Source organism: Xenopus laevis, chromosome 9_10L (genome assembly GCF_017654675.1).
Source record: "Xenopus laevis strain J_2021 chromosome 9_10L, Xenopus_laevis_v10.1, whole genome shotgun sequence".
Lineage (NCBI taxonomy): Eukaryota > Metazoa > Chordata > Amphibia > Anura > Pipidae > Xenopus > Xenopus laevis.
In genome coordinates, this window is record NC_054387.1 from 117,752,168 (window position 1) to 117,874,063 (window position 121,896).

General features: G+C 42.1%; 2 protein-coding genes across 3 annotated transcripts in view; both read left to right on the plus strand.

Annotated features, from left to right (window-relative positions):
* The window catches only part of LOC108701647 (protein kinase C beta type), a 136,569-nt gene extending 113,593 nt beyond the window's left edge, over window positions 1–22,976 (plus strand). Inside the window, exons 13-17 of one of the 2 annotated variants that reach the window (XM_018236566.2) lie at window positions 446–584; window positions 1,401–1,481; window positions 1,579–1,686; window positions 8,091–8,231; window positions 22,439–22,976. In XM_018236566.2, coding sequence (XP_018092055.1) covers window positions 446–584; window positions 1,401–1,481; window positions 1,579–1,686; window positions 8,091–8,231; window positions 22,439–22,591 — 622 coding nt within the window. In that variant the 3' untranslated portion in view covers window positions 22,592–22,976. Of the gene's footprint in view, window positions 1–445; window positions 585–1,400; window positions 1,482–1,578; window positions 1,687–8,090; window positions 8,232–13,592; window positions 17,717–22,438 lie in introns of those variants that run through there. The other variant, XM_018236565.2, reaches the window with a different exon arrangement.
* Window positions 22,977–50,062: 27,086 nt separating this feature from the next.
* On the plus strand, window positions 50,063–119,559 carry cacng3.L (calcium channel, voltage-dependent, gamma subunit 3 L homeolog). Its single transcript, XM_041576651.1, has 4 exons — window positions 50,063–51,522; window positions 109,954–110,037; window positions 115,655–115,795; window positions 116,769–119,559. The coding sequence occupies exons 1-4, from the start codon at window positions 51,312–51,314 to the stop codon at window positions 117,284–117,286; spliced, it is 954 nt and encodes a 317-aa protein (XP_041432585.1). The 5' UTR covers window positions 50,063–51,311; the 3' UTR covers window positions 117,287–119,559.
* Window positions 119,560–121,896: the final 2,337 nt, after the last annotated feature.

A 121,896-nucleotide genomic window follows, 5' to 3' on the forward strand; every position in this document is an offset into this window, starting at 1 on the left:
GGCCTGGGGTTATACCAGTGAGCACCACGGTGAGATCTGCTTCCTCTCTCATCACGTGGTTTCGAATGCGCAGTAGATCGAAAAGCCGAACTTTAAGTCGGCTATTTCGTTCTACTGCGCATGCGTTTGCCCGGGGAAATTTGAAGACAGAGGAAGACGGAAGAAGATCTCTCTGTGGTGCTCAGTGGAATAACCCCGGGCCAGTGTAGTTTTCTGCTGATAGGAGCACTGGCCTGGGATTTCAGGTAAGTCAATACAATTACTTGGTGGTGCCTAACATTTGGCACCCCCAAATGCAAACAAACTTTCCTTCTCCTTTAATGCACAAATTCTAAAATTTCTTAAGGGTTCAGGCTGCATATGAACAAGAAGGTCCCTTCTAGAGTCCCCTCCTTGCAAGGCAGTAACATTAAGGCACTCAAGGATCAATCTCCCACTTTCACAGGGACCTAAAGCTAGATAACGTCATGCTGGATTCAGAAGGGCACATAAAGATTGCAGACTTCGGCATGTGTAAGGAGAACATGTGGGATGGGATAACGACAAAGACCTTCTGTGGCACGCCAGACTACATAGCTCCCGAGGTAACCGTACCAGTTATATGTATCAGGGCTAATAGGGGCTCATATGCAGGGAAGTGTTTAACAAGCCGTTTCTCTGACAGACAGGGGATTTGTTTATGATAAGGACTAAGCCCCTTTGATCACAGTTCCTGACAAATCCGTGGTCGTTTTGTATCAAATCACAATGTAACTGTGCTGTGCTCTAAATTTGCCTTTGAAACGTGGCTCCGTATTGACCCATTAATGGGGCTTCAATATCTAGCTGAAAATCAGGCAGATAGATATCTGTCAGGTTTAAAATGCCATTGGGCAAGAGCCACATTGGTACAGTAATGCAGGCCCAGTGATCTGCTCCATATTTGCAAGCATTCCCATAGACAGCTGCAGCAACACTGTCTGCGGAGTTTATTTCTACCAAGGCAAGCAATATAGTATCTCAAATATGCAGAAATACATGTTCTGTCCATGCTATCAGCAGTGTCTATTGGGAACATAGTGTTTATTTATAATGGGCAGTGGCTGTAATATTATTTTCTTGTGCAGCCTTTTTTAACACTACTGGGGCTCCTGCCCCTTTAAGGGGTGCTGTTCTCGAATGCCATTCTCTGGGGAGCTGTGTAGTTGACTAGCCTGTCACACATGATCTCACCCTGCATGTATTTTCATTAGTCCGCTAGATCTTGGATTAAAAAGCCCATGAGAATTTCCAGCACAATCAGCCCCCCCTTTTCTCCATACAGGACTCTGGGGTGCATCCAGCGGCTCATGTGTTTACATAATATTATCTGTATAAAACGTTACAGGCACCGCTAATTATCCTTTTTTTACTGTATTCAGATTATAGCTTACCAGCCCTATGCCAAGTCAGTGGATTGGTGGGCATTCGGGATCCTGCTGTATGAGATGTTAGCCGGACAGGTAAATGGTCCTCCGTTTTGTTATCCTGCTGCTACAATATGGTAAGTCCGTTTATAGAGCTTTCATTCACTGCCTGCTTCTTTCTCATTCTTCCCAGGCTCCTTTTGAAGGCGAAGATGAGGATGAATTATTCCAGTCCATCATGGAGCATAATGTAGCATATCCCAAATCAATGTCCAAGGAAGCTGTGGCCATCTGTAAAGGGGTAAGGGTTATGAATATAAGCAGTCGAGGACGACCGTATGTAATATACAGTGGCCTTTGCTTATTGATATAGGTACAGATTTGCTGCAGTGCTGTAAACCAGACGTTAAAACAAATGTCTAGTTCAGGGATCCCCAACCTTTTGAACCCGTGAGCAACATTCAGAAGTAAAAAGGAGTTGGGGAGCAACGCTAGCATGAAAATGTTCTTGGGGTGCCAAATATGGGCTGTGATTGGCCATTTAGTAGCTCCTATGTGGATCGTCAACCTACATTGAGCCTCTGTTTGGCAGTACACCTGATTTTTATGCAACCAAAACTTGCCTCCAAGCCTGGAATTCAAAAATAAGCAGCTGCTTTGAGCAACATCCAAGGGGTTGGTGAGCAACATGTTACTCACGAGCTATTGGTTGGGGATCACTGGTCTAGTTCATAGATATGGGTGGCACCACAAATTTGTAAATAAGGGTCTGAGGGGGAAATGTAGTAAAATGTGCTGAAAAACAGTTAACCCATACTGACCAATCTACTAGTATTTACTTTGTGACCTGTTTGAAAGGAAATATCTGTTTTTTATTGGATACTAGACCTGCAAATATTCATACTTTTTATGTATAACAAAATCAGTGTTTTTCAAGATACCATTTGATACCAACTGCTCTTCCTGTAGGCATTGCTCAATGTGTTGGCATCTTTCTTCTTCAAGATAAATGCCATGAGTTTGTCTTTGTGCTGGGGCTTATAGGCTGGGTGTTCTCCTGGGTGTTTGCTATGGTGCCCTGAATGTTCCACACGGGTCACAAGCATAACCCTAAACCCCCAGTTCCAAATAATTCTGCTGGAGCCTGACATCCCATTTCCAGGCAACTTTTGACAGATATTGAGTCACAACGCCAGTGTCCTTGGACAGCCTAAGCCTTAACTGTACTCTGTAGAAGCATTACAAGTTTAATCAGCCTGCTTTGGAGGCCCCACTTTTGGAGGCCCTTTAGTTTACAACAGGGTTACAGTGGAAAATACCATATCAATCATTTAGCCATACTTCATGAATACCTACAACATCATAAAGGTTTTCACACCAGATCACACCCTAATTTTCCATCAAGCTGGTCTTTTAGCTGTATTGCATAGGATTGGAAATAAGCATGATCCCCAAATCTAACCCTGACTGGCCTTTCATGACTTTAGATTTTGGAAACGACTCGACTAAAGCAGTGAGGAGTCAGGCCACTTAGGGTGAGATTTGGGGGGGGGGATACTGCTGGAAGCTCAGCTTGAATGTTATGCTGGGATCTTGGGTGTACACAGTAGAACAGGGGTCCCCGCACATTCTTTAACAGTGAGCCACATTTAGATGTAAATAAAGTAGGGGAGCAACACAAGCATGGAACAAGGTGGTGCAAAAAAGTGCTTTGATTTTAAATTTGGTAGCCCCTATGAGGACTGGCAGACTACAGGAGTCTCTGTTTGGCATTACACCTGTTTTTCATGCAACCAAAACTTGCCTCCAAGCCAGGAATTCAAGAATAAGCACCTGCTTGAATCAGGAACTATTTCAGTGCAGTAGAGCACCAGAGTGGAACTCCAGGCTCCATTTAGGTCTCACCAGAAGTACAAGTGGCCTCACCGTTTCAGAGGCACTGCTATAGCCTCAAGCCAACGCTTTATGTTTGTTTTACATGCCATAAAAATGGTGACTTTCATACACAATTAACATTATATTAAATGTTAAACTGATTTTTATAATCACTTGGAATGAATATATACAGATATAGATATGTTGCGTCTGGAAGTTTGCTGCTGTAATCACACCGGTTCTTCCCATCCTCTCCTTCCTCTGAACTTCTCAGGAGACTAGTTTGCACTTGGTGACCTAGTTTCTTCACTTGCTTACCTGACACGCCGCCATCTGCTCTTCACTTATTGGCAACAGCGAACCCACAAAACGCAGACAAACAACAGATAAGTCGGTATTGATTCTCTCAGCTCTCTACTGAATCCAAGTCTGGAGGATACTCTCTGCTTTTTGCAGATAATTGGCTGTTTGGGGCTGAATTCTCCTGCGACCCATTTGGTCTGGTGAACGTGCACAGATCGGTGCAAAGACGCTCTCTTAACCCTTGAAACAAGAAAGCTAACCATCCTGCCTACAATTTAGCTGCCTAAATTTCCTGCAGTGTGATTGTACCTTATATCTTGGGTGTTTGTCTAGTTGTTGTGTAGCCTTTATTCTAGTCTATGTGCAGGCTGTTCTGGCCCTTTTTTACTATAGAATGCTCTTACAAACTCTGTGGAATAATCCCAACTTTAGTCCAGTCATATACCAAAGTTATCATTTTCTAACTAATCTATAAGGGTATTTCTGGGGACACCAATAGTGAACAAACCCCCAGTACAATCACATCAGTGCTGACTGGTCATTATGGAAGAACCATTAATATCTGTTTGTTTACGGGGTCACCAGTTGTTTTAATACACTTCTTACAACCCTTGCCTTGTCTTAGGTTTTTAAGGCCTCATTTCTGATGGAAGAGCAAGGTGCTCAGTACAAAAGCACCCCTGTTTTTTTTTACCTTGCCCCTATGTTATTATGTGTGTGTGAGCCCATAGGCACAATGATTGTTACCCACATCCAGGGCCCATCCTCATAATATATATATATATATATATATATGTATTTGAATATATATATATATATATATATATTCAAATACATATATATATATATATATATATATTATGAGGATGGGCCCTGGATGTGGGTAACAATCATTATATATATATATATATATATATATATATATATATATATATATATATATAAGAAGGTCCGCACTCTCAGGTCTTAAAAAATAAAAATGTTGAGGCCGAAACGTTAGTCCTTTAGTCAAGAAACATTTTTATTTTTTAAGACCTGAGAGTGCGGACCTTCTTTGTAGATAGATATTCTAAAGATTTTGGACACTGCACCCAGGCATTTCTGTACTTAATGACGAGAGTGCCGACTCCTTCACAGTTTACTATATATATATATGCCAGTGTGTATATTTAAAGCATGTTTGTAGACTAATAGGCACTTTGAGAAACGCCTTGGAGTAGGCCGAAACGTTAGTCCATTGCTCGCTATGCAATAAGAACTTCTTTTGAATTTTTAAGACCTGTGAGTGCGGATCTATTTGGGAGGATATATATATATATATGCGTGAGGTGTGTAGGACATGTGTCTCTACCATACCTTAAGTATCATTTAGGATGTTAAAGGCAGCAGTGCCAGCTGATGTACTGTACAGGGACCCCTTGCACCCATTAAAGCTTTAAAATTTGTAATCAAGTGCAAGGTGCTCAGCTATGGTGCATATGTAAAGTCCATGGGCTCTAAGTTGTGCCCCTTGGCGTTCCAGTGAATGCCCTCATGTTCATCATAAGAATTTACAAGTATTGCCCATTAAACACTCCCCAACAAGTGTCTGAACTGGCGCATCTGTGTCTATGCATAGGAGAACACCTGGATATCCTTCTCGAGAGGGTGCAATGCCCTGCCAGGAAAGGGCACGTCTGCATTTATTCAACATTTGGCAGGCTGTTTCAAAAATAAAAACATAACCAGAGCAAAGGGCAAGGTGATCCAAACATCTGCTTGGGCAGTGTCAGCCCTCCTGTCAGGAGAAGATGAGGGTGAATTGGCACAGGGAACAAGGCAGAGCATTATGCGCAGATTCCAACTTTATGGCTGTATAATTCTGTGAGCAGCTCTCTCCCTGCCAGCCTGAGATAGTGGCATTTTCTGCTGCAGCACACAGGTGGGCACAGAATTGAAACAGATGTCTGTTTTTGGTTCAGTTTCATTTATGCTCATTTTTATATCCCCCCACCCTTTCATATTCCTCAAAAGGCAAATCCAGTTCTTCTCGCCTGCACAAAGCCCTGCGTTATAAATCAACACTCTGCTCCCGGAGTGTGAAATATGCGCCATTATGCAGAACACACTTCAGCAAGACTGCCGCCCGGGGCCACACACCTCCGCCGTGTTGTGGGGAGTGGGAGACACATGTTGGGAACACACAGAGAGAGAGACTGGCACACGTTGACTGATTAGACACACGGATCAATAGACAGAAAGTGCTCCCAGCAGCGGAATGCAGAGGCTGATTACAATTGATCTGCTCCTTATATCTAATAGGGAATGGCTGGGGCCATACGGGGGGAGTTAGAATTGTATCCGCGGCTTATGCCAAGAGGCACTGACTCATGTCCTGTACTATGTCCAATGATAAACCGTCCCTCATTTTCTGCTGGAGCTGTGGAATGGTATTTGGCCAAGGATATTTAAAGAGGCAGAGCAGCTTTTATTGACATGTTGCTTCTATATCAGGGATTAACTCCATCCTCTTTTGGCAGGTTTTAAAGTCCTGTTTTTATTAATACAGGCTTTTTTGGCCAGTTTTTACCACCAAATAGGACACACAGATTGCCCTCACTACTTTTATCCCTTCCAGCAATGTTCCTTAGTAATGCCATGAGTATTGCGGTATTCATTGGGGTTGTGTGCTACACATACATCTCTTGTACACCTGCCTCTCTCTTTTCAGTTCAGTGCCATAGATTCAGTATATTGGTGCCACAGCTCCAGAATATATATGTCACAGCTCCAGAATATATATGTCATAGCTTCAGTAGGCTGGTGCTTTTACTTCAGAATATCTGTGCCACAGCTCCTCTAAATAGGTGCCACAGCTCCAGTAAACAGGTGCCACAGCTCCAGTAAATAGGTGCCACAGCTCCAGTAAATAGGTGCCACAGCTCCAGTAAACAGGTGCCACAGCTCCAGTAAATAGGTGCCACAGCTCCAGTAAATAGGTGCCACAGCTCCAGTAAACAGGTGCCACAGCTCCAGTAAACAGGTGCCACAGCTCCAGTATATAGGCGTCACAGCTGCAGTATATAGGTGTCACAGCTGCAGTATATAGGTGTCACAGCTGCAGTATATAGGTGTCACAGCTCCAGTATATAGGTGTCACAGCTCCAGTATATAGGTGTCACAGCTCCATTAAACAGGTGCCACAGCTCCAGTATATAGGCGTCACAGCTGCAGTATATAGGTGTCACAGCTGCAGTATATAGGTGTCACAGCTGCAGTATATAGGTGTCACAGCTGCAGTATATAGGTGTCACAGCTCCAGTATATAGGTGTCACAGCTCCAGTATATAGATGTCACAGCTCCAGTATATAGGTGTCACAGCTCCAGTATATAGGTGTCACGGCTCCAGTATATAGGTGTCACGGCTCCATTAAACAGGTGCCACAGCTCCATTAAACAGGTGCCACAGCTCCAGTAAACAGGTGCCACAGCTCCAGTATATAGGTGTCACAGCTCCAGTATATAGGTGTCACAGCTCCGTTATATAGGTGTCACAGTTCCAGTATATAGTTGTCACAGCTCCAGTATATAGGTGTCACAGTTCCAGTATATAGGTGTCACAGCTCCAGTATATAGGTGTCACAGCTCCAGTATATATTTCACAGCTCCAGTATATAGGTGTCACAGCTATATATTATATAAGTTATATTTAAATGACAGCTGAAGGGCAATAGTAGGACAGTCCTTTTGTATATAAATATTGGGGCCCCCTCTTTCCACGCTCTTGAAATTTAAGGTTAACGTCTTTATTATCAGTTGTAAACCATTGTCATGCAGATACTGTACACCAGTTACACAATTAACCTTCAGATGACAGTATTAACTCATAGGCATGCTTCTGCTTTCCCTAGTGGCACCACTTTCATTCAGAAAGCCTTCCTCCGTCGTCTCATTAGTGCCCTTAAAGGTTAATACATTCAGGGTCAAAATCCAGTGCAATGGCACTCAAAAGAAAATGATGCTTACAATTTCTTTATGAAGTATTGTATGTTTAATGGACATTTTGAAATAAAGATGCAGCTTATTTTTGTCGCATGACATTTATCCTCTGTTTAGATACCCAGAATAGGGCTGCTATACCAATTATTAAGTACACCAGCCCTATGCAGACAATGGTATCACCAGATCTCACCTCTTATCTTCTGGATTGGATGCCATCAGTAACACCTTTCTCCTGGATATTGCATATCAGGACCCCCAGCAATGACTGGGCCCCATACAGAAGTACTGATTGGACTGCTCTACTGGTTGGCCTGTTTTGTTGATTGTCTGGTTCTCTGCATTGTTGTTTGCAATGTACTAAGCATGCATATCAGTCTAGAAGCAGGGGAGATCTTGGATCCAGATCTGCATGGATTGATATGGCATCGCATCATATTCAATTTCTAAGGCTTTAGCTGTGCCACAAGTGTATTTTCTTATCTTGAGGTTTACAGAATAACAGGAACGGTCTTATTTTATTCATGGTGCTTGTTTCCCCTTTACAGCTGATGACAAAGCATCCTGGGAAGCGGCTGGGCTGTGGCCCAGAGGGGGAGCGAGACATTAAGGACCATGCTTTTTTCCGATACATAGACTGGGAGAAGCTGGAAAGAAATGAGATCCAACCCCCCTACAAGCCAAAGGCGGTGAGTCCTACAAGAACGGGCAGCCTTTCACTTTTTCACCACCTGCTGAGTGCACTGTGCGCTGTGATTGTGCGCTTGTGTACTCACACTTGTGTGTTTGTCTCTTGTGGATTTCTTGTGTGTTTGCTCTTCCTCCTTGAATGTCTGTGTTTGTGCACAAGGCAGCTGTGTGTCTCTGTCTCACATTAACACTATAGTTGTGTGATTGTGCAATGTGCTTGCTGAGTGTACACTGTTTGTGTTGCTGCTGAATGTTGTGTGTCTGTACCCAGTGACTTGTGTGCAGTTTATACTTGTTGTGTCTGTGCATTTTGCGGAGCCGCTGTGTTCTTTTGTTTGGAGCCGTATTGTATGTCACAGCAAGTGCGTCAATTATATTTGTGCCGTCAGTCATTCCCCCTAGAATTGCAGGAGAATATTGCATAGAGCTATTAGTCCGGGTCCCTCCATGCATACATATTTGTGTTGCGGCCTTCTTGAGACGCCACTCAGTGAGCCCCAAACATGGCGAGCAAGAGTCTGCGGTCACTAATATGAGGAAGCAGAGTTAACTCTCTACAATTCATTTCTAAAGCATTGGCCTGAAATCCTCCTCGTGTGCCCCCTGACAGTGATGCCATTGCTTTCGCTACTAAGACACAAAGGGCGACATTGGCGGTATTCCTCTGGCATTTTTTGTGTGAATCTTCATTTTAAATGCGGAAGGGATTATTTACCCTTTAATGTGTTATTTCTCTACTTCTCCCTGAGCCTAACATGTTTGTTGTATTTTCTTTAGCTTCCTCAACATAACATTTTACGAAGCGCTGGCAATCTCTTTCCTGGTCACTTGGCTGTACCAGGGCAAAAGAATGCAGAGCGCCGAGGGGGTGAGCGTTGCTCCCTCTTTTGGCTTTTTTGTAACAGCGGTCAGTTTCCATTGGCGTGGTTAGGGCGCATCCCTCTAAATATGAAAGGAAGGAATGTGAGCTCTTTCTATAAGAGACTCCATTTTTAATCGTCCCTTGACAGAACCCATGATCCTTTGCGCCCACCTGTCCAGGAAGTGCTTAGATATCCAGTTCGGCCCGAGGGCTGAGTAAAGCTGTGGTGGTGTGGGAGGAGCAGGGTGAAACGTGGCCGGGTCACGTGACTGCTCCACACACTCCACCCCTGGCTCTTGTTTGCCTTTCTGTGACCTATTTTAGCATGAGCAGGAGAGGCTGAGGGATTCTGACAGTTTACAAGACAGCAGCAGTCTGAATAATTTAATCTTTGGAGTTTGCAGCAACAGTTATTAAAAATGCACCATCTGTTTTCATGCCTCGTTTTCAGCGGTACATAAGGAAGTGCAGCATCTCTCTCTCTATATATGTTCTATAATGCACCATTGTTTAGTGTAGGGAACAAACACTCATTCCCCTGACTGATATTCTTTATAGAACCAACATTCTGATGACATTTACTCTACATTCCTCATGTTCACTGCAAATAGACCCTATAAGGAGACAAAATGCCAACTCACATGAATTCTTTAGGTTTCACCCTCTTTTGCTCCCCAGTCTTCAGCCGCCCGCCACAGCGCACCAACTGCTCCCTGTAATTTGCACCCGAATTAACGTAAAACCCGTCTGGGAAAAAGCATTAACAATACACTCGATTTACCTCAGAAAACAGCAGTGGGCAGGGCAAGGAGCGTGACTGGGGGCACGTCCATGACTGGGGTTGTCAGGGCAACTGAAATATAAGACTTGGTGATCTTTAACTTTAATAAAATCCCAGTGGCCATGATGAAAAACCGGGATCAGCAATTGAGTATAAACCAGTAAGCAGATTCTGTCTCAACCCTCGGCATGGCCTGTCCATGTTATGCAATCCACTTAATGGCCGTGCAATGTATTGGAGGCTTCGGGGCATGGATGGTGAGCAGACAATATACGTGTGTCTCTCCTGCATGCTGTGCCGGTTCATTGCCGGCTCCCTCTGAGCTTGTTTGGGGAAATTCCATCTATCCGACATGGTGGTATATATATATAAAATATTATCCTTCGGATTCGGGTGCTTTTGGATTCAACAGAAGGATCCCCTGTTAAATCACACAACCCATCAGCATTCCAAAGGTTAACCAAGTCAATGTGTAGATGTCATGGGCTTAAAAGTCCCAGTAATAAAATAAAAAAAATATTTTTTGCACATTAGGGAACAGATAAAAAATGGCTGATCCTAGTTTAGTTACTACAGTGAAAATCAAGACTTCTCTAAAACTGCTCTGATCATCATACAGTAATTATTTTAGTTTTATTTTAGTATTTCCGTTCCCGGTCCTTTAACGTGCTCGCCCTTCTCGCAGTAGCATTGCTTCACTCCTGGTATATCTCTGCCAATCCCATTTAACACCTTTCAGCACAGCGAATGCCCAGGACAGTTTGTTACAGTCAAGTGAGCAGGAATTAAGGGTGAGAAAGCTGGAGCTATAGAAAGAGAGCATTAGGAAACGTAAAAATGGGTCAGTGGATAATAATGGCGCAAGAACCAGATGCAGCATATAGAGGTTTGAATGACGAGCCCCCCCCCCCCCCCCTATATTTCTGCAAATAAAAATAGTCTTTTTGGTCCCAGTTGTTGTTTCAAACCCTTTCAATGGTAAATAATGAAGTGGCATGTATACGGAGAGGCAGGATTACAGCATTGCGGGTCAGGTTAGAGTGATAAGCTGCTCCAGTAGTGATGAGTGATGTCACAATGGACACCATGGTTTAACGTGTGACTCCGCTGTGGCTGTATGGCAATCTCATAGCTATACACCCGGGTGTAGGATGCTTATGTAAAGGTGGCCATACACAGGCAGATTGCTGCAAATTTGGGTTCTTTAGACCGATTTGGCTGCTTATCTGTCCGTGTATGGGGACTTCCAACAGGCCTCCCCGACCAATATCTGGCCAAAAATCGGCTAGAAGTTGATCAGGCAGGTTTAATTTTTCCCTCCGATGGCGGAGCGCATGGCTAGTTGATGCAGTCCTCGTCCCTTTGGCGCCTATTCAAATCGTGGTAATCAGATCTTTTGACCCTAGAGCACACTGATCGGATTAGCCTTTGGTGGACATATCAAGGAAAGATACGCTCGTTTGGCGACCATAACAAATGAGCAGATCTTATAGTGTATGGCCACCTTAAGACAATATTCAGACATGCAGAGCCTCTAATCTCTGTCACTGCAAGCATTAGTAGAAAGCTGGCTGTGCATGGTCTGATAAAAGCTGCTGACTGTCCAGTCGGCATCTTATCAGACTGTGTATGTGGCCCTTGGGAGGTCTAATATCAAGTGCAGATCCCATCAGGCAAGTGTCTTCTCCCAACAGGTTTCTGTGACCCCCCCCCCATTATGATCAGATCCTTGGCCCTCAAGGCCAAATAATAGGAACATTCCTATTTGGCCCACCATGTTGGTGGACAAATGAATTAAAGATCTCTTCACTGAATGACATTGTAAAATGGGCCAGTTTATGGTCCATCGAAAGAAGCTGAAGAGAGAAGGAGCTGCTGCTGTTGGCCTGAACAGAACAATAGAAAGGTGACCATACATATTTGATCTTACAAAATGAAATCAGTCACAAATAAAGACACATATTTCCAGATTATTTTGCTGCACAGGTACAGATGCAAGCTCCATTTTAATTTTCTGTGACAATGCCTTAGAGGAGTAAACGTCATGTTTTCCCCTTTATTAGAGTAAAGGTATCAGTCCTATGCATCAGCACCAGCAGCCATCATTCTTTTTATTTTACCTAGACCACTGTAGGACAATGGAGAGTATTTCCATATTATACAGACAGACCTTGCTGTATTTCTAATGTCGATATGTGTCACTACACTGCCCCTTTGTCACCTCAGTTTTTATGCTTGATATTTTGTTGCTTCAGTAGCCCATGTCCCACCATATCTATTGGTTGCTCAGAGAAACATGTTTGCAGGCAGCAGTTGTGCCGATGCACCCCACTTGCATTCATGTTTATTGCCTGCTGTGGGGGCCTCCCTGCATTGACTAACACTGTGCAGCAGAAAAACCCAAAGGTAGGAAACCACACAACATTGCTCTGAAAGAGGCACCACCATCACCCTTATTTTCATTGCTAGTAGAAAAGCTGCACAGATTGCAGCCTGCAGGCATATCACATGAGTTGTTATTCCTCCGATGCATAGAACTTCCTTGTGACAAAGCATTTCCTGGCTCCCGACTTTATATCCCGCGCGGTGCTTATATTGTTTATGTTGCTTTATGTTGTTCCATTGTTTTAACACCTGTTTTGTCCATGCTGCTTGCCACATACTGAGAATTTTGCTGGCTTCACATTAGAAAATGGTCTCAGTACATCTGGCTCTGTCCTCAAACTCCTGGTTAAATTAAGAACCTCCGAGGCAATTTATTTGTAATATAAAGTCCTTGTTCCCAACACATGGTAAATCATGCCCAACTATCTTGGGGATAGTCTGGTGAACATTGTGCTTACAAGCCATGCATCCAGTTACTGGAGAATGAAAGTAAAAATACTTGAGGCACTCATTCCCAGAGTACATCCGTACAAAGCTTGGCACTGCTTCGTTTTTCATGCTTCCAGGTGTCCCTTAATATTGAAGTAAGTTGACCTGAATCCTATAGGATCCATGGGCTGACCTGCAGTGTGGGCAGGTTTAGGCCAAGAAAATGAATTCTGGGTATGGGTTTGGGAAGGTGGTGGGTCAAACTTCAATTAGGGCTTGGCAATATCATTTTTCCAGTGTCTTCTCTCTGGTGGCTGATGCCTCCAATTTATGATTTATGAACATAGGGAGTTGGTGTGGGTCATAAAATGGAAAAGAACATTGGGTGTGGATTGGGAAGCAGCAGGTTTAAGTTAGGGTCACTGGCTGAATTGGTTCCTTCTCTGCTGCCCAGAGAAGCATCCCTTCAAGTTGCAAGGGCCAGCTAGTTCTCAGATATATAGATAGTGACCAGAAAGCTAATTTTTGAAAATCGTTTGGGTGGTGACCAGGAGGTTATTCATTGAAAACCCAAAGTAGATGTCATCATGGTCTGGATGGTAACCAGGAGGTTATACTTTGAGGGACCAAACCAGATGTAAAAATGGCCTGGATGATGGATGGAAGGTCATTCTTTGAGGACCCAAACTAGACATGCTGAGCCACATCTAATGTGAAGTTATAGTTTAAATTTCTTTGTTTTTTGTTTTGTTTTTCTTTCTTTAATCATTTATCTTCACTTATTTCAATCAAAATGTTTTCCAACTCTTTTGTTTGCTTTGACATCCCTTTATTTTTATTTATTTATGTTTATTCCCATTTCCCGTGCTTTCTCTTTCTCCCTCCCTTCCCTTCCTCTCATAGTGCGGCCGAAATGCTGAGAACTTCGACAAGTTTTTTACCCGCCACCCACCAGTGCTCACACCGCCCGACCATGAGGTCATCCGGAACATTGACCAATCAGAATTTGAAGGCTTTTCCTATGTTAACTCTGATTTTTCAAAAGAGGAGGAGAAGAAGGACTAAAGATGGGCCTGTCCGAGGACTAGGCAGCCCCAAACTGTGCATCGCCTCTCATTGGGTGCCCCCATCCATCTGGCTGGCCCTCTCTGCACAATTCTCTCACCCTGCGTGTGTGACCATCGCCTCGCTCTGTGGAGAGCCCCCGTAGTCAAATCCTCTTGTCTCTATTAGCAAGCAAAGAAAAAAATGTGCATTCAACTGTTTAAAAAAAACAAAAAAAAAAAAGAACAAATATACCCAGTCATTAGATAGAGCATGGATATTTGCATTAACAGTGTAAGCTGGGCAACCTTTAATGAGACCAATTCTATTTTTATGGCAAACCTATCATATATCATCCATGTACTGTACAAAGTGTTTCTCTTGCTGTGCCCTTTCTCTATGATAACCTTACTGCTTCTGGCTGTGGTGGGTGTGGCTTGGCATTTACAGCATGGGACCAAATCTAATCAACCATCCACAGCTCCCCCCCCCCCAAGAGAACATATCAATAACTGTGAGATTGTAACTGGTTCTGATGGATTGTTGAATGAGACCACAAACCCTAAATAGTGATTGGCCCTCTCTTCTGACCCTCTTCAAATGGTCAAATTTGCCATTTAGGGTTCTGCCACATTTCTAAAGTTTTTGGACATTGCTCTGATCATGCTCCACATCACCAACCACCCCCTAATAATGGTTTATGCCACAATGGAAGTGGTTTGTATAGGGTCCAGTGGGAGATCAGTAAGGAATTGCTGACCCATTGGGTCTCTCAATGCTGTAAGTGTAACCCCAACCCCTTGTTGGGTGCTGGCAAGTTATCCATACTGCTTGACTGCATTGTTCCCCTCAAGAGGGTAAGTGTAAGTGCTCTTTTAGCCCAGCACCTTTCCAAACATCCCCTGTTGTGGTTGAGGGGACTCTATTGTAAAGATGGCAGAACAAGCCTTGTATTTAATTTTAAATGGGCCAAACTGTATTGACGGCAAACTTCAGCAGATGTTCCCCTATGACTGCGCACCCCCCCCCCCCAAACACCACCATCCTTTCTGCATGAGCGAAGGAGATAATGCACTAACTGTGGAACGGCCTGAGGCGTCTCTACAAATTGTCCTTTCTGCATGCAGCTTTGGCCATGCATTAACCCATTACCTTGCGCACGATGTTCAGCAGCAGGAGTCCGTGTGCAAGTCTTCGGGTATGGGTTACTGACCTTTGTTTATACAAAAATCTGGGAAAAAAAGGTCATACTCTCATGTTTTGTGTCAAATGAAGGTTCTAGGCTGACATTTTTGGCAGTTTTTTTTTTAAATATTGTTCTTATTTATATTTTAAAATAATGTCTGCCTTCTAAATATTGTCCTTGCACACAAAGCCCAATGAAGTCACTAGAATAGCTCCTCTGCTTCAGGGAAGGGGGGTTAAATCTCCCTATATTCACAAAGGATTTTATTTATAATAGCCAATATTCTGGATGGGTCGGTCTGTACTCCTTCTTTGTCTTGATAAGTATAGCGTATCTCAGTCAGATGCTGTTATGATTGATGCAGCTTCCTAAGGAGTCGGCTGTTGCCCATGTCCCTTTAAAAGAAGCAAAGCCACCTTAGTTAAGTCTCAGCTCTGTTGGTGTCATAGTTGAGCCCATAGTCCTAAGCCAATCATAACCAGTTCTTATTATCCATATTCCATATCTATATGGATATCCAAGTCCTGGGGTCTGTGTCCACTGTAATGCATGTCATCACCGTTGGCCATAAAGTAACTATAACAAGCTGAGCCTGGTCTGGACTGGTGGTTTCTGGATTATCCCAAACCATGAACAGTTTTTAATGTACAGATTTTAACTGCCTACAAGTAAAGCTTTGGAGGCTAAGATGTTGAAGGAAAATCAAATTCAACCTAAGGGTTTTACAGCCCTATAACAGTAATGATCCAGGCTTTCAAAGTTGTCCATTGCAGCATCCTGATCTTCTCATCTTGTTAGACCATCTTATGTGTGTCAGTGGCACTGCACATGCTCAATGTGCTCTGGGCTGCTGTTGATAAGCTAAGCTTAGGGGCTGTACTTACTGTATATTGTGTGTCCCTAAGCTCAAGTAAGTGAGAGCAGCCCAGAGCATGTGATGTGAATCAGCAGAAACATTTTATAGTGGTGACTTGGTAGAGAAGTCCAAGACCTCCTTTAAGTGTAGAGCTTGTACAAAAGCTCCATTAGACTGACATTATTTTCTGGGAGGGCTTCAATATCTGACAAAAAGGCCGACTTGCAGACTTCTGACCATCTTAAAACAATAAGGCAAGATAGAGCGCTGCCCAAATGTGCTTCATGCATTTTACAACTGGAGTTTCAGGATACAATCACAAAGGGCATATGGTCATCTCTCAGCCTGCGTTTAGTAGCCGACCTCTGCTCTGTGTAGCTGCAATCAGCCCGACGCTGTGTTTGTCAGTGGAGCTACACGGAGCTGTGGATAAGAGCGGATGCTCTTCTCTCCGGCTGCCTACAAAACACAGACGGAGAAAAGTGGGCCGTATGCCACATGTGACTGTGCTCTTATCATCATCTCATAGGGCAGTAAGTGGGAATCAGACAGATGGCTATGATTGAAACCTTAGGGCAGGGGTATAACATGTAAATGACACTGAGGTCTGAATTTGATGGATAAGGCTAGGGCCAGACAATATCATTGGGGATTGTCCACAGGTGGAGAATCCGCTGCGCCTCTAGCCTTTTGAACTACAGGCAGATTTCATGTGAAATGCAAAATGTTGCATTTTGCGCCGAAATCCACCGCGTCTGCCTGCACCCGAATGGAATCAATGCTTCTAGATGAAAAACTCTGTACTAGTAACTGAAAACCAAAAGTACGGCCATGGGCCAAAAAGACATAGAGAACGGTCAACCCCCCAAACACCAGTCTAATATGCCTGCTCTATGGTATCATCTGAGTTTTTTCCCTTAGACCTTATAGGTATATGGCACTACTTAGTTATAATTGACTGAGAAATTGTCCGGTTATTCAGATTCCTGCCTCTAACTGCTTTAAAGGTACAGTCTACAGTAAATGTTCAACACCTAGTGTTTTAATAAGAAATATACTCTTGATTTTTGCCATTTGTTATTACTAAAAACAAAAAAAGCTTTTTATTTTATTCTTCCTCCAAAGGGTCTCCAGAAAATAGAGCCCATGCCTGTTGCTACATTCAGGTGACCTGAGTGCAGAACCGCACACCATGGGATAAGTAGGACAATACTATTGTTTTGCAGATGAGCCAAAATACAAGATACCAGGGAGACCCCATTAGGTAAAAGGTCCAAGACCTCAGTTGAGACTGATGAGGTTCTTCTAACTCATAGTGATTGTCATCTTCTAGTAGACCTTCCCTTAGTGACCAGAAGACCCCAGCAGTTGCCCCCTAACAGCTCTGCAATTCAGATTTCAAGGTGCTGCTCAATTAATGATGGTGATGTACTGTATACGGTGAGGTCATTAAGATTCCCCGTATTTAGGGTACTTAGTAAAGAAAATTGTGTCAATGCAGCTTCAGCGGGGGATCTTGCTCAGATTCCTTGACTACATGTAATTCCTCTTATCAAGGAAGGCAGACATCTGGTGCATTTTGTGTATGGGGATAAGAAACTGACAGTGTTGCAGATGTTGTAGTCCAGTGACAGCTGTGAGAGCTGCAGGCTGTCCATTCCTGTTCCATACAATTTATATCTATCTTGTCTCATTGTGACATCTCCAAAGCCAAAATGGCACGTAGACCCTTAGCAGAGAACTAATAGTTACAGTATTTTGCCCATGTACTGTAAGAAGGGTAAAGCTTTCCATGGCTACCTCCAAATTGCTCACTTTTTCTTTTTTTACCCCCACTGTATTGTTTTTGTTCCCATCATATTCTGTCGTCTGTATTGATCCTCTGTTGTCAATGTCATGTGCCAATGAAACTTTCCATGCCAATAAAACGGAACAGATGGATTTCAACATCTAAACCCCAGGTTTCAAACATGAAGTCATATCTACATCTGTCACCCAGAACCCCCTGATTGGAACCGTTCCCTACATACGCATGTTCTTGGTAATTCCACAGATCAGGTGTCCCCAACTTTTCTTAGCCATGAGCAAGATTCAGATGTAAAAATTGGGGAGCAACACAAGCATGAAAAATGTCCCAGGGTGGTGTAAAATAAGTGCTGTGATTGGCCACCTGCTAGCCCCTATGTGGACTGGCAGCCTACAGAAGGCTTTCTATGGCAGTGCACCTGGTTTTTATGCAACAAGAACTTGCATCCAAGCCTGGAATTCAAAAAGAAGCATCCGCTTTGAGGCCACTGGGAGCAACATCTATGGTGTTGGTGAGTAACATGTTGCTCCTGAGCCACTGGTTGAGGATCACTGCCATAGACAAATGGAAGAAAGAACCTTATTTGTTTAGGTTACCCGATGACTTTATCCAAATGTACTAATTTTCATTACCTAGACCCAGCCAACTGCCTACATTTCCTTTGTAGAAGCAAAAACAATAAGTGAAATGTCCTTCATATTTCAATTCCAGATATTATATCATGATACAAAACATGGGCATTTACAGTGACTCTTCACTTTTAGTCTTGACCTTTGACAGCCGTCAACAGCCTGTTGTATAAGTATAGACCTAACAAGGTCCTTGGTAAAATATATCAACTGCATGCATGTGATTTGTTTGTTGGCCCCAGGGTGGTGAAACGGGATGAACAAGCAGATCTAACCACATATGGCTTTAGGTCAGCAGATAAAGATACTATCTAAACCTACCCACCCCATATTATATATTGTCCTTGCAACATTTAATGTTAATTTTAGCTAGCCATGTCCAAATTAGGGAAAGTAGTGTGACTGATTCAAACCTGACTGCCTGGCCACCTGGTAACTAGAGTTGTCCATTTTGGGAGACCACAGCCTCCATAGAAACAGTGATTGGTTCAATTTCCAGACTGAAGCGCTCTTAAAGAGATCCTATTGGTGGGTAAACAAGGTCTCAGCCCCTTCCATGGCAGGTTGAACCCTTTCCACCTCCAATATAGAGAGCAATGTGCTTGCCTCAAAGAAAGAGGAATCGGGTGCATTGTGGGTAATAAGCGTGTATTTATTGTAAAGAGCCCAGTGTCCCCTCATATGCCTCAGTATATGAACGCTTATCTCTGACTGAGTAATTCAATTACTAGGTGGCTTTTGGCAATGCCATTGAACTGCAACCCTAGTCAATAGGCCACACTGACTCCTGACTTCTTGCAAAAGGCTTTAAAAAATACAGATGGTCTTTGGGGAATGATAAGAAGATTCCATACATATAAATATATAAAATTATGCAGTTTCGATTAGATGAAAGGAAACAGTTAAAAAAGTGTAGTTGCACTTTAAGGGCTGGTAATCTCTAGCTAAAGGCTTTGTATCTTTTTCTTTACAATTCTACGTATTGCTCCTTGCAGTCCAGGCAGGACAGGCTGTCATTCTGAATGAGTCACAGTGTGGGAGACACTGAAATGTGCAATGGCAGAGATTTCTTCTGTACAATTCTTATGTCAATGATAAACGCTGTATTGGTGGGTGAGGGGACAGAGCAGCCTGTACCAGCTCTAGATCATTGGCCAGTGGTTGGCAATCTATAGACTAAGTGCTTTGAGTGCACATGGAGTTGTGGACGGACTCTTTTGGTTCCATTTGCATGGCGAGTGCATTAGCGAAATCGTGCCGAAAGGGTTTGGCTGCAACAGGGAAGTCCACTAACACATAGTGGGACCCTACACTTTACACCTGCCTCATTGGCGAGCAATGCGAGCTTTGCAATTTATACTTGGGCTTAGCAGCAACAGCTTGGGGCCAAAAGTTATACCATGCGCTGGATAAAGCCTAGAAATCTGACCTTTTCTCTGGGTTTTCAGTAGGGATGCACCGAATCCACCATTTTGGATTTGGCCGAACCCCAGAATCCTTTGCGAAAGATTCAGCCAAATACCGAACCAAATCTGAATCCTAATTTGCATATGCAAATTAGGGGTGGGAAGGAGGAAACATTTTTTACTTGTTTTGTGACAAAAAGTCATGCAATTTCCCTCCCCTAATTTGCATACGCAAATTAGGATTCGGATTTGATTCGGCCTGCAGAAGGATTCGGCCAAATCCAAAACCTGCTGAATCCCGTACCGAATCCCGGAATCAGTGCATCCCTAGTTTTCAGGCAAAAACATAAAAAAACTGAGCAATTCAGGGAAAAAGGCCAACTTGGGTTTTTATCGTTTTTTTTCCCATGATCTGATTAATTCATTTTATTAATAAATAAGGTCAAATCTAGCATGGGAGTTTGGTCGTGGTTTTTTAAAAATAAAATATATGAGATCATTTCACATTTTAGTAAATAAAGGCAGTCAATTCATTGCTCCGCATCTGGTGCAACTGACCCATCATCTGAGTCAGCGTTTCCAAATATAGAGATTACAAAAAATATATTCTTTTTCTATGAGGTTCAGATAAGGATAACAGAGTCGGGGACGGACTCTTTTGGTTCCATTTGCATGGCGGGTGCATTAGTACAGGCAAAATCATGCCGAAAGGGTTTGGCTGCAACAGGGAAGTCCACTAACACATAGAGGGACCCTACACTTTACATCTGTTTCATTGGCGAGTCTGCGTGTCCTACCCTTAAACGGGTAAACGTTTTGCACTCGGGCTTAGCAGCAGCAGCTTGGGGCCAAAAGTTTTACCCCGTTAGAAAGCAGAGCCCTTTAACCTTGCTTTTCACCATTTATAATATAATATTTATCATCCTACTCAGTAAGAAAGAAACAGAAATCATTAAGTCCTTTTTTGAACTTATATTTTGCCCTAATATAGAGGGCAGAGCATGTCAGTAGTTGGGTTTGTATTGTATTTATTAAAGAGACCTAAGTGAATTAACCCCCGGAAGGCTCAGGCAATGCCAGTAGCCTCTGTGCGTGTCCCTTTATCACCCCCAGGCCAGAGCTAGGGCAAAGCTCCTTGTAGCAGGGCAAGTCTTGGAATAGAGAGATCGCCGGGGCCCACTTTTTCATGCAGCATGCTCTGTGTAGCGTAGTGGAGCGGTTGCCTGGTAACTGTCAGAACATGTAAGCTCTGGGCATCTTGCAGAGAGATGGGTGAAGATGTGCCGTTCCTGCAGGGGCTTAACCCCTACACTGCCAAGCATGCCGGCAACATATTGCAGGGTGGCTGTGGCTGCTTAGATCCTCCAAAGGACATTAAATCATGTTTTGTTTATAAATGTATATATATATATCTACATGGGTCTAATTCTTCCATTAGAAAATATTGGAAATAAAATATGCATTTATTATAACTAAAATTGATATGGAAACTCTATGAATCTGCACTCGTATTTGTTCTGTCTCCATTGTATAGGGTAACTAAAAATCTCCTTATAAAGTTGGGCCCAATGGCTTTGGGTTTCCTTCAACCAGTAAGTCAATATCATATTTGATACAGCCCCTCCAATCAGGTCCCTTACCTTCCATGTTTCATGGCCTTTCTGCTCCTTTCTAGCCCACATGGAGAGCACTGTGTTAGGGTGCAGGGTATATAATATTCACCCCTACCCCACCATGCATTCTTTGCCCCATAGAACTACAGGAGAGCCACACCAGTGAAATCTAGAAGGTAGGTAAAGCTCTTCTTAAAATACATTGGGCTGCCGGCCATAGAAAGTGAGTAAAGGATTTATAAAAATCCCACCTTATGTGCAAGGTTTGGTTGTCCTTTAAACCTCAATGGCGCCCACCTTTTAATTCCTAGTATGCCTGAGGCTCTACATATATTTTAGAAATAAACATATTTCTCTCCAGGTCACTGTAGTCACTAGAGTTGAAGTTGAGACTGTCTAATTCACTGGCTCATCCTTCGGGCAGAGCCAAAATTTGCCCCTGTGGCTCATAGGACAATGAAAAAAATAGTAGTGTGTAGACTCCTAGCGGCTATGAGGGCAGCTGTAAAAAGAGGGCATGTTATGTCCCACCATCTACTCAACGATAGTGCATTGGCATATTATTGCTTGGAAACAATAGCAAACCTCACAATTAGCAGATCTCAACGTGCAACACCAGGGTCCTGAAATGCAGACCAAATGCTTAGATATTGACCGTTTTATGGCCTGAATGAGCAGATTTAATAACATCATGGCCTCAATAACATCATGATCAGGTAATCTATAAAAACCAACGGTGATCCAATGGGATGGCACAATGGCAGAACTGTCTACTGGGAAGGCCCATACTTGCAACAAGTCTCATTTCTTAGGTTCTTGGGTTCTCCATTGAAATATTTGGTAGCGTCAATGCCAGTGGGTTTTATGGTAAGTGACTAAGCATCCCGAGGGAACATTTCTACAAGTACTTGAGAAGAATAACTGGCATGTCAAGGAAATTGTTTATATGGTCTAAAATGTAAGCATCACAATATCAATGATAACAAACAAGACAAATGGGTGACAGCGGTTGCCTGGAGTGGACTGAGTTGGGTGTGTTTGTGTGAAGCAGGGCATGTATAACACATCAACTCTACCATGTCCATCAGCATATGGCAATTGTGCCAACCCCACACTGGATGATGTGGTACCATCCATTCAGCTAATCCTTACTTTATGCTCTCCGGCTTGTATAACAAATAGTTTGTTCCCTTCTCTCCCTTATACAGAAGGACAGGAAAGACACCTCTAATTTTGACAAGGAGTTCACCCGCCAACCCGTCGAGCTCACCCCCACCGACAAACTCTTTATCATGAACCTGGATCAAAATGAGTTTGCCGGATTCTCCTACGTGAACCCGGAGTTTGTGATCGTGGTGTAGGACAAGCTCTCATTTCATGGGACCAAGCGGTAAAACGTAGTCTTCACATGAACAAAACCTTGGGTTGGACCTCACAGGCTGGATACTACCAATGATCGCTTCGTGGTTGCTGGAGAGGCATGGTGAGCAGGCCCTCCTGGTATTGGAAAGGTTTAATCTATGTTTTAAACCCATTTTTTGACGCAATGATGGTATTAGATGCATATCTTGGACGTTTCAGTGTGGTCTGACCCTGAAATGCTTAAAGATGTTAACCACTAGACAAGCTTGCCAGGTAGACTATGTGAGTCCTTCATTGTTAAAAACAACTGACCCTCAACACATTAGCTCTCAGATTGGCATCCCTTAAAGCCCCACGTAAGGGCCAGGCTTTTTGGGGCAAAAACTCAAATTTCTCATGGAAAAAAATTGAATTTTTCAATATTTATTATACCCAATGCTGAAAAAAGCCAGAATCTGCAAATCTGCCATCTCAGACCTGTTGAGGTCCTGTATAAGTCAATGAGAGAGGCACCTATCTCAATTTGAAGTTATCGTGATTTGTGCGGGGTTTAGCCCGAAAATCCGACTTTTTCTGGTTTTCGGGCACAAACATGAAGAAATCGAGTGTTTCAGATAAAAAGACCAAAAAAACTGAGCAATTCGGGTTTTTCGCTTAATTTTATCAATTTTTTACTGCGATCTCATTAATTTGGGTTAATTTATTAATAACTAAGGTCAAATTGAGCATGGGAGTTTGATCGTGTTTTTTTTTTAATAAATATGAGATAATTTATCTCATATTTTATCTCAATCATTGTACAAACCAGGATATTGCTGGAGTTTCCAGCCCTTTCTTGCATAGTCAGGCAATTTATTGCTCCCCATCTAGTGCCACGGACCCATCATCTGAGTCAGCTTTTCCAAATTTAGAGATTACAAAAAATACATTATTTTTCTATGAGGTTCAGATGAGCATAACTGAGACGATGGGCTTACACTTGAATTTAGTTCTCTACAGCAAAACAGATGGACCAAGCTTTGACTTCATGGTGGGACATGGTGAGCAATTTGAGCCTTATCTCTAGATAAAGTTTGCTTTATATCTATTAGTTTCCACTGCTGTGATTTGCATTTGCCCGTGAATAGGTATGTATGACAAGCTTGCCAGGTGAAGTCCTTATTTGAAGACCCAGAAGATCTCAGAATTGACTCAATTCTGTCAGGCACCATGGCTTGCATTTGCTCATGAATAGTTATGTTTGGCACTTCATTTCTTGTCAAGATAAAACTCCAAGGTGTGCCCATTAGCTAGCAGATGGATCACGGGAAAAGTAGCTATGCAAGATTGATAGTACCTCGGTTGCCTTTTCCTACTGTAGCTGACATTGGTTTTAAAGGTGCAATACATGGCAGTACCTCTAAGATCTCCTCCAGCTCCAGGTTTGGAATAACGATCTAGAATAGATTATGGCAATTTGGAGAACTTCAATAAAAGAATATTGCTGTAAGAGTCAGTGGCTGCATGGCACCAGTGAAAGACTAGAGTCCCCCCCCCTCAAGCCATTGATCACATACCAAAATCATTGCCACTACCAGAGCAGACCTAGTGTAGATATGGGGCCCTTGGCAAATTGAAAAGGCTAGGGCCATTTATTAAAGTGGATAAGTCTGGGATCTCCGACCCTCCTGCTGTTGTTGAAGGGACAACATTAAATAACACAGCATACAGTATGTCCCTTGAACTTCTATTTAAAGGGATACTGTCATGGGAAAAAAATGTTTCAAAATGAATCAGTTAATAGTGCTGCTCCAGCAGAATTCTGCATTGAAATCCATTTCTCAAAAGAGCAAACAGATTATTTTATATTTAATTTTGAAATCTGACATGGGGCTAGACATATTGTCAATTTCCCAGCTGCCCCAAGTCATGTGACTTGTGCTCTGATAAACTTCAATCACTCTTTACTGCTGTACTGCAAGTTGGAGTGATATCACCCCCCTCCCTTTTTCCCCCCAGCAGCCAAACAAAAGAACAATGGGAAGGTAACCAGATTACAGCTCCCTAACACAAGATAACAGCTGCCTGGTAGATCTAAGAACAACACTCAATAGTAAAAACCCATGTCCCACTGAGACACATTCAGTTACATTGAGAAAGAAAAACAGCAGCCTGCCAGAAAGCATTTCTCTCCTAAAGTGCAGGCACAAGTCACATGACTGGGGGCAGCTGGGAAATTGACAAAATGTCTAGCCCCATGTCAGATTTAAAAATTGAATATAAAAATATCTGTTTGCTCTTTTGAGAAATGGATTTCAGTGCAGAATTCTGCTGGAGTAGCACTATTATCTGATGTGTTTTGAAAAAAACATGTTTTCCGATGACAGGATCCCTTTAAGTTCTCTTTAAATGCCCCTCCGTGCTCTAATGAAACCTTAACTGTTGTACAGTTTTCAGTAATATTGAGGCATCGTAATGAGGCCCCATAATAGCCTCCGGCCACCACCCATCTTCTTCTTTACACATGATGGCAACGATAGGGAGAGGTGCAAAAACACCTTGAATATGTGATCATCTGCTTCTTTGTGAAATGCAAATGTGCTCTGTACTGCAGGTAAATATGAATAGACGATCTTAATGTATTCTGTACTGCAAAATGGATATACAGACAAATTCCTATATGGCAACGGAGAGAGCTCCTTCTATTGAATTCAATAACCCCCTTTTGTTGGGCACACTGGGCCCTTTTTGCTTAACAGAAGGAATAGGCATTAATTATTAATCCTACGGGGCAAAATTGCACCTGGAATTTTGCCGTCTGCATTTTGCACCTTGCCCTGAATCCATTGTGCAAAGCCCAGAGCTTCAACTGCAACACAGCCTTGTACTTTACTCCTGTCATTGATGGAATGCAAGGGTTCCACTAAGTCTTGCGCCCATTGGTACTCACCAGGTTGCACATTTGAATGATGAGGAACCTAAGGAACATACAAGAACATCGTACCTCTCCCAGCCTACCCCACGTCAATAGAGCTCTACTGAATGCAGCCAGTGCTGTATTTATGGAAGAAGTGCAAGTCTATGGGGTTATGTAATAAAAGGTACTAAGTTTGCCCAGGAGCAGAAACCCATAGTAACCAATCAGCAGGCAGCATTTTACTGGTCATCTGTTTAAAAGCAAAATTCTTATTGCTTGTTATGGGTTACTGCTTCTGGGCAAACGTAGTGCCTTTTATTACATATGGGGGGTTGTGCTCCATTCTAGGGCGCAGAGACATCCACCTCAAGTACTTCATGGTGCATATAGCATGGTGCTTTGTACCCATGCCCCCTAACACACATTTTGTAATTAAAGCCTGGTGAGTAGTGGTGTTACTATGGAGGGCCTAATTTTTTCTCCCTGGGCCCCCTGGCCAATATTGCCCAACAGGCGAACAAAAATGCGGGTCACCCACAGGCCCTTTGAAGCAGACAAAGGCCCCCAATTCATTTCCTTTGTCATTACTCTACTGCTGGTGTGTGCTTAAGGATCACTGCACCCTCACTTTTTGGTTTCCTTTTTCAGTCGTTTCCATGAAGATGCCACTGGTTTATAATATACTGTTACTTGTGCCATTGTCTCAGACTGGCTGTCCACAACTTCCTTTTCCCCTCCGATTGTCTTCCTGTTGTATAAACTCCAAGAGGTAACATTGGCCTAGAGACGTAGGGAGACTGGCCTGATGCCACTGAATGCTTGGGGGCAATAAACTTCATAACCCCAAGTTTGCCTGGCCGGTAAAAATGATGGTTGATCCCAATGTTATTAATAGGGAAAAAAGATAAATCTATAGGAAGGCCGGTATTTTTTTCCAGAAAAGGTGGCAACCCTACCCGGGAGGCAGATGTTATAAGGAACCTTAGAGGCATTGACTAAGTACAATGGGTTTTCGGTTTTTATAGTGAAAGCATTTGTGTTTTTTTGGTTAAGCTTCCCTACCCTGGCATGGAAGTATCTAAACATCCAGAATTGTCTGACATTCATATAACCGGTGCCCCCCGCTGATATTCATTTACATGCTGTGCATGGCTGAGATTTAATAGCCACAAACTAATATTTTACCGGGGAGACAGTGATTTTGTTTGATTGTTTTTAATTACAGGCAAATAGACTGCAGAAACAGGGTTTTTTTTGCTTTTATCTCTTTTGTAGACAATTTACACACTGGCCCCATAAATGAGCTGTTTTTCAGACTGTGCCAAGGTTGATTGCAGGTTAAAGACCCACAAGGTCACGGCAGAGTCTGTATTAATTATCACGTTATTAAACGGCCAATAACCCGTCACTGCTCATAAAGCAGGGGATTCATTAGACTCTTCCATTGCCAGTGGCCAACATTCCACCCCCAGCGCATTTCACAACTGGTTATGGCCTGACGACTTCACACCAATCCCTGTTCCCAATGCTTCTGGAGATTACCCTTGACGCTTGCATATGATTGATTGATGCATCATTCTTCACCCACTTGGTACTTGCACCAATGATCCATCTGTCAAATACATTCACAGCAATCAGTGGAAAACTTCAAACTTTCAGATATTACAAGTAGATCCCTCTCAGGGGAGTAGTGCAGCCTTGGTCTTGGTGATTTTCCAGAGCACTAGGTGATTCCACGGGGGATCTAGTTCCTTGGCACTTTCCCTGCTCCTGAACTCACCTACTCATGTCCCTATCTGACAGTTTGATCACTACAAGGTTGCTAACCCCAACTACTCTCTTGTTGGAGCCAGAAAGCTGCTCGCTAAATACACTGCCTCAAAATTTTACTCCTAGAGCAACTATTACACAAACTTCTACCGCTTTATAAACTTTCCCTAACCAGGGTCAGTGACCTGCTCAGACCCACTCCTGTATCCACTTCTCCGCAAGGTGGGATCCAGGAAGGGGAAGAGGGAGCCCTGAGCACATGTGCTCTCCCTTTTATACTTTTACACACTGCCCCCTACTGGGCAAACAATGAAACAGACATTCAGGAAAAGGGTCTTACACACAGGGCTCACTTAAGGTGTCCAAACTACAGGGGAAAACTGCCCGTGTAGATGCCTAACCCTCATGGTCTCTACTTATATTTATATAACCAACACCACAATAGCCTGTCTGATAATCATTTAATTAATGGACTTTGGTTGTAAACCCAACTGTAATGACATCCCACAGCACCCCGTAGTTTTCCATAGAAGTTGCCAAAAACCATAATTATAGATTTATAGTTATCTTACATATATAGAGATAATTATGTCATTTGTTTTCTTCATTATATGACACTGGAATCAAACATGGGGATAAAGGACAGACTTGTTCAGTGCTGGGAAACTCTGCTTTAAGCTTCCAACTCCAGTTGCAGGAACAAAGAATTCTTGTTGGAGGATTTTTTGCATTATAAAGAAGTCGCTGGTACTGATGTGCTGGTCAGTCCGATACCCGCAGGACTTGGTGCGGGTTTGGGCCGACTTCTGCACAAAATGTTCGGGTTGCAGCTGGGTCAGGGTCGAGCTCTTCTCCTGCTATCCCCGCCCGCGACCTAACAGTTCCGGCTTCTGGGGCCGGAATTTATAGACTTCCATCCGCTCTACCCCTTTTGTGACGTCACTGCTGTGCAGGTGTGGGTCTATAAATAGAGGACAAAAGCGGGCCCGGGCTTGACCTGCACATCACTAGTCTCTGGCTGTGGAGATTTGGGGAAACATTTTGGAAAAGTTTTATTGTGCAATATTGCTTTAAGAATACAACCCTGATGTTGCTGGACTACAGCTCCCAGAATGTCTCAACCTACATTATATGTTTCATTATTCCAGCAACAATTGAGTACAGTTTGGTTGAGTAGTGCAGCAGGGTTTAATTACCCTTTAATTGGCCTAAAGTTTAAACTTGATGACATTTCCGGGAACCTCTTTTACTATGTAACTGGAACAAATATATTAAACAAATTATATTATTCATTAAGAGTAGGGTCAGCCTGTTACCCATATTCCAGCCTATGAGATCTTTCCTCAAATCCAGGCTGAAAACTCTGTAGAACCGTGTATAGCCCATAGGCCTTACAATGAGAGAACTGCCACTCACTACACGTTTCCCAAAAGGGAATCAACTCCCCGCCACCTGCTGTCTTATGCAAAGTCCTATTATGGAGTCAGTCGGCTGGAAACGTGTTGCAGCTTCCATGGCACCAAAGGAGTTGTCTGGAACGTGCAAACTCGCATCCCAGACGAGGTAATGTCTGTGCCGTAGCAAAATACGGTGACAAGCTGCAGGGCAGACGGCAAATCCATTTCTGGTTTGGGGAGCTTTTTCGTTTTTCTTATGGCAGATATGGTATTTATTTCACCCTGGCATTTGTTTTTGAAACAGATCATAATGCCCAAAAGCAACATTTACTGGGTTACCTGGGAATATATTTTTTTCAGGAAGCCCTGCCCATGTATGTTACTCACCTGAAAAAAAAAAACAAGTGTATATATATATATATATATATATATATATATATATATATATATATATATATGTGTGTGTGTGTATATATATACCACCAGGAAGGCCAGCACTCTCGTATAAAGTGTTCGTATGCCTGGGTGCATGATCAGTAAACCATTACCAAAAAAAGTGGAAAAAAAGCATTCACAGGACTTAAAAATGTGAAGTAAGTTTATTTGTAGAACAGCATAGGACTAACGTTTCAGCTCCATCAGAAGCCTTTCTCATATATACATATGTGTATGCATATTGTGCGCTGTTATAAAGACACTTAATCAACTGATGAATGATGGTCTCTCTAATATAAAGATCTCAGACAAGGTATACACATATGCAATAATTCAGGGTCAGGATGGCCTGTGAGAGCACCCAAGGATATCCCGGTGGGCGCCAGACATGGACACCTCTTATTCTTTCTTCTTTTCTCCTTAAAGGAGAAGAAAAGGCATCCTGCACTTGGGGGTGACAAATGTTAGGCACCCCCAAGTGATTGTATTGACTTACCTGAAACCCCGGGCCGGTGCTCCTATCAGCAGAAAACTGCACCAGTCCGGGGTTATACCCCCGGGGAAATTTGAAGAAAGAGGAAGACGGAAGTGGATCGCTCCGTGGTGCTCACTGGTATAACCCCGGGCCGGTGCAGTTTTCTGCTGATAGGAGCACCAGCCCGGGGTTTCAGGTAAGTCAATACAATCACTTGGGGGTACCTAACATTTGGCACCCCCAAGTGCAGGATTCCTTTCCTTCTCCTTTAAGCTTCCATAATACATGTAACATGCAGTGCTATCTACAGCTTATTGTTGTGAGAGTGTCACGTTCTCTACAGCCCCCAAGGAGGGCCAATAATTCCATATTTCCGGCAGATTCCTCCCACAAATGTATTTATTTTAGCAGCTACAATTCCTCAATTGATGTCATGAAATAATTTTTAGTCCTATAATCCCCTTCACCAGTTTGCTCATCTTCTCTTAATCTAACCCGTTTGGTAAAACCCCTTCACACCTGCTGATTTTCAATTAAAACGCCACCATGTCTTATTCCCATTGGCAAGAAGAAGCCTGTATCTCCTTAGCATTCCTTAGAATAATATGGGTCATGGAGAATTTGCTGCCTACCTCTTAATATAATCCTCTTGAAAGTTTCATTACCCCCTTAGTCACGTTAGCTGCTCTGATAAACCTGAATAGCACAAGCCCCTGCGGAGATGTGATCACCCCTTTACACTTATCCCATAAGGAAACTCAGAACACCAGCTTGCTCTGAGCCATGGATTCTGCACATGGGTGGGTCTTGTAGAGACACAGCAAAGTCTTTATAGCTGTTGGAGGTTGGGAATGATAAGACATACAGTATATTATTAATAGAAGGAGATGGAGATATATTGAGATATCAGAGTTTATGTGTTTTTTTTACTAGTGCTTATATACTTCAATTCATTGAACAAATGCTGGGCAGGAGTTGCCTTAAAGCAGTGGTGGTTGGATATTTTTTTCGTTCAAGCTCTTCTTGGAGGATTCAGGGATCCCCTTAGCTAATAACATGGTGACAGATGTAGGAAGCCATTGCTCTATCAGCCAATCTGCCATAGGTCTAGCTTCAAATCTCATCTTGTTGAGTATTTTTGGTTTAAGCTCCTCTTTGAGGTTTCAGGGCCCCCTTTAGATAATAACATGTTGTCAGTTGTAGGAAACCATTTCTCTATCAGCCAAACAGCTATAGGTCCTAGAATATCTAAGAGAGTGTTCAGCTCCAAATCTCATTTTGTTGGGTATTTTTGGCTCAAGCTCCTCTTGGAGGATTCAGGGCCCCTTAAATAATAACATGGTATCAGTTGTAGGAAACCATTGCTCTATCAGCCAATCAGCTACAGGTCCAAAAATATCTAGGAGAGCGTTCAGCTCCAAATCTCATCTTGTTCGACATTTTTGGTTCAAGCTCCTCTTGGAGGATTCAGACCCCCCTTAGATAATACCATGTTGTCAGCTGTAGGAAATCATTGCTCTATCAGTCAAGCAGCTATAAATCCAAGAATATTTAGCATAGCGTTCAGCTTCAAATCTCATTTTGTTGGGCATTATTTGGGTCAAGCTCCTATTGGAGGATTCAGGGCCTCCCTTAAATAATAACATGGTGGCAGTTGTAGGAGACTATTGCTCTATCAGCTATAGGTCCTAGAAATATCTAGGAGAGTGTTCAGCTCCAAAACTCATCTTGATTGACCTTCTAGTTGGGCTTTCTGGAATATCTAGAAGGGCAAATAGATGTTATCACCAAATGTCAGCCTAAATGATCTTCAAGCTACCCCCAGTACTGCTCCAGACACCAGGCAACCATACAGTTCGGGCAACATGTCCTTAAAGGGATACTGACAATGTATTAAATATACCTAGAAAGCATCAAGAAAACTTTTTTTTAATGAATTTTAGTAAATCTGTGCCAAAAAAAGAGGCATGGAAGCAGAGTAACCTGCAAACATTGGTACATTGAGTAAACCCTACTCTAGCTATTACATCAGCATTTGTCTTTAAATCCACAACTAAATGTGGAACTCTGGGGGTTCCAGCTGACAAATACTTGTCTTTATAATCCCTTTAAAGGGCTATTTGGCTTCCCAGCAATTACAGAGTAACCTCTATGATTTATAGTGCTGGAGTGCTGGAACAAAGTAGATAATCCGTCTCCTACAGCCCCAGTTAGATTGGTTTTTGTTGCAGCTAATAATTTTATGTCAAGAGGTGGAAAAACAAGAGGATGAGAGAACTGACAGTAAACAAATGACCATAGACTTAAAAATCTAATGGAACGCCATTCTTAGACTCTACTTTAGCTTTACTCTATTCCAGAATCAACATTAGAGATAAGGGGGGGGGGGGTTCAGGTTTAGAAGAACAGCAGAAGCCCAAATCTGAAATCCAATTTAGGAACCTGCAACTGTACTTGAACTGAACCAGATGAAAGTGATTGTGGTCTGAATATGTTTGTCTACTAAAGGGCTCATTGCCTAATGAAGTGCAGCAGTGCGATACTCCCTAACAACTAGTAGACTAATGATCTGATTGGTTGCTAAGGCATAGGGCCCAGGTGAGCCAATATTTTCAGATGAGGGTCTCTCTGTTCAATGAGAGCCAGTAGATCATTTCAGCCTTCTCTGGTCATATCATTGGACTGCCCACATTTAAGATGACACAGGCCAGTGAACACGGGTATTTGTAACCCCAGTTACAGCTCCAGGCATTGCTATTGGAGGATTCTGGAGTTGTACATTTATCCGTTCTTGACTTTGCAGAATAACTATAATACATAGTTACAGGTTTAATTTGGGTTGAAAAAAGACAAAATTCCATCAGGTTCAACTTTTCCAAACGAACCCCAGTGCATATATATATAGATATAAATACACATACTTATACAGACCTGTCTATTCACTCATATATAAACTATATATACCAATATCTATGCTAACTAACTATAGATCATAAGATCTCAATTGCCTTGTATATTATTCTTCTACAAGAAATCATCCAAGCCATACTTATAGGCATTAACTGAATCAGCATCACAACATCACCCGGCAGTGCATTCCACAACCTCACTGTCCTGACTGTGAAGAACCCCCTACGTTGCTTCAAATGAAAGTTCTTTTCTTCTAGTCTGAAGGGGAGGCCTCTGGTACGGTGATCCACTTTATGGGTAAAAAGGTCCCCTGCTATTTGTCTATAATGTCCTCTAATGTACTTGTAAAGTCTAATCATGTCCCCTCGCAAGCGCCTTTTTTCCAGAGAAAACAACCCCAACCTTGACAGTCTCCTCTCATAATTTAAGTCTTCGGTCCCTCTAACCAGTTTAGTTGCACTTAGTCTCTGCACTCTCTCCAGCTCATTTATATCCCTCTTAAGGACTGGAGTCCAAAACTGCACTGCATACTCCAGATGAGGCCTCACCAGGGACCTATAAAGAGGCAGAATTATGTTTTCATCCCTTGAGTCAATGCCCTTTTTTATGCAAGACAGAACTTTATTTGCTTTAGTAGCCACAGAATGACACTGCCCAGAATTAGACAACGTGTTATCTACAAAAACCTCTAGATCCTTCTCAGTTACTGGGATGATTCACCTTTTAATATTTTATAGAATGGCTATTTCTAAGCAACTTTTAAATTAGTCTTATTTTTTTTAAATTGTTTTCTTCTTCTGACTCTATCTAGCTTTCAAATGGGGGTCTAAAAAACAAAAATACTTTGTAAAGCTACAAATATATTGTTATTGCCATCTTTCATCATCATCATCACCATCATCATCAACATCATTTATTTATATAGCGCCGACAAGATATGCAGTATTTTTCTATTCAGGCCTCTCTTATTCATATTCTAGTCTCCCATTCAAATCAGTGCATGGTTACTAAGGTAATTTGGACCCTAGCAATCAGATTGCTTAAATTGTAAACTGGAGAGCTGCTGAATAAAAAGCTAAATAACTAGGACACCACAAATAATAAAAAATGAAAACCAAATGTCCCAGAATATCCCTCTCTACATCATACTAAAAGTTAATTTAAAGGTGAACAATCCCTTAAGTAAACCCCAAACACAATTGTATATTAATATAATGTCTATGAAAGTGCATCAGCAGAAATAGAAACAGTACTTTCAATGCCCACATCCAGGTCATTAATAAACAAGTTGAAAAGCAAGGGACCTAGTACAGAGCCCTGTGGTACTCCACTAACAACACTGGTCCAATTAGAAAATGTTCCATTTACCACCACTCTTTGTAGTCTATCTTTTAGCCAGTTCTCTATCCAGGTACAAATGTCATGTTCCAGGCCGGTATTCCTTAATATAACCAGTAACATTCCATTTGGTACTGTGTCAAAGTCTAAAATATATATTTTTTATACAGATTGCTGTACACTGAGTTATGCAGTCACATTCAGTCCCTGTGTTCTGCAGAGCTTGCAATCTAAAATTTAGTGGCTGAGACACAGGATGAGCAACCAACTTGCCCAAAATAAATATTCAGACTCAGGAATTTGCCCTAGTATCCTTGGGTTCCAATGGAAAACCTCAAAATAAAATCAACTTGCCTTGCCGCAGATCGTATCACTTTGACATACAGCACCTGCAAATAAGGAACCTGTATCTTTTTTGTTTTATCTTGATCTACAGTCTGGCAGAGGGTACATTCATCCCCACCAGCATAGACAAAGATGTAAAGTCTCTCCTCACAGCTTTGTAAATGGTCTGGCTGAAATTACTATTTAGGGTGCGTGTGATGTGAATTTACAGATAAAGGGTATAAATGATAGTCCTGACAAGCAGGAGAGAAAACTCATTGTTTCTCTATATGTGGTGGCAGTACAAAACCAATAATTATATATATATATATATATATATATATATATATATATGCATTGTGCAATCGGTACGCTTACACACCTCCCTGGCAAAGCAAGGTAAATTCAGATCCAATTTCCCCTTTAACCAGTAAACCACTCCTTCTCATTTACAGCAGACTGAATATGCAAGGAAATGTATCCTCAATACATATTAAATCTATTACTGTGTTAAGCCTCCCTATCACATTGTCGGGTATCTAGTTGCTCCTCTCCCTGCTGCTATTCATATACCATTCATTGCATTGCCTGCCAAAGCCTCCTATTGGCACATATTGCCTTTTTTGGTACTTGGGGATCAAGTTCCTCCCGGTGACCTGCCATTTTTATGTACTAAAGCTTGGTGTGAAAGGCAGCCACTGGATTTTTGTGGTGCCTATTGAAATTGTCTTCCGTTGTTCAATCCTGGGGCTTCTGTTCCGGATCTGCATGTATGACTTAATAACAATAAAAGATACACTTTTAAATTACTTTGGTTCTGTGTTTTTCTTTTGGCTTGAGAAAGGGAGGGGATGGGATTATCAGGCCTTTCCTTTGGTAGTCACTTGCCCTACCTAAGAGCCCTATCCTAGGAACCCTCTGTTGAGTTTCCACTACTTTTTTGCCCCCAGTGGGTCCCATTATGGCTTACCCCAAAATTATCCATGTCTAAATGGCCAGAGGCAGGTGAGCAACAACATATGGGTAGGTGGGTAGGAATACGATGGTCACACAAGAACCTGTTTACACTTTATTCTCTCTCTCTTGGGTACAGTATATACCCAGCTCCATAGTAACAGTATAGAAAATTATGCACTTGACTGATGCTCTTTCTTTAGGTCTGCCATATGTTCTGGTTTTCCTAGGACTTGTATTTGTCTGATTTTCCTAGGACCATCCCCCTTTTCCTCCAGTTTCCAAAAAAATGTAAAATGTCTTAGTTCTGTACCAGCCTAGAGGTTCAGCAGCTCAATATCAGTAGTAATCCAGGCCTTCAAATTTGTCCTAATCTTAGATCTTGTTATGGCATCTTTAGAGTGTCAGTGGCACTGCACATGCTCAGTGTATTCTGGGCTGCTGTTGAGAAGCTAAGCTTAGGGGTCATTGGAAAAGATCAAACACAGTAGGATATTGGGAGCTATTTTTACCCCACAGTAATCTCCTACCCAGGGAGGCAAACATCATACACTGTGCCCAGTTTAAGGATTCTGGGAGTTACAGTTTTCAAGCAGTTCAGAAGCCAGCTGGTTGGGCACATCTGTCTAGAGATTCCATCTGTAGCAGGATGATATTCCGCTCATTATTCTGCACCAAAGGCTCCCTCACAGGCCTGGATCAATGAAATGTTGCCGTATGAAGTTCTCCGCTCATTAGAAGCCGAGCTGAGGTTTCTCCCAACAAGCCATCATTACTTCCATTGTCCTCATTGTTCTCGCTTTAATTATGATGGGGCTGGGAATGTAGCATTGCCAGTGAATACCTCAAGGGTTACTGTGGTTTCTTCCCTCCCAAGCAGATGAAAGATACGGACATTGTTAACTAATGATTGTGATTTTTGATAGTTATTAGAAGTTAGACCTGACATCCCCCCCCCACCCTTGTGATCATAGGAAAGGTTTAGAGATGAGCAAAAGAATCTGGAAAGTTGATAACGTCTTCCTAATTACTCTGATATGAAAATGTAGGTACCTGCACCTTCCAGTTGGCAGATTACCCATTATACACTAACTAATGGCAGGAGAAGCTGCCAAAATAGTTGGGGGGGGTGACACACCGGGGCAAAGCAAAGGTGGGGACAAGGGGGAAAGGATGATATACTCTGTAGCCTCTGCTTTCATTTAAGATTCATAAATAGAAACATTTCTCATTTTCATGTTTAACAACCTCATTTTCTGACATGCCTTTAGGAATTTGAGCCGTTCACACTGCAGTGGTGCCAGATCTATTTGTGTGCGGATTCAGTATCTGACTGCAGTTATTCAAATGCTGTTGCTGGGTTCAATCGGACCTATCACCCAAAGCCAGAATGAGCTGGGCTCAGTGCCCCTATTAGTCAAAGACAATGGCAAACTATTATTCCTCCTCTCCTCATTCAGCCTCTTTATTCTCCTAGTCTTTAATATCTACTTACTACTGTATACTTTATTCTTCTATTATTAAGCCTCTTTTTTTACCATAAAGAAATAGGGAATGACTCTGAAATAGGCAAAATGGTTAGAAGCAAAAGGGCTCACTGACTGGGTCCACGGGAAGTTTTTCTGGTAGCCCGGTGGGCCAGTCCGACACTGCTCAACGGCATTATCACCCAAAGACAAAATGTGTTGGGCTCAATGGCAATATCACCCAAAGGCAGAATGGGCTGGGCTCAACTGCATTATCACCCATAGGCAGAATGCACTGGGCTTAACGGCATTATCACCCAAAGCCAGAATGCACTGGGCTCATCAGCATTATCACCCAAAGGCAGAATGTGCTGGGCTCAGTGGTATTATCTCCCAAAGGCAGAATGTGTTGGGCTCAATGGCATTATCACCCAATGGCAGAATGTGCTGGGCTCAATGGCATTATCACCCAAAGCCAGAATTCGCTGGGCACAATGACATTATCACCCAAAGGCAGAATGTGCTAGGGCTCAACTGCATTATCACCCATGGGCAGAATGCACTGGCCTCAATGGCATTATCATCCAAAGCCAGATTGCACTGGGCTCATCAGCATTATCACTCAAAAGCAAAATGTGCCGGGCTCAGTGGTATCATCACCCAATGGCAGAATGTGTTGGGCTCAGTGGCATTATCACCCATAAGCAGAATGCACTGGGCTCAATGGCACCTATCACTTGAAACCAGATTGGAAAAGGAGCAGGCCCTTAAGGCTTCACCCCTTGGCATGGGGCATCTGAGAGTAAGAAGTGCCCATTTAAATCTTTCCCCAATGACAACATAAAAACTAACCAACATGTACATATGAAATAAGAAAAGATGAAAGAGAATAAAGATCATATACTGTAAGTATAAGAGTAATGAATAATCATTAGCATGTCTGCATTAAAATTATAACAGCTCTCCTGGATGGTGGTGTCAGATAATAAAGGACCTTAAAATGAAGGTGTAAAATACAATCATAAATGATATTATAAACTGTAACAGAAAGCCATGAACCTCTTTATTATAGGCATTTTACCAGAACAGGCTGCTTGGGAATAGCAATGTATTCCAAAGAGGAACAGACTTTCCTTCTAAGTTATAGTTTAGCAGATGGGCCATTCTTCATACATAAAAGCCCACAGTTAATTCTTATTGGAAGTTTTATGTTTTTAGGGTCACTGACTTGGTCAAATTGTAAATATAAGCATGAAAGGGTTGAGAAAATGGTTTGGGAAGACCATTTCTTATTTTATCACAGATAAATCAATTGTGTTGGCAAGAAGCGATATGGGCAAAAACAGCTGAACTACATTTAAAGCGCAAATTTATGGATGACTGGTCTCTTTTTTCAAACTTATTGTTCCTGGTCAAAAAACTAAAGTCTTAAATATACTACTAAAAATCTAAATATCTTAAATTGTAAGGTGGCTTTATCAGTTCATGAATATTTTGGATACTTGATACTGCCATTTTTGTTGATAATTCTTTTTACATAAATAAGTAAATCCAAAAAAAACCCTACCATTTCTTCTAGGGACATGGATCCCTTTGGCACCCCGACACCACAACTCCCAATTGTCAGCAAGAAGCCGAGGCTGAAAAGGGTCCATCAAATGAAATAGAGTACACAGTTGGGGATCTGGTAACGGTTTTGAACTGTTTAAGATTTGGGTTACCCCAAAGAGGTGTATAGTGTGAGCAGTATGAGGAGGGTTTTTGGAAGTGTTTTATTGGCATCTATCATGCCTTAACAACAGTTTTCATCATCGGGTTGGCTCGTTGGGTATAAGTCATGCCCCTATATAGAAGGTTTCTCTATACCCTTTAATTCAGAAAAACTATTTTGCTCTTGTTACCCCTGACTGGCATTGTTTTCTTCCAGAAGCACCCATAGGTTCTCCACCATTAAGGACTCACCAGTCTCATTAAAGATAATCTGTGTATTTATGAATTTCTATTACATAACCTTATCTGCATAAATGTATAACAATTGATCCCATCCTGGAGGTACTGCCTTGGACACATTTGTGATTGTCTCACCAGTGGCAGGAAAGATTTCCTGGATGGGATCAATTGTTATGCATTTATCTTCTTAACTGGTATAATGGTCTGTCTTCTCCAAGTCATTCATAAGCAGGTTAAATAAAAGTGGGCCCAAAACAGCAGAACACCTCTCAGCCCAAGTCCAAATAGAGGATGTACCATTAACAAATACTCTCATCATGATCCTTCAGCCATCTCTCAATCCATGTAGGCCATCAGATGTTGATTTAGAAAGTAGACTTTTGTGTAGCACCACATCAAAACCCATGGCACAATAAGTAGACCACATCTACTGCACCACTGTCCAACAGAGCTGGGTTAAAGGTCTTTGGCATCTTTCCCTAAATTGTTATACTATAGAATGACCCCCTGTCTTGGAGAATTAGTGGTGCATGCAGGATGCAGCATAGATGACACGACAAGGATGAGTAGAGACAAAGAGATGATCTGAAGATAAGCAGCTGTGCCCAGTTGACTAACTCCTCTTTTTTCGGCTCTCTGGACACTTGGTACTTGCCACAAATAACTTCACTGTCCTGCACTCAGCCAATGGGAACTAGGCTAACTTGATTATTAAGAGAGGAAGAAGGCGAAGGTCCATGGCCATGAATGCAGTAGCACATATTCTGAAGGTGTGTTGCACTCTCTAATCCACTAGAACAGGGCTGTCCAAATGAAGGCCCATGGGCTGGATTTGGTCCTCTAAGATGTCTGTTGACCTCTTTGGATCATTTTACTATAATCTGGCCCCTATGCAGAAACAGAAAGATAACACCTCACTAGAAGGTCTCACTTGGAGCTTGATGAATGTTTATATTTTTTTTTCCAATCTCATCTACCATGATTCTTTAAATGAAAAACGTAACTTTTCCTTTTATTGAATCCCCGGCCTCCTGCTAAGTATCCCGTATTGATATTTATCTCGGTGAGACACTTTTACTTGCCTAATGAATCGAATGTGTAGGGAAAGTCATATTGGGCCCCTGGAATTTAGTTTCAACGCCCATGCTATACTGTCTGTAAAGGCACTGCTATTGTTACTCTCCCTACTCTCCTACCCTCACCTTTCTGTCTATTCTAAAAGGTTATCCAAACCCTACAGCCGACACCAAGTCCCTCCTTTTCCTCTTACCCACTAAGAAGCTAACGTTCTCCCGTCTGTATTGTACTAGAAACCACAAACCCCAAGACTGTATTTTCCTCGGAAGAAGAAGTCATTATACCAGTAAAGCAAAGGAAATCTGTAAATATGTCCCCGTGGATCCATTGGAATTATTCATGGATCAGGCTAAAATGAAGCACTGTTCTTCTCTCGCTTAATCTATGGGCTGTAATGAATACTGATTATGTAAAGACTCTCTTTTTTATTACCTTCGAATTTACAACAGTGAATTAATTTCATACCAAGTGAAGTACTTGTCCCGGAATCTATGATTCAAGATGTCTTCATGTCACTTTGATTTGTAGGACTGTAACAAGAGACATGAAAATAAATAAATGTCTTTCCAAGAACAGAATGAGAAAAATAATGATGAAAGCAGAGTCTGGGTAAACATGAGGCTAATTTTGGGATGGTAGGGGTTATTAAAGGGCCAATGCCACCAAATAATGAATATATATATATATATATATATATATATATATATATATATATATATATATATAAGTTATTTTGTTATATAAATAAATACGTTGGATTCATCTATAGCAGATAACATGCCTCAAGTGCTAACACACAGGGGTCTGGTCAAAGCATTAATGAAGTTGGGCATTGATGTTGGAGCTCGCCCTGCCCCCTTAGCTGACATCAGAATTGAGGGTCCAGAAACATTATCCCACCAATGATAATGGTTTTCTGAAGCCCAGCCTCAGCACATGAATGCAAAGAATATTGTGCTGCAGTTGGATACTAATAAGCCACACCCAACTCGATTTTCTGACCCGTGGATCCCATGGGTTTTGTACCAGTGAGAGCTCCAACTGAGTGTTCCTGGGCACTTTTGGCTATATACTGGACAATGTTAAAAGATAGGTTGGTGGATTTCCATACAAGGGTACACATCACCCACTTGGTGTATCCAATATGGATGGTGACGCTTAATCCATGTTTTATGGAACATGGCCCTGGTCTGCTAACCCATGTGTGTCTTGCTTGCTTTTCCTCCCCACACTAAAGCACATAAAATGAGCCTTCTAACCAGAGAATCCTTGATCTTGCCCTCAAGAGTAACATCCCATGGAATGCTCTGGTATAAAACATGACTGCTCAGCAAAAGCCTTGCATGCAGCTTTGAGGTCAGAGATAATTATTTTGATGGCAAATTCCCCTTTAGGGAAATAAACATTAAAGGGCCAACATCATCAAATAATAAGCTGTTTCAAATCCTTTCAGACTGAGCATACTCCTATGAGTCTCTCGTTTTAATCTTATTATAATTTAGGAGAATATTATAATTATAGCATGCCCTGTGGGTGGAGCCAAGCAAGTCCTGTATTATTCATGTGCATACTGAGTATTCTGTGCACTAGTGTTTGCAATCATGAGCACATACTGTAGCTTGGAGCAGTGGTTTTTGAGATCTTTTTGGGTTCAAGCTGTACTTTGAGGTCCCTCCTTTGGTCAAAGACCCCTTAGCTTACTATGAGGTTACAGGTATGTGTTCCACCAATTGATCATTGGTTGTTACAATATGGACAGTATTAAAGAAGTATTGAAGCCCAATTTAATCTTAAAGCGCAAGGATACTGGGGGCTGCCAAGTTGTTAGGCTCCCCTCAGTGACTTTAAGTGATTCCATAGTTTTCAGAAGGATGGGCCATCATTAGCTTCCTCTGCTTACCCAGATATCTCCTACCATAAGAACCGTCTTTGCCATGCACAGTGCAATCTTTCTGCCCTGTTCCATTGCCCAACCCCCAGTGATGTCATGTACACTAATGAACTGTTAGACCACACCCACTTCTGTCTTCTTATAATGAGATTATGACACAATAGGAGGCCGACGAGAAGTTATAAAGAAGTGTGTGGTTACCCTGTCATGTGGTAATACCAGATGGGAAATATAACAAAAGGACAGTATATATGCTTTCAGCTCTTTTTATTTCAAACCCATGGGCAAATCCATGGGTAATATAAAAAAAGGAAGATATATTAGTCAATTAGGTTACTGGCCCTTTAACATAGATACAGGCAGCAGCTTAAGCCAAAAAAAAAATCCACATTAACTAAAATGAAGTGAGATTAAGTCATGCAAAGTTGGATATCAGTCTCACTTTGCAGTTCACTCCCAGGTCCCTCTAACTAATGACTCTCATTATACCAGTGTTCTTCCTGTACATAGGCTGCCATTCTATATTCCCTTGAGATGTGGGACTTTATAGAGTCCCCATTAACCTCCAGGTGATCCAATTTCATGGTGCCATCAATAAGAACACTTACTCCGGCTATAAATGAATTCTTGTTAGCCGGCCGTGGACTTATTCCGCACTCAGACACCATTTCTTCTCTCTGCACTACAACAGGCAATAAGTTATAGACCCAAAAGATTACAGAGCGTTCATAATGAACCACAATGTACTCCCTGAGGCTGCCGACCCACGATAACAAATCTCCATCATGTGAAGTTGAAGTAGCAATCTGGAATTCACATCAGTACATTATCTGCAACCAGGTCACAGTTGTCTTTTGTCAGATTGCCACTGAATGACCTTACATGGGACCTTACATGGTCATTCCATAAGGAATACATTTTCAAAAGTGCTATGCCATCCGCATGTCAAAGAAGGAACATTAAGCATTAAAAGTTGGGTGATGAATCTTAAAAACATACAGATGAGCAAAAGAGTACCTAAACATTGAGTTGGACACCATGAACATAGTTCAGAAATGGCCAAAGAAACACCTTAACTACTAGATTTGCTCCACACTTACCGAGCTCAATTGGTAGAAATCTACAAAACTCCTCCAACATTCATCTCCAATTCCCATAGCACTTTTCAGTCTCCCTTTATCTCCTTACAGATAGACAATTATGAGGAGCAGAGAAAGGAAGGGTTTCTTTCTGCTCAACCCTTGGAACCCGTAACTGACCCGTACCCGCAACCTGCAATCCTCAACCCAGACCTGCAACTCGCATTCTTACCTGCTTGGACCCGCTACCCGACCCAACCCGCAAGTACCTTATCCCCAACCCGGACCCGTGACCCGCTGACCATCAAGAATTAGGAAGTGCTGTCATTGTAAACCGGAAGTGACATCATTGGAAGTAAGCGTGATCAGAAAAAAGGAGTAAAAATCCATATTGAGAAGACCCGCAGCCCTACCCACGACCCACAAACCTGCAGAACCGCCAACACGTGTCTATACCCGCACCGGAACTTCCACCCGCAGGGTACCACAGTTTTTTTGCGGGTACACGACCCGCTGCAGGACTCTAAGCTGAACTACTGTGCTAAAGAAGGCATAAGGGTTCTACCATTAATGAGGCTGAAATGTATACCCAAGGCTGTAAAATAATGGTACTGGAAAAAATAACTGGTTTCTTCATTGTTAAGCAAAACAGAAAGGTCGTTGATGACATTTATGAAGATATTTTATAAAGGGCAAACGAGTTCTCTTTGTAAGCCTCAGTTAAAGACCAGCTAACAAAGAAATCTGATCAACCTTACCTTTCATCCTTATGTTTTCTAAACTGAGAGGTGAATCAGATGGTGATGTTACCTCTAAAAAAGCTTATAAAAGGTTGAGGGGCACTAAAGTTATACTAATGGAAATTATTCTATGGTTGGTCAACACTAGACAAAGTTATTCTTTATATGTACCTTCCCCCTTTTTTATTTTTTGAGACTTCACTGCTGTTGCACAGTAGCCAGAAAGGCCATGGAGGGAAGGGGTTGTGTTCACCTTTGTAGATGCTGGAATGAATTAGCCATCAGCTGGGATAAAGTGGTGGGTCTGAAAGTGAGCTCTCACTTGGGTTGGGGTTTGAGCAGTTTTTCAGAGAAAAAAAAAACTTTCTGGGACTATTCCAGTTATAGGCAGGGAAGAAGTGCACCACCATATTCCGGCATTTACCTTTAAAGGGGTTGTTCACTTTTAAATTAGCTGTAGAGAGTGATATTCTGAGACAATGTGCAATTGTTTTTTATTTTTTATTATTTGTGTTTTTTGAGTTATTTATCTTTTAATTCAGCAGCTCTGCAGTTTGCAATTTCAGCAAACTGGTTGCTAGGGTCCAAGTTCCCCTAGCAACCATGCACTCATTTGAATAAGAGACTGGAATATGAATAGCAGAGGCCTGAATAGAAACACAAGTAATAAAAAGTAGCAATAACAATAAATTTGTAGCCTTACAGAGCATTTGTTTTTTAGATGGGGTCAGTGACCTCCTATGAAAGCTCGAAAGAGTCAAAAGAAAAAAGCAAAATTAACCCAGTTCCAAAGTTGCTTAAATTTGGCCTTTCAATAATATACTAAGTGTTAACTTAATGGCCTTATCACCCCTTTAACATATTTCATTGCAGAAAACTGTGGGGACAGTTTTCTGTTCGGGTTTCAGAGGAATGAATTTTAATTGTTGTGTATGTTATAGTCAATCGAAACTTATTTGGTGGCAAAAACAAACCCTGCTGTGAATAATACACAGGCACATACCAGCTTGAACTTACCCTGTTCTTTACTTTGGAAAAAGTGGTTGTCGTCTGCCACTTGAATGAATCCCCACATTAGTAATGTGACCTTCAAATGCTGCCTCCTACTCAAAACCTAAACACAATAAAGACAGCAGCATTGGACTCAATAAAATGTACAGTATTAAGGGACAACCTTTGTTAGATGTAGAGTCACCATTCACAACGTCTACCTGGATGGAGGCCATGTTCCTAGAGATGAATGGCTCTGCCCTCACAAAACAGTTTTCCATGACATAATACACTGGGGGAGTCTTTAGTTTGTGTGCCCCACACCAGGCCCGGCAGAATGTAGGTTAATAGGGGGGCCCAGCTGTGCTGCACTTTCTGGATTAGCTGGTCCCTCCTTAAGAGTGTGGACATTGGCGAAGATCTGAAGACCCAAAGCAGAAGACACGAATGGGAAGACCAGAGGCCGCGAACGAAGCTGAAGACGAGGACCCAAAGACACAAAAAGCTGCCAGAAAACCAGAAGAAGCTGGGGACAAGGAAGAAGAACCTATGGTAAGTTCCACTGAACTCCAGTTGTTATTTGTATTAAACCCGTGGCCACCAAGGTTTTATTGTATTCCTCTATGGGCCCCTGGCTACCAATGTTTTATTGTATTCCTCTATTGGCCCCTGGCCACCAATGTTTTATTTTATTCCTCTACTGGCCCTTGTCCACCAATGTTTTATTTTAATTCTCTATGGGCCCTTGACCACCAATGTTTTATTTTAATTCTCTATGGGCCCTTGACCACCAATGTTTTATTTTATTCACTATGGGCCCCTGGCCACCAATGTTTTATTTTAAGCCTCTATTGGCCAATGTTTTATTTTATTCCTCTACTAGCCCTTGGCCACCAATGTTTTATTTTAATCATCTATGGGCCCTTGGCCACACGGTTTTATTTTAATCCTCTATGGGCCCTTGACCACCAATGTTTTATTTTATTCACTATGGGCCCCTGGCCACCAATGTTTTATTTTAATTCTCTATGGGCCCCTGGCCACCAATGCTTTATTTTAATCCTCCATGGGCCCCTGGCCACCAATGTTTTTTTTTTTAAATTTCCTTTGGGGGGGGGGCTTGCCACTAATGTGTTTTTTTACCTTGTGGGGGAGGCCCTTGCCACCAATGGGTTTTTTTTTTTTGAAGTGGGGACCTTGGCCACTAAGGGGTTTTTTAACTTGTAGGGGGATTTTGTGGGGGACCCCTGACCACCAATTGGTTTTTTGTAACTCGTCCCTGGCTACCAATGGGTTTTTAGCGTTTATGTTTTAGTTCCCATGTTTGTGTGGCATTTTTACTGTGGTGTAAGGGGGCGTGGGGTCTGGGGCGGGGCCTTCTGTGTTTGGCAGAACCCAGGGGAGCCAGAAATTTTTTGTCGTACGGGGCCCTGTGATTTCTGATGGTGGCCCTGCATGTAGGTACATAGTAAGGGCTTCAGAAATAAAGTTGGTTGGCGGTGATCATCACCAATGGCTGTATTCAGGGTGACGTCCCCCTTGTTGACTGGGTGATGGACAAGGTAGTTCATAGAACCTGGGGCCGACATCTCTGGGTTTAGTGCTCTTTACATGGGGAAATGTTTAATAATTGCTTATGAATTAAACATTTTTGCCCCTTCTCGCATTCTGTTAGACCTTTCATTGTGCTCTACAGCATTTCTCAGTAATGTATTGTTAAGGGCTTTTGAAAGCAGCTGTTTGAAACTGGGAAGGCTCTGGAGGAAACCGGGGACAATTGATCACTGGGATGTTACAGCTCCCGAGCAGCAAATCACTTAGTGGCATTGGTGATGGGATTGTTCATAGAAGGAGAGGTAGAGCCGTTCAGTATCACTCTGTCCAGGAACAGGGCTCACAGAGCAGGTAATATAACTGCTCCTCTGAAATCACTGGCTAATCATAATCACGTTGCTTCTATTTAAGATCCCAAGAATATAACAGAATAAGCACAAGAGACAGCTACAATCAAACCAATTTAGCAGCAGGTTAGGCTAAACCAATATTGCCCAGCTGAGGGGGGAAACCCAACATCCTATTGAAAACTTTGATTTGTTTTAAAGTAAATATGTGCTTTCCATACAGGCAGAAAAATAACCTGTCCCAAGTTCTACAGATGGAAAAGGACGCACAATATTCTGTGTTGTTCTACGAGAAAAAGAACATTTAGATTGACTTAATACAGAAATGATGTTGATTATACATAAAGCTGCTAGAAGAGCCTGGTTTGTGCATGAACCATCCTGCCTCCAAGTTTGTTCACTGAAGGTCCAAATCTTCATGAAGTCTTTGGGGCAAATTCACTAACCTCCGAAAATTCGCCAGCTACGGCTTCGCTCACAGCGCAACACTTCACAAGGCGTAGATTAGCCAGGACAACCCTAATGCACGAAAATCCGAAGTTGCGTCCAGGGCGCCGAACGCTGGTGAAATTGCGCTAGCATTGGCTAATTTTCATACGGCGGAAAGTTAAAGTTGAATGGACGTTTATGTTGCAGCAAATACATTCACTACACAAGCCCGGGAAACCTTTATAAAATAAAATAGAGTTGTTATATTGCCCTACACATTAGCCCAGTGTATAGTTTATGTGCCATATGTTAGGAAATATAGGGGGGAACCAAGTTACCCCAAAAACAGTTTACATTATTTTTCAGCCTATCACCCTGAAAAAGGAAAAGACGCCAGCGTTTTTTGGGACTTAGCAAAATTTTCAACTATTTTTTTTAGGAAGTCCTATCTTCTCTTTTGCACTTCGCCTGGTCTGAGGTGGTGAAGATAAGTCTGGCACAAGAGGTAACGTTCAGTAAAATCCACATCTTAGTGAATTTGTGTAGTTACGTCCATTCGCCAGAGCACAAATTCGCCAGGCGTTAGGGAGCGAAGTACCGCTAGAGTCTATCTCCTTCACTAATGAAGTTACACCAGCGACTGTTAGTAAATTGGTAAAGTACCAAGATGACATCACGCTGGCAAATTTTTAGTCACTTCCCACTTCAGTAAATTTGCCCCTTTGTCCTACTCCCTGTTGGAGACATTTGCAGAGGGTGCAAGCACCTAGAGTAGCCTATTAAAGGAGAACTAAACCCTCCATAATGGCCCCCCTCCGTTGGACCCCCTCCCTGCCTCCCCTGAACAGTCTTAACCCAGAATTCTGTCCCCTCTTGAAATAGCGACCGCACATGCAGAGAGAGCACAGCGGAGCTCATGGGCGCCATCTTCTTCTCTTTGGTAAACTTTGTGTCGTCTTCCTCCCCTTCGACAATTTCCTTCTCTTTCGGAAGAGAAGAAGATGGTGCCTGTGAGCTTCACTCTCTTTTAAGAGGGGACAAAATTCTGGGGTAAGAGGCAGGGAGGGGGTCAACGGAGGGGGGGGGGGGAGACAGTGGGGACTTAACATCATGGGGGGTTTAGTTCTCCTTTAGGAAGAGGGGTGCAAGATAATGCTGTTCATGGAAGACAACTTTACAGGGGTCATTTACAGCCTCCAAGGCGATGTGCAAAGTGTTGAGAAATTGCTGCAGACGTCACCTCTGAGCTCTGTTTCAAAATGAAGAGACCTGCAGAAACCTGGGAGATGTGGATAAGCCACTGGATGGTAGAACAGTGATTACACCTGAATCCCAAGGTTGACACAATTCAGAAGACAGCTGATGTCTATATACCGCTGTATCTGCAGCTGAGTATTTAATTCAGTATGTGTCTGTTGGGACAGAGGGCATCCCAATGCCAACTTGGGCTTCTGGGAAATTCCTTTGCATGTGATGACATGTTTAATATTCATTAGGTGAATTGCTAACAAATTCCACTTAACTTGCTCCCACTCAACGTGGCCGATTACATGATCAGTGGAAGGGAACCTGTTAAACCTGCTCATATTTCAATCATCATCTGTTCCTGGCCACCCTTATTCTTTGGACAGCAACTGCCGCCTTTGTGTTATCTTTCCCTTTAGTCTGATCCATAGATTTGTGAATAATCCTTACACTACACACTTGTTACAGTTATTATTATTATTACTGTGAGGGAAAATATATTCCCTGTGCTCACTGGAGCTGGGCATATGCAGGAGTGAATTATACAGCGATAGTGCAGTGAGTAGTGCCCCACCAAAACTCTGCCCCTATCCACCACTTTGCCCCCTTTTTAACTATGGGCCATGGGTGAGCACCTGCATGTAAATATACTACTGGCACTTGCACACTATAGAAATGTACTTCATTACTGTACATGTGCCCACCCAGGACAGAACTGGGTGGCAATAAAAAAATGATGGTGTGGAGCTAGCAAGTACAGTGTCCCAGGAGGTGTATAGTGTACTGGGGGTGCCTTAAAAATTGGCGACTCACCCACCCACCTCTTCTGATAAAGGCACAAAACATGTTAGGAGTTAGGAGCCCAGGGACCTTGCACATAAGGGAGGTTGTTTGCTATCCTGCTATAGTTCCAGGGGTATCCAAGGCCCAAATAAGCACTCACCCCAAATCTCTCCCGAACTGGCCTTCAGGCTGGGCCCACTTAGCTCATAACAATCTTACAGATATATAAAAACATTGGGGTAATAGTCACCCAGCTATAGTTCCAGGGGTACCCAGGGTATAAATAAGCACTCACCCCAAATCTCCCCCTAACTGACCTTCTGACTTGGCCACCTTAGCTCATAACAAGGTTACAGATATATAGAAACATTGGGGTAACAGTCACCCTGCTATAGTTCCAGGGGTACCCACGACACAAATATGCACTCACCCCAAATTTCACTCTAATTGGCCTTCAGACTGGGCCCCCTTAGCTCATGACAAGGTTACATATATATAGAAACATTGGGGTAACAGTCACCCTGCTATAGTTCCAGGGGTACCCAGGGCACAAATAAGCACTCACCTCAAATCTCACCCTAACTGACCTTCTGACTTGATTTCAGAATATTTGAAATAACTGTGGCTGCTAGGATTCATAGTGCAAAAGCAGACACAGACAAGCCACAGGTTGAAGTATTTCTGCTTTTAGTGTTGTTCCTTTTCTCTTCTTATATACCCCCACACCTTGTGTCACAAATACAATTCTCCTTTTAGATTGTAAACTCTAATGAGCAAGGTCCACTTTGCCTCTTGTATCCGTATATTCCTTTTTGTTGTACAGCACTGCAGAATCGTACACATGCCATAATAGAAATAACTTCACTCCTGATCTCAGAATGCACTGGAAATAAATCATAATTACCTATTCTGCAGAATTAAGGGCAACAAATCCTCCTGCCCTCGAGAACTTACAATCTTAAGGAATGTAAACGCAGCATTTCAGAGAGGCATAGGCACGCTTACTGTACAAGGATACCATTCTGCCAGAATTTTCTCATTTTACTAATTTATGGCTGATCTCATTATTAATTTAATTGGACTGGCATACATTAGCATAACTTATGTTCAGATCACTTTCACTTACCCCAAATCCCCTAGAATGCCGCTTCTGTTATTTAATCTCAGGATTCTTAGTCATACATGGAGAAAAAAAAATAATAATTTCCAGCTGTCATGCTTTTAGTACAATAAATGATGCAGTGCCCTGGGGGGGTATAAACTGAGCTCGTTTAGGAATAGGAGGCAGTGATTTCTGTATGTGTGTGTTTGTTGCTCAGATGATTAGCTCCCCCAGTCTCACTGAGCTCGTTGCCCCTTTAAAGGAAATCTGCCTTCTCCAGAGCCTAATTCTCTCTGCATCAGTAGTTTCAGCCTGTGCATAATGAAATCCTGAGTGGCAGAAGACTGGAGCTTATATGAGGCGCTGGAATAACCTCACTGTCACAGAAAGGGGTCAGTGATTGAAAGGGGGAAGAAGGGAAGGGATAACAAGGGGAAGGGGCAAATGAGCAGCAATGGAAAGGTAGAGGTGCAAGAGAGGAAGAGGCTGGTGGAAAGGGAACATCAGGGGATAGAGAGGGGATTATTCTGTGCAGGGTCTGGAGGGAATTTATAAGGAGGGAGAAAGACGTGAATGAGAGAGGAGCCAAAATGAAGCAGACAGATGCATGTAGGATGTTTGTGGAGAGGAGGGGGATGTGGAAATAATGTAAGAAAGGTCTCAGCTTGGTGTATGGGGGTCGCAGTCATTACTGGGAAGAGCCAGGAGTATTGGGGATGAGCCACAGGAGGTAGAAACTTTCTTACGGAGATTAAAGGACTTGGAGAAGCTGATTGTGGAGCAGGAGACACGTCTGTTTGTATAACAGCCCCATGGAAAGGATAAAGGTGTCGTTGAACTACACGGCGCCTTGATTCCAGAAGAAACAGCGGGGCTTGAGATTGGGCTCAATTCCAGCCGACAGATAGAAAAGCAGCGATCGCTGGCGATCTGATGGGACTTGTAACCCCGCAATTAGCTTGAGAATCTCCCGTCTGGTGGGTACAGATGATCAGCACTGGGGTGTCGCTAATAAATCCACGTGTACCCTTGTGATAAAGCTGGGAGATCGGCCGATGCTGTGACATGGATGAGAGCTCGCACGATCGCTGTACAGTGTGTGGGACAGACAGGCGGATCTATAGCTGAGCAGTGACGGGAGCTGTTCTTTCAGCACCACTGAGTGCAACTTTGAGAAGGCTCGGCGGAGACTATGAGCTGTTCCTTCAGCACCACAGCCGTGGAGAAGCCAAACGTTCTAGATCAGGACCAAGACTTTACATTCCAGCGCTCCAGCTGCCCGGGGTTTAACTGATTAAAACATCGGATATGTCTGGGCTGCCCTGGGAGCTTTAGGTTGGACACTATTAACCCAAGGTCACATCCCAAAGGGGCCTTATCGCTTCCAAATATAATTACTCACAATTTGCCCCCAAGTGCCCGTGTTATAGTCTTTGTCTCTTGATTCCTTTACATCACAGACTATAAGGGACTCTTTAACCCCCCGCAGAAGCCTCATCTCCCACAGGGGCAACACAACCCACCAAATGTTCCTCTGTAGCTCTAGGCTCCACTACAATGCTCCAGTATGAGGATGTGTGAGAGAGGAGTTCAGATGTTAATCACCACTGTGGGGGCCTTTGCAGCTTTCAGTCTGATGACCATTGCAGTGGGCACCGACTATTGGCTTTATTCCAGGGGGGTCTGCAAGGCTAAGTCCACCAATGACAATGAGACCAGCAAGAAGAATGAAGAAGTCATGACCCACTCAGGTCTATGGAGAACCTGTTGCCTTGAAGGTACAGTCTGAGTGTTCCATGAAAAATGGAAATATATATATATATGGGGAATTAGAGTTTAGTGTTTGGGGGGCTACTAAGTGAGACGTAGATTCATGTTGAACTAAATACTGAAGTTATGTTATTATACACTTCTGTTATAGTCATTATAATAAACTGAAGTCCAAAGATTGATTTATTTAAGCATATAAAGTCACATAGAACAGGCCTTGAATGTACAGTTTGAGTATACCGTGAATAATGTATATATATATATATATATATATAATACACAAAAGCCATGAATATCTTGTAAATTATATCCTTATAAACGGTGAGTTCTGATGTCATCAGTTATAAACGGTGAGTTCTGATGTCATTTCTGTCACATGACTCACTGAAATTTGTGTATTATAATAAATAAAGTACCCCCAGTTGCAAAATATGAGGATATTAGAAGTTACCTCGGAGTTCCATGACCTGTATAAAAACACTCGGCCTTCGGCCTCGTGTTTTTATATGGTCATGAAACTCCTCGGTGACTTATAATATCCTTATATTTTACAAGAGGGGGTACTTTATTCACTATCTATCTATCTATCTATCTATATTATTCACGGTACACTCAAACTGTACCTTCAAGGCCTGTATATATATATATATATATATATATATATATATATATATATATATATATATATATATATATATATATATATATATATATATATACATACAGCACTCAACCCATTACCAATATATTTAAGACAGAGACATTTTGTGCATACTGCTACTGAAAAATGCCTTACCCTTTAAACAAAACAGGGATTGTTTGTCCATATATTGCAATATATTTAAGCTGGCCAACTACGTCAAAGTCATCCCATATCTGCCCAGTCCTACGCTCAATTTTATCTGATTCATTAAGAATTCTATTACTTCATTTTACAAAGGGACTAAGTTTTACCTGCAACTTACTAGCTGCTTTCAAAGTAAAACTCCCAAACTCCAAAGCTTGATTTATTTAAGCATATAAAGTCACATAGAACAGACCATGAAGGTACAGTCTGAAGTGGGTTATTTACTAAACTCCGAATGCAAAAATCTTTTTTTAAAATTCTGATTTTATAAAAAAAAAAAAATCACAAATCTTTCAGAATTTATTGAACCCAGAGGATGAAAAAGTCCGAATCCAAAAATCCAGCATCTTAGACCGGTTGAGGTTGCATATAAGTCAATGTGAGAAGTCCCAATGATTTTTTGGATGTGCGCTGGGTTTTGTGCAATACGTTGACGTTTTCTGAGTTTTCGGGCAAAAAATCATAAGAAATCAGAGTTTTCGGGAAAAAAAACGGAAAATCAGATTTTTTCCCGCAAAGCAAATTTTAGGAAAAATTTAATAATTAATAAACGTAAAATACCTGAGCGTAAAGGTGAGACGTAGATTCATGTAGGGTTACACACTGAAATTACATCATTATATACTTCTGTTATAGTCATTAAAATGAATTGAAGTCCAAAGCATAAAAAAGTCACATAGAACAGTGAAATGAAAGTGCTTTGCTGGAGGTAAGTGAGTCATTATATTAGGTATATGTCAGATTCCTGGCTGGACCTTATGTATAGCAAATGGGGGGGATTTAACAACCTGTACTGAAGCAAAAGGCAAACAGCCCCACCCAACACTATATGCAGAGCAGTATCTCATTGGAGGCACCACCTGCATCTTCATTTAACCCTGAGACTGCTGCGTCAACCACCGCCGAGCCATTGTAGCAGTAGAAATGGCTCCAATTTGAGAATGAAATTGGCAAAGGGCACCCTAATTAAGTTCCATTTCATCTCTGACTTTAAAACTCCTTTAAAGAATTAATTAACCCTTTGTTTTTGCTTGTGTATGACAAAACAGACGTCTGACACTGGTCCATCAACCTTAGAGAAACTACTGAGGCTCTGAATTCCTCTGCACTGTGTTAACTCAATTGCCCTATAGTCTGTGCAATAGCAACCTCTGTGTATGATTTAGTCTGGGCCCAGTAATTGCAATGTAATCTACAATGTCTAATTAAAGGCCATATTATCTGTTCCTTTATATCAAGCATTTTCCCTCCTCCTAATTTAAAGTGAGATTAATCTTATTAAGCCTTTTTGGTCTCCGCTACTCCATATCCATTGCTGTTAGGTCTCCGCTATCCTTTCTGGGTCTATAAACTCTGAACCTCAGCATAGTGAATGTAATAGCCTATGAGTCATAATACTGTTATATTCCTGTAGTTACATGAGGTAACTGAATTGCTTCAATATTTGTAAGAAAATTAAAGGGAAAGTTTGCCTTTGCATCAGCTTGTAGTATGTAATAGATTGACCTACTTAAAACAAACATGTATTATTATTATTATAATTATTATTATTATCAAGTATTTTTAGAGCAGTGCTGTAAAATGAATGTGCTTATACAAAGAAATCACATGAATTACATACATATAACGTACAGCGTTACATACACACAAAAACAGTACCTGTACAAAAGGTGAGGAAGGCCCTGTGCAAAAGAGCTTACAATCTAAAGGGGAACTTGCAATCTAAAGAGGAGCTTTACTATGGTTCCTGAAATATTAGCCTCCCTATTCAGCCTGCAACTGAAAATACTGCTAGGTTGTTTGGAGGGGGTCACTGACCCCGGCAACTAAACACAACACAGATTAACTGCTAGGCTTTCGTTTTACCACTGTATTTGTTTTCCTTTTTGGACCCTGCACTGTATATCTTTTGTTTTGATTTAAAAAACTGCAGCCTGGTTGCTAGGTTAGTTATCCTCTAAAAACCAGGTTATAGTTTTAAATTCCAAGCTGCAGAACAGAAAACATGAAGAATTTTTTTTTTAAAAAGGTGTTGTCTCTTTAACAGTCAAGCAAATGACAATAATAATAATAATAATAATAATAATAATAACAATAATAATAATAATAATAAAAATAATAATAATAATAATCAAGGTCATTATTATAAATATTGCAAGAAATTGCACATAACCGTTTTATATTAAGAATATCTTTATTTGATGTGCTCTTGTTTTATGTAATCAACACAGAATGTATTGCTATAACAAAGTGGTTGAATGATAACCCTTAGCCCTGCCTTGCAGCCGGGTGTATAGAGACTCTGATGAGTAGAACACAGAGAATACACCCAGTTTCTAACAATAATCCTAGTGTAATACAGATGGATAGTACCTTGTTCACTAGTTACATTTATACACATGGCATTATGACATACTACTTCAATGGTTTTTAGTAGATTATGTGAATCTGCTTTTCCTTCGCACAGAATAAATGAGTATAACAGATATTTATGATAACATTTGGGTTACAATTTTTAAGGAAGATTAGGGGTTAGATCCATCGTAGAAGGTTCTGTTTGAAGCCGATATGCCACCTACTTGACCTTTATATGTGAATGATAATATATGGAGTATATATATATAATATACAGTGAGCAATAAACAGGCCAATCTTACCCGATCATCCCTTTAATGGCCAGTGAATATGAATTGCTGGGTGCAGAATTATGGTATGACCCAAGACAGTGGTTTTAGGATTTTCTTGGATCAAGTCCCCTTTTAGGGTTCAACATTTAAGATATATATATATGAAAGCATTGCTGTATCTGTCTTCCAGCCATTCTGGGGACAGTCCCAAATCACTGAAGGATTTCAGGGCATTTTCCCTAAATGGGTTTCAGATTGGGCCCCTAACATAAGGTTCTCACTTTAGGGACCCCTGGTATAAGGTATATTAAATAACTGTTTAAATGAGAAGGAAAGTCTAAATCACTAATTCAAGCAGAAGAAGTGGATCGCTTTAAGGAGCTCACACATAAAGTATCCCAGGCCAGTTCTCAGGGGGACAGGTAAGTGTTTAAAATCACTGGGGGATTACCTAACACCTGTCACCCTCCCAGTGATTAAGACTTTCCTTCGCCTTTAAAAGGACATATTGTGATATAGACAGCAATATTCTGAAACAATTTGCAATTGGTCTTCATTCTTTATTTGATGTGGTTATTTAGCCTATTGTCCAGCAGCTCTCCAGATTGGAATTTCAGCAAGTTGCAAAATGGAACAAAAAGGCTAAATCATTAAAGAATAACCACATCCAATGAAAAATGACCAATTGCATGTTGTTTCAGAATATTCGTTTTAAACAATCAAATGTATTAGATTGGGGTTGATCTGTCCAGACTTGTCAACTGGTGCATTAGTAGTATATAATGAAACAAGGTGTAGAGCGGTAGGGGGTAGAGAATATCACAGATGAATCTCTTCTTCCCGATTTGGAAAGTTTCCCATATAATTTTTCATAATGTTGGCAAAGCTTTGGCAGAGCCAGAACTGGGCGTAGTTCCTGGGGCACAACTGTAGGGGGAGCAGTTGGGAGCAAATAAACAGAGAGATGCAAGGGGCAGTGAGCAGCAGCTGCACAGACCAAGCAAGTGGAAACAGGCTAAGAAATGTCTATAGTTTTTGTTAATTTTAAAACTTATCAAGAAATTGAAATCACTTTCACTTTCTAACCTCCTGTCTCAATTCCTGGTTCTGCCAATGCATTCTTTGCAGGAGGAGTAAGTAGTAAAACAAATCTACAGATACATCATCTGTATAATGAGCTGCACCTCCTCTCAAATCAAGGGTTGCAATTCAGGGAAGGAGGGTTGTTTATACAGAGCCCATTATCATATGTTAACAAATTACCGTGTTTAAAATGAGGGGTGTGTGATTTCAGGGGAAAAACAAAAAAAAAACCCATTAGTATTTTAATTGTATATTTGGATTGTATGACCTGAAAGCAAAGGCAGAATTCATTTTCAACACAAGCCCTACTTATTATGATCTTATTGTATATAGGTGTATCCCGCCATTGATGGGGTGGTTCACCTTTAACTTTTAGTATGTTATACAATATCTAATTGACCTAATCAGGAGTGTGTTTGTATGTAAAGCCTGAATTAAAGCCATGCGCTAAAGAAATAAAAATAGCTGGCACTGGTGAGGGTGTAGAATCACTCTGGGTAGAGATTTTGACTGGGCAAAAGGTAACAAAAAGAATTCTCATTGGTGTATGCTATAAACCACCTCGTATAAGTGTCGAGTATGAAGCCCAGCTACTCTTACAGATACAAGCGGCTTCACAGCTGGGTCAAGTTGTTGCTATGGGTGACTTCAATTATCCAGACATTGACTGGGGTAATGGGGTTGCTAAGACAGAAAAAGCTAGTAGGTTTGTAAATATGCTGAATGACAACTTTTTATTCCAGCTCGTTCAAGAACCTATTAGGAATAACTCTCTTTTGGACCTTGTAATAACTAACAATACTGAACTCATCTCTAACATTTGTATGGGTGAGCATTTAGGGAATAGTGATCATAACATGGTCTCCTTTGAGATTCTGTTGCAGAAGCAATTCTATAAGGGAGTAACTAAAACACTAAATTTCAGACGTGCAAACTTTGACAGTATAAGGGCATCTCTGCAACATATTAAGTGGGAAATGCTTTTCTCAGGGTTAAACACAGAACAAAAATCCGAAGTCTTTAAAATGCTGCTTAATAAATATACTTGTCAGTATATTCCACTTGTAAGCAAGGAACGTCGTTGCAAAGCAAAACCTTTTTGGTTCAATAGAAGCATTGGTGTTGAGGTGGGTAAGAAAAGATGTGCTTTTAAGGCTTTCAAGTTAGCTGGTACAGCCGAAACATTTATAAGGTACAAGGAGGCCAATAAATCATGCAAAGAAGCTATAAGGCAAGCTAAAATTGCTATAGAAAAGGATATTGCAGCAAGCAGTAAAAAAAATCCAAAATTATTTTTTAAATATGTTAATAGTAAAAAAATGAAGCAGGAAGGGGTGGGACCCTTACTATCAGAGGGGGGTCAGCTGGTTGATGAAAACAAAATAAAAGCGCAGATTCTGAACTCGTATTTTTCATCTGTCTACACAAATGAGGAACCAGTAAGTGAAGGTTTCCTTCTTAACAGTCCCAATTCTAGTAATACAACTAATGATGCATGGTTCACACATGAAGAAATTCAAAAGAGACATGTTAAGATTAACAAAGGTCCAGGGCCAGATGGTATTCATCCCAGGGTAATTAGCGAGCTTAGCTCTGTGATTGCCAAACCTCTTTACTTAATTTTTCAGGATTCATTGAGATCTGGCATAGTGCCGAGAGACTGGCGAATTGCTAATGTGGTGCCTCTATTCAAAAAAGGATCCCGTTCTCAGCCTCAAAACTATAGGCCAGTTAGTCTGACGTCAGTGGTAGGAAAGCTTTTCGAAGGGATAATAAAGGATAAGATACTGGACTTCATAGCAAATCATAATACTATGAGTTTGTGCCAGCATGGTTTTATGCGTAATAGATCTTGCCAGACTAACTTAATTTCTTTTTACGAGAATGTAAGTAGAGACCTCGATTCTGGGATGGTAGTGGATGTGATTTACTTAGACATTGCTAAAGCATTTGATACAGTGCCACACAAAAGGTTACTGGTTAAATTAAGGAATGTTGGCCTGGAACATAGTATTTGTACCTGGATAGAGAACTGGCTAAAAGATAGACTACAAAGAGTGGTGGTAAATGGAACATTTTCTAATTGGACCAGTGTTGTTAGTGGAGTACCGCAGGGCTCTGTACTAGGTCCCTTGCTTTTCAACTTGTTTATTAATGACCTGGAGGTGGGCATTGAAAGTACTGTTTCTATTTTTGCAGATGATACTAAATTGTGCAGAACTATAGGTTCCATGCAGGATGCTGCCACTTTGCAAAGTGATCTGTCTAAACTGGAAAACTGGGCAGCAAACTGGAAAATGAGGTTCAATGTTGATAAATGCAGGTTATGCACTTTGGCAAAAATAATATAAATGCAAGTTATACACTAAATGTCAGTGTGTTGGGAGTTTCCTTAAATGAGAAGGATCTTGGGGTTTTTGTAGATAACACGTTGTCTAATTCTGGGCAGTGTCATTCTGTGACTACTAAAGCAAATAAAGTTCTGTCTTGTATAAAAAAGGCATTAACTCAAGGGATGAAAACATAATTATGCCTCTTTATAGGTCCCTGGTGAGGCCTCATCTGGAGTATGCAGTGCAGTTTTGGACTCCAGTCCTTAAGAGGGATATAAATGAGCTGGAGAGAGTGCAGAGACTAAGTGCAACTAAACTGGTTAGAGGGACGGAAGAGTTAAATTATGAGGGGAGACTGTCAAGGTTGGGGTTGTTTTCTCTGGAAAAAAGGCTCTTGCGAGGGGACATGATTACACTTTACAAGTACATTAGAGGACATTATAGACAAATAGCAGGGGACCTTTTTACCCATAAAGAGGATCACCATACCAGAGGCCTCCCCTTTAGACTAGAAGAAAAGAACTTTCATTTGAAGCAACGTAGAGGGTTCTTCACAGTCAGGACAGTGAGGTTGTGGAATGCACTGCCGGGTGATGTTGTGATGCTGATTCAGTTATTGACTATAAGAATGGCTTGGATGATTTTTTGGACAGACATAATATCAAAGGCTATTGTGATACTAAACTCTATAGTTAGTATAGATATGGGTATATAGAATTTTAATTAAAAGTAGGGAGGGGTGTGTGTATGGATGCTGGGTTTTCATTTGGAGGGGTTGAACTTGATGGACTTTGTCTTTTTTCAACCCAATTTAACTATGTATCTATGTAACTATGTAACTATGTAAATTAGATATTCTTGTTTACAGTTTTTAAATTATTTGCCTTCTTCTTCTGACTCCTTCCAGCTTTCAAATGGGGGTCACTGATCCCATCTATAAACAAATGCTCTTTAAGGCTACAAATGTATTGTTATTGTTACTTATTATTACTCATCTTTCTATTCAGGCCTCTCCTATTCATAACAAAGATTAAGAGAGATGTAACCGCTCAGACTCACCACCCACCCTCTCCTATTCATATTCTAGTCTCTTATTCGAATCAATGCATGGTTGCTAGGGTCATTTGGACTCTAGCAACCAGATTGCTGAAACTGCAAATTGCAAACTGGAGAGCTGCTGAATAAAAAGCTAAATAACTCAAAAACCACAAATAATTAGTGATGGGCAAATTTCTCCCGTTGCCAATTTCCAGCGAAGAAATGACAAAAACTTTACGAAAGTCAAAAATTTTGATATTGGTGTTAAAGTCAATGGGCGTCCAAAAAGTGTTGGTGAGCGGCGGTTTTGAGCGACTTTTCCGGAGTGCGTCCAAAAAATTTTTTCCGCTAATTTATTCGACAGGCCCGAAACACGGAAATTCTCAGCCAATTTGCGCCTGCTGAATTTATTCACCCATCACTACAAATAATGACAAATTAAAACCTATTGCAAATTGTCTTAGAATATCACTCTCTACTTTATACTTAAAATCCCTTTTAAGGGAGGTTTAGGGAAGAATACTCTCCCCATGTACCACATATTAGTATTAAATTAATGTTTGTCTCCCCCCATCAAATTACCTCTTTGTGGAGGAAAATTGATTTATAAGAGAATCAGGGCGTGTCTATGGTTTGTATTATTTTACCCTAATTCACTTTTTTTGAAAATAATTAACAGGGACCTGCTATCATTGGGCAGCGTAACAAGGGCCTTTTTTTTAATAGGCTCTGGTGGGTGCGGGTTCCCCAGGGGCAGGTTAGGGTTGGTTGAGGTTTATAGTTTATTACAGTCTATGACTATTCTTCCTGCATTTATATAGATGTGCCTAAAGGTGGCCATACACAGATAAAGCTGCCGATATCGGTCGTTTAGACTAATTTGACATTTTATCTGCCCGTGTATGGGCTTCTGATGGGTCTTCCCGATCGATATCTGGCCCGATCAGGAAGGTTTGATTTTTACCCGACCGACCCGCCGGAGCCCCTTGGCGTATCGTAATCCAATCGTTTGACCATACGGCCGAACGTTTGGATTACCCCTGATATAGCCATGCCGTTAGTGGCATATCGGGGAAAGATCCGCTCGTTTGGCGATGTTGCCAAACGCGTGGATCTTTGAGTCTATGGCCAGCTTAAGTGTGATGCGGTGGGGGAGGCGGATTCCGAAACCTTTCATCTCCTATTTAACAAAGCAAAATACATTTTCATAATAAGAGCAGGAACTGCTGACGCCTCTTTCTGAATTCTCACACGTTGCATTTACTTCCATTAACTCACCTGCACGAATTGGCAGAATGAGCCCGTGAATAAAGCAGATGAGAGCAAATAATGGGAATAATGCTCGGGGAGTCTCCGTCCAGGCAGGGAATGGGGGGTTTCATAACATTTGCTTCTCAGTGGCATCATGGGAGCAACATTCTATGAGAGATATCAGTGATATGACCTTTTGGTAATCTTCAAACCCCACGTTGGCTGACTCGACCTCCGACGGAAAAGAACAGCTTTTAATAAAGGGAACGGGAGAGGAGAACCTTTTAATTAATCTAAGGGGTTAGAAATTAGTTTTTAATCAGCTGATATAATAGCCATTACTTCTGACATTTATGTCTTGTGCATTGGGGGGTCACTCTGTGTATGAATGTGAGTTGGTGGGGGTGTTTGCTATTATTTAGGACCCTCTTTCATTCTATCATTTCATTCTATCATGCCTCCGGGAATGACTGTCACCCTGGGGCCCAGGGCGAGAGCTGTAGGGCGAGCCTATATGAAAAAAAAATAATTACATTATCAGAAAAAAATTCCCTCCAGTTGGACTTTAGGCTAAATCTGGTGGTGGAGCTAAGAGGGGGAGTCTTCTTACACAATGGGAAGCATTAGTCACTTTGGTAGCACCAGACTAGAAGTGGTTCACTTTTAAGTTAACCTTTATTATGTTATAGAATGACTAATTCTTACCAACTTTTCAATTGGTCTTCATTGTTTATTTTCTATAGTTTTGTTTAATGATTTGCCCTTGTCTTTAGCTTTTTCCTGCTTTCAAATGCTCTGTAAGGCTACAAATGTATTGTTATTGCTACTTTTTATTACTGATCTTTCTATTCAGGCCTCTCCTCTTCATATACACTTGATATTTTTCTTTTATATAAACCATAGGCTCTAACAGGATCCCTGCTGTATGAGCCGGAACATTACTGCCTGTGCACGGAACATGCGTTACCCAGCGTGACCTCTCTACCTTAATAAAGACAAGAGAGTTAATATAATGCCCTACACGTGAGCCCACTGTAAAATTAATGTTGCATTTGTTATAAAATGTTTGGAGAAAACCGCTTACCCAAAAAAGTAAGTTACGACTTTTGCAGCCAATCCTGCTTAAAAAAAAAGGAAAAGTCGCCAGCGTATTTTGAATATAAATGCATTTTCGGCACACAGGATATGATGTAAGTGACATAAGATTGAGGAAGATGCAGCTTCTTTTAAGCACTTCGCCTGGTCTGAGGTGGCGAAGTCAACTATGGAGAAAGAGGTAACGTTCAGTAAAATCCACACTTTAGTGAATTAGCGGAGCAATGATCGTTCGCCAGAGCGAAAAGTCGCCTGGTGGTAGAGTGCAAATAAACACTAGCAAAGGTCCCGTTCACTAGTGAATTGGCGACTGTACCTGTTAGTGAATTGGCGATGTCCCTGCGGGTGGCAACATTCGGAAAAGTCGCTAGCGTTAGCTGCGGTAACTCTTTAGTAAATCTTCCCCTTAGTCTGTTATAAAATGGACAATCCTTTTCAATTAGTCTTTATTTTTTTATAGTTTTTGAATTATTTACCTTCTTCTTTTTGTGACTCTTTACATCTGCCCCCGGCAGCCCATAAATAATTACCCTGTGAGGCTACAATTTTATTGTTATTTTTTTATTATTCATTTTTCTATTCAGGCCCTCTCCTATTCGCATTCCTGTCTCTCATTCAAACCACTGGTTGCTAGGGTTATTTGGACCCTGGCAACCAGATAGCTGCTAAAATTCCAAACTGGAGAGCTGCTGACCAAAAAACTAAATAATTCAAACTACAAATATTAAAAAAATGAAAAGCAATTGCAAATTGTCTCAGAATATCACTGTCCGCATCATACTAAAAGGTGAAGAACCCCTTTAAGGTTCCCTGGACATGTATAATATAAACCAGTAACTTAAACCATTTGCAGCAACATTTATAATAAAGACGTCCATACAACTTTAAATTTCCTGCTGTACCCAAATTGACCTAAGCCCAAGATCACTAGGGAAGTTTCACTAGGCACAAACGAACGCTAGCGCATCTTCATTATTAAATGCTCGCACAGCCTAAGTAACGCCAGAAAAAAGTCGCCAGCATTCGACTCCTTGCATTTTAGTGAATAGCGTATTCGCAGCGCATTTGTGCCTGTCAAAGTGGTGCAATGGGTGCGAAGCTGTTGCTGATGAAAATTCGCCCGTCAGTGAATCTGCTAAAAGTTAATCTGTAGGTGAACAACCCCTTTAAAGCATTTTCCTTTCACCTTCTCCATCTCCCGAGGAAAGAGAATGTAGGGAAGCCTTGAGTTTTATCCATGATAAGAGAGTGCTTTGCCATGCATGATTTCTGGGCAAGCCGTGCCAGCTTGGGTATTACACAGAACTAATCCGGCAGAAGATTAATTTCCTCTGTAAATTTCTGGAGATTAATTCAAATCTTATTTGAGGTGTCCTCACTCCCTCATCATATCATATTAACATAAATTCCCCCGGCCCGCGCTCTGTCAATGCTGAAGTCTAATAAAAGGTTCCATTGGGTTCGGGTAATGAGTTTTGCCAGACAAATTATCGGCGCCTGGTAATGTATTTGCTTTTAAAAGAGATGCAAGATTAACAGGCGTTGTAGTGCCGTGCAGAGCCAACGTGGATGTGACACGAGTCAGGGCTGAGAAGAATAGAGGGAATGAATTTTTATGGCAATAAGATTAATGCAGGCGAAACTTTGGATTAAGGAAGCGTCTTTGTGTGTTCAGTGCGTTTCAATCCATTTTATGTGACGTAGAAGATGAAATGTACTGCGGGCTTGCTTGTTGTGATTGTGCTCCTTAGCTGGGGAGATAGCACGGTAATTCCCACTGAAAAGCAGGAAGGTGGGTGTCACAGTAGGGGGCCCAGCAAAGCCCCTGACATCCAGGCCTAACACTCATAGACATATAGAAATATTACAGATATTATATGGGTCTGTGTTGGAAATATGAAGGGTTGACAAGAACAATCCTAAATATGGGCCAGCCGGGAGATCCTCCAATACTCAATCCAACCCCAAGAATCTGCACAACATAACTTTGTTCTGTATAAGGATCCCACCAAGTTCCCCCAGATAATCTCCATTCCTGACTGTTAAATAGCAGCAGAGTTGCCCAGGAGTGGCAGAAGAGCCAGGTCCCCCTATAAACATTTTTTTCAAGGGGTCCTGACGCATGAAGTCCCTCCAGCATGGCCACAATTATATATAAGCACTCAATGACACATGCCTAAGGTTTAACAGGGTGGCCCTCAGGTGCCTATATAAAAAATATAATATTTTTAAGAAAGAATAAAGAATCTCCCCTGGAGCATAGCTAAATCTGGTAAGTGGAGCTGGGGGGATGAGGGGTACCCAGGTCTTCAGTGAATGGCTTGAACGGACGTGATGTCACAAAGTTGGCTAGCGGGGTGGCGCCCTTAGGGGTCACCAGCTCTACTCACCTGTTCCCCCTCTCCCACCCACTAGGGTCAACTATCTGCTTGAAAACAAGCAAAATAAAGTGACAAAATGGGTTTAGGAGTGGGATTACCATACAGCAGGCCATCCAACAGTCGTGGGAGTGTTTTACCATTAATCAGCTGAATTAGTTTAACTGGAGATATGGAGCTCTGTATAAACAAACGCCACTCTCCACTCTTTGTTGTGGCTGTTTTGACTAACAATGAGGCAGAATGCTATCATGCAGGAGGATTATCTGTGCACTGGTCACATGTTTATCTACTTCTCAAAAACCAAACATGGAAGGGCTTCAAATTCCCTGTCCGCTCAGTTTAGCTCAAAAAGCTTCTCCTCCTCCCACAGCTGCAAAGTCTTTTGTCTCATTTATTGCAAGAAATAAAACCCATAGATATTTCAAGGCTAAAATTATAGTAAAAAGTATGTTTGGCACAAACCCTGTTAATTGAGCTCAGTGTCTACAAAGGTTTCCAACATCCAGCTCATGATATACAGCATTTACTTCTCATTCAAGTGACTTCTTCACTTAGATGTCTAACCTATATATATATATATATATATATATATATATATATATATATATATATATATATATATATATATATATATAAATATATAAATATATAAATATATATATATATATATATATATATATAAATATATATATATATATATATATAAATTTATATATATATATATATATATATATATTTATATATATATATATATATATATATATATATATATATATATATATATATATATATATATACCGTTTATATACCGTATATATATATATGGAAATGTACAACTCCCAGCACAAAGGCTGCTTATGTCTGACCATGGTATAGTTAATAGGCGTGAGGTTGACATGTAACAAGCCAGCCTTGTGTCTTCACATATACGTTTTCAAGAAACAGAAGTGTGAGGGAAATATATCATCAGCTCGGGCAACTTTTGGTACAAACACATTCTGCTTGGTTGTGATATGGGTGTATAGGTGTCATCAAACAAGGCAGAGCAGACAGGAACCTCTGAATCAGGTGATGGTGGGTGTCACTCTATCAGTTATACAGTGTCCTCAATTAAAGTTGCTCAGGTGCTGAGAATTGTATTGTATTTGGATTGAAGTGCATTTAAGGGCAATGTCATCCCTGATTAAATATAGCAGCTCTCATTGAAGTCAGTGATAAGGATAGGGCAGCATTTGTAACGCTGTGGAGCACCCTCTAAATATTGCTCATTTGTGAGAATTAACCCTGAGTAACGTGTGCCAGTGAGGTGTAAATGCAACATCCCACTAGCTACAGTTATTGGCTGGGACTTTTAGTCTCAATCCTGGAGAACCTTAAGGTTTTCATCTCCGTTCTAGAGTAGTTTTACTTAATAATGGTTAAGGAGAAGGAAAACTCCAAGACAGCTTATTGCCAACAGATTAGCCACAATAGTGCAAGCTAGAACGCTATATTTATTCTGCAGAATGCTTTACCATACCTGAGTAAACAGCTCTAGACATTGTCTCTGTTTGTTTAGGATAGAAGCTGCCATATTAGCTTGGTGTGACATCAGTTCCTACCCGAGTCTCTCCCTACTCACTCATAGCTCTGGGCTCAGATTACAGCAGGGATGGGAGGAGGGAGGGGGAGAGGAGCAAACTGAGCATGCTCAAGCCCTAGCCCTGGAGGTTTAAGCTGAAAACAAGAAGTCTGATACAGAAGCCCATGAGTACACAATAGAAGGAAAGAAATGCTGTGTTTCTTTTGACAGAGGACTCAGAGTAGCATTACTTTTAGGGTTAACTAGTGTATTATATAGACCTTTCTGATAAAGCTTACTTAATTTTAACCTTTAAGGGTTCCGAGAGTTAGGTGAGTGGGGCCACATTACATAAGTATCTCCATACCCCAGGCCAGCTTGTTTGATAGCTGTTACCAAACATGTGAACTCAATTCAATACTAGACTTACTGAAAGACAAAGGGACCTAAGATTCTGTAAAATGTAATCAAGTGATAATAGCATCTCCGAAGCCTAAATGCAAGGGCTTAGCTCTGTGCTTGTGTCAATGCTGATTCTTTTTGTATCCAAATGTTGCACTTCTTCCAGGCAGAGCCCATCTCCACTTGTTTATAAACCATATAGGGGCAATAGACTCTACTATATTCTACTGCTATGTATTCTCTAGAATACATTCATACTCTTTCTATTTAATCCTCTGGGTTTCTTTAGTGTTTTAGTGGCCTTTACCTCCTCTTATCCCACCCTCATTACAATGGGACAATCCTACACCCACCCAACAACTTAGTGATTATTATTCTGCTGGGAAATAGGTTGGGTGGAGATTCATTCTGTTTGTTGGGAAGTTGCATAGGGTTATGAAAAGCAGCAGTTTTAGGACAGTTGATGGGTTTTAGGAAAACAAGGTAATACTGGGCCCTTTGTAGAAACACTATAGGGTCCTTAAACACTTCCAGGCTGTGAAGCTCTGCCCTTTGTGATGAAAATAAGGATTTTATCTGCCTTACAAAGGTCATCTAAATCAAATGCGCGATACTTGGACCCTACTTCACAATGTGGTTTTTGTGTCGGTTTTAATTTGTATTTCTTTTATCTCATGCTAGGTCATTCTTTTGCTTTATAGGTTTAATACAATTCCATTCACCAGTGTCCTGATTTCATGTCTATTTTCCCCATTTTTATTCTTTAAGTTTGCTACTCCATATCCCTCCTGACCGTCTACTCCTCTATTTTCCTTTGCTTTAGCCATTCTTGTTCTCAGTGATTTTTTTTATCATTTCAACCCTTTCCTGCCCTTTCTCTCCTCTCTTTTATGTTGTTTTAATTGGCTTCTTCCTGCTCTATGTCCTTTCCCTCTGCTTTTACCTCTTTTTTTTGTCATCTTGTATCCTAAACTCTTTTTGCCTCTGCTAATTTTTAATTGTTTTACCTCACTTGTTCTTCCACATCTGTGTCTTTTTTTTCCATTTTGTCAAATCTTTCTCATTCCATCTTCTGCCCTGCTCTCTTGTGGGCTGCCTCCTGGTTGTCCTGGACTGTTGTGTTCTATTGTATTTAGAACTTACCCTTTTACTATTACGTTGTGCCTTGTCTTCAAAGGCTCTAAAGCTGGAGAAGGATCTCTATAGCAGAAAAATGTACAGTTTGTATTAGTATTTTAGTATAGGAAGAGGGTTTCATCATCACACAGCAGAAAAAGTTAGGGATCATATACACTGAGGTAGAGTGCCCCCCTTAGTGCCCATACACAGAGCAGTTATGTCCCTGGTCTCTCTGTGATTTGTCTGTACCTCACACAAGATAAAAAATCCAGCATTCCCAACCGGTAAAAAAAACTGCAACTCTCCTACTTGCATGCCTAAATGTGCCTCCCCACCAGTTCCTCGTGTATACAGAGCTGCTGAATGCGGGCAATGCTGTATTCATGGGGGTCTCTGTGGCTCAAAACAGAATTTGTCAAGGAAGGAAGGCAGGGTGCAAATTGCAAAACCAGAAGTACCTTGTACCTGTAATTCGCACCATTTAAAAAAAAAATCCAAGAAAATTAAAAGAATAAGGACTTTGTCACAGACAAAAAAATGTAAAGATCAATAGATTTGCGACATGAATTAATAATTATATCACTGCTCCAAAAAAAATTGAGCAGTATAAAAATGCAAAAAAAACCTTTCATTTGATAAAATAATGTTTCAAATGTTGCCAGAAATTGTGGCTAAAAGAGTCTGCACAGAAATGAATTCCCTCTGGTTTATACCCGTCTCATTTATAAATGTTTTTTCTTGCTGCAGAAGTTTAGTTCCAATGCTGTCAGTTCAGTGAGGCACAGGGCCAGTCTGACAGTGATCTGCGCGTTGCACATCTGCGTGAAGTGTCATTAGTTGTAAAGAAAATATTTGCTAATTATATCCTGGCGGAACAGCTGTTTTCAAAGAAAGTTGGTGCTACTTTTTTAATTAGTTAGAAAATAAAAATATTGGGGGGGGGGGAAATGTCACTTAAATCAGTGCCACGACCTCTGTAGAACTTGCAGGATATCTGAACATTTAAATACTGGCTATTTTATAGCTACTGCTATAGCTTTCTCTTGAACTGGGTTCTTTATGATATCTCTGACCTGACATGTTTTATATTTGTCTGATAATGAGCAGGGCCTGAAGCAGCTTCCAGGAAGTGATAACATTAGGTTCATCAGAACCAGAGCATAGAATAGGATTAAGAATCAATACAGTTTGACAGTTTTTCAACCCACAATGGCCTGGCAATGATATGGTCCTATATTTACATTCCCTTTTGAGAGCTCCTATAGGTGCAATGTGCCCTGTACTTTAACACTTTGCCAAGGACCGTGTTAGATACAGCCAAGGCCTCCATCAGGCTCAGTAAATATTGGCTCTTAAGGGGAGTCCCGGACGCACTGCACTTACTTGTATTAGCAAGGCCCCCCTGTCAATAAACTGGGATTGAACCAATTGGGCACTGCTCCTGCAGCAGATACATTTCATTTACTCCCACCCCGCAACCCCAAGTAGCCCAGCCCACCTCCAACTCCATTAGGCCACAACGCCCCCAAACTGATTGTCCTGGCCCACTCCTGATTGTCTCAATCTGCTTGAGCCTTGATTAGTCCAGCCCACCTCCAACCGTGATTTGCCAACCCCCAACCCTGATTGGCCATACAGCCCACAATCCAAATTGGCCCAGATCTCCCCAACAGAATCGGACAGAGGACAAGAAAGTGTTGGACACACATAAGTGGTGAAATCTGGGAGAAATGAGAAAAGACAAAGGGCTAGTGGAGGAAAGCAGGACAGAAATACACCAGAAAGTAGAAATCAGAGAAAAGCAATTACAGGTATGGGACCTGTTATCCAGAATTCTCGGGTTTCTAGATAACAGATTTTTCCATAATTTGGATCATAATACCTAACATCTACTAGAAAATCATGTAAACATCATGTAAAGGCTTATTTTGCTTCCAATAAGGATTAATTATATACTTAAGTGGGATCAAGTACAATATAATGTTTTATTATTACAGAGGAAACAAAAATAATTCTTAAAAATGTTGATTATTCGGATAGAATTAAGTCTATGAGAGATGGCCTTTCTGTAATTCAGAGCTTTCTGGATAACGGGTTTCCAGATAACGTATCTCATACCTAGGGTTGCCAGGGGGTGGGGCCGTGATGCAACAGGCGGGCTGTGACTCAATGGTGGAGGAGCAGCGATGTCAGGGCCGGGGCTATCACATGGCAGGCAGTTTTGACCCAGGCAGCCCTTCAAAAAACAGGGCTGTCCGGGTCAATACCAGGTAGGTGGCAAACCCTGTACAATCTAAATCCCTGGATTGCTTGTGTAGCAATGCAGCAGTGGTGCAATAGTAAAAGTGTATATTTTTAATTATCTGAAATATTGCTCTTTGTGGAAGGAGGAAGAGCCGATCGGTGAGAGCAGTTCTGGCTTAGTTTTTGTTTTTAACCATTAGGCCAGGGGGGCCCTGAAAATGTTGTTGCATGTCTATATATAACCTGCCTAACTGCCAGTTGATCCAGAGGAAGGCAAAAAAAAAAAAAACATTTGAAGCCTCTCCAATTTACCTTCAAGATGTGAAAGAATTCCTTCCTGACTCCAAGATGTCAATGGGACCAGTCCCTGGATCAGCTTGTACTATGAGCTATCTCCCATAACCCTGTATTCTCTCACTTGCTAAAAAGCCATCCAACCCCTTCTGAAAGCTATCTAATGTATCAGCCATTTCTGATGCTATCCCTGGGTACAGCTGCCAGGTGTGCATTTTTAAGTGCATCCATTTGAGCCTTTCCATTCAACAATCTCTTACATCTTTCTATCTGCCTATCTTTCCATATCTGTGACTGCTACAAAATACAGTTTACTTGCATGTAGCTTCCCATTAATGTTGCAATCCTGAAACCGTGAATCCGAGCCAGCCTAGTACAGCAATACTCTCTGTAAGCCGCATCTGTAGAGCAGCTTTTGAACTGAAAGAGAGGCGCATTTCATTTCCTAGCCTGACAATAACAGCAAGCTGGAATGTTCTTCTACATTTTTAATCAAAGGCACATCATGTTAGTTTGAGTTAAAAGCGGAATTAAGGATAATCAGAACCCCGCATGAACATCAGCCGAGCGATCTTAATGAATATGGACTCTGGCAAACCTTAATTTTGTGGAACAGAAGGAAAATAATTCAGAGCGCCTCAGGAAAGGAGCAGACATCAGAAGCACGTTCAGCGGGAAAGGCCAAGGGAAGAATAAGAGCCCTGCTGCTTGTACTCAACACAGGACTCCTTGGCTAATCTCTAACAAGTCTCTATGGCCAGTGCTTGTAGAGACATTAAGATCTTTCATGGCCTGTCAGAATCAGGCCTGGAGAGAGAATGAGATGTAATCAGCTTTAGGATTTCAGCAGAGGAACCTGAATGCGTGTGTGTTGTGGTGGGGGAGCAGGTCTGAGAGCTGACAGCACAATGTCTCTGCATAGCAAAGGGTGACTCATTGTGGGAATTTCTTCCGCTGGGGTTCACACACATTTAATTCAGCCGAAACCTCTTCACTGCCACAGTTGTACTGGTTTTTCTGTAGGAATAACTTGTGTCTATCACAGGCTTGCACTCACTGGAAAAGCTTGTGAGCATGGAAGGAACTGAGAAAAGCATTGTCTCAGCTGTAGTTCCTTACACATTCTCATGGAATGATAAATACAGGAGCCTTTTATTGTAAAATGAAGGGTTAAGTTAGGGCAGCTTTTGTAAAATTGCCAGGAGGTGTTGGGTCACTTTAAGTGACCAGAGGGCCCAGGGCAAAGATTTCATTGATAGGACTTCACCATTGTCCCAAGAATTCTGTGGAAGCGGTGAACATAAATATATAAGGCTGGCAAAAAGAAACCCAGATGTCTCCTCATTTGCTCTGTTCTGGAAAGCACATTAGCAGAACCCCAAAACACACCCATACGTGGGACACTCCAAAATGAAATGTTTCCACTAAATTTTACCATTTGCTTATGTGGATTAAAATTAGGGGTCAGACATTTCTGGGGGATCCTTTAAGCAAAAGCTATGGCACATGAAAGGTCTGATGGGGGGCCCTAGGCATATGCCACATTTAGCCATTTATTTATAGGGTGCTGGGTGGGGTGAGAGGTAAGGCTGCAGTATGCAAATCATCCCTTTAAAACTGGAAACCTATAGGCTGTAGGAATGGAATGATAGATGAATATAACATACATTGAGCATGTGTATAGGTGCACATATCTGGCAACTACACTGAGAAACAGAAATTGAGTTTTGCTCCTCTACAAGACAAAATGGGAAGTGCGGTGGGCAAGGGAAGAAACCGGAAGCAGTTGTGGGAGAAGGACAGGAAGCAGTTGTTGAAGAGAGACAATACAGAAAGCAGTTGTTGGAAAGGGGCAAAACAGGAAGTAGTTGTGGGAGAGGGAAGAATCAGGAAGCAGTTGTGTGTAAGAAGGACAAAACAGGAAGCAGTTGTGTGGAAGAAGGACAAAACAGGAAGTAGTTGTGTGGAACAGGGACAAAACAGGAAGCAGTTGTGTGTAATAGGGACAAAACAGGAAGCAGTTGTGTGAAAGAGGGACAAATCAGGAAGTAGTTGTGTGGAACAGGGACAAAACAGGAAGCAGTTGTGTGTAAGAGGGACAAAACAGGAAGCAGTTGTGTGAGAGAGGGACAAATCAGGAAGTAGTTGTGTGGAAGAGGGACAAAACAGGAAGAAGTTGTGTGGAAGAGGGACAAAACAGGAAGTAGTTGTGTGGAAGAGGGACAAAACAGGAAGTAGTTGTGTGGAAGAGGGACAAAACAGGAAGTAGTTGTGGGAGAGGAAAGAAGTAGGAAGCAGTTGTTGGTGTCAGAGAGAAACATTCCTTAAAAGTTCCCCCTCACTTCCGTTAGCACATATTTGATAAGAATTGTTAATATTATTATTACCATATCCTCTTTTTTTGTTGTCACCTTTTCTGTTTTGTGTTCTTGTTTTATTCACCATCTTCCAGATTTTGCCATTTTTTTTCTGACCTCTTCCTTCTAATGATCTTTTTCACTATCCCAACCCGTATTTATTTACAAGAAGTGTAATCTTGGTTATATTCTATGCCTCTATACATGAAAAAACCCCATTGGATAAGTGAAAACAAGCGGCCTGCAGTACTTGCTGGTATCTGGCTTTCCCTTTTGCTCTGTAAATGTGTGTGGCCAGGCAGATATGAGCTCTAAGGCTAGTGCTACAAGTGGTGGATTCTTGACTTGTGGATAAACCCAGGCCGAGAATCTGCCCGTATGCTTCTAAAGGCTTCTTGATGTGCCTGCATCTGGAGCCATTGCGTTGGCCCGGGTGCAGGCACATGGAACGTATTTTGGCACAGGTGTATGGAGAGGACTTAAGAAGAGATGGGGCAGATTCTCATCCTGTGGATAAACATGTGGCACTAGCCTAATACTTCCCAGTCAATAGAGCATTGGGTGGAACTGGAAGGATGGTTATGGAGGTGGTGTAGGAAGATTTGTGGGTACAAATGGGAAAAGGTTGGTAAGAAACAAGGTATCCAGTGGAGGAAAGTCAGGGGGAAGAGTGGGAGAGACAGATGGAAGATGGAACAAAGAACAGAAGGAGAATTGGAAGAAGGTATAAGGAAAAAGAAGGGATCTGTTGCACAGATGCAGTCTATTGGAAAACATGGGCATGTTTGGGAAGGCATGAGGGCACACAAGACAGAGAAGGGGAAATGAAACAGGGCAAGGTAAACATAGGGACAACAGGTGAGCAATCTAGCCACATATAGTAGATTTAATTGGAAGCAGAAGCTTATAGAAAGTCTAGCTTTGAAACAAACAAGAAAGAACAAGCTAAAATCTTCATGAGGCTGGATCTCACCAGCATTTTCTCCAGGCAGGCACCTCCCAGCCCATTCAGACAGAAAAGGGTATTAATGGCAGCTTTATTATTCCTGTCTGATCACTTCTATTTCTATGACTGCTAGGAGCAACAGCCATTAAAAAGAGATTTATCGTGGTCATTTTTATATATCATTAAACAAGTGGTGGTGTCATGCAAGTTAATTTTTATGGCAAATATGATTGCATGCTATATTTTCCCTCTTAACCTTGATTTCCATGGCTACAAGAGCTGCACTTAGCGCTTCCTCTGGAAATTGCCTGAGACTGTGGGGGCAAGTCTAATCTTAAAGGAATTTTATTATTATTAACGGCAGCAGTAGGAAGTGGGTTTACAAGGACAAATAGCCCCTGAGGGGTTTGTGGGGTTATAATTATGTAAAAGGGTCAGTGTTGGGGTACTTGAGAGGAGGGTTGATCAAGACACACTGATATGGGGTGTAATATACCGGAGATAAAAATACACCAAGGAAATGCCTGGGGAAGAGGTGTATAAATTGGGAAATAAATATGCATTGATAAGAAAGAAAGGGGAGGATGGGGTGAAACTGCAAAGGGAGCAGTGTTGGACTGTTCCGCCTGTAGGGCCAGAAAACATTGGACTCTCTTATCCTCACAACCATTTAGCTTTTTATGTTTGTGCAATTGCTATTCCCACTTCTGTACAAGATAAGCAAGATGAAATATAGGTCAGGATAAGCGAAAGAATGGATAACAAAGCAGAGAAAAGAGAAAAACAGAACAGAAGATGAGAGAGAGAGGTAGACAACAGTGGGGCAAGGAGAAGAGAAGCAGAAAGTAGAAAGAATCGAATGATAAGGTTGAGGAACAAAGGTGAATGGAGACTGGACCTATGTTATTTATTGTCTATTACTGGTCTATTGCACCCCTACCCCAAAAGTAGAGGGTAAAATATATGTATCATTGTTATGTATGTGTAAGATCCTCTGTGATTTTCAATGACTTGCTCCAGGGGCTCTTTTAAAATATTCCTGTCATAATGCTTTACATACAGTATGATCAATAATGTATACTTCCCTGGAAAATAGGACACACAAGGGTAACAGGACTTCTATAGCTTTGAATTGCAAAGTGTTGTGTTGGATATATCAGCCCACATATGAGAGAACCCCTTTATTCTTACACATGGAAGGGAAAGGCAAACTGGTCAAAATGATCCCTTTCCTAAAATATTCCATGTTTTATATTTAGGTTAGAGGTTAATCATTGGCATAAATATCAACCCTTAGGTGACATTACACAGAGAAATATCACCCGTTTTTTATACCTTGTAAGGTCTAAAGCCATATCTAATAGTGGCTCGTTTGTATATATCAGTGACTTGCAAAGTGTGGGGCTCACCCCATAGGAGGACCCAAACTAGTGGACAGGAGCCCAGGCTGAAACCAATAATATTGGACTTTTAAGCTGAATGTCTATTAGTTATGCCTGGAACGACAAGTGGGTGACTGTCAAGACAATGTTTTCATACATTCCTAACCTTGTACGAGCAAGATGGGGGGCTGACCAAAAGTCATATGAATACAAAACTGAGAGTTGAGTGTTCATAGGACAACCAGGATCCCATTAGATGATTCTATTAGGTCAATGGGGTTGGTGGACCTCAGTGTAAACCCTTTGGAGATTGCATCAAGGTCAAGATTACTTGGCTAAATATGATCTTTATAAAATCATACATCTCCTATGGGGATTAGGAGCAGTGGGGCTCCCCTGTAATATGGTTTCATTTTGTCCTTTCCAAACCGCAGAGCTGCCTGAAGATCAGACTGGAAAATTCCACCTAGATACCCTATGAAGACCAACTTTAAAGGCAGTTAGGGGTAAATGCTTATTTACTATGCTAGGTGTTCTTGGAACTATGGCTGATGAATGTTTTCATACAGTTGTCCTCTTGGTATGAGCTAAAGGGGGCCCTGATCTGCCTTTGGTTGCTCCACACCCATCAGTCAGTGCTGTAGTTTAATCACACATACGCCGTGTCTCTCTCAGTAGGTAATAAAGTTGCCACAATTACATATGGAGGCAATGAGCTTTTCCCTGCATAAGTCATTTATTGCTGTTTTCATAGCAGACTGATAAACAGACTGAAAACCTGATTAATATGTCATTTCTGTACGATTCAGCGTTTCTCCAAGCAAGTGTCAAACATTTGAAGGATGGTATTTACTTGAAGGGGCACCAGAAACATGGAAACTGCAAAATGGGAAGATTTCTGCAAAGCAATAATTGATTTGCACCCGTAATCGTTCTGTAGGATTGTCCCATTGGCCTCATTTGCACATACCCTGAATGGGTGGACGACTGCCCATTGGTAACAGTCAATAACTAGTGAAATACAAGGTCCTATCGCTTCTCTGCTTTTTGTCTGAGATCAAGCATAGTATCTGTTTTCAGTTGAGGATAATGTTTTAGCCCCTCCCCTACCTTATAGGCCTTCTAGTTGGAGGGTGTGGGAAAAAGGGTCTGAAGATTTCTGTCCCTGAAGTCCTTCTGGCCTAGGGGCCAAGGCTACAGAGGGCCTGAAGACTCTTCCTCCTGCAGGTCTTCTGGACAGGGGGTTGGGGATTGAATTTACAATTTAGTTTGTTATTTGGCCTTTTTCAATGGCCAAACCATATCCAATGCCTTAAAATCATGTGTCTTTTCACAAGAGCAAGGAGATTGTTATTAATCCTTCCTTGCACTAATGTGCATATCCATATGGGCTTCAAAAACAGTAGGTCCTGTTCCACCTGATATATAATTTTATTTGATAGGCTGTAATGGTTTGGTTTGCATTCATTACCCAAAGGAGAGGACATTCTTTGGGCTGGGAAACCTCTTCCATCCCCAGGGCCACACTTTTACATGGTTTGATCATTGTATCTTTCAGCAGCACATGCCACTGGGATATTAATTGTGCAGCACAGGGAGGTGGCAAATGCCTGCAGCATATACAGTTATGAAAATGCAAAGGGAGCATGAAAGGGTCCCAAAATGCAGTTTATTTTTCTGCTCTTTCAAGCACATTATTAGCGAGTGATCCACTTGTCAGTACAGAGCGCAAGCTTGATGCCCGCATGTGACCTGCCCAGTAATGCATGCAGTGACTATAAGCAGCCACTTCTAATGGACGAGAGCATCCTCTCATCCCAAGTGACAGCCCAGCAGCATCCATCCCAGTATCTCTCTACGGCAGCCCCACTCACCCCCTATTAGCATCTCACGCTCCTGCCCATTCCTCTGCCTCCTGCATTAACCCCTGAATGGGCTCTGGCACAAAGTACATGATGGGATATTTAATCTAAAAATATGAATATTCAGGGGCTGATACTTTAACGGTTCCAGGCTAAAAAAGAAGAATTTGTTTTTCTTTTTTTACTGTTTTCACTCCCCTGTGATTTTTGTGTCTCTTGGGGTTGCACTCTGTCATGGGGCCCTTGACTATTACCAAGGATGGAAACAATTTGCAAGTGTTTTTTTTCATTATATGTGGTTTTTAAGTTATGTAGTTTTTTTTCCAGCAGCTCTTCAGTTTGCAATTTCAGCAATCTGGTAACTAGGATCCAAATTACCCATGCATTGACTTGCATAAGAGACTGAAAGATGAATAAGAGAGGCCTGAATAGTAAGATGAGTAATAAAAAGTAAAAATAACAATACATTTGTAGCCTTACAGAGCATTTGTTTTTTAGATGGGGACTGTGACCCCCATTTGGAAGCTGGAAAGAGTCAGAAGAAGAAGGCAAATTAATCAAAAACTATATGCAGTACTAATATATACTAACTATATACTAAACTATAAAAAAATAACTAATGAAGGTCAATTGAAAATTTGCTTAGAACTGTCCATTCTATAACATACTTAAAGTTAACCAAACCCTTAATTACCCTTTACTTACCCCTTGGTGCAGATTCAGGGCAGCGGAGTTCATGGGCGCCATCTTCTTCTCTTCGGTAATCTGCGGGTCTTCTTCCGGCACTTCAGCAATTACCGTCACTCTCGTCGCATGCGCAGTTGTCACGAACCGGAAGATTGCTCCAACTGCACATGTGCCGATATGCTGCTCTCTTCCCGAAGATTACAGAAGACAAGATGGCGCCCCTGAACTCTGCTGCACAGAATGTGCAACGTGGGGTAAGTAAAGAGTTAGGGGCATTTACCGGGGGTAACACTTAGGCTGGGGGGAGCAGGGAGGGGGGTCTATGTAGGGTAGGGGGGGTAAGGGTTTTTATAATTAAGAGTTTGGTTCTCATTTAAAGGTGAACCACCTCTTTAACTACTCCCAACTGTCCTTATGTGGCATTTTGAAAGGTGAGTGTAGCACAACGCAAAGTTCCCTCATTTGGCTTAAAGGGATTGTTTGCCCTTAAAGGGGTTGTATGATGTAGAGAGTTATATTCTGAGACCATTTGTAACTAGTTTCCATTTTTTCATTTGTGTTTTTTTGAGTTTATTTTGCTTTTTATCCAGCAGCTCTATAGTTTGCCACTTCAAACGGATGATGTCCATGTGTTGACTACAATGACTGCATGAACTCTTAGGGCAGAGACACGCCATCAGATTCGGGGAGATTAGTCGCCCGGGAAAAATCTGCTCTTCTAATCTCCCCAAACTGCCTTCGCGATGGCTAGAATGAAAATCGCCGGCAGGATGGCATTTGGAGCACTTCGTTTTCCGAAATCGGCCAAAACTTCGGAGAGATTATTTGCCCGGAAGAAGAGGAGATTTGTCGCCGGGCAACTAATCTCCCCGAATCTGACCGTGTTTCTCTGTCTTAAGGTGGTTATTGATGTTTCAATTATGATCTTTTCCTGGAAAAGATCTTTTCAATAAAGATCGTTTGTTTCAATACAGACGTAGAAACAATAGAATTCTACTTATATCTGATGATTCAGCGCTAATAATGGCCGATGTTCGGATGCCTTCATTGGCACCTGATCAAAATTTTCCAGCCAGTCTGATTGTTGAGCCGACTGATATCCAAATCTCCTGCCGATATTGGTTGGCTTGTCTCCCACCAAACATGCACAGAATATTGGGCAAAAATTCTTTGTACGATATTATCTGTGCATATATGGCCATCTTAAGTAAGGAGATCATGAATGAACCCCACCAGGACAGGTAAGCAGTATTGCAGCTCCCTATGATATTAGTGGAAGGAGTTACAGTGTGTGCCAATGATAATATCTGTTTCAGAGAACAGACATAAAAGCCTATAAAGGAGCTGCACGTTCAATGCAAGGGGAAAGTGAGACAGACACACCGGGAGAATATCTGAAACAGAGCTGAGATCTATTGTCATCTCATATCTCTAATCCCATTGCAGCCACCGTTGGCATTACCCGTCCTATCCAGCCGCTTAGGAGGAAGCGCATTTCTTGGCAGGCGATTTATGAGTCTGTAATATAGAACAATAAGATGATTAGGAGGCTCTGGGAATTTAAATGCTCTGACAGATAAGGATCTGCATTCAGGGTGAAGCAATGATTAACACCATTATATTATTCTATTTGTATGGAAAGAGTCAGAGCTTTCTTAGCAGACAGGCATGTCCTTAGTGGCGGCAGAGCCCAGGGCTAAACACATAATGTGCGTCCTCATTATATAGAATTCAATCTGCAGCTCTCTAGCTCTAACTGAACTACAGCTCCCTGAATCCTTGCAGTCTCTGTCTTACTATACACACTAATCCACAGCTGTACCCCCCTTCCTGAAAGCCCCGGAGCCTGGAGCCACTGATTTATGATAAGGGCACAGGGCACATGTTAATATTAAAGGGGTGGTTCACCTTTAAATTACCTTTTAGTATGATGTAGAGAGGGATATTCTCAGACAATTTGCAATTTGTTTTAATTTTTTATTATTTGTGAGTTTTTAAGCTTTTTATTCAGAAGCTCTCCAGGTTGCAATTTTTAGCAATCTGGTTGCTAGGGTAATTTGGATCCTAGTAACCATGCATTGATTTCGATAAGAGACTAGAATATGAATAGGAGACGACCTCAATAGAAAGATGAGTAACAAAAAGATCGGTGACCCCCATTTGATAGCTGGAGTCAGAAGACGAAGCAAAATAATTTAAAAGCTATAAAAAGGAAAAAAACTAAGATCAGTTGAAAAGTTGCTTAGAATAAACCATTCTATATACTAAACCGGATCTTAAAGGTGAACCACCCATTTAGAGACTGACTATGCCCCCTGGGAGCAGAATAAGAATCTGAATACATCAAAGTGATTTACTATCATAGGATACAGGATTTTACTGAAAGTGAAATATTTCTCCTGTATGTATAGGAGTCATACTCAGTAGAAGAGAAGTAGTCAGCACATCGAGTAGAAGAGAAGTAGTCAGCACATCGATTCTCACTTATCTTTGGAAATGGTGCACGTTCTACAATGGCCACTTTCCATTGGCAAAACTGTGTAGCATGAGATATATTGAACAGCACCACCAACTCTTCAAGTAGTTAAAAAGCCTTTATTAATGCTTTTGTGCAAATCACCGCAACGTTTCAGGCTTGATAAAAGTCCACATGGCCCGAAACGTTGCGGTGATGCCCACAAAAGCATTAATAAAGGCTTTTTAACTACTTGAAGAGTTGGTGGTGCTGTTCAATATATCTCATGCTAGGAGTCATATTCAGACACAACCTGTCACCCCGTAAGGTGGTCATGCACTGTAAGATTCACTCATTTCCCTCTGACAGGCCCAGCTTGGGTGGGTGATATTGTGGTAATGCGATTGTTTGTCCCTAGGGCCAAATGATTGCATTACAATGAAGGGGATATGAATAGTCAGAGCAAGGACCTCAATGAGACAATCGGGGAGATATCGATAGGAGAGGCCGGTTTGAGGGCCCCATTCACTTACAGATAAGCTGCAGAATCAGTCTTAAGCAGCGGACTCCAACCATTTTTGCCCCAGGGACCGGTGTAAAGGCAGAATTTTTTAGAAGGACCAGGGGGGGGAGCCAACTACTCGCACAGCATCAAATTCAGGCACGCTAGAGCCAAATTTCATACGCGGCCATGCCAAATTTATGCACAAGAGCATTAAATTCGGTGCATTCGATTAAAATTCGGTGCTTCCGTGTCAAATTCGGTGCGTCCACGTAAAATGTGGACTCTGCTCGGCAGCCCAGTTAAGGTATGTCTTCAGCCTGGCAGTGGGCCTTGGACTGGGGTTTGGGGACCCCTGGTCTAAAGGACCCGAATCGGCAGATTAAATCTGCCGTGTTTGTAAAAGAAAGGACAGTATCTGAATTAGTCTCTTAAATCCCCCACATTGAAAAGGAAGGTCTCGAATCTGGGTAATGAGGCCCCAGAGTAGTCAGGGAAGGGGGCTCCACGATAAGAATAAATATAAGGATTATTAGTGGGGTCATTGTGGGCTCCACAAGAAGAGTAGGATTAAATTCAGGGCTAGTGATTGTTCCCCTTGAAGAATTCCTGGAATGCCCAATGAGCCAAGGCTCTAGTGATCTGTTTGTGAGTACTGTACAGTGAGACAGCGCATCTAGTGCTCAGATTATTAAAGAGAATCAAGAAGTTACTCTACAACCAAACCAATGAAGAACTGCCTAAGTGAATTTAACCAGGGATGGGTAGAGGATTCATTTGTTACATCACCGGCACAGACACCCCAGTGTGTAGACATAGGGTAGGGAGTGTCCTTTGGTACTTTAATTTAAAGGGTTCTGTTCTGGTCAAGAATCTTTAGGGTAGAGCTTTAAATGGGTCTTAAGCCCCACTTGTCCCTGTTCTTAAGCCCCACTTGTCTCTGTTCCAATGCTTAATCTTCCAGAACACTTTTTACTGCTCTACAACATGGGGGTGAATGGGGAATAGCTGGTCTTGGAAACCCTCAGCTGACTGATCCCAGTTCCAAATTAAAGTGGAATTTCACCCAGACATTCAGTTTTGTTATGGTTGGACCTGTTCTAATCACTTTTTTCTTCGGCATTTATTTTGCATAGTTTTTATATTATTATACTCTCTAGTCTTGCTTTTTCTCCAGAAAGCTGTGTGGCTGTCAGGTTTTGGGGGTTTGGGTCACTGACCCCAGTGACCAAAAATCCAGTTTTGTTTTTTTTTATATTGTATGCATCTTCCATTTTGAACTGTCCCCGGTTGCTAGGCTATTGAACCCCCTAGCAACTAGATAGCCGTTTAAATCCCAAGCCTGAGAGCTGCAGAACAAATAAATGTCAATATTTAAATGATAAGAAAGTAAATTAAAATGAAGACCAATTGCATTATGTCTATGCCATACTGAAAGTTCATTTTAAGGGGAATTGTGCCTTTTAGAAATATGAAGGGTACTTGTAGGACATAAATATATATATATGATATACAGTGTGCTTTAAATTTGAGGTCATTCCTGTGCATTTATTTGGTCACTCCCATTCCCATCTCTGAAGGGGTCCTCCCTGTCGTCTCACCCACGCCAGCACATTAGCTCTTCCTGGGGACAGGAGGCTGCCATTGATCGTGACCCCTTGTCATATCACTGTGAGATCTCCAGCGAGCCGACGTATTAAAGCAAAGCTCCTCGTTTCAGAATGTTGACCTTTAAATGATTCAGCCCCATTAGGGGATTAAATGCGAGAGCTGAGTTATTGCGAGTCCTCGGCAATCCGCCGCCGGCCCCAGCCCTGACCTGTGATAATGATGATAACGCCATTGGTTAATGATGGAGTGTCGGCATCAGCTTCACTTTCACGGCAGGAGCCCGAGCTGCTTTTTAAAATTTAAAAAAAAAAGAAATAAAATTGCATTTGCTGGAAAAATGATGAATCCCTGAAATTGATTTCTGCGCCGTGAAGTATTTTTCAGCTTGGCTGATTATAATGAGTTTAGTGTCTGACTTTAGAAAACAGATCCATCATAAGACACCGGCCTATGAGCATTTACAGCTGGGTTATCACTCACGGACGTACATTAGCTTCATATCAGAGTACAGCAGCTTTCCATTGGACAAGACACCTGCACTTGACTATAGGAAGGAGAGGTTTACAGATAAGGAGGTGGGTAGCAACGTATGAGGAAAAATAGGTTAAATATGAGGCAGGGCCGATAAAAAGCTTCTACATCCCAACCCAAAATAATTTCTATAATGGGAAAAAATGATTCTAAGCAACTTTCCAATACTCAATGTATTTGTAACTGCCGTCGCTAGGGTATGCAGCACCTGCCTGGCTGTTTATAGTCTCTGCTCTTCTGGTTCTGACTCCTGAAACAATGCAGGGGAAGTCTGGTCACCCTTAAATCCACCTTCTTTTAGTATGTTATAGAGTGGCCAATTCTAAGCAACTTTTCAATTGGCCTTCATTTTTTTTTTGTTTTTATAGTTTTTGAATTATTTGCCTTTCTCTTCTGACTCTTTCCATCTTTCATTTTGGAAAAAAAAAAACAAATGCTCTGTAAAGCTACAAATGTATTGTTATTGTAACTTTTTATTACTCATCTTTCTATTCAGCCGCTCTCCTATTCTTATTCCAGTCTCTTATTCATATCAATGCATGGTTGCTAGGCTGATTTGGACAGCCAGATTGCTGAAATGCCAAATTGGAGAGCTGCTGAATAAAAAACGAAATAACTCAAAAGCCACAAATAATAAAAAATGAAAACCAATTGCAAATGGTCTCAGAATATCTCTCTCTACGTCATACTAAAAGTTAACTCAAAGGTGAACAACCCCTTTAATAACAAACAGGCAGTTTCTTTTACCAAACGTCTATGAGCTACTATATCCAGCCCTTAGTAGCTGTATCAGCACCAGACTGGGGTACATAAGATCCTCTTTTGTCTTCACCAAAGTATGTTTTGGGGTTCTGTACAAGTCCAAGATCCCTACAGCCCTAGCAGTAAAGATCTGTGTCTCCAAAGATGCCCCAGTAGCTCCCCATTGTCTTTTCTGCTCATTCCCAGAACATGCTCTGGGCTGCTGTCACTTACCTGAGCTTAGAGATGCAGAAATAATTGCCTGCACTACAAACAAAGCAAGCCTGAACATACAGTATATTTTGGTCGATATCTTTCAGGGAGGGCGTTCCCTGTGTTCCTTTAAAGTTCCTTTCTTGCTGTTCCTTTCATGCTGAATTCAGGGCAAAGTGTGCCTGGCCAACAAGAATAGACAGACCGCTTTGTGTCTTAACAATGCAGGGATACAGAGAAGGTGCTTCTCGCTGCTTGTACACAGGGTGACCCCAATTATATAAAGTTCATACAGCTTCTATAGCACCCTGTCTACCGTCCCAAGCCGGGAAATAAAGCTTTTATATCGTACAATACAAGTCTACGCTGCTTCCAGACAGTTGCCTACAGGTACAGCCAACAGCTATTTCAAATTGTTAAAAAGAAAATATTTTGTTCTCCTGTGTATCTTGAAGTATTATGGGTGACTTGGTTCTTTCTTAAGATCCTAAGCTTGTCCTGGAGATCACTCTGAGTACAAATGTATCATTTGGGGGCCACAATCAGTGAATATTTGCTCTAATGGCCTCAGAAAAGGCTTACAGTGAGTGAGTGTAGACCCCGCAATGCCGTCCTTGAGCAAAAGTCACCCTTAATCTGTCCAGAAACCTCCATGAAGCTTCAGTCACCTGAATGTGCAAGCAATGGTGTGTGGCTCTATCCTTGAAGGAAAAAATATAAATTCAAAATAAAGAAAAAAAACTGAAGAAATTATAATTTATGAAATGGTCCCTCACCAGGGCAACCCCCAGTCCAAGGGTGGCCAATCAATTTTCTTCAATATGTAAGATTCAAAGTGAGGTGAGGCCCATTTACTAGTAAAGCAGTAGCCCAAATATTATTAAGTTAAAAAAGACTTTATTTGGACATAAGCTTAACGCGTTTCGTGCCTTAATGGACACTTAATCATAGGCTGTTGGTTGGTCTCCCCTTGGCACAATCCTTTTAAAGGGGTCAACCAATTAAAAGGCATTACATCACACAGAGTCTTAAGCTGACTATAGATGTGCCGATATAATAGTACGAATCCTCGATTCGTACGATTTTCGGAGAGTCCCAACATTTTTGGTACCATGGAGATCGGTCGTTTGGTCGATCAGACAGGTTAAAAGCGAAAGACCAATAGAGACTGTGTCCAATAAGAAAAAGGTATAGGAAAATATCCAAAAAAATACATTATACAAAACTTATAAAGAAAATAAATAGAGAATTAAAGTTACATACATACTATATATATATATATTAGACCATTGACACGGTGTATGTATTGTGATATACCAATATAAATATTTAATATTTATATAAAATATAATATAAAATGTATTTGGCCCCTGCAAAGCAGTATTAGGGCCACCGCTCACCTACTGGGTGGATAGGTTCAATCTTAGACATCAATCATTAGTAAAGTAACTAATTCGTTAGAAGAAAGGTATATCAGAAAGAAGTGAAGGTAAGATCGTTAAAATGTAAATAATGGGTTTTGGAGTGACTATACGGATGACAAGAATTTGGTAGCTAGGAAAAATTTCTGTGTCCCAGATCTCAAAATGAAGAATTGATACAGGGCTTCAAGATTCGTCAAGTAATAACAGTCTGCGACTTATAGGAAAAAGCATGTTACATCATATTCGCTATTGAAACCATCTGGTGTTCTAGTGTGTAGGAAGAACATTTATTTAGTCTCTAATTGCAAAAGTTTGGGGATTGGTTCCCCACCCTTCAAGTTTTTCTCTAGTTTGTCAGTGCCTATAGCCCTTAATTTATGAATATCACCTCCATTACACTGGTTAAAGTGTCTTGCCACATTTGAGTCACGGCTTTTGTTTTTTTTTTATCCCGGGTGTGTTCTCTAATTTGTTTTTTTAGCGGTCTAGTGGTTTGGCCCACATTTTGAATGTTACATTTCGTACATTCCAGGAGATCCGCCACAAACTAAGTATTACAATTAATAAAGAGTTTAATAGTGTATCTCATGTGTGTAAATGAGAACACAAAACATTTTGTTTTTTGGACATGTTCGCAGGCCCGGATTTGTGGAAAGGCCACCTAGGCCCAGGCCTAGGGCGGCAGGATTTTAGGGGGGCGGCATGCTGCCCAACCACACCCACATTGGTTCAAAAACACTGGGGATGCGCTGGAGATATAATCATTTTTTACATTTCCTGTGCGCCAATCCCCATTGCTCCTGTCCCCATGGACAGGGGCAACTAACGGTATTGGGCCTAGGGGCGCCCACTATGTAAATCCGGCCCTGCATGTTCGCATGTGAGTGTCACGGTCGGCACCCTAAACCAGAACTAATGCCAAGCTCCCTGGTCTCGGCTCGGCTTCACCTGTAGTGTGACCGCCTTTGGCTTCGGGAGGAGCCCTCAGCGGACTTTTCGAGAGGAGCAAAGTGAGGAGTTCTGGCAAGCAAAGGGGCACGACTGTTGTAAAAGTCAGTTAGGCCGATGGTCATGGTACAAATGGAGTAGGCAAGAGAATCGTCAAACAGGCAGGATTGAGACAGGCAGATATCGAGAATCGTCAGGCAGGCAAGGGTCAAATCGGGTTGTCAATCAAGGGATTTAGCAGGAAGAATTATCGAAGGCAGGCAAGGGTCAGGTTCCAGAGATTAGAATAGTCAAACAGGCAGGCAGGGGTCAAAACAGATAATCAGGATCAGATTCAGATGGAATAGCAATAGCTAACAGCACCAGGAACAAATCCTATCACAGGCAATGCAAAAAGTAAAACTGCACCTTTAAATACATTTGAATTTCGCGCCATTGCGCGCTGACGTAATCACGCCAGCGCGCATGCGCCTATAAAAAGCGGAAGTGCGCACCACGCGCACACTAGGAAGCCGGCACACAGAGGGAAGAGGAGCGGCGTGGCAGGCGTCCCCGCCGATGGCACGGCGGGCGTCCCCGCCGCACCACTAGACTACCAGGGACAGGTAATTTTATTACAGTGAGGCATTGTGTTGCCCCACACTTGAACATGCCTTGTGTACTGAGCCAATTCCCTGCTTTAGGACTCTGTACATGGCTGGGTGCTACAGAGTTACCTATAGTACGGGTATGTCTAGTTAATACTTTAAAACCATAGTTCCGTACAGAGTCCAAAATGGGGTCAGTTCTTAAAATGTTCAAATTCCTATTAAAAATTCTTTTGATGTCATGAAATTGGGGACTGTACCTAGCCACAAAGAAGGTTGGTGAGTGGGTAATGCCACTTTGTATGGACCTCTGTGTCTTTCCCTAGTTCATATAATCTGTTATCTTTCTTGTTAGAGGGTGGCCGGTAATTAAGGGCCTTATGAAAGGCATTATTAAGATGAGTTTCTGCGTACCCTCTATCTCTGAATCTTTGTTTAAGGATTTCTGATTGTTTAAAGGACCAGTAACATCAAAAATTTTTTTTAAAAAAATCGTTAGTACACATCAAAAAAAAACACCACCACAAATTATAATTTAAAATCACAAAGCCTTTATTAAGAAATAACTTACAGAAACTGCACTTCCTGTCCTGTACAGAAACGGCGAAAGGGCGACCATCCATGCTGCTGGGCTCGATTTCTCCTCCCTGGCTACTCTGCTGACAGCGTGTGAAGGAGCAAGATGGATGCCTCATGTCTGCGATGCGATGAAGTGACTGCTCGAGCCCCCTCCTCCTCCTGCACTATAGATGAGAAGCGCCCACCTGGACACTGGAGGAAGCGGTGGTAGTGGAGGCGGTGGAGGGAGCTGTAAATCAGTGTTGGCAGCGGCAGCCGCTACTCATCATCAGTCACTGGCCAGGCCCCTCCTCCTCCACCGCTCCCTGCCCTGGTCGCTCCTGCTCCGTTCCCTGCCAAGAGGTGTGCTAGTGCTGCAAGTATAGCACATACTGAGTTGTGGGAAGCTTCCCCCCTCCCCATAGCATTTGTTTGAAACTGTCCAGCGCAGTGTATGCGGCAATGAGACGAGGCGACGCAGTTTATACTGTGCCACAAAGCTGCCAGTGTATAGCGCTAGTGTATTTTCAGCTGCTGCCCAAGCAGGAAACTCTGCAAGTTTGAGCGGAAGAGCGGAAGAAGAAGAGCGGAAGCACTAGCGCTATACACTGGCAGCTTTGTGGCACAGTATAAACTGCGTCGCCTCGTCTCATTGCCGCATACACTGCACGGACAGTTTCAAACAAATGCTATGGGGAGGGGGGAAGCTTCCCACAACTCAGTACGTGCTATACTTGCAGCACTAGCACACCTCTTGGCAGGGAACGGAGCAGGAGCGACCAGGGCAGGGAGCGGTGGAGGAGGAGGGGCCTGGCCAGTGACTGATGATGAGTAGCGGCTGCCGCTGCCAACATTGAATTACAGCTCCCTCCACCGCCTCCACTACCACCGCTTCCTCCAGTGTCCAGGTGGGCGCTTCTCATCTATAGTGCAGGAGGAGGAGGGGGCTCGAGCAGTCACTTCATCGCATCGCAGACATGAGGCATCCATCTTGCTCCTTCACACGCTGTCAGCAGAGTAGCCAGGGAGGAGAAATCGAGCCCAGCAGCATGGATGGTCGCCCTTTCGCCGTTTCTGTACAGGACAGGAAGTGCAGTTTCTGTAAGTTATTTCTTAATAAAGGCTTTGTGATTTTAAATTATAATTTGTGGTGGTGTTTTTTTTTTGATGTGTACTAACGATTTTTTTAAAAAATTTTTTTGATGTTCCCAAAAATGGGAAGTCTTTAAAATGCTGCTTAATAAATATACTTGTCAGTATATTCCACTTGTAAGCAAGGAACGTCGTTGCAAAGCAAAACCTTTTTGGTTCAATAGAAGCGTTGGTGTTGAGGTGGGTAAGAAAAGACGTGCTTTTAAGGCTTTCAAGTTAGCTGGTACAGCCGAAACATTTATAAGGTACAAGGAGGCCAATAAATCATGCAAAGAAGCTATAAGGCAAGCTAAAATTGCTATAGAAAAGGATATTGCAGCAAGCAGTAAAAAAAATCCCAAATTATTTTTTAAATATGTCAATAGTAAAAAAATGAAGCAGGAAGGGGTGGGACCCTTACTATCAGAGGGGGATCAGCTGGTTGATGAAAACAAAATAAAAGCGCAGATTCTGAACTCGTATTTTTCATCTGTTTACACAAATGAAGAACCAGTAAGTGAAGGTTTCCTTCTTAACACTCCCAATTCTAGTAATACAACTAATGATGCATGGTTCACACAAGAAGAAATTCAAAAGAGACTTGAACAGGTTAAGATTAACAAAGGTCCAGGGCCAGATGGTATTCATCCCAGGGTAATTAGCGAGCTTAGCTCTGTGATTGCCAAACCTCTTTACTTAATTTTTCAGGATTCATTGAGATCTGGTATTGTGCCAAGAGACTGGCGAATTGCTAATGTGGTGCCTCTATTCAAAAAAGGATCCCGTTCTCAGCCTCAAAACTATAGGCCAGTTAGTCTGACGTCAGTATTAGGAAAGCTTTTCGAAGGGTTAATAAAGGATAAGATACTGGACTTCATAGCAAATCATAATACTATGAGTTTGTGCCAGCATGGTTTTATGCGTAATAGATCTTGCCAGACTAACTTAATTTCTTTTTACGAGAATGTAAGTAGAGACCTCGATTCTGGGATGGCAGTGGATGTGATTTACTTAGACTTTGCTAAAGCATTTGATACAGTGCCACACAAAAGGTTACTGGTTAAATTAAGGAATGTTGGCCTGGAACATAGTATTTGTACCTGGATAGCGAACTGGCTAAAAGATAGACTACAAAGAGTGGTGGTAAATGGAACATTTTCTAATTGGACCAGTGTTGTTAGTGGAGTACCGCAGGGCTCTGTACTAGGTCCCTTGCTTTTCAACTTGTTTATTAATGACCTGGAGGTGGGCATTGAAAGTACTGTTTCTATTTTTGCAGATGATACTAAATTGTGCAGAACTATAGGTTCCATGCAGGATGCTGCCACTTTGCAAAGTGATCTGTCTAAACTGGAAAACTGGGCAGCAAACTGGAAAATGAGGTTCAATGTTGATAAATGCAAGGTTATGCACTTTGGCAAAAATAATATAAATGCAAGTTATACACTAAATGGCAATGTGTTGGGAGTTTCCTTAAATGAAAAGGATCTAGGGGTCTTTGTAGATAACACGTTGTCTAATTCTGGGCAGTGTCATTCTGTGGCTACTAAAGCAAATAAAGTTCTGTCTTGCATAAAAAAGGGCATTAACTCAAGGGATGAAAACATAATTATGCCTCTTTATAGGTCCCTGGTAAGGCCTCATCTGGAGTATGCAGTTCAGTTTTGGACTCCAGTCCTTAAGAGGGATATAAATGAGCTGGAGAGAGTGCAGAGACGTGCAACTAAATTGGTTAGAGGGACGGAAGACTTAAATTATGAGGGTAGACTGTCAAGGTTGGGGTTGTTTTCTCTGGAAAAAAGGCGCTTGCGAGGGGACATGATTACACTTTACAAGTACATTAGAGGACATTATAGACAAATGGCAGGGGACCTTTTTACCCATAAAGTGGATCACCGTACCAGAGGCCACCCCTTTAGACTAGAAGAAAAGAACTTTCATTTGAAGCAACGTAGAGGGTTCTTCACAGTCAGGACAGTGAGGTTGTGGAATGCACTGCCGGGTGATGTTGTGATGGCTGATTCAGTTAATGCCTTTAAGAATGGCTTGGATGATTTTTTGGACAGACATAATATTAAAGGCTATTGTGATACTAAACTCTATAGTTAATATAGGTATGGGTATATAGAATTTTAATTAAAAGTAGGGAGGGGTGTGTGTATGGATGCTGGGTTTTCATTTGGAGGGGTTGAACTTGATGGACTTTGTCTTTTTTCAACCCAATTTAACTATGTAACTATGTAACTATGTAACTGGTCCTTTAAGGAATTTGCTATCATGTGTGCATAAACGTCGGAGTCTCATAAATTGCCCAACGGGAATGGCTTTAATAACATGCTTGGGGTCAGGGCAGCCATCAGGGGGGGACAGAGGGGAGAGTTGTAGGGAGCCCCGAGGGAAAGGGGGGCCCCGGCCACGCCACACTTACTTGATTTGCCGGGCCCCCCATGTTTCTGAGAGCTCTGAGGGAGGGAAGGCATGGACGTTTAAGGGGCCCTGGCCACCAATTTTCTTATAATGTGGGGGGGGGGGCCTGGCCACCAATTTTGGTCACCAATTTTTTTTTCTCATGTGGGGTCCTAGCCACCAATATTTTTTTTTGGGGGGCCCTGACCACCAATATCTTTTTATTAACATGTGGGAACCCAATATTCTTTTTGTATTTTACTGTGAGATTTTGTCGTATGGGGCCCTGCGATTTCTGATGGCGGTCCTGCTTGGGGTCATCAGTCATCTCTGCCCTGCTTTGGGACCTGCCAATCAATCACATAGATAACAGTTAGTATAGACCTGTGACGTCTGATATCCCAAAACCCAGAGTAAACCCCAAGGTCCAGGTCTAGGCGCGCACTTCTGTTTTTGGCTTCGGGAGGAGCCCTCCGTTACTCAGGACTTGAGATATCTCCGCCAGGACTTGAGATATGAGATGACCAAGGTGAAAGCTCTGGGCAGGCAAGGGAACCGTAACGTATAACTGGAACTGAGAACAAGGAGCGTGGTCAGGGGACAGGCCAGGTCAAAACCAATACTGTACCGAATCAGGAAGCTGAACGCGTAGTCGCGGTCACAGGCCAAGGTCAAACCCACCGATATCGAGGTACAAAGCAGGATCCGAAGGAATAGTCAAATTACAGGCAAAGGACAGGACAGGCGGCAGACGATTCAGGAACAGGCAAGGTCAAACACAGCTTAAACAAGAACAGATTTGCACCCAGGAACTACCGAAATAGACCTATACTTGTATAGTGTTAACACAGACAGCACAAGAGCACCAGGTCCCTGGTTTAACTCCAGGCAGGTTATCACAAGACCCCACAATGCCTTCTTTGAGCAAAGTCACCCTAAATCTGTCCAGAAGCCTACATGACCATGTCCTTTGTCTGTATATGCTGGGAGATCAACTTCCATCCACTGCCTTCTACTCACAACAGCAATAGATTGGAGAAAAGTTCACCTGAGACAACTGAAGGTTCCAGATACATAACACAAAGGTAACATGAGGGGGTGCAGGGGATGAGAGCAAATCGGGCCCCAGAGAACTCATGGACACAAAGAATTAAAGGGGATGTAAACCCAGTAGTAACGCCATCCCACAGCACCCCCTAGTTATAGAAGTTGCCGATAAATGTAATTATGGATGCAAGATAATTCACCAATGAGAATTCTACTGATCAAAAACTTCATTAAATGCAAAAGAAGTGACCAATGAGAATGCTGATTCCCAGTGGGCATTTGGGTACTTAGGCCTTTCTCCGTGACACCACATCTACACTGACCCTCTTGCACCTTTGCCTTAAAGGAACAGTAACATCAAAAAATGGAAGTGGTTTGAAGTAATGAAAATATAATGTACTGTTGTGCTGCACTGGTACAACTGGTGTGTTTGCCTCAGAAACTCTACACTAGTTTATATAAACAAGCTGCTGTTTAGCCACGGGGGCAGCCATTCAAAGCTAAAAAAGGAGAAAAGGCTCAGGATACACAGCAGATAACAGATAAGCTCTGTAGTAAACAATGGGATTCTTCAGAACATTTCTGCTATCTACTGTGTATTCTGTGCTTGAATGGCTATAGTTATAGTTCTATAGCAAACACACCAGTATTACGAGTGGAGGGCGACAGTACACTATATTGTCATTCCTTTAAAACACTTTAATGTTTTGGTGTTACTGTTCCTTTAAGTCATCTTGCCTCTCCTATTGCCATGTTATTCTCACGTCCTACAAAAGACATTTCCAAAGGCTGAATATTACTTTATCTTTAGTCTCTGGTCACTTATAAAAAGTCTATGGGGCATATTTACTAAAGGGCAAAGTGACTAACGCGGGCGAAAATACGCCAGCGTGACGTCATTTTGGTACTTTCCCGATTTACTAACGGTCGCTGGAATAAGGAGATAGACTCTAGCGGTACTTCGCTCCCTAACGCCAGGTGAATTTGCGCTCTGGCGAATGGACGTAACTACACAAATTCACTAAGATGCGGATTTTACTGAACGTTACCTCTTGCGCCAGACTTTCCTTCGCCACCTCAGACCAGGCGAAGTGCAATAGAGTAGATAGGACTTCCTCAAAAAATAGTTAAAAAAAGTTCCAAAAAACGCTGGCAACTTTTCCTTTTTCAGGGTGATAGGCTGAAAAATAGCGTACATTTTTTTGTGGGGTAACCAGCTTCCCCCCTACATTTCCTAACATATGTCACATAAACTATACACTGGGCTCATGTGTAGGGCAATATAACAACTCTATTTTATTTTATTAAGGTTTCCCAGGCTTGTGTAGTGTAATGTATTTGCTGCAACATATACGTCCAATCAACTTTAACTTCTTGCCATATGCAAATTAGCCAACGCTAGCGCAACTTCGCTTCGCTTGACGCAGTAACGCCAGCACAACTTTGCCATCGTTCAGCACAACTTCGGATTTTAGTGAATTAGCTTTGTCCTGGCGAATCTACGCCTGCCAAAGTGTTGCGTTGTGAGCGAAGCCGTCGCTGGCGAATTTTCGGAGGTTAGTGAATTTGCCCCTATTTCTCAGGGGTGTTTTCAGAATCCAGTCACCTCTGTCTTTATTCATTTAGTAGTGGAGGCTCAATCCCAAAACTGGAGAGTAGAAAGCACATTTAGGTGCTGCTACTTTATCTTCCATATTGCTGTATTTCAATGTACTGTACCTAAATTCTAAGTATTGTATCTTCCTAATCCCCCGTCCTCCGCACTGTACCGAATGAGTCTGGAGCCCCCGCTGAGGATTGAGCTCCCCTGTGGGACAATGTTCTCCTAAAATCTAAGCCGCTGTCAAGTCTGACTTCTGTTACACGTAATGAGCGGACTAGCAAGTCTCTCTCCTCCAGGCTTATTGAATTGTATCCTTTGCTAGTGAACATCATACAGACATACAAAGAGATTTTGTGCACTTTCCCATATCAATATTTTATACATTTTGAGAAAACAGCTACAAAGAATGTATCTTACCAAAAATAGGTTTATTAAAGAGACTAACTATTGCTTCATAAATGTATGAACTGTTGATGGGTAGTGATGGGCGAATTTGTCCTGTTTCGCCGAAAAAAATCCGTAAATTTCCCGTGGAAAAAAAAAAATCGTCAACCGGCAACAATTGCGACGCCAGCGAATTTTCGCGGCATTCCTACAGATTTATTTGCTGGCGGTGAAATGCGAAAGTTTGCCACTAATTCGCGTCTGGCAAATACATTTTTTCATCACTATTGATGGGCTTCAAAAAATACAGTTTTGCATTAACCCTAAGGAGGTCCCTGTAGACAGGGAAAATCAGGAATCTTGTGTATTAAATAGTGAATAAAGAACCCCCTATTGTAAAATAAAAGGATATTATAAGTTACCGTACAGAGGAGTTCCATGGCTATATAAAAGCACAAGGCTCATATTTTGCAACAGGGGGTACTTTATTTATTATAATACAGAGTCATGTGACAGACATGACATCACTAAGCTCCGATTATAACCGATGACATCACTAAGCACCGTTTATATATATTTTACAGGATATTCATGGCTCTTGCGTATTATAAAACAATAAAGCGAATGTGCAGGTTACTTTGGAACCATGAAGAAATGTATCTTGAAGTTCTTAGTAAGTATTTAGCACATATGGACAGTCAGAACACAACAGGTGGCCATTACTTTGGCGTGTGTGTATTTAGAGTGGAAAATATAAGCAACCGCCACCTGTTCCAACTGTCATTTTAAATGAAGAGATTTCTGATTACTGATACCTGCGCGTGAAAAGACCTGCGGGAGGTTTAGCAAGATATAGGCATTGCTTGTAAAACACCCTGGGTGCACCCCCTCCCCCATAATGCATTTTGCCTATGGGCTTGGCCCCAGTTTTGTGGCCACACCTGCCATTACAAAATTTGGCAGTTTATGAAAGTTTGAACAAATTTCTGTGGTTTTTATGTGCTATTAAACAGGGTTAAACACGGAACAAAAATGGGAAGTCTTTAAAATGCTGCTTAATAAATATACTTGTCAGTATATTCCACTTGTAAGCAAGGAACGTCGTTGCAAAGCAAAACCTTTTTGGTTCAATAGAAGCGTTGGTGTTGAGGTGGGTAAGAAAAGACGTGCTTTTAAGGCTTTCAAGTTAGCTGGTACAGCCGAAACATTTATAAGGTACAAGGAGGCCAATAAATCATGCAAAGAAGCTATAAGGCAAGCTAAAATTGCTATAGAAAAGGATATTGCAGCAAGCAGTAAAAAAAATCCAAAATTATTTTTTAAATATGTCAATAGTAAAAAAATGAAGCAGGAAGGGGTGGGACCCTTACTATCAGAGGGGGGTCAGCTGGTTGATGAAAACAAAATAAAAGCGCAGATTCTGAACTCGTATTTTTCATCTGTCTACACAAATGAGGAACCAGTAAGTGAAGGTTTCCTTCTTAACACTCCCAATTCTAGTAATACAACTAATGATGCATGGTTCACACATGAAGAAATTCAAAAGAGACTTGAACATGTTAAGATTAACAAAGGTCCAGGGCCAGATGGTATTCATCCCAGGGTAATTAGCGAGCTTAGCTCTGTGATTGCCAAACCTCTTTACTTAATTTTTCAGGATTCATTGAGATCTGGCATTGTGCCGAGAGACTGGCGAATTGCTAATGTGGTGCCTCTATTCAAAAAAGGATCCCGTTCTCAGCCTCAAAACTATAGGCCAGTTAGTCTGACGTCAGTGGTAGGAAAGCTTTTCGAAGGGTTAATAAAGGATAAGATACTGGACTTCATAGCAAATCATAATACTATGAGTTTGTGCCAGCATGGTTTTATGCGTAATAGATCTTGCCAGACTAACTTAATTTCTTTTTACGAGAATGTAATTAGAGATTCTGGGATGGTAGTGGATGTGATTTACTTAGACTTTGCTAAAGCATTTGATACAGTGCCACACAAAAGGTTACTGGTTAAATTAAGGAATGTTGGCCTGGAACATAGTATTTGTACCTGGATAGAGAACTGGCTAAAAGATAGACTACAAAGAGTGGTGGTAAATGGAACATTTTCTAATTGGACCAGTGTTGTTAGTGGAGTACCACAGGGCTCTGTACTAGGTCCTTTGCTTTTCAACTTGTTTATTAATGACCTGGAGGTGGGCATTGAAAGTACTGTTTCTATTTTTGCAGATGATACTAAATTGTGCAGAACTATAGGTTCCATGCAGGATGCTGCCACTTTGCAAAGTGATCTGTCTAAACTGGAAAACTGGGCAGCAAACTGGAAAATGAGGTTCAATGTTGATAAATGCAGGTTATGCACTTTGGCAAAAATAATATAAATGCAAGTTATACACTAAATGGCAGTGTGTTGGGAGTTTCCTTAAATGAGAAGGATCTAGGGGTCTTTGTAGATAACAAGTTGTCTAATTCTGGGCAGTGTCATTCTGTGGCTACTAAAGCAAATAAAGTTCTGTCTTGTATAAAAAAGGGCATTAACTCAAGGGATGAAAACATAATTATGTCTCTTTATAGGTCCCTGGTGAGGCCTCATCTGGAGTATGCAGTGCAGTTTTGGACTCCAGTCCTTAAGAGGGATATAAATGAGCTGGAGAGAGTGCAGAGACTAAGTGCAACTAAACTGGTTAGAGGGACGGAAGACTTAAATTATGAGGGGAGACTGTCAAGGTTGGGGTTGTTTTCTCTGGAAAAAAGGCGCTTGCGAGGGGACATGATTACACTACATTAGTACAAGTACACAAGTACATTAGAGGACATTATAGACAAATGGCAGGGGACCTTTTTACCCATAAAGAGGATCACCGTACCAGAGGCCTCCCCTTTAGACTAGAAGAAAAGAACTTTCATTTGAAGCAACGTAGGGGGTTCTTCACAGTCAGGACAGTGAGGTTGTGGAATGCACTGCCGGGTGATGTTGTGATGCTGATTCAGTTAATGACTATAAGAATGACTTGGATGATTTTTTGGACAGACATAATATTAAAGGCTATTGTGATACTAAACTCTATAGTTAGTATAGATATGGGTATATAGAATTTTAATTAAAAGTAGAGAGGGGTGTGTGTATGGATGCTGGGTTTTCATTTGGAGGGGTTGAACTTGATGGACTTTGTCTTTTTTCAACCCAATTTAACTATGTAACTATGTAACTACTATTACAGTTTTGCTAATGAAGGTGAATTGCCCTTTAAGCTGCAAGTCAGTTTCCCCAAGAGACCTGCTTATCTTAAATTGTTATAATTGTTCCTTTGCTTATCTTAAATTGTTACAAAAGTATCTAAGTGCACCCGCCACGAATTCTGGGTGCCAAAAGCCAATTACGTTTTAGAGACTTTGTATCTTTTTCTGGCTGTTCAGTGCAGGAGATCAAAGAGAAAGTCAGTACATTTCAGCAGCGATCTGGGACTGCGGGTTGAGCTGCCAAAATCGGGACTGTCCAGCGAAAAACGGGACAGCTGGGAAGTATGGCTTGGGGTTTAACTGCACTAGACAATGTTGTGTCTTGTACATTGCCCTGGATAAAAGTGCTTTGTTCATGGGCACTAGGGAGTGTGATTTCTTAGTAGCAAATGAGCCCTTAAAACTTTATTTTCCTGTAAATGTATTGGCTTACATAGTGATTCAATGGGTATTGGCACCATTTATTTGAATCCTAGTATTTATTATTATTAACATTTATTTATATATTGCCAGCATACAGCATTTCACAGCATTGTATTTAACCCATAGGTTTTCTTTCTTTTTTTTTTTTTACATTTTGAAAATAAATTCCTGCTTAAAAGAAAGGGTTGTAATGAGCAAAATTAGAACATTTTACCGAAAACTGTAGAAAATTATGGGAATTTTCCATGATTAAGGATTAATTATATCTAAGTTTGAATCAAGTACAAGATACTGTTTTAGTATTACAGAGGAAAATTCAATAGTTGGATTATTCGGATAAAATGGAGTCTATTGGAGATGGCTTTCCCTTAATTTGGAGCTTTCTGGATAACGGGTTTCAGGATAATGGATCTGTACAACGTAGGAACTTCAATAAACAGGCGGCACAGAGAGAATTGTCTGTTTGATAAATCATTGGCATCTCTTGAGAAACGCTCTCTAGTTCTAATTACTCAGCTGGGTATTGAACATAGCGCTGGCCCATTATATGAATATGACAGATGTACTGGAGCTGTTTAGAGATGTTCGAGGCTTATTTCCTGAATTATAAATGCGGCGTGCAACTTTTCTACTCTGTAATTTCCAGCCGTTGTTATGGCGCTTATTTTGGAGAGAGAATAATTGATTTATTTTCAGACAGAAGCTTCAGTTGAAACGAGTCGCAGATTTTCTACCCACATCTCCCTGCTGTGCCGAGCCTCAATAATGGATCTGGATCTCTCTTGTTTTGCTTCAAGTTTGGAATATACTTTTCTAGAATGTCCGTGTGCAAATACATCATGCAGTTAAAGGGTTTGTTCACCTTTAAATTAACGTTTAGTATGATGTAGAGAGCAATATTCTGAGACAATTTGCAATTGGTTTTCATTTTTTATTATATGTGGTTTTTGAGTTATTTAGCTTTTTATTCGGCAGATCTCCAGTTTGCAATTTCAGCAATCTGGTTGCTAGGTTCCAAATTATCCTAGCAACCATGCATTGATTTGAATAAGAGACTGGAATGTGAATAGGAGAGGCCTGAATAGAAAGACAAGTAATAAAAAGTAGCAATAACAATAAGGGGCAGATATATCAAGGGTTGAAGTGAATTCGAGGGAATTTTCGAAGTAAAAAAATTCAAATTCGAAGTAATTTTTTGGATACTTCAACCATCAAATAGGATACTACGACTTCAATTTGAAGTGAAATAGTTTGATCATTGAAGTACTGTCTCTTTAAAAAAAACTTTGATTTCAATACTTCGCCAAATTAAACCTGCCGAAGTGCTATGTTAGCCTATGGGGACCTTCTAGAGCATTTTGCTATGTTTTTTGAAGTCGAAGAAAAATCGTTCGATTGATAGATGACATACTTCGAATCGTTTTCATCGTTCGATCGAACAATTTAACTTCAACCGCAAATGGCCAAATTCGATGTAAAAAAACTTCGACTTCGATATTCGAAGTCAAAGTATTCCAATTCGATGGTCGAATTTCGAAGCTTTTTCTACTTCGAAATTCGACCCTTGATAAACCTGCCCCTAAATGTGTAGCCTTACAGAGCATTTGTTTTTTAGATGGGGTCAGTTTTGAAAGCCCATTTGAAAAATGGGAAGAGTCAGAAGAAGAAGAAGGCAAATAACTCAAAAACTATAAAAAAGAAAAAATGAAGACCAATTGAAAAGTTGCTTAGAACTGGCCATTCTATAACATACTGAAAGGTAACTTAAAGGGGAACCACTCTTTTAAAGCGACTGAACAGAAGAAAAGGGTGATTAAAGGGATAGTATTTGACTAGGGTTGATTTGAATAAGAAAAAAATGTATAAGCTTTGCATTGATAGATAAACAATAATGAAACAAACAAGGTTAACCCACAATTTACTGCCAAATGTAAGGAGAACCAAATGTAAGGACAACTAGGACATGGTCTGATCATGCAATGGTCTCGATGTCACTCACAACCCCTACGACACAACCTAAAACATTTTGTTGCCGTCTTTCTTTAATGAAAAAGAAACCTATCTCCAATATACTTTAATTAAAAAATGTGTACAGTTTTTATAAGAAACCAGACTGTATGCAGTGAAATTCTCCCTTCATTTACTGCTGTGGATAGGAATTGTCAGACGGTCCCTAAACAATCATACTTATGAACAGCAGAGGGAGCCCCCGCCTTACTTCCCAGCCATGCAGAAATCAAGCAGCTTTGTTTATGACGATCCCTAAGCAGCCCAGACCACACTGAGCATGTGCACAGTCTTAGTCTCGCAAAGATGTTTAACAAAGTTACAAGATGGTGACCCCCTGTGGCCAACTTTGAAAGCATAAATTATTTGTTTGATTAGGCTTGTGGTGCAGTAAGTTCATGTTTAGTATACAAAATACAGCATTTCTAGCCTTGTTCTATTTTAGACTTTACATGCCCTTTAAAGATGAAACAATGGTGAACGACCTTAATACTAAAAAAGACTTACATTGCAAAGAGAACACCACACCAGAGGTGTCCCCAATAACCACTTGGGAGGCACACAGGGCCGGACTGGGAGTAAAAAGCAGCCCTGGCAAAAAAACAAAACAGCCCACATATAAATGTGCGACGTTTTCGGCCAGTCGGTTGGGAAAAGGGCCAACCAGGAGAGCCTTTTTTAGGTTGTGCTATCTTCATTGGAGGATACTCCTGGTAGTATAGCTGGCACTCTAGTCCCAAACTAAGGGGCTCACTGCAAATGCCCTTATAGTAACGACAATAAATATATGCACAGTTATTAAAAGAGCAATTCAGGGCTGTAGCACTTTTGACATTCATCATCCAATTCCAACCTGTTCACATTTTTATGGGATTATTATATGAGATGATGCAGAGGTGCAGATTTGCCTGTGCGAGTAAATGATTCCCAGGCTTTTCTGAAGCCTGAATTTCTATCTATACATCCCTATATTACAGAATGGACTAAATCCCGGGTTTATACCGAGTCTGGCAGGACTTTCCGATTGAGTATGTTGTGGTGTAGGGGTCTGGGAAGAATCAGTAAAATAACTATTTACTATAAATTATTGTCTTTTAAAACTGTTGTCTTTGCACTTATGTAGTTTAGGTACACCCAGGGTGCAAGTACCTTTCCAGTTGAGTTTCCATTTAACTGCATGAAGTTCGGCCCACCTCTCACAGGCCACTTTCTTACCAGGAACATGACCTTCTCTGTATCATTACATGTTCGGCTTCAGGTTTCGCTCCCGTTCGGCGACTTTGGCTCCCTTTCGGAGGCTTGGGGTTTTGGCTCCCAGTCCCAACTTTGGCTCTCAATCAGCTGCTCTTGGCTTCTATTTGCCGGCTCCCCGGCCCACTTTGCTCTAAGTGGAGCAGCCCACCGGGCATTTGCCCAATGGACAGATTACCAGTGAGCTATTTTTTTTATTTATTAGGGGGTTCAGCTGTGATGTGTTTACACTAGAGTCTTCACAGTAAAAGTAATGGTTTGGGAGTTCTATGCACAGCTTTATTTCAGCTTCTCTCTACCTGTATATCTTTGATTTGTTTTGTGCTTTCTCTACCTGTCTGTCTCTGTCTGTCATCTTCTATATTCGTGGAGAGAAGCCGTAGACATCTCAGACAACTTCGGTTGCATGGTTTCTTATCTTTCACAAGGAGTAGGTTTGTTAATGGTGGGGATTATGGATGTAGTAATTTATTCAATGGGAGCCAAAAGTGCATTCTATTATATGTTCCTTTATTTGGTACAGCAGATACATAGTTGTACCAACCTGGAGTTTTGATGCAGGAAGGTCTGTAGCAAATCTGAGGCTGTGCAGCTTACTGAATCAGTTCATAGAGTGAGCGAGCTAAAAGCAAAATACACATGGTTGTTACTCCACCTTCTGTATTAGTCAAAATTGGCCCTGCTATTCCAAGTACACAGAGGCCCAAACAGCCCCCTACCAGCCCACTATATGGTAACTTTCTATGGACCCATACAGCAGCCCCTCTGGCATTTGCCAAAACCCACAGATTGCCAGTCCGGGCCTGGAGGCACATAAATGCGTTATATGCGGCCAGCTCATACAAATAGGTACACAATGCAAACGAGACAGAGACAAGAAATTCCAGGACCTGCTTAGGAAAACTGCCTCGTTAGAATCTAAACACAAGCTGTCACACTCTAACGCAGTCCTGGCAGAACTCACTCTAGCAAGGCAAGAACTATCCAACTCTCTCAACTCACTCACGCAGAGGGCAATTACGGTAGCTTTAATATCAATTAAAATTCTGAACCAAATTGGGTGTGCTCAAACCCTATTTTGCTTATAATCTAATATTCAATGTGCAAGCTTTATACCCCACATATTTATCACACGCTTTACTTAGGTGGGTCCAGGTGTGAATGCCCCGAACCAGTTGCTTTATCTCTGGACATTCAAATGCATTCAATAATGGCGGGTTACTCACTGCTCCAAATCCCTGGCCCGGGTGCAGCGCCCGAACCCGCAGCTTGGGAGACCTCAGAACCGTACACTTCCAAATCAGCGCACACTCAATGGATCAGCAGGAAGCGGTGAATATCAAAAAGCAATCTTTATTTCCCAAACATCACTCCTAACGTGTTTCGTGTGATCCCACAGTCACACTCCCTGAGCATGTGTGGGATCACACGAAATGTGTTAGGAGTGATGTTTGGGAAATAAAGATGTTTTTTAATATTCACCCCCTCCCTACTATACCTGCTATCCCACAGTCACACTCCCTTCCCAGAGACTATTATCCCACTGTTACTATAGGCACCATCTCTCCCTACTATACCTGCTATCACACAGCCACACTCCCTTCCCAGAGACTATTATCCCACTGTTACTATAGGCACCATCTCTCCCTACTATACCTGCTATCCCACAGTCACACTCCCTTCCCAGAGACTATTATCCACTGTTACTATAGACACCATCTCTCCCTACTATACCTGCTATCCCACAGTCACACTCCCTTCCCAGAGACTATTATCCACTGTTACTATAGGCACCATTTCTCCCTACTATACCTGCTATCCCACAGTCACACTCCCTTCCCAGAGACTATTATCCCACTGTTACTATAGGCACCATCTCTCCCTACTATACCTGCTATCCCACAGTCACACTCCCTTCCCAGAGACTGTTATCCCACTGTTACTATAGGCACCATCTCTCCCTACTATACCTGCTATCCCACAGTCACACTCCCTTCCCAGAGACTATTATTCCACTGTTACTATAGACACCATCTCTCCCTACTATACCTGCTATCCCACAGTCACACTCCCTTCCCAGAGACTATTATCCACTGTTACTATAGGTACCATCTCTCCCTACTATACCTGCTATCCCACAGTCACACTCCCTTCCCAGAGACTATTATCCCACTGTTACTATAGGCACCATCTCTCCCTACTATACCTGCTATCCCATAGTCACAATCCCTTCCCAGAGGCTATTATCCCACTGTTACTATAGGCACAATCTCTCCCTACTATACCTGCTATCCCACAGTCACACTCCCTTCCCAGAGACTATTATCCCACTGTTACTATAGGCACCATCTCTCCCTACTATACCTGCTATCCCACAGTCACACTCCCTTCCCAGAGACTATTATCCACTGTTACTATAGGCACCATCTCTCCCTACTATACCTGCTATCCCACAGTCACACTCCCTTCCCAGAGACTATTATCCCACTGTTACTATAGACACCATCTCTCCCTACTATACCTGCTATCCCACAGTCACACTCCCTTCCCAGAGACTATTATCCACTGTTACTATAGGCACCATCTCTCCCTACTATACCTGCTATCCCACAGTCACACTCCCTTCCCAGAGACTATTATCCACTGTTACTATAGGCACCATCTCTCCCTACTATACCTGCTATCCCACAGTCACACTCCCTTCCCAGAGACTATTATCCACTGTTACTATAGGCACCATCTCTCCCTACTATACCTGCTATCCCACAGTCACACTCCCTTCCCAGAGACTATTATCCACTGTTACTATAGGCACCATCTCTCCCTACTATACCTGCTATCCCACAGTCACACTCCCTTCCCAGAGACTATTATCCACTGTTACTATAGGCACCATCTCTCCCTACTATACCTGCTATCCCACAGTCACACTCCCTTCCCAGAGACTATTATCCACTGTTACTATAGGCACCATCTCTCCCTACTATACCTGCTATCCCACAGTCACACTCCCTTCCCAGAGACTATTATCCACTGTTACTATAGGCACCATCTCTCCCTACTATACCTGCTATCCCACAGTCACACTCCCTTCCCAGAGACTATTATCCACTGTTACTATAGGCACCATCTCTCCCTACTATACCTGCTATCCCACAGTCACACTCCCTTCCCAGAGACTATTATCCACTGTTACTATAGGCACCATCTCTCCCTACTATACCTGCTATCCCACAGTCACACTCCCTTCCCAGAGACTATTATCCCACTGTTACTATAGGCACCATCTCTCCCTACTATACCTGCTATCCCACAGTCACACTCCCTTCCCAGAGACTATTATCCACTGTTACTATAGACCACCATCTCTCCCTACTATACCTGCTATCCCACAGTCACACTCCCTTCCCAGAGACTATTATCCACTGTTACTATAGGCACCATTTCTCCCTACTATACCTGCTATCCCACAGTCACACTCCCTTCCCAGAGACTATTATCCCACTGTTACTATAGGCACCATCTCTCCCTACTATACCTGCTATCCCACAGTCACACTCCCTTCCCAGAGACTGTTATCCCACTGTTACTATAGGCACCATCTCTCCCTACTATACCTGCTATCCCACAGTCACACTCCCTTCCCAGAGACTATTATTCCACTGTTACTATAGACACCATCTCTCCCTACTATACCTGCTATCCCACAGTCACACTCCCTTCCCAGAGACTATTATCCACTGTTACTATAGGTACCATCTCTCCCTACTATACTGCTATCCCACAGTCACACTCCCTTCCCAGAGACTATTATCCCACTGTTACTATAGGCACCATCTCTCCCTACTATACCTGCTATCCCATAGTCACAATCCCTTCCCAGAGGCTATTATCCCACTGTTTACTTATAGGCACAATCTCTCCCTACTATAACCTGCTATCCCACAGTCACACTCCCTTCCCAGAGACTATTATCCCACTGTTACTATAGGCACCATCTCTCCCTACTATACCTGCTATCCCACAGTCACACTCCTTCCCAGAGACTATTATCCCACTGTTACTATAGGCACCATCTTCCCTACTATACCTGCCTATCCACAGTCACACTCCCTTCCCAGAGACTATTATCCACTGTTACTATAGGACACCATCTCTCCCTACTATACCTGCTATCCCACAGTCACACTCCCTTCCCAGAGACTATTATCCACTGTTACTATAGGCACCATCTCTCCCTACTATACCTGCTATCCCACAGTCACACTCCCTTCCCAGAGACTATTATCCACTGTTACTATAGGCACCATCTCTCCCTACTATACCTGCTATCCCACAGTCACACTCCCTTCCCAGAGACTATTATCCACTGTTACTATAGGCACCATCTCTCCCTACTATACCTGCTATCCCACAGTCACACTCCCTTCCCAGAGACTATTATCCACTGTTACTATAGGCACCATCTCTCCCTACTATACCTGCTATCCCACAGTCACACTCCCTTCCCAGAGACTATTATCCACTGTTACTATAGGCACCATCTCTCCCTACTATACCTGCTATCCACAGTCACACTCCCTTCCCAGAGACTATTATCCACTGTTACTATAGGCACCATCTCTCCCTACTATACCTGCTATCCCACAGTCACACTCCCTTCCCAGAGACTATTATCCACTGTTACTATAGGCACCATCTCTCCCTACTATACCTGCTATCCCACAGTCACACTCCCTTCCCAGAGACTATTATCCACTGTTACTATAGGCACCATCTCTCCCTACTATACCTGCTATCCCACAGTCACACTCCCTTCCCAGAGACTATTATCCACTGTTACTATAGGCACCATCTCTCCCTACTATACCTGCTATCCCACAGTCACACTCCCTTCCCAGAGACTATTATCCACTGTTACTATAGACACCATCTCTCCCTACTATACCTGCTATCCCACAGTCACACTCCCTTCCCAGAGACTATTATCCACTGTTACTATAGGCACCATTTCTCCCTACTATACCTGCTATCCCACAGTCACACTCCCTTCCCAGAGACTATTATCCCACTGTTACTATAGGCACCATCTCTCCCTACTATACCTGCTATCCCACAGTCACACTCCCTTCCCAGAGACTGTTATCCCACTGTTACTATAGGCACCATCTCTCCCTACTATACCTGCTATCCCACAGTCACACTCCCTTCCCAGAGACTATTATTCCACTGTTACTATAGACACCATCTCTCCCTACTATACCTGCTATCCCACAGTCACACTCCCTTCCCAGAGACTATTATCCACTGTTACTATAGGTACCATCTCTCCCTACTATACCTGCTATCCCACAGTCACACTCCCTTCCAGAGACTATATCCCACTGTTACTATAGGCACCATCTCTCCCTACTATACCTGCTATCCCATAGTCCACAATCCCTTCCCAGAGGCTATTATCCCACTGTTACTATAGGCACAATCTCTCCCTACTATACCTGCTATCCCACAGTCACACTCCCTTCCCAGAGACTATTATCCCACTGTTACTATAGGCACCATCTCTCCCTACTATACCTGCTATCCCACAGTCACACTCCCTTCCCAGAGACTATTATCCACTGTTACTATAGGCACCATCTCTCCCTACTATACCTGCTATCCCACAGTCACACTCCCTTCCCAGAGACTATTATCCCACTGTTACTATAGACACCATCTCTCCCTACTATACCTGCTATCCCACAGTCACACTCCCTCCCAGAGACTATTATCCACTGTTACTATAGGCACCATCTCTCCCTACTATACCTGCTATCCCACAGTCACACTCCCTTCCCAGAGACTATTATCCACTGTTACTATAGGCACCATCTCTCCCTACTATACCTGCTATCCCACAGTCACACTCCCTTCCCAGAGACTATTATCCACTGTTACTATAGGCACCATCTCTCCCTACTATACCTGCTATCCCACAGTCACACTCCCTTCCCAGAGACTATTATCCACTGTTACTATAGGCACCATCTCTCCCTACTATACCTGCTATCCCACAGTCACACTCCCTTCCCAGAGACTATTATCCACTGTTACTATAGGCACCATCTCTCCCTACTATACCTGCTATCCCACAGTCACACTCCCTTCCCAGAGACTATTATCCACTGTTACTATAGGCACCATCTCTCCCTACTATACCTGCTATCCCACAGTCACACTCCCTTCCCAGAGACTATTATCCACTGTTACTATAGGCACCATCTCTCCCTACTATACCTGCTATCCCACAGTCACACTCCCTTCCCAGAGACTATTATCCACTGTTACTATAGGCACCATCTCTCCCTACTATACCTGCTATCCCACAGTCACACTCCCTTCCCAGAGACTATTATCCACTGTTACTATAGGCACCATCTCTCCCTACTATACCTGCTATCCCACAGTCACACTCCCTTCCCAGAGACTATTATCCCACTGTTTACTATAGGCACCATCTCTCCCTACTATACCTGCTATCCCACAGTCACACTCCCTTCCCAGAGACTATTATCCACTGTTACTATAGACACCATCTCTCCCTACTATACCTGCTATCCACAGTCACACTCCCTTCCCAGAGACTATTATCCCACTGTTACTATAGGCACCATCTCTCCCTACTATACCTGCTATCCCAAAGCCACAGTCCTGCTGCTACAACAATTATCTGGCTGAGAGACAGGGACCTGCGTGATTATCTGCCCTCACCTTGTAAAAGCACTAAAGGGCAGCTCTAATTATGTGACAGTTACTAACTGTGTGACACTTGTCAGGGCTCTCGTTACTTGTTCATTCAGTGCAAGGTTGAATACTGAGAGACTGAGCAACTGCCAACCAATCTGAGCTGCAGAAATGCAACGTGCCACCCTGCTATTATGTTGGCAAGGGCAGTCACGGGCATATTATGGGGGCAGCAGACACATAATGTGCATTATTGATTAAATATGTTGTAGACATATAAGCAAGAGTGTCAGCTCTACAGGTCACAAGATCCATAAACTCAAGGGTTAATGCAATTTATTTTCAAATTCATGCTACAAGGTTTGGAAATTGCCTGGAAATAATTCCTGCAAGTCAATGTGATTTTATGGTTGTCAGAGAAGATATAAATATTTTAGAGCCCCCATCAATGTAACGCACTCTGGTAATGTGTCGCTGTCAGCGGGAGGGAAAGTAGGCTACGCATGTATGTATATGGGCCCTATACTGGCCACTAATAGCACCCGGGGAAGGTGCACCCATCCCGCTATTCTATAAATATATGGGGAGTATGGCAGGACTCGCAAACTGGCTGTTTGGTTCATTAAGTTTGCCCTTCCCTGCAGCAAAGCATTGATTTCTCATTCCCCCCACGCTGGATGGAAGGTACGGCCCTACCCCAGTCTGCTCTTCCATTTGCCTCTCTTAACCATTACGTGATTTGGCACTGGTTTGAGAGAGAACTAATAGAACAAAATGACAATGGAGACGCAACGTACATTTGTTATGTAATGAAGAATTCTGCCGATGCATTCAGAGATTTTTATACAAGAGCAGTGGAGTAACTAGATATTACTGGGCCCCACAGCAAATTATTTTTAGGGCCCCCAAAATGTCTAGAGGTTGACCTGTTTTACCAATATTTATTGAAATTGTATATGAATTAGGGCCTCTATACCTCCTGGGTCCCCCTGCAGCCGCAGGGTCTGCTTCCTCTGTAGTTACGCCCCCATACCAAAGGTTAAAGGGAAGATCTACCTAAACACAAGTTTTTTTTCACAGTGAAAGGAAACATAATTCAAATCAACTTACCAAAATAAAAATCTAGCCGTAAGCAATTTATCATTCCGGAAGCAAGCCCAATGCTGCCCCACCTCAAACGTATTCCCTATTTTGCATGGGAGCGAGTCAAAAGAGGTCCACATCTCTAGTGTATTTAAATTGTGTCAAATTTCCATATAAAAAAGCAAAAATTCAGCTCTTATAGTTAGCAGAAAGTGACATTTTTGCACACTGCCTTATGAAACATGGTAAGCAGAGCGCCCCCTAGTGGTGCAACTACAATACTGTTGACCCATGGTCACTATGGAGGATGGAGTAGAAGGTTCCTGGATAGTGAGGCTCTGCCTTATGGTAGTTCCCTCTCCCCAGTCACTTCAGCTTGTTCTGCTAAAGTTTGGGGCACACTATGCCACTAGCTCATTCATTTGCACCCCAAAAAACACACACAATTGAAGGGTATATAAATGTTCCCCCCATGCCCTGTGCCTGTGCGACACTCAGCTTAATGCAGGTGCAACATTTACAAAGAGCTGCAAGGTTTGTCTAGTGGCGCATGTACAATTTTTGCACTTGCCTCACTTTGCCCTTTTAATACATGATATCCTCATTTATATTCAGGTTGGAGGAATTTTACATGCATTTGCAAGCAAGGAAACCTCCCCCCCCAATCTTTACATGTATGGATGATATACTTGGTGGCTAACATAAACTTACAAAGGAACTCCAGCACGTAGGCTGAATGCATAACAAGGATATCCCCCAAGCCAAACAATGACAGGTGTGGTTCCTACCCTTTGTGTTAGTTTTTATGGACTGCCCAAGAACTGCAACTCAATAAGGTTCCTTTAGTATGAACCCAAGGGCTTATACTGTGGGAATAAGGGGCATAGGGGTAAATTTATCAAAGAGTGAAGTTCCGCCACTAGAGTGAAATTCCGCCACTCTCAATTAATTTCTATGGGATTTTGAAAGGCGTATTTATCAATGGGTGAAAGTGAAAGTTCACCCTTTGATAAATACGCCTATAAAAATCCCATAGAAATGAATGGAGAGTGGCGGAATTTCACTCTAGTGGCGGAACTTCACTATTAACTTCACTCTTTGATAAATATACCCAATAGAGTGTATACTAAAACCTGGGTGTAAGGCCCCCTTATTGCTCCCAAACGCCTACACCCACTTGCTCATGTCTCTGCATTGACAGCCACTGCTCCATATGTCTGCACCCAGGCCAACACAGTGAGAGACACAAGCGAGTGGATATTAGCAAATCAGTTGTTTCTCACTACCCTTAAAGTGTAAATGCAAGCGCAGGATTTGGAGCAAGCGCAGGATTTGGAGAAAGTGCAGGAGTCAGTGTCAGAGACCTTTGCATGGCTCATCTGCTTATATGTGGGTGCCCAAGGCATGGATTTGTTTGCAAAGTGGATAAAGACGGCTATAGTAGCTCAAAGTCATGAGTAAGTGTAGCTCATAACCTTCCTCCAACACATACATTATTATCAGGGGCGATCCTGGCCCCTCTGCCGCTGCTGCTTTCCCCCCCTCCCCCGGAAATTCGCTCTTAAAGTACCAGGAGCAGCATTTTTGCCTAGTGGGGCGCTGCTGCCTGAGGCGACAGCCTCAACTCGCCTCATTGGCGAAGCACCCCTGGTTATTATATCATTTAATCACAGATTATCTTTGCCCCATCAGGCTAGTTAACCCCGTAACCATTTCAGCTGTCCCATACTTTTCTCCCAGGTCTTTGCCACCAAAATATTTGTAGAAGTATTACTAGTGATACTTTTACCTACTTGTCCCCCCCCCAAAAAAAACTTACCCCCTTACATATTCCCTTTAACCTGTATCTCTGACCCCCAGGCCTGGGAATCGGTTCATGGACAGTAAAGCACAAGAGAGTTGCTCATTATAGGTCAGTAGAGGGTTAATTCTGTCTCTGTGTGCGTTAAAGCTTTGCAGGATCCTCCGGCTCAGACGAGCGCACTAATTAGTTTTTTACCCAATGTATATATATTTTTTTTGTTACTGTCACTGCTTTTGTGTAACTGTTTATCTCTCTCCCGCAGGAGCCTTCCGTGGGATGTGCAAGAAAATTGATCATTTCCCGGAGGACGCAGATTATGAACAGGACACGGCGGAATATTTACTGCGTAAGGACTTTACCCATTACCATTAGTGCACATAAAATGGCTCTACATTTGTCTATTCAGGGGATGCCAGAAACACAGACGGGGGATGCCTCTTGCCTCATAACATAGTTACATAGTCAAATTGGGTTGAAAAAAGACAAAGTCAATCAAGTTCAACCCCTCCAAATGAAAACCCAGCATCCATACATACACCCCTCTCTACTCTTAATTAAAATTCTATATACCCATATCTATACTAACTATAGAGTTTAGTATCACAATAGCCTTTGATATTATGTCTGTCCAAGAAATCATCCAAGCCATTCTTATAGTCAATAACTGAATCAGCATCACAACATCACCCGGCAGTGCATTCCACAACCTCACTGTCCTGACTGTGAAGAACCCCCTACGTTGCTTCAAATGAAAGTTCTTTTCTTCTAGTCTGAAGGGGAGGCCTCTGGTACGGGGATCCACTTTATGGGTAAAAAGGTCCCCTGCTATTTGTCTATAATGTCCTCTAATGTACTTGTAAAGTGTAATCATGTCCCCTCGCAAGCGCCTTTTTTCCAGAGAAAACAACCCCAACCTCGACAGTCTCCCCTCATAATTTAACTCTTCCCTCCCTCTAACCAGTTTAGTTGCACTTAGTCTCTGCACTCTCTCCAGCTCATTTATATCCCTCTTAAGGACTGGAGTCCAAAACTGAACTGCATACTCCAGATGAGGCCTCACCAGGGACCTATAAAGAGACATAATTATGTTTTCATCCCTTGAGTTAATGCCTTTTTTATGCAAGACAGAACTTTATTTGCTTTAGTAGCCACAGAATGACACTGCCCAGAATTAGACAACTTGTTATCTACAAAGACCCCTAGATCCTTCTCATTTAAGGACACTCCCAACACACTGACATTTCATGTATAACTTGCATTGCAGTAAGCTCAGGAGAATGATCCGACAGTATGGCAGCACTCGCCCCGCAGATGATTATCTCTGCATAGTTATAGCAATACATTTTTGCATCTGTTGGCAGAAGCAGCAGTGTATATAATAAAGCAGTGCCGAGCGACAGTCTCCAGACATATCCTTTAATTGAGGCAGCGACGGGAAAGAATAATAGCTGGGTTGTTATGAAATCTGCTTTTCTCTTTAATTGCCTCCTGAAAAGTAGCTGTTCTGTAGCAACACATAAACTGTTTCCAGGGATTGTGTGCAGAATTAGTTGTACTCTGACCTCGGTTGCTCTTGAAGGATACACAAACTTCTGTTTGATAATTAAGCACCACTTCAGTGGGTTTGAATCAGTGTATAGTTGTGGTGTAACTAGATTTTACTGGGTCCCACAGCAAATTATTTTCAGGCCCCCAAAATGTTGACCAGTTTTACCCATATATATTAAAATGGTGTGTGAATTAGGGCCTCATAGGACTCCTATACCTCCTGGGCCCACCTACAGCTGCAGGGTCTGCTTCCTCTATAGTTACACCCCTGGGTATAGCCAGAGGCACGTGGGTGCAAATAGTTGGTGCAGTGATCCCAATGATCCCCCATGGTGACTCTGATTACTCACCTAGGACTTCTGGGCAACACTCCATTTTTATAGTACAGAAATGGGACCAGAATGCTCAGGACCTGGGGTTTTCCAGATAACTGGTCTTTCCATAAATGGAATCTTCATAGCTTAAGTCTGCTAGAAATCATTTAAAAAAATAAATAAACCCCACAGGATTCTTTCCCCTCCAATAAGGATTAATTATATATTAGTCAGGATCAAGTACAAGCTACAGTTTTATTATTACAGAGAAAAAGAACATTTTTTTTTAAAAATGTGAAATATTTGATTATAATGGAAGTCAAAGGGAGAGGCCTTCCTGTAATTGGGTGCTTCCTGGATAATGGGTTTCCAGATAATGGATCCCATACCTGTAGTGTAAATTCTGGAAAAAAAGACTATACTGCATATGTACCAGGGTAGGGGTAGAGGTAGAGCCAGGGGTAGTTGAGGTGCTGCTTCCTCATAATTGAGCAGCCCTGGCTTTTTGCCACCAGCTTCCGGGTATGGATTGGAGCATTGGGGGCCCATTGGGGCTGCAAAGCAAAGGGCCCTCCTGGCAGTCCCCGGGGGCCCCCTGCTGACATCTAAACTCGAACTGCTCTCATGGGCGAAAGACGTGGCACAACAACTGACCAGCCATTTGGGGGAGCAGGGCCCTTGAGAGCTAGGGCCCGGCCTAGTCTGACCCTGCCTGCTTCTCTCTCCTTGCCTCATGGCTAAAGTGCCCCTGCCTGGTGTGATGCACGGGATTCTTTGGAAAAGGTGGTGGCATGAAGTCTAATGGAAAGTCCCCCAGGCTGGTAGGGGTACTCGTTAGCAAATAAAGTCACTAGATGGGGGTACCTAACAAATTATAACCCCTCAGAGTAAATGTTTTGTTATCACTTGTTCGGAAGCTGTTTTGGATAAGAATGAGTAGAGGGTTTCCAAACTTGCTACATTTAGAGGGACAGAATGGCCCACAGTACCAGAGGAATCAAGGACCGATTCCATCAGCCCTGACTTATTTCCACCATAGATCTGTATACCTCTATTTACTACTGTCTACATCTAATTGGTGAGAGGTTCTCATGCAGTTTTTATAGTAGCGAAGGCCCTAAGCTGTCTCTTTGTGTTTACTTATCCCTACATAGAGGAGATTCTGATGAGGGATAACTAACCACAAAGCGACTGCTGAATGTCAGGCCTTGGGGCCTTTGTTCAGACCCTAGTCTTGGCAAGTTGTAACCTCCATGATATCAATGGTCATCTTCTACCTCCATGGCATGAGGGAGATAATTAACTAGTCCTCATTGTCCAAGCCATTGACTACATTACCATCACGTATAATGATGAATAAGGTCAGCCAAGTAACATCTGCTTGTGTATTTTATGTGCTTAAACATGGAAGCCACGTGTGCCATAGAACTATAAAACATAGGTCTGGCTGGCGGGACACCAGGTAAAAACCCAGACCAACACCCTTCACTGCACTGGCCCATGGCCCCGATTGTCCTCCCCTGACCCGATTGCAGCCTCAATTTGTGTCCTGCAGTGGATTGGGTACCCGTGGGTACCGGGTATTGAGCACCCTGCAGAATGAGGGTAGGATTTTCAGGTGCGGGTATAGATGCAGGTCTGCGTGTCGCGGGTCACAGGTCGGGTTGCGGGTCTCATCTAAATTTCTTATCTTATGTTATATTGTCTATATTTTACTCCTTTTAAAGTTTTACTAAACTTGTTTCTGTCCAGCCCACTTTTGATGATGTCACTTCCGGTTTGCTGCAACATCACTCCATGTTTGATGGTGGTCAGCGGGTTGCAGGACGGTTGCAGATAAGGCAGTTGCGGGTCTTTGTCGTGTGGTGAATCAAAGTGGGTAAATATGTGGGTTGCGGTTCGGTTCGTGGGTTGCAGGTTCGGGTCTTAGAAATTGGTTCCACGCAGGACTCTAGCCTCAACTACAGAAGACAACTCACCGCGGTTTGCTGCAGAAGTGACACCCATAAACTTCAATGGGACAAAAAAAATGTCGCGCATCAAAAAAAATTGCCACCCGTCAAAAAACATTTGTCGCCCATACACTTTCATGAATATCGGCTAATTTTTGGCAAAGTGAAACGTGTTAAATTCGCCTGTTCCTACAGAAGAGTTACTCTAGGAGGGAGGATGTGACTGGGGTGTGGGGCCCGGGGGCCTCGTACCCTCCAGTCCAACGCTGCATGTACTGTAGCTCTTACTGTATTGTAGTTGTATATTATCTGTAGGCAACACTTATAAGCTCCGATTATGGGAAGGCCATCCCACACAGACTCCATGTCAATCAAATTATTAACATTTTTAAAAAGGACTCTGCAATAATAAAACAATATCTTGTACTTGCTCCTAATATATCATTTATCCTTAATGGAGGTATTACAATCCTATTGGGTTTAATTAATGTTTAAATGATTTAATAGACTTAAGGTATGGAGATCTATATTACAGAAAGATCCCTTATCTTGAAAACCCCAACCTTTCTGGATAACAAGTCCAATACCTATACACCCCAATGCTTACAGAGTCCGGATTAAATAACTGCGAGCCCTGGGTTCAAAAAGAAGGAAGTGCCCTCATCCTGGGCTGTTAAATACATGCGAGTAAATAACCCACTGATCAGTCCACTGCTAAAGTGCCTCTATAATAAAATATAAGCACAAACCAGCGGAGTGGAACATTTGTCCTCAGTCATTCAACAGTCAATATTCAGCTGCAATAATGTCAGCCTCATTTGAGAGCTGCCAGCCAATCGTGTGCATTGCAGATTGGAGCCCTGAGCAAGCCAACTGATAGGAACAAGATGCTCGCTGGGACTCGAGTAAATAAAAATACAGGGGAGGTTTGTTGCAATCCTCAAGCCTCTGGCAATACTGGGCCTGGCAGGGGCAGTTTCTCATTTATTGAGAGAGAGAGAGAGAGAGAGAGAGAGAGAGAGAGAGAGAGAGAGAGAGAGAGAGAGAGAGAGAGAGAGAGAGAGAGAGAGAGAGAGAGAGAGAGAGAGAGAGAGAGAGAGAGAGAGAGAGAGAGAGAGAGAGAGAGAGAGAGAGGAACAGACGTGCAGATGTTATTCCTCAGTGTCTCAGTCTGGGTTGGGGACTTTGATTTGCCTGCATTAGAAATGGATACAAGTTTTAGGGCCAAGCATTAATCACACAAGTGGGCTGATAAACAGTCTCCCTGGTAAATAATGATAATATCACCTCTGTGAGGATAGATTCCTGCTCTCATAAATTGGCCTCCAACCCAGAGACCTCGTTAAGCTTCCCATACACGTCACAATGGTTTCATCCGTCGGAAGCCTAATTCCCAAAATGATGGCCGCTTGTTGATATTGATTGGGAAGGTTTGAAAACCAGGTGAGAAACGCATCCTAAAGATCTCCCCCGGACCACCATGAATCTGATTGATGGCAAGAGCCAAAGATCGGCTCAATTTAGTACCCAAATCCACTTGTCTGGTGTCCTTCCCCAAGAACGAGAAGATCTGCCCATTTATACCCAGTTTCGATTAAATGTGGAGAGGGCAAAAGTATTATAACACAACGTTACTGAGTCATAACTGCTTTAGGGCCCAGCTTCCAGACTTTTGGGAAGGCTCTCTCTTTCTCAACATTGGTCAGGCCTCTCTAGCTCCTCATTTCTCATTGGCTACCATACTGTCAAAGTGTAGGCAAGTGATTTACAGCTCATCTTTTCTAAAGGAGAAATCAGTCCCCAGTAAATACATTTCTCCCAATTGTTCCATTTTGGTGGGATAGTACAAAGTTACAGACTAAATGAGTGGAGGCTTAGTGGAAAATGGTTCGGGTTTCAGGTGACTTGGGGATGAGGCTGGTGAAACTGGTGGTGGTGTAAATTATCCTTACTTTCCAATCATGGTGTTGGGCTTTACAGGACTTGTGGTGCAAGGGGCAATATAACTCAGAAATGTGACTGCACTATTTTATTGGTTATTTTAATGTGTCTCTTTCCTACTTTCCCAAACCTCTAAGATCAGGGCCCAGTACCATAGGTATATATAGAGGTATCCTTTACCAGAATGTCCTGCTCTCCTCTTTCCCAGGTGCTGTCCGGGCTTCCAGTATCTTCCCTATCCTCAGTGTGGGCCTCCTGTTCTTTGGTGGTCTCTGTGTTGCTGCCAGCGAGTTCTATAAAAAAAAGCACAATGTTATTCTCAGTGCTGGGATCTTCTTCGTTTCAGCAGGTCAGTACCATGAAAATGGATTTATAGGATATCTCCTATGTAGGAGTAACAGTTTCCCATTATTGTGGCTCTTCTCCATCTAAAATTGTTTTGTACCATAGAAAGTAACACAATAGAAGATAATAAGATCTTAGTTCCTGATGTTATTTCATAAGCTCAGACAGCCATAGCCTACCTATCCAAAAATTACAAGGTCCCCTTCTCTTTGACAAATGAAACAGCACTATTGACGGTGGCATCAAGCCAACATTTCTCATTGAGGAGTGGATACCCCCACAAGCCATGTTTTGTACTGTGTTGAAAAGAAATATAAATCTTGGTAGCAGATAGGAACTGCCCTGCCCATGTGAGCGTGTATGTTCTGAAGAGTGCACACAGGTGCCCAAGACACATGAAGAGCCGCTGGAGGTTGGGGACACAAGGGTTGGAACTAGGGGAGGGGAAGGCAGCAGAAGAGGTAAGTTCCTGGTATGCCTCCATCTTTGCTCCCTAGGAACAGGCCTCTTCTGCCTACCCCTAGTTTCGGCTCTGCTAGGGGGATCAACTTGGCACCCTCCCTGTGATTTTCCTTTAATCCAGTTGCAGGAACAAACAATATGGAGACTTACACAGATCAGGTGGGATCTCCATTGGAGTCCTATTTTGCATTTTAATGCAGCCCTTGGCTATTGAGTGCAAGGGGAACTGCTATCAAGCAATGCTGGTTTAGGAATGAAACCAGATATCTCGGCACTGCAGTGCTTTAACGTTGATAAAATGATAATATGTGCTGGGATTTGGAGTCCGCCAACAATGGAGCAAGTAGGGCTGAGCAACAATGGGGTACAATGGTAAAGCACTGTTCATTTTTTCGATATAAGAAAGACATGTCCCTTCCCCCATCATGTCACAGGCTTTACAGCTCTGATTCCCTAGAGCTTTTATAGAACATCAGATAGACCTGCCTGATCACTGATATAATTTTCTCTTTCAGGCTTGAGCAACATCATTGGAATCATTGTCTACATCTCAGCCAATGCAGGAGACCCCGGGCAGAGCGATTCCAAGAAAAGCAACTACTCCTATGGCTGGTCCTTTTATTTTGGTGCCCTGTCGTTCATCATTGCCGAGATGGTCGGGGTGTTGGCTGTGCACATGTTTATAGAGAAGCACAGGCAAATCAGAGCCAAATCTCACTCTGACCTGTTTAAGAAATCTTCCTTTTCCCGCATCCCCAGTTACAGATATCGATTCCGCAGGCGTTCCAGCTCCCGATCCACCGAGCCTAGATCCAGGGACCCATCCCCTGTAGGCAAAAGTTTCAACCCCATTCCCACTAGTGACATTTCCCTTTACACACTAACGTCACGTGACCCCACTAAGGTGACTGTGGGCTCTCTGTTAAATTCAGATAGAGAACACACTTTCCTACAGGTCCACAACTCACTTTCCAAGGATTACAAAGATTCTCTCCATAATAATCCTTCCAACAGGCGCACCACTCCTGTCTGAATGTGCTTCTCACTGGAGAATGAGCCATAGAAGAGCCAGGAAGGATAAAGTAAGAGTGTCTACCCATGTCCATCACACGTATGGTCTTCTCCACTCAACCTCTTGAGAAGTGGAGGACAATGCCAAATGTCCACAAGAAACATTCTTATATGAACTTCTGTGAATTTGTATTAGATCAATAGGCATTAAGGTAGCAAAACTTATTAACTTCAGTAGATGCCGGTGTCATGCTATGGAGCTATGGAAACGTCATGATGTTCTTTTGGTCTACATGAATTTTTACCTGGGTCCTCCGTAGACATGATCTTCCTACAATATAAAGGATGCAAGTAGGACAATGGGTATATGTTTATAATGGATTGTTAGTTAACTTTATTTATCCAATTCATCTAAACCTGTCCCTAAATATTATCTAATGATTCTGTAGATACCTTCAGGGGCACCTCTAGGCTTTTTGCCACCACCTTCAACCCCAGTGTATACTTCTTTTTCTGTAGGACGAGAGGCGGGATTTCTAGTGTAGAGATTCCGAAAAGAGCCGAATTTCTGCTGTTAAAGATAAAAATTGCTAAAGTGACCCCACGGGTGATATTCTTACCCAGCCTTGTGGTCAACTCGACTGAATTTAGAATTTTAGTACAATGATTCCATTCTATAGGATGAGCCCACCTTTATTCTGTGATGCTGCAAAGGAATAATAGGAATGAATAGTAGAGTTGTTGAAATGATAAAAATTTTATTTTCCTAGTATAGTAACAATTTCACAATGATTTGCAATTAGATTTGCAGATTAGATGTCTAAATGAATGCAATTTTAAGGGGGAAAGGCAGAAATATAATGTCTCCTTCGGGGCCTGTAACACAAACCTCTGTTAGAAAAAAAAGCCCCAAAATCGCATGGAACTGTTATTGCTAATGATCTCTTTTTTGTGTTCTTTATAAAAAAAAAAAACAAAAACAAATGGCAAGACAAAGAGAGTGTGCAGAGAATTTTAATGCAAGGTGATCTCCCCACGCAGATTTGGAGAGAAATCTAAAGTGCTGTTTTGACAGGTGTGTGGGAGGTGACAGGTACAGCGTAACCATGAAAACTGCCTCGGCCAATCCGCTGGCTCCGTGAAAGTGATTTGTGCATGCGTTACCTGTTTGTGTGAATTAAGGCTGTTTCTTCATGTGCGCATTAATTGGAGGAGGTAACGGTTTGGATCCTTGTGGGGAAAAACAGCAAAGTTTTTCAGTTGCATTGGTAAAGAGAGGAGAATCTGCCTGACGCCTATATCTAATGTTTATAGACTCTGACGTAGGCTGAGGTACAAATATCTTTGAGAGGGCCCCAGTGGACTAAGATATCTTGTCTATTATAGTTTATGCAAGGTCCCGCAGTTTGCACCCTAAAGTGCAACTCCTAGAATTAGAGTTACCACCTAGCTGGTATTTTACTGACCTAACCAGTAAATCACCAGCTAGGGCTGGGGCCAGTATTACAAATTTACCACCATTGAACTTGAAAGCGTCCTTTCTAATCATCCCCAGCTGTTAATCAACCCCCCCTGGCTGTCCCTCCATCCCAACTCCAACCACATAGAGCCTAGCCAACCCCCAGTGGCGTAACTAGATGCTACTGGGCCCCTTAGCAAATTAACTTTAGGGCCCCCAACATATCCAGAGGTTGTCCTGTTTTACCAATATATGTTAAAATTGCTCCTTATTTGGGCCTCATGGGACCCCCTATACAGGTACCTCCTCGGTCCCCCTGCAGCCGCTGTGTCTGCTGCCTCTGTAATTACACCCCATGCCCACCCCCCATCTGCCTGTTCCTCCCCTCTGCCCATTCACTGCCCAGTGACATCACCGCCCCACCTTGTGACATCACTGGCCCAAACTTAAGGCCAGAACCTTACCCAGAATGCAGAGCAAAGAGCTGCTGGCTCTGGAGAGATGGGAAAAGCTGGTCTACAGCTTCCACCCTGTACCATGTCCCATGATTTGCATACAACGGAGTAGCTCTTTCTACTAGGAGAATAAATTGCAAGTAGTTAACCCTACTAATGTGTTATGACTCCATTGCAATAAATAAAAAATAGGCCTAAACATGGAACTTTTCTATAGCATGGACACTTTCAGGGAAGGCTCTGACTTGAGATGGTCACTTATTCTCCCATCGTTGCTTCTCCTGCCCAAATAAGACATTGACATTCCTTGTCGCACACTGAACACCATTCTTCCTATTCCTCAGGACTGTCCAACTATTGAAAGGGCAAGTAATGCAAAAAAAAATTCTAAATTGCTCATAATGTTCTTTTAAGCTTTTCTTGCCATTTGCTAATTGTTTCTTTTCTTTTGTTTTCGTGATATTAGTAGTTTTATGCTGCTCTAACCATGATTCTGGCTGACAAGCTGTCAAAGGATTAAATGTCTGATGTGAGAAGAATCTCTGTATTTCTCTGCACAGTCCTCTTTCTCCATCTCCTGAAGAACTCTCTTTCCTCCCCTTTCCAGCCATCCCTTAACCTAGTTAAAAGAAATGCAGGACAGGATCAAGAACTCCTTTGTTATGAACACACTTTTATGTTGGTGGTTTTTAATACGTTCTTGAAACGAATTGCAACCGACTGTAATTAAATCCAGAATATTCACAGTATTATTTAGATGTAGTTTTGATCATAGGTTAATAATGGACTGGTTTTTGAAGCAAATACAATTGGCCATGTCGTAATCACACAAAACGCATCTACAAGAACATTATAAACTAACTGCAATGAAAACAGAATGTGCTTTTTATCCCACTAAAGCTGCAGTTTTTTTGCTATGAGTTTGGGAAGTACAAACAGAATTATGAAAGAATTGTATCATCTTACAACTGATATTAGACGTCACAAACTAGAAGGAAGCCAAAGGCCAACTATGGGTTTTCTTCTAGGTCAGAAAGGGTAGTGAATGGGTTTGAGCATGTTAGTGTTTTGTTCTGCTCTTGTTGGTATAATAGAGGGTGTTTTTATATTTCTTTGTCAAGACTTTGCCAAAAGTTGAGCCACAAGAAGACTCCTGGTTTATTTAAATGATCTATATGAAGCTCATCGTGTTTGCACTGGAATGTGACAGATTTTCATGAATGATCAGTACTGCTCTGTCTTGGAATCGTTATAGTTAAAGTTCAACGCACTAAATTGCCAAAGCCGCGGTTCAGTTCCAGCTCTCTGTCTGACTACAGTGGAATCCAATGGAAACCCGATGGAGAAGTACTCTACTGAGGCAGGTGCACCTCTATAACCTCATTCATGAACCTTATTGGCTAAAGAGCATTTAACAATGACTAACTGAGTCAAGAAAGACACACACCCACTCACGGGGTTGGTGGATAATCCTTCAAAATTAAAGGAGGAATCTTGTCTGTTGATATGAAACCTGAGAGTGGCCAAGGTTGGCGCTGCCATGGGATATAACCTTCACACAACCACAAAAAGGTACAAAAATTAGCACAGTCCTAACATAGGCAAGTGTCTTTTCTTCTTCCCTAACTTTACCCATCTTTTATTTAAAAAGGAGATGACGCTACAGTGGGTCAGTGGAAGAACCTGGTTTCCATCATAGACAGCAGTGGAAGAACCCGCTGCCTTCTATTTGGACATTAGAATACTATATTATACATTGTAGTGAAGGTGGATTCTACTTGGCACTTTATAGTCCCACTCAGGAGCATTTGTAGCTAAAAAATATCTTTTACATGGACTCCTTGTATCACAGCACCCATCATCATCCTCCTCCAAATACCTTCAACTGCAGCAGTGATGTCATTAATGATGATTGAATGACAAGTCAAGTCTTCACTGTACATGGAGGTACCATTGTCCTTGTAGCCTGGACTCATGATATCAGCAGGATGATTTGGACACGTATATCAGGATTTGCGCCAATATTCATTTTTTTAAAATATATTCTGGTATGATAGAGGATTCTTATATTAAAAAACATTAGTATATTCAATTGCTAAAACAGACAGCACTCTTGGAACGGTGATAAGTTGGCATTCAATAAGGAATAAAGAGGTGATTTGCTGAATACAAAGTGGCGGCTGTAAATGTTGTGTCTTATACCAAACCATCTGCATGCATTTTGCACAAGGAATGTTTGCCAGAATTAGGGGCATCCACTGGCAATCTGTGGGTTCTGGCCAGTGCCAGAGGGGCTGCTGTAAGGTGCCATAGACAGTCACTATTTATTGGGTTGTGGGGGCAGTTTGGGCCTCTGTGTACCAGAAATGCCCAGGCCCGGATTTGTGGAAAGGCCACTTAGCCCCGGGCCTAGGGTGGCAGGATTTTAGGGGGGTGGCAAGCCACCCAACCACACCCACATTGGTTGAAAAACACTGCGGATGTGCTGGAGATACAATCCCCATTGCTCCGGTCCAGATGATGACAATTTGCAGAAATAAAAGGGGAGGGGACAGTGGAGATGAACGACAGTGGCCTAGGAGCGCCCACTATGTAAATCTGGCCCTGGAAATGCCAGGGCCTCTTTTGAATCTCAGTCCAGAAGTGGGGACATCCGTTGATCTGAGGAGCCTTTGGGCCCTTGTGGGAATTATTTAATTCATGGTGGATCATGCTAAA

Bases quoted from the DNA above. Each gene is read 5' to 3' on its own strand.
- cacng3.L (XM_041576651.1), top strand. From the start codon at position 51,312: ATGAGGATGTGTGAGAGAGGAGTTCAGATGTTAATCACCACTGTGGGG. The intron at 51,523-109,953 runs GTACAGTCTGAG...TCTCTCCCGCAG, and splicing joins GAGAACCTGTTGCCTTGAAG to GAGCCTTCCGTGGGATGTGC. The intron at 115,796-116,768 runs GTCAGTACCATG...TTTCTCTTTCAG, and splicing joins GATCTTCTTCGTTTCAGCAG to GCTTGAGCAACATCATTGGA.